Raw genomic sequence first — 143,153 nt, 5'->3', positions numbered from 1 at the left:
GTGAGTGGAAGGAACCCTAATTTGTAACACTTGCTGATTTCTTTGGTGTAAACACGTGCTCCAAGGACAATTTCAAGCTACCTGTGGGATGTCACTGAGCAGAGTTGGTAAGAAACACACAGCAGCACACCATTGTATGGTATTTTCACCACATAAATGCGAATGACATAAATAACCTCAAGAGCAATAGAGAATAGTAAAATACAACAAAATAATTAGGAAATAATGAGTTTTGAGTTCTCATTAGCTTTGCATTTAGTATAACTTATTCAGTTGTAAATTTGTATAATTTAATTTTTTTAAGATTTTTTATTTATTTATTTGACAGAGGTCACAAGCAAGCAGAGAGGCAGGCAGAGAGAGAGAGGAAGAAGCAGGCTCCCTGCTAGCAGAGAGCCTGATGTGGGGCTTGATCCCAGGACCCCAGGATCATGACCCGAGCTGAAGGCAGAGGCTTTAACCCACTGAGCCACCCAGGCGCCCCTGTATAATTTAATTTTTAATAATGTCTGGGTTTAGCCCATAGCTCAGAAATTCCTGAGAATTTAACACTTGGCCCTCACAAAGTGGTACGAGCTGGCTCGTCAGCCTGTGGTCTTCAAGCATCTATCACCCCCAGGCCTGTTGGGTTTATTTTTCTGAGTCAATAAACGCAAGTTCATTTTCTATGTCCCATATATGTCACAGGTGAACTAAAACTGTAACTTTGACCATTGATTTCCACTGTAAATTCCAAGATACATTCACCACAGTGGACCTCCTGGGGTTTGAAACACCTTGTCAGATAGCTAATTTTTTTTATAATAAAACGTTTTTGAATTGAACAGATGATATAATAACTCAAATGACTTTGGGGGGAAAGTGCCCGTAACCCTTCCACCCTAACTTGGCAGCCATTTTCTCTTTGTAGATATACGCCGTCCATCTCGACACACACAGGCATTCTTTTTTTATTTTTTTTTTTAAGAATTATTTATTTATTTATTTGAAAGAGATCACAAATAGGCAGAGAGGCAGGCAGAGGGGGAAGCAGGCTCCCCACCAAGCCCAATGTGGGGCTCGATCCCAGGACCCCAGGACCATGACCTGAGCTGAAGGCAGAAGCCTAACCCACTGAGCCACCCAGGTGCCCCAGGCATTCATATTTTTATTCCTTAAGTTATACCTATGTTCTATGTCACTGTATAATATTCATAATTATTGTAATAGCTGCAACATATGTAATACTTTACTGAACCATTCTAGAGAGACTGTTAAAAGGAACCTGAAAGTGAAGAATTCTGTAAGATTTGTCTTTTCTGACATGAAATATTTTTTTCAGAAATCTTTTTCTATTTAAAGGTGGGAGGTTTTTTTCTCTTTATTTATTTTAGTGAGAGACAGGGAGAAAGTGAGAGCACAGTTGGGAGGGGCAGAGGGACAGGGAGAGAGAGAAACTCAGGCGGATTCCACACTGGACACAGAGCCCAATGAGGGGCTTGATCTCCCAACCCCAAGATCACAACTTGAGTCGAAACCAAGAGTCAATCACTTAACAAGCTGCACCACCCAGGTGCTCCTAAAGGTGGGAGTTTCTTAAAGTAGGCACAGCTGGAAGTTTTTTCCAAGCTTCCAGCAAAATCATATTTTAATTGGCATCATACTTTACTAGCTCAAAAATGTATTTTCCACTAGAAAATAGAGCATAAAAATGCTGTTTGGATAATATCTGTTTTTAAGAATGAAAGTATATGAGTATAATGAATGATATGAGAAAACTGGCATTCCATTAATCACTGTGGTTTCCCACCATGAGTCAGTGGATTTGATACAATGGTCACATGAATATTTTACATGAAATAGAGGGAAAAGGCACACCATGTTTAAATCTGCCAGGAACCCACCTAGAAAATGCCAAAGCCCTTTTCAGTGGAAATAACTGTGTCCCAACCCTAGCTGCACATCAGAACCACCTGGAAAAGCTTTTTAAAATCCTGATGGACTTTTCTATTTAAGGGGGCTAGGCAGGGCTGTAGTATCCCAGAGAATTCTCGCTGGCTTCCTGGAGGGTTCTAATGTGTACTCAGGGTTGAGAGCCCCTGGTGGAAGTGAAGGAAAGGTAACCGTGAGAGATGGTGTCAAGGTTGCCAGCGGTACGTTCCCATGAGGGACGCGCTGGCCCTTGGCAGTGAATGCTGGGGTCTCCAAGCCCAAGTTCTCCATCCTCCCTGGGTTCTGCGTTGGCAAAGCAGCTAGAAGCAGGGAACGGGTTTTTCATAGAAAAAGTTAACTGTGCATAGAAAACTCTCACAGTGCACTGCCCTGGAAAATGGGCTGCCTAGAGCAGATAACAAGACTCTGGGTTTCTTTGTTTTTTAAGATTTATTCATCAATTTGAGAGAGAGAGAGCATGAGCAGGAGGGGGTAAGCGGGAGGGAGAGAATCCCAGTCAGAACCCACACTGAGTGCTGAGCACGACATGGGGCTCGATCTCACAACCCTGAATCATGACAAGAGTTGGATGCTTAACCAACTGAGCCATCCAGGAGCCAGAGAACAAGACTCTTGAGTCCCACAAGCAAGTGAGTCAAAGGTTTAACCTCCACCTTAAGCAAAACAGGTGAGGCCAGGATTCCATGAGGCCAGGGTTTCTTACCTTTCACATTATCGACATTCAGGTCATAGAATTCCTTGCTGTGGGAGGTGTCCTGCACACTGTGGGATGTCTACTGGCATCCCTGGCCTCTAGCCACCAGATGCATAACACCTCCCCCTCCAGCTGTGACTCCAGAAACTTCCAGATATCTCCTAGGCAAAAGAATCAGCCCCCGGCTGAGACTAAAACTGCTAGCAGCTTTAGTGGAAGAAGAGCTCAGTAGACAAAAGGAGGTGTTGGAGCTAGAAACCCACAAGAGGCACAGAGGTTGTTCAGGAGTCTGGCTGGGTCCACCTTGCCCACTCCCGTTCTAGAGTCTGACGTGCAGAAGGAGCTCGATAATGACTAGCTGGCCAAATAAGTGAATGAAGAAATACATTCTCCATTTCCCTCTTATGGAAAACATGGGCTATCATGAACAGGACAAAGAGTCCGATGGGGAGGGCAGCTGGCCAGAAGGGTGCACCCTGGGCATAGGGTAAGGGACAAACCACTGCAAAAGAACCCAGGCAACACCCGGGGCCAGGGGGACTCTGAACGGCAGGGATGGCTGGCGGAGAGACACAACACCAAGTCCTCAATCCCATGGACAGAAGCCTGGCTGGTCACGGGCACGTGGGCTCAGGCTGGGTGGGCCAGGCACGGGTCGCTGTGGGGCCGTGTTCTGGCCCCTCGATCATGGAGCCTCTGCATTTGTGCTGTTGCAGCTGTGCCCCGTGATCAAGGCAGCCTTTGAGGACATGCAAGCGGACCTCCTGCAGCTGGTGAGGGGTAGGTGCTCTGCTCCCTCCCACCTCTTTCCTTTACTGCTGAGCCAGCCTCCACACCCTGACTCTGCCCTGGAGAGGCCTCGCAGGTCAAGCCTGAGCAGCAACTTGGCCCAGCAGCAAGTGCAATGAGCATCTGTGAATCCCTCCCAAAGATGAGCAGATGGGAATTCACCACACCTGTGATTTCACAAGTACCTACTATGTGCAAGTGTCTCTGTGAGTCAGATTTCCCAGTTCAAATCCCAGCTCTGCCTTGATTTGCTGTCACTTTGGGAAGCTCACTCCACCTCCTTATCCTTAGTTTCCTCCTCTGTAAAATGGAGTTTCTACATCCCTACATCACAAGATTGTGATGTGAGGGTTAAAAGTTTACAGGGAGGCTCCCGGCACATACCAGGCGCTCTGCCCACCCAGAAAAGTGCTTGCAAATGGGAGCTGAATGAATGAACGAACAAATGTGTGATGAGACAGCAGTTACTGAGGGCTATTAGAGAAGAGAAAACAAGGGAAGAGGCAAGACATGTGCTGAGGAAGGAGACCATATCTCCCTCCCTGAGAGTAGCAGGGATGGGAGGACTCAGGCTTCTTCCCAACCTCACAATTATGCGGTGCTCAGAGGTCTCTGAGTGGGAATTAGCAGGAAGAAGAAAATGCTACCATCCACTGTTTCGGGATCTGAAGAAGCTCACTCAGAGGGTGACCCGGGCGGAGGGGAAGAAGAGAAAGGAATTGGTACGCAGTGAGCACCCAAAGAGCTCCTACTGGGCTGGGTTCCAGATAACTCCAGGAAGTAGCCATCATCACCCCACTTCAGAGATAAGAAAACTGAGGCTCAGAGAGAGCAAGTCATTTGTCCCGGTTCACAGAGGAAATTAGTGATAGGAGAAGGCTTGACCCCACTTCTGCAAGTTCCAAGTCTGGTGTAATTTAGATATAAGCCAACTTAAATAGGAACCAGTCCTGTTCAACCTATGAGGCAATCACTATTGTATCTACCCCCATTTTAAGATGAAAAAATTGAGGTTCAAAGGTAGGATTGAGTAGCCAAGGCTACTGGGGATGGAACAGAAGTCTGTCTGGCTCCTCTGCTCCTCAGGGGCAGGGCAGATCTCCCCAGGGGAACAGGTGGTCCAAGGATCCACTCCCTGACTGTCCCTGATCCTCTCTCCCCGAAGCCCTCCCCATGCTCCGCCCACCAGCCGGGGCAGGTGAGACACCACTGCCACCTGGTGGCCAGGCAGGCACTCCTCAGGCAAACACAAACTGTCCAGTGCACAGATGGGCGTGCACCAGGGACTCGGTCCTGGTGAGGTGTGCAAATCCCAGTCCCCTGGAGGAGGTAGAGAGTTATAAACAATAGTTCAGTCCTGTTCCAAACCAAGACCTTGGAATCAGACCGACTGGGTTCAAATCCATTCACAATATGACCTTGAGCAAGTCATTTGCTTTTCTGAGCCTGTTCCCCATCTGCAAAATGGGGGTAATAATAGGACCCACCTCCTAAAGTTATTGTGAAGACTGAGGGTAAAGTGTAAGTATAAAGGTTTAGCACAGAACGTGGCACTTGATGGATGCTCAGTAAATGTCATTCTCATCATCATTCTCATTGTCAACATCGTCATTCCTTCTCCTCCTTACCAGCCCCTAGGCAATAATGCAGCTCCAGCCAAAAGCAGCCCCCAAAGCGCCCCATCCAATACTGCCCTCCTCCCTCACAGAACTTTCTTCTTGTCTCTGAGCAGCTCCTGTTTCCCTCGGCTCTGACCGCCTGCAGTTCGACTTTCTGTCTCCTGCCATCAAGGGTAATGTCATCCAGTTCGAGCTGGGGGTGAGTGTCACAGGACCTCAAAAGTAAAGTGTAAACATCACTTCCCTTCTCTGACTGCCAAGGACCAGATACCACGGGTCTGTTTCATGGGAGAAAACACCACTCAGTTAGGACACACAGGCTGATTTAGGAACTCAGGGGGCCAAACCTGTCCCATGTAATCTGTCCCGATGGAGGAAACCAGGAGGTGGAATCCAAGGGCGACACTCAGAGCATCGGCCCCAGTGATCTGGCCTCTGCCTCTGGTTTCCCCAGTCAGAGCCCAGCGTATGCACGGGGGCTCTTGGCCTTCCTCTCAGGCGAGCCCCTGCCAAACCCCAAATATCTGATGACTTTGAAACAAGAGCCCAGGTTCAAGATGCAACCCTGGAGATCACACAGACCTGAATGTCTCTCCCAGCTTCACAACTCCCTGGCTGTGTGACTTTGGGCATGTTCTGTCACTTCCCTGAGCCTCAGTTTCCTCATCTGTAAAATGGAGACAGTACTGGTCACCAAGAGGAAGATGAAGTGAGGCTGCACAGGGCCTGGCAGGCAGGAGGAGCCAGAACTGCCAGTGCTCTGTGAAATGTGGGGCCACACACTCACACTGGGGCTGGGGTCCCTGAGGGACCAGGCGAACCTGGACAGCGGGAGGCCCAGCACAGTTTCCACCGATCCTTTGGGAAACCGCAGCAATCAAACATTTTCACTAATTCTGTTGCAGTTTTGAATTTTCCCTTCAACCAAAGAGTTCATGAGGTATCTGAGAAGTCAAAACCTAAGTGCCAAAGAAGACCTCTAGGTTTTAAAAAATCAGAGATTAACTGAGGGGTGCTGGTGGAGTCGATGTTGCCGGCCACGTGAGATCACTTATCACCACAGGAAGGGCACTGAATTCCAAGCTAAGCTTCCTGTCAGCAAAGGCACAAAGGGAAACAGGCTGAATGGTGTCATTTTCTTCTAGGTCATTCCTGGGTAAGCTCTTGGAGTTCAAGTTCCTAGCCAACTGTCTGCTTTGTGTCTTCTTAGGCCAAGTTGTTGGACTCCAATGGAGACGTGATCAAGCAGTTCAACAAGTCTGCAGTTTCCCTAACGGTGCCCTACCTGGATAGTACCCCCTTCAGCCTCACCGTGAGGCAGGATGTGGTGAACGCTGCTGTAGCTGCCTTGCTCCCTCCAGAGGAACTCGTAGTCCTGTTGGACTATGTGGTCAGTCTCGGCACGAGAGGGCTCCCTCTGCTGCATCATGGGAATGTCCTGAATCAAGGGGGCTCAAGGACGGCCCCAAGCCTCTGAGCAGTAATCCCCTGCCAGGCTCAGCTTAAATCCCTCCAGTATTAGAGAACTCACTCCCTCGTCTAACAGACTCTGCCTCTGACAAAAGCTCTAAAGCTGCAAATTCCACTGTAACATCCAGCACCAGGCCTAGTTCTGTCCTCTGGAACCTGACACACCTGCTTCTTCTACCAAATAACGATCCCATTGAGCCAAAGGGCATTTAGATAGTGAGTAGTCCAAGGATAGCAGTCATGCCCCCACTCTCCACTGTGGGACCCATGGCAGACATCACTAATCAATCAGGATCCTTCTTACTATTGAGCTTAGATGCTCAGAATCCTTATCAACCCAGAACAGCAGACAACCACCACCAGTCAACTGGAGTATGCCACCTCTTCCACAGTGACCAATGGGGAAACTGAGGCCCAGAGGGGAAGGGGTTGGCCCAAAGTTGGTATGATGAGAAAAGGGGAATGGTCACCAGCAACCACATTCACAACTATAGTAAGAATTGGGTCACGTCTCCAATGTCCTTAGGGAGCAGGATGCTGCCCAAGACCCACTACCACCAACAACCCACAATAGAAGTCCAGGCCAGTGAGGACCCCATACCCCGCAGCTGTTGACACAGGGGCTGGTTTCCACCAGTGACATTCATGGTGTCACCACCCTGGGTCCTGGGGATCCAGGAAGTGGGGCTGCTGGAGGTGTGTCTCCCCTCTCCCCTCCAGCTGACCTGCTCTGCCTTCCCCTCATCCTCAGCTTCCTGAGCTGGCCCGCCGGTTGAAGTCCACCATCAAGGTGATCAGTGAACAGGTTGGTCCACTTGCCGTCTGCAGGCTGATGGGTGCTTGCTGTGGTCTGCCCACTGACCTCTGGGGAGTAAAGTACATGTGGGACTGCTCCACATCCTTCCAGCTGTCCTCACCAAGATTTCAGTCTAGCAGGGCAGAGTGACCTGGATCATGTACACAGATGATATTTCTGTTACAAGTGCGGTGACCAAGGATAGATTCTAGGGGTTATGAGGGCATTACTGGAGCACCTAATATAACCCAGGAAATGAGAGAGAGCTTCTCTGAAGAGAAGGGTATTCTAGACGGAGGGAGATACAAAACCAAAGGCCGTGAGATGGGGCCAGCAACAGTCCGCTCCATGATCGGAGAGAAGGACGGTGGCTGGACCAGGAGAGGAAGGAGGGAAGCCAGGAAGGGGGACGGGGCCAGGCCACAGGGGCTACATGGGCCTGTGGGCCATGGTCAGGCCCTTGGGAGGCCTCATGCGGATCTGATGTCCTTCCAGGCTGCGAATCAGCTGGGGCCCACACAGATGGTGAAGATCCTAACTCAGGAGACCCCAGAGCTCCTTCTGGAGGAGGGCAGTGCCAAGGTGGCCCAGCTGATCGTGCTGGAAGTCTTCGCCACCAATGAAGCCCACCGCCCCTTCTTCACGCTGGGCATCGTGAGTTCAACTGTCTGTGGCACAAGCAGCAACCTGGGAGACCCTCCTGCTGGCTGTTCCTGTTCACCCCTCTTGCTTTGCTAACCATTTCCACCACTCTTGTCACCCAGCTCTGGTCCTGTGACTTTATTAGTTAAGCTCTTTGGGCAGTCACTTAACTCACATGCGCAGAAGGAACTGTATTAGCTCATATACCTGAGACGTGCAGACGGTCTAGCTTCAAAAACAGCTGGATCCAGGTGCTCATCTTCACTCTCCTCTTCCCATCTGGCAACTTTGTTTTCCTATGGACTGTGGTCATCCTCAGAGAGATTATCCCCTCGTGGAAGTTCCCCACACTAATAATATCCTATCAGGTTGGCAACATCAGCAGGAAAAGCCTTTCTCCCCTTCCGCTTGACACAACCCCTGAAAGGAATGGGCTTCTCTCCCTGCAGGAAGCCAGCTCAGAAGCCCAGTTTTACACCAAAGGTGACCGACTTATGCTCAACTTTAATGAAATCAGGTAAACGTGTAAATCATTCTCCCAGCCTGTCACCACGGGTTGCTTTAAACACGCAGTGTTTTGAACCTCTGGGGTATGAGCATGGAGTAAATGTATTCTGGACTGTGCAGAAAGGTGGCCTAGCCTGGACTGTCCCATTTTGGGGACCAAATATCAAAGACAGGCAAGGAAAGAAGAGTGGCCTTGCAGCAGCCATGGGACAAGCTGACCCCGGCCATGGGAACAGCATGCCTACCACCATCCCCTCCACCCATCCTGGATGACCGCAAGACACTGGCAGTGAGCGTCAAGCCCCGATGCTGACCCCATGAGCCCAGCCTGGAAGCACAGTGCTCCAGCTGCCTTTTGCTCCTCTGCCCACCTTCTCCCCACATCCCACAGCTTTCCTGCTACCCAAAAGGGAGTTCAGGGGTTGCCAACTGGACCCCGTTGGCACAAATAAAGCCCTACATAATAGGTGCTCCATAAATATTTGTTGAATGAGTGAATGAATGAATGAATGAATGAGAGGCCATTCTCAAGGGCATCTTCTGTTGCAGCTCTGATCGGATCCACCTGATGAACTCAGGCATTGGACTGTTCAACGTGAGTATTAATAGATTGTCCCTGGGGCATGGGGGACAACCCAGGATGGCCCATTTAAAAAAAGAGACACTGACCAAGAATTGCTTGGAACAAGGTCACCCCTGCTGGGCTGGCCAGCCTCCATATTAACAGCCACAAAGTCCAACCTCCTTGCTCCGGTGTTTGCTGAGCACCTGCTATATGCCAGACACAGCTGAGAACACAGGCATACTCACAGATACACAGATACACATTCACTTTTCTGCTGTAACATTGTGATTCCCTAATTAGAAAACAAATGCCTTCTTGCGATCCCGTTTTGCTCACATAGACTCATCTCAGTAATCCTGGACAGCCCCTTCTCTCTGGTCCTCCATTGCTCCAGCTGACTCAGAGCAGATCAGAGGTCTCAGACTGGCTTCATTCTGTCTTCTGTCTTTGTTTTGCTTTTTGGTCCACGTGTTTTTTGTTTTTATTTATTTATTTATTTAATTTTTTTTTTTGCTAACTTTTAAGTGGAGAGGTTCCCACACAAAAATCAGAACTTTGACTTCACTGGAGAAGTCAAAACTCAGGAAACAGGGTAAAATTCCCTCAAGGTAAATTCAGCTAGAACACAGCAGTGGAGCCCCTGAGGGTAGGGGGTATATCCCTCTCATGCTCCCGACCCCCCACCAACACACCCACACACTAGGACGCAGGGCCCAGCTGGATTGGTTCTGCCCCCAGCCTGGCTCGTCCCGGGAACCCTCACAGCTCTGACTGGCAGGAGCCTGGGATTCCAGCATCTCCCCTGGCTGCCCTGGCCATGGGGTGGGGCTTGGGGGACTTGGGATCCTCAGCCAGGGTAACAATGCCCCTCTCTTTCACAGCCTGAACTTCTGAGAAACAGCACCACTGAGATCCTCGTCTCTGTCCTACTGCCAAACGAGAACGGTGCGTCCCTTTGCTATCCATCCCCCAACCCTCAGGGTTTTGAGGTTGGGTGCTTCACTCCTTCTGCCTGCATCTCACTTTCTAACCATCCTCAGAGCCTGCTTCAAATTCCGCCTCCTCCCGGAAGCCTTCTTGGTTGCCCAACTAGAAATGACCTCTCCCATCCCCAACTTTCCAGTTCAGTTCCGTTATGAGTACCAGGAGGCAATGCCCCCGCCTCAAAGGGCTGATGGCCAGAGTGAGACAGGGGTGTAAACAGCTACAGCACACTCGAGGTGCCTCAGGGAGACCTGGGTTCAAGTGCTGATTCCCCTTCTGGCTGGCTACCTGGCCTTGAATAAGTTACCTTATCGTCCTAACTCAGTTTCTCCATCTGTAAAATGGGAAAATAAAAGCACCTTCCTCCGGCACATAACAGAGAGGATGTTTATAAGGGGCTGAAGGGGGAGCCTGGCCCGGGTGGGTCTCAACATGTCTTAACCGTTGCTGGTGTTTGCACTGTTGTTTGTGTAATTGGTGGAGGAAGCCAAGAGAAATGATAGAATTCCTCTAACTAAGCCCCGGGTTGTGGGGGTGGGGAGAATTATTAACCTCTGCCAACTACATTTTTTCACTTCTTTATTTTATTAGAGTAGGAAACCTCAATGTATCGACACACCTCTGTTGAATGCCAGGAGCCCCTGATGGTTCTTTGGCAGAAGTGTGACAAAGCATGTGAAAGGAGCCCTTGGAAGCCGCCAGCAGCTGGTGCTGGAAGCACAGGGCGGGGAGATGAGGCTGGCTGGGTGCTGGGGCCAGAGGGCAGCTGAGCAGAGGCAGGAGGGACAGTGTGCCGGGCCCCGAGTTCCCTCCCAGTGGCTGCTCAATCCTATCCCAAGCCCAGCGGCCTCTGACCACATTTATTATTTCAGGCAAATTAAGATCTGGGATCCCGATATCGATAGTGAAGGCCTGGGGATTCGAGGAAACTTCATCCTTTCTTACCAAGGTGAGTGGGATTAAATGTCCTGCCCCCAGGGAGGGCATAGTTGCTGGGGGAGTCCTGGGCTGGGAGGCAGGGCCTGCACTCCAGTGCTGACCCAGCTGGTCACTCGTGGGGGGCCCTGGACCGGCCCCTTCTTTTCTCTGGGCCTCAGTTCCTCATCTGTAAGCGTAAGAGTGCGAGTGTCCTAGCCTGGGGAGCATTCCCCTCCAGCCCTCTCCACTCTACCTGTTACTCATTCATGCACTGGTTCCTTCATGCAGTAAGGTTTTCCCCATGGTAAGTGCTCAAGAGACACTCGCTGAGCATCGACCCTCCTTGACAGCTGCTAGGGAGGGGGGCCATAGCAGCATCACTCCCAGTCCCCAAATATTAGCGTTAATAATATTCAATAGCCCATCATTGCTTCATGCCACTGAACAGCATCTTGTTTAGTCCTCACACCCATCAATGGGGCGGATCCTGCTGTAATCTCCATTTTACAGATAGGGAAACTAAGACTCAAAAATGGCAAATCGATTTCCAAAGACACACACACAGTAGGTGGCAAAGTTGGGGTTTGCACTCCGCACCAGCCCTTATGACACCTGCTTTGGGCCCCAGCTTCTGCAGGGGCCGAAGACAGCAAAGTGGGCCTGGCTCCGTCAGCCAGCCAGCAGGCATTTCCTAAGCAGCTACTGTGTACCAGGCACCGACCACAACACTGAACAAAACCTCTACCTTCTGGGAGTTTCTAGTCCACTCTAGGTGGGGGAGACATTGAAAGCAGAATTATTTAGAATTAAGAAAACCCACAAGTGATTGCCTACCTATGCTGCCGTGGCCAAGGTGTCCAACCCAAGGCTAGAAGGCGCTTTGGGCCAAAACTTTAACTCGTTTTAGTCCTGTGTCAAAGCTTGAGTCCTTAGTCAAAGCTGTGAATTGGTATCACTGACTTCCTGAGCTTTTTTGTTCAGGAGAAATTCAGAGAGGAAAGGAAGTCTGGAAAATGCCTCCCCCTGCCACAAGGTCAAGGGTAGGAGGCTTTGTTAACTAGTTTCAAAGGCCAGTTGATGTATGACTTACTATCAGTGGCCCACCCTCAAAATCTGTGTCTACCCTTTAGCTGGCTGTGATGGAGGATAGTGAGAACAGGGCTGTGGACAGCACAGAGAGAGGCTGGAGGTCAAGACTCAGGAACTGGAGGACCAGTGCAATCCCAGCTCTGCCTCTCTCTAGCCATGACCTCTGACAGGTCCTCTGTCCTGAGCCCAGCTTCCTCCTCCATAAAACCCAGCAGATGTGCGAATACATCAGTCATACTTGAATGCACTACATTACAATGACCCAGTTATAATATAAGGAGTTTATCTAAAATACATATTATACTTGATTCATGTTGGGTGAGCAGGTTTCCATACAACTAGATGACTAGAGCTTGGTTTCATTCACATATCTCTTATGAAGGGGCATTTGGCTACTTTCCTTTTTTTTTTTTTTTTCCAGTCAGCTTGCATTGTGTAATCCATCATTTGCACTTTGGGTTGGAAAGGTAGCATGTCATTCTTTGGATCCGTTTCTAAGTTTCCTGTTTTGCTCTATTCATTTATTTTGAGCGAGCAGCCCATTGATTTCCTTTTTATAGCTTTGTAATATATGTTTTAAAAGCTAGCTGAAGGAAAGAATAAACGGACAGATATGAGATCAATCAAGTAGAGTCTAGAAAGAGCTAATGGTAGAATCTAGGTGCTTAGTAGACAAGTGGTCCCAGGGAAATTCTTTCCACTCTGCTCTCTGTTTAAAAATTATAATAATAAAATATTGGGGGAAATCTAATAGGTTAAGTTCCTTGCATCACACTTAGGTTCAAAAGAAAAATGAAGAGACAGAGTGTTCTTATTAAAAAGTTAGCTGGCTGGGACCCAGTGAATACAGCTGAATGCAGATCAAAATCTGCATTTTATGAGACTTCTTGGGGAGTTCTGGTGATTACCTAGGCTTGGGGACAACAGTCCTACACAGTCCCATCTTCTGCATGCAGATACTTTGTCTGTACCCAAGATCCCTGCACCGTGTCACTGTTCACACACAGATTCTACTCCTCTGACCCTTCAGGGAATTCTGTGTACATTCAAGGTCATGATCCCCAGTGCCAGTGGCCACCCCATGGAGGACCACCAGCATAAACACTGAATTGACTTTTTTCCTCCAACTCCAGGATTCCCTTGTGATCACTCCAGCCTCCTCTTAGACCCCCGGACTGCTCTCCTCTCTCCCATGAAGACTTGGGTGGTGGCCATCCAGGGTAGGCTGGGTCCCAGAGGGAGTACAGAAGCCAGCTCTGTAGACTCTCTCTCTCTTCTGCAATAAATAAATACCTATTTGTCACTCCTACAGTCTGGAGTGTATCTTTGTCCTCCCTCAGGAGTCATTTTGCCTCTAGCAGGCTTGGGAACTAGACATCCAAGCCACATCTGGGTCATGTTTAGGCACCTCTGAGCCAATCTGGGCCATGCCCAAGCTATGTCTGGGCCATACCCAAGCTATGTCTGGGCCATACAGGGACTATATATGGATAATGTCCACAGTCACGGTTGTCTCCCTGGGCTCCAGGAATAAGAAAGCCAATTGTGCCCTCCTACCTTCTGTGTTAGCCTCAACAGCACCTAGGGTGGGACAACCTCTTTGGCGGGGAACACGTTTTGTTGATCTAGATGGTGTGCTGTCTTGAGGGTTCTCAGAATAGGGTGACTCTCGAAGCAAATGAACTAGGCTTTGAGTTCTGGCTTGACCCCTCAGGGGTAGTTTGACCCTGGGGTGTGGCTTCCCCTCTGTGGGTCTCCCTTTCCTTCTCTATAAAACAGGGAGAGCCATAGTCTTCATCTTGGAGTAGGTCGGGGAGACAAGGATGAAGTGAGAGGGCAGGGTTCCTGGCACATGGGAGGTACCCGGGCAATGTCATCTCTGGGTATGTCATTGTCCCTGTTGTCACCTGGCCTTCAGGGTGTTGGGCCTTATCACTAAAGGCCCTTCCCACTTGGACAGTTTTTGATGGCCATTGCCACTTGGCCTCCCTGATGCCAGCAGGTTCAGGACGAACAACAGGGCCCCTGTTCTCAGACTCTGGGCCTGACCTGGTTTACAGAACCCTTCGGTTACACAAGGGACCACAGGAAGGGACAGGTGGTTGTTTCAGGAAAAGGCACTGCAGGGCATAAACAGGTGTAAGAACAGGTGACAGCCTGGGAATGCAGCCAGGAAGGAGTTTCTCCTATCTACAAGAGGGACAGGCCAAGAGGGACACAGAAGGGACAGGATAAGCCCTTGCACAAGGTGCTTACATAGGGTTGACAAACACTTTCAGGGCCAGGCCCCACGTGGCAGCTTCCTCAAGCATCTCCGACTCCCAGACATGCTTTGCCATCAACATCCCCACACATCACATTCCATTACTTTCCTTAGTCATGACTGAGTCTGGATTTGAACCCTCTCTCACCACAAAGATGAGAAAGCCAGTCTCCCCCTTGGTGGCAGCTCCCTTCTGGCTCCCTAGGGTTGTACAAGGATCTGAAGGGAAGGGGCACTTCCAGGAGCCTGGATGATGGGGCAGGGCCTCTAGTTTGGTTCCATCTAGTCCCAGGGATGGGATCTCTGTCCCACCCCATGGCCCTCTTAGAGACCAGTGGCTCCAATGCCCAGCCAGATTGGGGCACTTCTCCAAAACAGCCCTGGCTCCCAGGTTCCAGGCACCCATGGTCTCTTCCTGGAGGAGAGACATCCTGGAGGTTGGTGGAAAAATAACCTGCTTCCTCGCCCACTAGATCAGGGGGCAACTCCACATTGGCTCCCACAGCGCCCCACAGGATGGAGCCCACCGTGGGGTGGGGGTGGAGGGTCGCTTGCTTACTAACACACCTGTGTGGTCCGGCTCCTTCCCCGCCTCTCTTTCCCGCTCTCCTGGCCTCTCCTGGGATCACTTCTCAGATCTTAGTTAATGCTGGGGTCAGCACCGACCCCGCCAGCTGCGCCCACTCACAATGGGGACACCAGGACACCCATGTAAGAGGACCTTCGCACACCAAATTTCCCTTCCACTGGGTAGCCAGTCCCTTCTCTGGGACCCGATTTCAAATCCCACTTTTGCCACGGTGGACAGGCTGTGTGACCTTGAGCAAATCACTTAACCCCTCGAAGACCCAGTGTTCTCCTCTCTAAGATGGAAATTAAAATAAGTAGTTTTTTTGAACCCTTCCTCTGGATCAGGCCCTGTGCTGACATTTCTTATGAGTTACCTCCCTGAATCTTCACAAATACCGCAAAGATATCGGTGGATTTGTTATTACCACTTTACAGACATGAAAAGTGAGGCTTGGATGAAAAAGCAATTTGCCCATGGTTACACAATTACTGAGTGACTGTGGGGATTTGAACCCAGGCCTGTCTGGCTGCAGAGGCACAGCACAGAACCATGTATGGAAAGGGCTGGCTCTACCACTCGCCTGCTCTCCACCACACACACTCCCAACACACTCCCTTACTCACTTAGGTTCTGAGACTGACACATCCTGTATTGGGAGCCTCCTTGGCTCTCTCCCAAGAGCTGAAGGCCCTGCCCCAGGCTCCATGGCTCTGATGTCATTCCTAAGGGAAAGGAAGCACCCCCAAACCCACAGAGCCCCCACCCTCCTTCCCCCGGAGGTCTGTTGGCCCTGGGCCCAGGGCCTGGCCCCCAGGCCTCAGTGATGAGCCCTATCGGTTTTGGCCAGCAGCCTCTTGCCATCTGATGCCAAGAGGACCCCTTCCGCCACTGAAGAGCTCCTCTGAGCACAAGCCCTGGCCCCACCCCGCCAGGCTTCAGAGCTCAGGTTATAAAAGTTGTGCCTTTCTGGAAGGCTGGAGGCAGAGACCAGGGAGACTCCGGGCAATCCTGTGATTGGAGAGGTAAGGACAAGGAGGGCACTTTTCAAATGTTTCCTGAGCACCTACAAGAATGTGGATTGGTGCACAGGTTCTTAGTAGTTCGAATCCAAGCGCTGCTACTTGTGTGACCTTGGGCGATTCGTCTTTCCTCTCTGAGCCTCAGTTCTGTCATCTGTAAATTGGACTTGCGATCCGTGATCCCAGACCATTGCGGTGGGGACTCGGTGATGTGATGAAGCGTTACAACGTTCTTGGCACAGTGCCTGCTCCCTAGAAAGCACTCAAGTGGAAATTGGGTCTGGTCGGGATGACTTAGGACAAGAGGGGAGAGCTGGAACATGGTGTGATGTACGAAGGGCAGGAAGGAGGGAGACACCCGACATGGCTGAATTGACTGAGAAAAGTACCAAAATAGGGACTTTTCTCAGTCAATGAATCGTGGGTGAATTTCAGTTCACCCTGGAAGCAAAATATGAGTGTTTAATGCCATGAGAACCAACTTTCCCATCCGAAACTCGCATATGAAAGCGAACAATTGCATTTTTTATTACCCAGCATAATCACTGTTCTGAGCTCCTATGACACCAAGCAACAAAAAACTGGATGCTACTAATTCAAGGCATTGCCAGGATTTTCTCAGGCGCTTCAGAGTACACTCGGCCTTTGGGGGCCTCCTGTCCTTGCTCAGTGGCAGCGTTTACCCTCTGAGTAGCTGCCTCATGGGCACAGCATGGGGGTCAGGGGGGCTCCCGGGTGTGCCCTGCTGATGCTGGAGCGGTCTGCATCCCAGCTGGTCTCTGCCTTGCAGTCCCAGAGGCTGCATCTGCTGGGGCACAGCCTTGCCCACCCGGAGGGACCCCTGCCTGCGGGCTCAGGGTCTTAACTATGTCCTTTGGCCACCTGGTCAGGGCTGAAATTCAGCTGGTGAGAACCTGTACAAACATCCTGGTTGAAATATTGAAATATTTCCCTACTAGCTGGTAAAGAGCCATGCCTTCAAGCCCCTTCCCCAGTGCCCACCCCGACCAGTCTAACACCTGCCCCAGGACCCTCATCCGCTGTCCTCCGTCAAGATCAAGAAACGTCCGCAGTCCAAAGGGAGTGCTGTATCTGCTACCATCTCACAGGGTCGCCCAGCCGCAGTAACAGCTGTGAGCACCCAGCTTGCTAAACGCTCTGCACCTACTGTTGAATGCATTCCTCACCACCACCATGTTCATCCCCTTTTTATAGATGAGAACACTGAGGCACAGAGAGGTCGAGTAAGCTGCTCAGGGTCACACAGTCAGGCAGTAACAGAGCCTGGATTTGAAAGCAGTCCACACAATGCAGAAGGGCATTCCAGGAAGAAGGAACCGAAAGCACTAGGGTGAGGTGGTGAGAAGTGCAGGTAGGGTTCAAGAACTAGCAGATCTGGAGCTAGGGGGAACGGCAAGGAGAGGAAAGCTGGAGAGAGGTTCTAGGGGAGGCAGAACTAGGAGACCCTAGACAATGGGTCCCTAGTGGGCATATGGAGGTGGCCACTGGGGTTCCCAGCTCTATTCCACAGGTCATGACTGAGAGGATGCTGCTGTTCTGGGGGTCACTGCTATGCTGGGGGCTGCTGCCCCAGGCTCAAGGGAAGGCCCAACATCTGCTCTACCTGCGAATCAGCAAGAATCAGCTGGAAACAGGTGAAATTTAAGGAGTGGGCTTTAGAAGGCAAGATCTCAGGGAAGGGAAGGGGTGGAAGATGGTGCCATCACCCTCCCCAAGGCTTCTCCTCTTCTGGCCTCCCCATCACCAGCAGCAGAATTTGCCTTCCTTCACCTAGACCTGACCTCATCTTTACCCTGCTCTAATATTTGCTGTGGCTCCCCAGTACCCTCAAGAGACACTCCAAACTCCTCAACTTGGCATTCAAGGTCCTGTATCCCCAACCTCTTCCACTGCCACCTGGAGTGGAAAAGGCCGGGGATACAGGGCCTTGAATGACTTCCCAGTCTCCTTCCCTTCCTGTGATGTTTCTTCCATCTACAAGTCTCTTTCCCTACTTCCCAACATGGCGAATTCTGACTCATCCTTTAAGGCAAAGCTCTCAAAGTCCCTCTCAGTTTTCCCAGGCAGGAGTCTCCTTCCTTTGAGCTCCCACAGCCCTTTGGTGAAGCTTCATCTATGGCATTGGCCTGATGTGTTGTAGTTATCCTATCTGTCTGTCTCTCCCTTTTGACCATGAGCTCCTTTGACCAATGCCCACCCCCCTCCTACCCCATTCACTGCAGCCTAATCCCACTGATCTTTCAGTTTAATAAATTCACCAGACTCATTACCACCTCAGGGCCTTTGCACATGCTGTTCCCCCTGCCTCATTTGCTCTCCTCCCAGATCTCGCAATAATGGATTCCTCCACTTGACTCAGGTCAGCTCAAATGCCTCCTCCTCAAAGAGGCTTTCCCTGACCACCCTATCAAAAGTAGACCTTCACCCCAGTCATCTTCCAACTCAACTCCATTTCATTTTCTTTGTAGCACTTACTTTCAAAAATTGCCTTGTTTGCTTATTGGGATGCTGGGTGGTTGTCTGTGTACCAGGAGTATACCAGAATGTACACTCCTCATGGGCAGACTGCACACTGTTCCCATTCCCTGAGCCCAAAAGAGAGTGTGCACTTAATAAATACTTGCTGCTAAATGACCATCCAAATTGCTGACTAAGCGGGTGCCAGTGGGCATTTGTTGAATGACTGAATGAACGGTGAGCCCCACCTTGAGGAGAGGCTCGTGTCCTCAGACATTTCAGACCTATTCTCGGAAAACCACATCCTGGACCGCATGGCCAGGATTCCCGTGACAGGGCCCACCAGTGAAGGTGTCACCATCCTGGACCACCTGCCCTTCGTAAAAGAAGGCCTCTCCAAGAAGAGCAGTGGGCTTGATCTGTCCCTGGTCGGGGACCTGCTCTCAAGGAAGAGCCTCCCACTGCTGACAGAGCTGCTCCAGGCTGGCGGGTGAGTCTGCAGAGGCTGACTCTGGCCTTTCTTCCCCCTTCAGGCTCGGCCCTTTCCCTGAGCCACAACTTTCTCACATGTCAAATGGATCCCTGGGCGGGTGGGAGGCCCGGTGGGGGTCCTGGGAGGTTCTCTGCAGCATGGAAGGCACTCGGCAAGTGCATCTTTCTTGTTCTAAATCTCTCCAAGCCACTTAAAATCATCCAAGGAACAAAGCAGGGTCTTGATCGAGGGTCTCAGGCTGGCGCCCCTCCAGACCTCCACACTCAGCCTCCACCTGGGTACTGCAAACTTGCGTGGTGCTTTTTAAATATTTTCATTTAGGGAACCTGGGTGGCTCAGTGGGTTAAAGCCTCTGCTTTCGGCTCAGGTCATGATCCCAGGGTCCTGGGATCGAGTCCCGTGTCGGGCTCTCTGCTCAACGGGGAGCCTGCTTCCTCCTCTCTCTCTGCCTGCTTGTGATCTCTGTCAAATAAATAAATAAAATCTTTAAAAAAAATATTTTCATTTAAAAAAATTAAAAACAGGGGTGCCTGGGTGGCTCAGTGGGTTAAAGCCTCTGCCTTCGGCTCGGGTCATGATCCCAGCGTCCTGGGATCGAGCCCCACATCGGGCTCTCTGCTCAGCGGGACGCCTGCTTCCTCCTCTCTCTCTGCCTGCCTCTCTGCCTACTTGTGATCTCTCTCTGTCAAATAAATAAATAAAATCTTAAAAAAAAATTAAAAACATTTCAACGAATTGTCAATATGTAAAAATCAAAAGGGTTTGAATCAAAATCTAGGTTTTCTGATTGTAGAGTTTGTCAGGACTGCTGTAACATAGTACCACACAACAGGAATTCCTGTGGCTCACCCAACAGGGATTCATGGTGTCACAGTTCTGGAGGCCGGAAGTCCAAGATCAAGGTGTGGGCACGGCTGCTTCCACGCCTCTCTCCTGGTTTGGGGCGGTTTGCTGCCCATTCTAGTGGACAGCCGATGAGTCACCAGCTTGTACCTCATGTTCAAAAAGTACTCTGGGTTCCTCTCAGCTCAGGGAGATGTTGGGAACCAACATCACTGAGGGGAGTAGAAGGCTCATGCCTTTCCCCCGGAATGCTCGTTCAGGCAGATGGTCCCTTAGCAGATGGCGGTAGGATCACCAGTCATCTTGCTTTCTCTGACTTTTGCCCACCTTCTTCCCTTTTGCAGAATGCATATACTTGAATTCAGGCAGGCTCAAGGGCTCAAGGCACAGAGACAGCCCTTCTACAGTATTCTCCCCATTTTGTAGAGGGTGACACTGAGGTCTGAAGAAGGGAAGGGACTCAGCCAGCTCTTAAAGGCTTGGGTGCTGGAACTATGGTCCCATTGTTCTTCATCTGGGCTGGGGCTCAGAGATGGGGTTGTCCCAAAGCTGTTCCTACTCCTCCTGGGGTCTGCCCTTATTCCAGCCAACCCAGACACACACGATACAGAACTACAGCAGCCTTACCAGGCTGTACCAACACCCCCTGAACCCCTCTTGCAGGCTCATCATAGAAGACGTCAAAGGACCTGAGGTTACCCTGCACATCCTGAGCGAGAGCCTGCTGCAGGTCACGCTGCGAAGCAAACTGTACCTCTCGCTCCAGAAGTGAGTACACGGGGTACTTGGTCGCCACCTCCTCGGTGCCTGGCAGGCCCATCCTCGTGGCTATGACTCAAGAGGCAGCTGTGCAGGGCCAGCAAATGCCTCCTGCCTCTGTCATGAGAAGGGTCATAATAATCTTTGCCATTGGGGCGTGTTTCAAAGTCATTTTTTGCTGATGGAGAAACGAGGGCGCAGAGTGGGAGAAGGACCTAACCAGGACTGCATGGTGAGGCATCAGTGCCCTTGGACCCCCAGGTCAGGGATCATGTGTCCCGCCTGAAGGACAGGCAGATGCAGAAGCGGGATGATCTGAAGCGGGCGGCTGCAAGCTCGCCTCAGAGCTCCGCACACCGGGCCTCCGCTCCCGCTCACCAGCCAGGCAACTTGAACAAGGGCATTTGTTCCCTGGGCCTCAGTTTCCTCATCTACAAAATGGGTATGATCCTCTTGGCTGTGGTGAGCATTCACTGCCGACCCAAGAGCTCGGACCACAGCAGGCAACAGAGGGAGTGCTACGGGAGGGGTCGGCACGTGAAACAAATCTTCATAAATGCCCTTTAGGAATATGTCCGCCCCTGGTTTTCTTGTAAAAATGTGGCCTTCTTGGTCTAGCTTCCCTTTTTAATAGATAAGGGAGCACAGAGAAATATTTCTCTCTTATCGCCCTGTAGTGATGGGCAGTAAAAAGACAACTTGGCCCTTGGCCTGATGGAACTGGAGCACCATGAGCACCTGTAGCCCAGCTCAAGGTCACCATCAGCCCCAGGTGATGGCCCCACTATGAGGCTGGTGCTGGCAGATCTCTCAGGTTTTCCCAGGCATGAGATCCGTATCTTTAACGACTCTCCTAGTTTTTCACTTGAGCCCCACAGGCAGCTGCAGGTCACTAGCCTGTGACTTCCAGCCTCCGCCTTAGGCTGTGGCTTGGAGCCTGCCTGGACACGCTGCCCCTACAGGGTACTACGGCTCAGAGTCATCAAGAACATTCGCATTGGGGTACGGCTGGAACAGACGGGGAACAAGACCAAGGTGATGTTCGAGGAGTGCCACACCCCACCAGGATACCTAAGCATCAAGATCCTGGAGGAGTGAGTACCTGCCCACACCTGTGCTCCCACCGGGCAGGAGCAGGTGCCAGGACTTCCGGCACTGCTCCCACTGCCCAACCCTTCACTGGGACTCACCACCAGGGTGAGTCTCTCCCCAGCCTTGTTCTCTGAATGACCAAGGGCATCAGGGACAGGGTCATCTCCGAGGCTGCAAGCGGCATACACCATCCAACAGCATTTCCTCTCTCCACATTGAGTGTCATGGCTGAGAGTGGGCATCCACCCAGGTCAAGTCTCAGTTTGCCTGCTTCCTAACTCAGGAGCCCTGTACAAGCTATTTGACTTCTAGAGCCTGTTTCCTCACCAGTAAAATGGAATTGCCTACCAAACCCAGCCAGCATGGGGTGGCTGTGGGGAAAAGATGAGCTAATTCACGTGCTGAGACAATCTTAGCACAAAAACCACCTCCTCCAGGAAGCCTTCCATCACTCTCCCTCCTTGAAAATCCCAGAGACCTTTATCAGAGAGGAAATAAAGAGATGGAGGCAGAGAGGGACGATCAGGAAGAAATAAAGAGGAAGAGGATGTCTTGGAGAGGGAGCAAGAAGGCATGAAGGAGACAAAACAGAAAAGGAAAGGGTAGGGGTGGGGGAGGAGAAGAGAGACACAGGAAGAACAGCCACTCTAGAGTTTCCATATTACAGTGCTCGCTTCGGCAGCACATATACTAAAATAGAGTTTCCATATTACACAAGCCCAGCAGCCCTGCCCTGGATTCCTGCATCTGGCCTCAGTTTCCCCTTCCATGGTGTCTCAGACCCCACATGCCCTCCCCCACCACTAGGATGAACCCCCTCCTCGCAAACGCAGCTCTGGAGTTGGTGACAGGCGTCCTGGATGAGGCATTGCCCTTCCTCCTGCAGAAGATAGTATGTTGTTTGTCCTCCTCTGCCTCCTGGGAGAGGGGTGTGACCCTGAGGGAGAGCACTTCGACCTGACAAGGACCCCGTCATGCCTTCCCTGCAGGTGTGCCCCTTGGCCACGACCCTACTCAACTCACTGCTGGAAGGCCTGCTGCATGTCACTCTGCGTATGTAGCTCCTGGCTGAGGACGCGGTTTATTTTCCATTCTCCTACTTTGTGCCAAGAATGATGCTCTAGGCTCTGAGAATATGACAGGAAACAAAACAAAGCCTACCCACAGGGAGCCTCCTTTCTAGTGGGGGCGAGAAAGGGCACTATGCCTTCTGACCTCGGCAAGTCATTTTCCCTTGGAGCCTCAGTCTCCCAATCTGTAAAATGGGACTAATGCTAGACCCACAGAGCAGACTGCACTGCTGCAATAATACCTAGAACCAGGCACGAAGCTATTGCTTGATAAATGTTCGTTGTCCCAAGAAGCATAGACCTAGCCCACAAGCAACTTCAAGCTAAGCAGAGACGGAGAATAGATTTCTGCCGGCTTCGCTGCCTCCCCACTCCCTTTCACCCTCCCCCAGGGGAAGCTGAGTCCTCATTTCATTGCAGCCCCAGGCATCTCAGGGCCGGAAGACTTCCAGTACTATGTCACCACCACGGAGTTCACAGACGAGGCCATCCTGATGAATGTCCAGGTAGGCCAGTCCCGCTGGCCAGGGCAGACCCCTCCGGGGACATCTGCTGACCTGGGGGATGACAGCCAAAAAAGGAAAGTGAGGTGGGGCTTCTCTGGATAGGAGGTGGAAAGAGGAGAAGGAGGAGGAGAGGGAGCAGGTAAAAGGAGGTAGTAGGCAAAAGAGGAGGAGAGAGATAAGGAGGGAGAAGGAAGGGGAGAGCTGGCAGAGCCTGCCCTCGGGAGCCAGTACTGAGCCCAGAGAGTCCCACTTCAACCCTGGAGAGCAGGAGAGGCCACAGGGCTGGGTGTCCTGTGAGCAGGGATCAGGCTCCAACAAGAGGGCAGTTGGGACAGTTCATTGGTACAGGATCATGCGTAACGCCCAGCTGGCAGGGACTCTTTAGATGGGGAAACCAAGGCCCAGAAGAGGGATGAGGCTGGCTGCCCAACTCCCATTCACTGCTACTTCCTCCTCCCCATGGAATGGTCGGAGGTGGGTCAGGAGGACAGGAAGGGTAGGAGAGGATAGAAAGGAGGCACTATTAACAAAATCACAGAGAAGGGAATGGATCAGATAAGGAAGAAGCGAGAAGCGGGGGCTGGTGAGTTCATAACCCAGCTCCACCTCTTACCCTGTGTAGGACCTTGCATAAGTCACTTTACCCCTCTGGGCTTGTTTCCTCATCTGTCAAATGGGGACAGTTACAGTTCCCAACTCACAGCACCCTTGTAAGGTTGAAATGAGATTGTGCACGTGTGTTCAGCACTGCCTAGCACATAGTGAGCCCTTGATATTGGTTATAGCTGTAACCAGTTGTTGGCCAGAGAAACTGTTTCCACTGAGTTTCTCCTTCTTTGTGTTTCTGAAGCTTGTGACACCCTGCGGCCCCAGCCAGAGGCCCCGAAGACCTGCCCGCCTGACCCCCCAACCCCTTCCAAAATTAGCCCAAGGCAGCATGGCGGACCTGGCTTTTGGGCTAGAAACCTACAATGACATCCTGTCCTGCCTCTACACCAGCAACGGGATCCGAGTGGACCCCCAGGACTCCAAAGTGAGTGCTCGAGAAAGAGGAATAACATAATTTAATTGCTCTACTTTTCACATGAAGAAACCAAGGCCCAGCTGGCAGAAGTGCCTTTCTGGGTGGACCTAGATAAGTCACTTCTCTCTGGACCTCCCGGGAGAACTCCTATTCAGCCTTCAGAACCCAGCATAGAAGTCCCCCCCTCTAGGAAGACTTCCTTGAACATCCAGGTGCATTGTCTTTCTCTTCATAACACTTATCCATTCATTCATGCCACAGATATTTATTGAAAGCCAATATGTGCCAGGCCCTGTGCACCCAGGGTCCCTGCCCTTACAGATCTCAAAGTCAAGGGGGAGAAAAGAACCCGAACAAGGAAACAGCCAGATAAATAAAATAATTGAGCTTACTTATAATAAGACCAATGGATCAGCAAGTGACTAGTGGGGATGACAGGGCTGCCCTGGGTGCCGTAGTCAGTGAAAACATCTCTGAGGAGGTGGCCTGAGTGGGGACAAGGAGGCACAGAAGTCTGCAAGAAGAGCAAGTGCCTAGGTTGATGAGGGGATCATATGAGGGAGAAATCCATGAATGCCACTGCCTCAAAGCCCATAGCAGCTCCTCACCACACCCAGTCTCCTTCCTGAAGTTAGTTCCCTGCTGACCTCTTCAGCTCTGTCTCCTTACCCACTACACTCCAGACGCACAGGCTGAGCTGTTACCCACCTCAGGGCCTTTGCACATGCTAGTTGCTCTGCCCAGAACATTCTTCCTGCCACTGTTGGTCTCAGTGCAAATGTCATCTCCTCAGAGAGCCCTTCCTTGACCACCGCATTGAAACACTTAAGATAAGCCTCCCCCTTTCCCCTCCACTTCCTCTCTCTCTCTTTGTCCTTCTCCCTTCGAGACACTGATCACACTGTGTATGTGTATAGATAGAGTTATATATGCAGAGTCATGTGTATACACAGACACATGTGTACATATTATTATTTAACTTTGTGTGTTCACTGTAGCCCCCGTTTTAAGGACAGGGACTATGGATGGTAGAGTGTGTCTACAGCACCCAGTGGGTGCCCCATAAACACTGCAATAAGAAATCCCAAGATTCATATCTAGAAGGGATCTAATGTTTTTGCTCCATTTTTTTTAACCTGAGGAAACAGGCCCAGATAGGGAAAGTGACTTGCCCAAGGTGAGCGAGCAGGTGAGATCAGGAGTGGAGTCAGGTCTCCCACTCCTAGTCCCTCCTTCCCACACAGATAGGGCAGCTCTTGAACAGTTGTAAGTGAACACGGTAACTCCTTGTCTGCAGAAATTCTTATACCAGTGGGCAAGGGTATTTGTGCAACAGTGCTCTTTTAGGTTTCACTTCCTACCAGCTGAAGAATAAAGTTAACCTAGGTCTCCATTAATAACAAATTGGGAAAATGAGTCTGGTCATGGTCATATAAGGCAGAATACTATGCAGCTGCTAAAGAATGGGGTTGTCCTATATATAATGACCTTGAGAGAAAAAAATAAGGTGCAGGACTACATGGTTTGGAAGATCTCATCTGCACATGCTTCTATGTGTGTAGAAAACAGGAGGGGCGCCTGGGTGGCTCAGTGGGTTAAAGCCTCTGCCTTTGGCTCAGGTCATGATCTCAGGGTCCTGGGATCGAGCCCCATGTCGGGCTCTCTGCTCAGTGGGGAGCCTGCTTCCCTTCCTCTCTCTCTGCCTGCCTCTCTGCCTACTTGTGATCTCTACCTGTCAAATACATAAATAAATAAAATCTTCTTTAAAAATTTAAAAAAGAAAAGAAAACAGTCAGGATATATACCAAAATGCCAACAGCAGGTACCCCTGAAAATAAGATTTGGAGGAAAAGGGGAAGAGGTGTTGGGGTAGACTTGTACTTTTTACTTTATACATTTTTTACTGTTTTCTACCATGATTGGTGATTTTCAAAAACAGAGGAGTATGGATAGATGGACAGAAATGTGATAAAAGCAAGGAGAGGAAATGTTCATTGAAGAATCTAGGTGATGAATATACAAATGTTCCTCTAAAATTTTTTCAGCTTTGGGGTGCCTGAGTGGCTCAGTGGGCTAAAGCCTCTGCCTTCAGCTCAGGTCATGATCCCAGGGTCCTGGGATCGAGCCCCGTATCGGGCTCTCTGCTCTGCAGGGAGCCTGATTCCTCCTCTCTCTCTGCCTTCCTCTCTGCCTACTTGTGATCTCTGTCTGTCAAATAAATAAATAAAATCTTAAAAAAAATTTTCAGCTTTGCTGCCTATGTGGCAATCTTCACAGTGAAATATTGGGGGGGGAGATCACTGAAACAATAAAATGTTAATATTTCCAGATATATTATGGTGAGAAACCAGGTGAATGGTTCCTCCCAAGCTCACAGTGACTGACATGCAGGTCATACATTCATTTGGAAGCAATCATACCTCACTGAACCCCATAGACACCCCTACCCCCAAAGCCACTCAGAACAGAGTTACGGGATTCTAAATGCCACATTTTTGCCCTTTTTCCAGGCTGCCAAGCTCATTCAACTGTTGTCCCCAGGAGAGCAGGAACCTGGGCCTCGGGTAGGTGTGTTGCCAGCTTCCTTTCCCTTCCAGGAGATCCCCGCCAGGATCTCAGGGAAGAGTCTGGGATTGGGGCGGGGTTGGGCCCCCAAGCAAGCTCCATTTGGCCAGAGTTCCCTACTGTGGACTCCGAAATTCTCAGGTGCCATGAGGGTTAGAGACGTTGACTCAAGTAGGCACTTAGCTCATCGGCCCGGCCAGGTGACCACAGCCAGGTAGCTGGCACCATGACTCCACTAGGGCATACCTACTGAGGCAGACAGAGGTGTGAATTCGAGCAATGGTGAGCCAGGCCCCTTCAACTACAACCACCTAAGCCCCAGACACCCTGTATTTTATCCCATCTTCGTATGTCAGCAAACAGGCAGAGCAAGGTGACTTCAGTTGCCCAAGCTCATATTGCTGAGCAAGCGGCAGAACCAGGATTTGAAGTCAGTCCTGGACTCCACAATCCATGCTCAGTGTCCTCTCTCCAAAGGCTGTTAGAATATGGCATCTGATGAACAAACCACAATCGCAACAGATAACAATAGCATCACAAACTGCCGGCCTCCGTGCTAAGCACTCTCCATGACTGAATTCATCTAATCTCCACAACAGCCTTATAGAAGAGGCACAATTGTCCTTATTTTACAAGTATGAAAACAGAGAGTTGAAGAAACTTGTCTCGGGCCACACAGCCTACAAGTGGTGGAGCTGGGGGTCTGGCCCCAACAATCTATGTTCTTGTTTCCTACGCGTGCCCAAGCAGAGGAGGATGCCAATTCACCTTAAGGGAGCGCAGGGAGGTGGAAGTAAACTCCCCAAGGTCATGCAGCAAGTTGCAGCAGAGCTAGAATACAAATTCCGAGACCCGGGCTTCGAAGACAATCCTGTTCCCGTTCCTCCAAGCTGGGAAATAAGGAACTCCATCCTCTCTCCCTGTCTGCCCCTTTTCTGCTTTAACTTCATTCAGACTTCTAAGCAGTCCAGAGCAAGTGTGAGAGTGACCCTCAGCGCCCCCCACCCTCCCACTGTGCACATTGATGGCCAGGCCACCACCGTCACCCAGCCAGGCTCGCTGGTGCTGCTGAGGCCCGGCAACACCTCCTCTGTCTCCGTTTCCTGGGTGAGTAAGCCTTGAAATTCTTTGTTCCTCGGGGGGATCTGGGTCCACATGGGGGCCCCTCGAGGATCGGCTGACTGAGGCAGCAGCCGCCCTCATGCCGGGTCTCCTGCTCATATTCCGTCGGTCCACACCCAAACAGCTGTGCCTGTCACCAGCACATTAACGTGCTTGAGTCCCGGTACCCCTGAGTGCAGCTCCCTGCACCCCCCACGGACCTCCTCAGCAACTAAAGGGCTTTCCTTCCCACCCCCTTGCTGCAAGGCTCAGGGCCTCGCAGAGAGTTGTCAAGTCTGACTTCTTCCCTGGACGTGGCTGCATCAGAAGCCCTCGTCCCCAAAGCCAGGAGAGAGATCAGAGAAACAGTTCAAGAGGGACTCAGCATGCCTGTGTTCTCTACTCTTTTTCTGGGGAAATACAGCTTTCCCCGAAGTCTCTACTTCTCCATTCTAAGCCCCCTTAGGATCCCTACTTCCCATTCCACAGATCTTAAAATTGGGAAGGTCCCTCAGATACAAGGGACTGGAGGGTGGCTCCGCCACAGGAGAGCCCCGCAGCACCCGATGTTCACAGGACCTTGGGGTCTGCCACGGCAGTTGGCATGACTCTGTGGTCAAGAGACTGGTCATCTCTGGGGTGCCTGGCTGGCTCAGTGGGAAGAGCGTGTGACTCTTGATCTCGGGGTTGTGAGTTCAAGCCCCTTGTTGGGTGTAGAGATTACTTAAATAAATAAATAAAAACCTAAAAAAAAAGAAGAAGAAAAGAAAAGAAATCGGTCATCTCTAATCGGCAGTGGAAAGTCCTATTTCTGGTCTATGAGGTGACCATGGGAATCACAGAGTCCCATAAACAACCCCCTCAAAACCAAGGTGCCCTCCAGCTTCCAGCAACAGGGATTCTACAGCTAAGTGCCTCATTGCAAAAGATTTTCTTTCTACTGGGCTGAGCCTCATACCCAGCCCCAGCCTGCCCTATCTTCTGGGAGCGCCCAGCATCGCCAGTGCCCTCTCCCATGGCCACACCCACACAGGCATGGTCTGGACACACAGAACCAACAGGCGGGGCGGCGGGGAGAGCACCACGTGAGAGGGGCCAGCCCTCTCACAAGCATTCGTGGGGGTCAGGGCGAAGGGAATCCCTCTAGCTGGAACATAAACTCCTCTCCTGTTCTCACCTGATTTCAACTCCCATAGAATCTTCTTTCGAAAGCCGTGTTTTCTTCGAGAAATCAGGAGTTAAAACTCCAGTTCACTCCAAACAGGTAATGTTGTTTGGTTTTGGATGTTCAGAAGAAATAAGAAGCGCTCTTGGTAGGGGAGTGGGGGATGAGGGCAGGAGTGCATTTCCGTCCCACTGTCAGCGCACAGAGCAGTGTACATAAGGTCATTGGGGAGGAGGGAGGAGGTGCTATGACTGAGGATCACTGAGCACGGCACCTCCAATCAGCTCCCATGACCTGAAAGGGTGATCTCTTTTCTCTGCTAGCACCACAGTCATCCTGGGCCCTTACCCTGCCGGCCTTGCAAAGCAGGTGAGTCTCCCCTTACCTCTGGCCTCTCCGCGGTCCTGAAGGCCCCATCAGCAGGCCTGGAAAAAGGCCCTGAGTCACCGATGTAGGCAGTTGAAAGCCCCACTCACTTTCTATTATTGATATCATCTTGCCCTGGTGTCCCCACACTCCGTGGGGTCAGGGGAGCTCCCAGAACCTAAACTTGTCCACTTCGCTCTTTCATACACTTAAATACCTACAGAGCACCCACTATGCGCCCAGCCCTATCTTAGGTACTGGGGATATGTCAGTGAACAAAACAAAGGATGCTTGTGGCACCCACACTCCAGCAGGGTGAGGTCAGATCATGAACAATAAGCCCCGTCAGGTGAACTATACATTGTAGGGAAGCAGGTGCTTACGCTCTGAAAAACTAGAAGGGATGGGGGATCAGGACGGCGGGTGCGGGTAATACTAAAAAGGAACGGCCTCACTGAGAAGGTAAGTGTTCGAGCAAAGACTCGGGGAGGTGACAGTGGGGGCATCGGGAAGAGGGAACCCAAGGCCCAAAGGCAAGGGTGTGCCCGATGGTCCAGGGGGATAGGAGGGGGCCAGGGTGGTTCCAAGGGATTGAGGGGAGGTCAGAGGGTGAGCAGGGCCTACTAGTGGGGTCCTGGTTCTTCTTGAGTGCGATAAAAGTTGATGGAGTGTTCCGAGCATAGAAGGAGCAGACTGGAGGGGGCTGGAGTGGAGGCAGGGAGGCCATCGAGCAGGCTGGTGGGACAACACAGAGGCCTGATGAGGTCTGGACAAGATGGTGGCAGGTGGCAGTGGGGGGAGTGGCCACACTTGTTCTTGAGTCCACAGGGGGAACACAGGGTCTCTTCCCTCAAGGTTGGTTCTTGCTCCTACACTGAAAGCTTTTCACTGCCTCTGCCTGTCTGAGGGAGACCCCCTAAAGTAACTCCCCCTTTTCCCCACCCTGGGAACCTCCCTCCACCCTCTGCTCCCACAGGACCATGAACTCACATTTTAGCCCTTAATGAGGCAAGGCTGCAAGATGGAAAAAACAACAAAATGAAATGGCTGAACAAGAACATGTACTGGGAAACACTTGAAAATTATCAGCCCTGCTATATAAAATTATCAGCCCTGCTCTATCAGACCTTGCTCTTGCCTTACTTGCTTAGAATCCCAGGCCTGAAAGGTCCTAAAGATTATCTTCTCAGATCAGGGATCCCTTCTGTGACATCATCAGAGGGCAGTAATCCATACCAGGGCTGCTGGGTATGGTTGCACAGGTCGTGCACTGTACAGGACACCCACACCATAGATAATACAGGTACAAATGTGTTTATAACAGTCTCCTAAATGTCTTAAAGAAAGGGAGTCTTTTCCCAATCTGTCTAAATGAGTTGGGGCAGCCCTGATCAATCTCTTGGACTTCTTAAACATCTCAGGTAACAGGAGGCTTGCTATCGCAATGAGAAAATTACTGCCCCATTATCAGGCAGGTCTCAGCATTAGAGAGCTCCTCCTTGGACTGACCCAGAGTTGGTCCCTGTGAAGCTCTGGTCCTGTGGTTTCCTCTGGCCCAACCTACTTGCTTTCCCCTGGGGTATCCCACAGAGTTATGAAGATGGTCCCTGTGATCCAGGTGAGGGTAACTCTTTTTCAGGCCCTTTAACTTTCCCCAGGCCTTTCACTATTTCGTCATCTGGTTCCAATGCCCTTTAAAAGTGTAGTCCTGGGGACTACTTCTGATCTCCTGTGGGCACCTGTACAGTGGAGACGCCTGATTCCCATGGTCAGAATCCACCAACCCAGCCGAAGTGACCTTCCTGTTCTGTTTTCATCTGTTATAGGAAAAACGTATGGAGGCCCTTCTCTTAGAGCTTCTGAACAGGCTATTCTTGCCCCATCACAACGGTGAGCCCCTGTGTTTCTCCTCGTGCCCACAGACCAGAAGTTGGGAGCATCAACTGTGTCCAAAGCTCTGCAGGGACAGCTGGCTTCCGCCTGGCCCCCCAGAGTTGGTTAAGAATGGCCCCCGGGGAAGGCAGATGGAGGGGAGATGGAAATTTGGGGTGTGACAGATGGGAGGGTGGGAAGGGCCCCTGCGTGCCCTCCTATTCTTTGCCCAGGCAGCTGGTGTGGGCAGGAGCTCAGAAGTGGAATGAGTGGCCAGGAAGGGCTTCTTAGGGGAGTGGGGCTAGCATCGTGGCAAGTGAGAGCAGGAGGGGTCCTTTGAGATGGTGGAGCCCACTGCCCAGAGCTCCAGGCTTGCAGGGTCCAGGGAGATACCACTCACAAAGGAAGCCACCCAGGAGGGGCCGATGGCAAAGGGGCCCTGCCCTGGGAGGGTGGCTCAGTCACAAGCTGCTAGCAGGGGGGATCTTTTGTATTTTCAAGAGATGCTGTAAGCCTGGATTTTTTGAGACATGACACTTATGTTTAGATATCAGCAACAAAACCAAACTTTTCCAAAACAGCACTCAGTCTGGGCTCCCCCAGAAGCAGACCCTGAGATAACAGAGTTCAGGCAGGCTTTGGGGGAGGTTACCCCAGGAAGTGGGAAGAGCGTGGGAAGTGGGTTCTAGGGGAGTGTGGAGCCCAGCCCGGCTCCTCTGTGGCACAGAACCCACTGCCCTCCCTCCCCCGACACTGCCTGGGGAACAACCGCCCACATATTCACATGATTCTGTGGTCAGCCCCTCTGTCCTTAAACAAATGGTAAAGCTGCCTGAGGGCAGAGACCCTGTGTTTGCTTTCCATTGTGTCCCCCACACCCTGTCCAGTGCCTCCCACCCAGGACACACTCAGGAAGCACACGCAGGAAGTCTGGCAGAGCTGAGCCCAGAATCCGGCTCTCTGCTTCCCTTACAGGGCATCCCTCTGTGCTCCACCTTGAGGGCTCCCACTAGGATGGCAGAATGAGGCTAGAGGAGCAGGCAGGGGCTCAAATGCTGGTCAGGGTGAAGGGTTTGGCATCATTCCGTGGCCCATGTGGCCAGGGAATGTTCTGGGCATAAAGTAAGTAAATCTGTGTTCAAGAAGGGGGCAAATTGGAAGTGGGGAAGAGTGGTAATGAAAGGTCTAGCAAGGCAGCCAGTGAGTTCAGGTGGGCAAGGATGCCACCTGACCTGGCCAGTGCCTTCTACAGGCAGCTCATTCAGTAAGTGTATCTTAGATCTCAGACCACAGAGAGCTATGGTGAGGGACGAGAGATGACCCAGGAGTTAGGTCTGGTTCAAGAAGCCTAGACAGTCTTGCAGGGTCTGAACACCTAGGCCAGGGGGTGCCATTCACACTGGGGTCCTGTCCATAGCTCCCCAACAAGGGAAAAATGAGCAGGGCCAAAGCTACTGGGGAAATACAGGAGGACTGCCTGTAAGAAGCAGCCAAAGAGTAAGAAAACTGGGAGGGGAGAGATTCACAGAAGCCTGTGCTGCAGTCAGCGTCATCTGGTCCCAACACAGAGAGAGGATTGCAACGAGGAAGGGTTCAAGAGGCTGGGAGCTGGGAGGCTGGCGACAAGGCCTCTGCAGATCAGAGGCCAGATGGGAGACCAGAGGCACCTGTCCCTCTTCCTCTGTCCTGCCCCTCACCTAATTAGGCCAGAATGCACAGGGATATGAGACCCTCCCTTGAGCCCAGAATGATGGTAGGAGCCAGGGCGAGATACGCACTGGTCAGCGCCAAGGTTGGGGCAGGAGCGGCCCACGCCAGGCCCTCGAAGTCAAATCTCAGAAACTCAGTTTGCCCAAAACCAGCTGGCCAAATGATTAATTCTTCGAAATTCAATTTACTAAATGACCAGTTCTCCAAGTTTACCATTTACCAACTTAACAAAAACTTATTCCAAGGACTACCTTTCATGTATTTGGTAAATGAGTATATTCATGAATATTTTCTTGGATACATTTAATGGATATTTTCTTATTATATAACCAAATTCCCAGTGTTTTAAGGTTGATTTTTCAGTTTATACTGACTTGTGTCTAAACTTTTTTTCTGAGATGTTTTCTGTCTCTGCTAACATTCTAGAATCTCCAGGAGCATAAACATTGTTTCAGAGGTTTTCCTCGATTAAATGAGGAGAATGAAATTCATTAATAGATTCCCAAGATGCCTTCAACAAACTGAACATTCCTTAAAATGATGCTAAGAAGAATATCTTCATAAGAATGTGTTTATAGTTACTGAATATATTCAAGAAGAAATTCCCTCAAGATAGGTTTTTAATAAATGGGTAGTGTAGCTGTTTAGAGACCTGGTTTTCTGGAGTGGGGTTGCCTGATAGGGGACAGTGTGCCCTGGGGAAGGGGAGGAGAAAGGGATCATGCCAAGTCCTTTCCCTGTTCTGGACAGTGCAGCAGACAGGGGTCAGCTGGTGTGCCCCCCCCATGCTCACCAGGGCACTGAGCTCCCCTCCCCACACCTTTCACAGAGCTGCTCAGAGAACAAAACCTCCCGCTGCCCAACGTCAAGGGCTTCTCCTTTGACCAGGCCCAAGTGGAGCCCTCCAAGGTAAATGTCAAGAAAAAGCGCGTCCTGAGACCCGCCAGGGAGGTCGGAGCTAGAAGGGTCTTGGGGTCCTGCAGATGCCTTGTCCCCATACTGCGAGGGCAGAAGCTAAGGCTCAGGCCGAGAAGGGCCTCACCATGTGGCAAGCCCTTTACCTCCCTCGTCTCACCATCCCATAGGCATCCTGGATGTGAAGCCCCATTTATAGATGAGCAAACTGAGGCTCCACAGGGCTCCACGAATCCCTCAGGGAGCCAGGCCCCAGGCTCATGGACAGCTTCAGTGCCGCACACAGGTGGTCTTCACAATGAGCTGCATGAAGTCGATGTTATTATTTCGCCCAGTTTACAAGAGAGGGAACTAAGGCTCAGAGAGGCAGAGACACTTGCCCAGGGCAACAGAGCCAGGATTCCAACTGGGGTTTATCCAACTTCAAAGCCTTTACCCTTAGCCAGGACCACCCACTTCCCTAGAACTCAGGTGTCCTGACCCCCAGGACAGGGCTGTTGCTTCTGGCCTCTGCTTTCTGTGAACCTCCAGAGGGTGGGAACCGGGCTGGCACCAGGCTGGCTAAATGCCCGGGAGGAAGATGAGGCCGAAGAGCAGAGGGCCAAGGAAAACAGCAGAGGAACCACAGAGCTGCTGCCAAGGGAGAGCGCCAGCTCTGAATCTGCCCCTAGAGTCACCGCACCTCCTTGGCGGCCTTCGTCCCACCCCTCTGTGCGGTGAATCTAAGAGGCAGGTGGGGTTGGTGGGAAGGGTCAGAGTTCAGAGATGCCCTTCATTTCCCCATTTCCCACCTTCCCCAGATTCCCACTCTTAAACAGCAGTGCTGAAAGGGCTCTGGGGGCAGGGCAGAGAGAGAATCAGACAGAACCTCCCAGCTGGGTGACATCGGGCAAACCACCGCCCCTCCCCCAGCCTGTTTCCCTGTCTATAAAATCAAGATACAAAGACATAAGGTGGAGGAGGGGGTTCCCTTCAGAAGCACAAGGAACTGCTGGGACCACTGATTTCACCTGGCCTGACTCTGACCCACCATTCCAGACATAAGGTTTGAGTTTCAGGACCCTGCGCTCATGCCCCAGTTCTGGACCCAGGATGCCTGGTTCCCAGTCCTGACATTCGGGAGACACTAGAAATCTGCCTTCAGGAACCAGAAGTTAGGGCGCAGGAGGTGGGATGAAACAGCAGCAGTTTGTCTCATAAAATCCCAGCTCCTGGCCTGTGCTACTCCCCAACCCCATCCTCAGATCCCTCCCTTAAACCCTACCTTGACCCTGACCCTGGCAGGGAGGGGTCAGCCCAGGATGACTCTAGGTTGGGGCTGGAAGAGCTACTACAGTTAATACAGGAGCTGGAGATACTCCAGGAATGATGCCACAGCTCCCGGCAAGGTGGGCCAGGAATGGCATCGTTCTGAAAGCCAAAAAGGGCAAAGTCAGGACACAGCTCCAGCAGCTCTCTCACAACCTGACCTATACAGGCAACAGCTCATAGGCTTACCCACTGATTCACTTCTAGGCTGCCTCGCACTGCTGTGGCAGTTACATATTACAGACCTCTAAGATGCACCACTCATACTGTGGTACACAAACCACATCACCTGGAGTTGGGCAGTGCACTATCTGCACAACATTACATGGCTTCCCTGATCACTCCCTCATTCATTCACTGTCACTAATTTATTCTATTAATACATATCACTGGTTGCTCTGTGTCTGGCCATGTGCTGAGTGATGCTGGGAGTTAGATCCAGTCTCTGAAACCTTCAGGAGCTCCCCCTTTGGTGGAAAAACAGGTAGAGGAGCAGATGGATTCCAACAGCATACTTTGGGCATTGTGGGTGGAAGCAGGTGGAAGGTTCTAGCTGGATGAGAGACCTACCTCAGGGTGACCTTAGCAGGACAAACCCCAATGCATCAGAAACATTAGAGGACTCTTGCTAGGGAGGTTTTTAGGAAGAGCTCCAAGGACTGATCTGTTCCTTCCTCCACAAACATTCCCAAGACCCTTCTTCTCCTCCCATCTATCCCCTTGTCCAGTCTGTCCCAGACTCTGCCTTCTTGCCAACAGGGGAAGTTGTACCCTTTGCACACATACAATCCCTCTCAAGATTTCTTGAGCCACCTCAGGGAGAGCTGGTTTTATGGGCAGCAAGGACAGATAGATCATGTCTATCTCCTTTGATCCACAGGGTTATGTGCTACTGACTGTTCCAGAGGAATAGCCGGTTCTCACTGAAGGCCTGTCCCTCCCCTCAGCTACATGTGCTCTGGATCCTTGCAAGGCCGAGAATGGCTACAGTCACAGTGGAAAATCTCAGTTGCAATAAAGATGATTTTTGCTTGCAAAGGAGTCTGGTTCCGAGTTTGCTAAGGGATTCTGGGAGCTGGTGAGGCTACCCTGAAGTGTTCCTGTGTTCCCCTGGCACCTGAGAGAGATATTCTGAATTCTGTCTTCAGTGTCTCAGGGAAGGAAGGCTCCTCAGAAAACAGAGAAAGAACCTGACCTTCAAGAGCCCAGGCCCTGAGAAGATGGAACAAAGAAAGGACACAGGGAATGTGCATATACAGCAAAGGTTCCTGCTCAAGAAGGAGGAAGAGGAAGGGAGCAGTTTTGAGGTCCCTAAGAAAGGGGGGGCTTTGGGAGCCCAGAGATATGTGGGAGGCCCCCAGCGCAGAAGAAAGGGGTTAAGGGAAGCAGCCAGACCCCTAAGAGTGGAGCCAGGTCTACATGGAGGATTATGATGCGGCCACACCACAGAGGTGTGACAGGCAGGACAGCAACTGTCATGTGCCCAAGAGCAGTGCCATCGAGGGAGAGAGTGAGGAGCCCCCTTCTCCACCCACATCCAGCCCCATGTGGCCCCGGCAGGGCAGGGCAGTGAGCAGAGAAAACCTGGCTCCCAGAGGGCTACGCAGTCAGAAATGTCAATAGCTCCATGGCTGCCAAGGGCGGCAAAGCAGGTAGATGCCCCCTCCCACACCTGGGCGTCTGCCAAAGTCCACAGCGAGTTAGGCCTGGCCCCAGAAAAAGGCAGATGAGAGGAAACTTTGGTTTGTGATAAAATCCCCATCACGGGAAGGATGGAGGCTCATAATAGTCTCTGTTTCAGGAGTGAACAGGGGTCAGCAGCCCAGTAACCCCAGCTCGCCTCTAGAAACTGGTGGTCCTGCGGGTAGGCACTCCCGGGGGCCGGTTCTTCACCCACGGCCCACACCAGGCGGTGCCCCGCGTGGATCTGCTGCAGGGTCCCTGGCCTGCAGTCGGAGGCTGTGGGGTCTCTGCTGTGGGTTCTCTGCTTGATCCCCCGACCTGTTCTACAAATATGAACCACGAGCCCGGCCGTGAAGGAAATAAGTCCCCTACAAGCACCCCGCAGAGAAGTCCCAGGGTGAGAGGACGGGGCCACCCAGCACTTCGGCCTTGCCATCTCCCAGCCCTTGGTGCATCTGTGATACATTAAGATCGGGTGGAGAGTGGGAGACACTTTCCCAGAGGAGAGCTGAATCCTAAACCCAGAATTTTCCCACTAGTGGACTAGTGGTGAGCACACTGCCTGGTGCGTGGTAGCTACATAGTAAGCACAAAACAATGGAATGAAGACAACCTCAGGACCTTGAAGAAAGTGGGGATGGCCCTGGCCTGCTCCTCAGCAGGAGTGAGCTATCCAGCCATGAGAGAGCCTGCCTATCAAGGAAACCCCTCTATTCCCCTCCCGTGACATTGACAAGTGCATCTCACTTTACAGTCCAGGCACGGACACCTGCATGGACAGTGCAGGCACGGCACTGACATGCCTATCAGATTCTACAATAACACTGAGTGGAATGCGGGGGGCTGTGCAATGACCCCCATTTGCCCAGGCAGGGTTGCCCACACCCTTTCTGGTGCCAGAAGTCAGGACACCAGCTCCAAAGACCACCGTCCTCCTCCCTCCACCCCTGATGGCCTCTTCCTGCCCCCACCTCCATCCCAGGCCTCTTTGCTCAGCTGGCGAGCAAAGAGCCCAAAACACCTCTCCCATTCACCTGCTCTGGTGGCCTAAAGTCTTCCCCAGTGGCATCACTCCTGAAGGTCTTTTTAGGGAAATATACTTTTTGAGAAGTAGTTCTCCCATTTTTTCCAAGGCTAATGATTCATTTCCTCAAACAAAAGCTTACAAAGAAAACTGATACATAAGAGATGGCAAGAGAGAGGCTCTGACTAGAATGAGACCCGGAACTAGAGTCCCGCCCCTCTAGTGCCCCCTTCTAACCCCCAAAGCAGACATACCTGAGGAAGCTCTAAGCTCCATGAGGTTAAGGCACTGGGTCACCCAGGAGGGAAGCCCAGCGCATGCGCCATCAAGAACCAAGGAGCAGTACGCACAGGACAGATGTGTTTTGACAGCTAGGATAGTAACCTAGAGAATGGGGGGGGGGGCACCTACTGGCTCTAACGGCTGAGCATACTACTCCACTCTAGATCTCCGAGTGGTGAGTTCAAGCCTCATGTTGGGTCTGGAGACCACTTAAAAAAATGAATGGCGGGAAATTCATCAGAAGAAAGAAAGGAGCCTAGAGGAAGGACACAGAAGACTCTCCCTCTTCCCCACCCGCAACTTCCAAGAAACTGAAAGAAAGCCAGGGTGGCTAAAGAGATTAGCAAAAAGTGTTGGAGAATGAGATTACAGGGGCAGACAGGAGTCACCAGACAAAGCCTCACAGGCCAGGGCCAAAAAGCCAAAAATACTGTGTGCAATGGTGAATTATTGATGAGTAATTAGCGAGAGAGAGAGAGAGAGAGAGAGAGAGTTATGTGGCCCAAATTATGTCTCATATATGTTTTTTTTCTTAAGATTTTATTTATTTAGAGAGACAAGGAGCAGGGGGAGGGGCAGAGCGAGAGAGAGAATCCCAAGCAGACTCTGTGCTGAGCACAAAGCCTGATATGGGGCTCAATCCCATGACCCTGAGATCACGACCGGAGCTGAAATCAAGAGTCAGATACTTAACCGACTGAGCCACCCAGGCACCTCTAAATTATGTCATATATTTTTAAGAGAGAAAATATTGAACCAGAGCTTCAAAGCAACAGACCCATAGAGCTTTGGGAGAAAATCCAACGTCTTTATTTAATCGTAAGTCAGAGGATTTGTCCGGAGCCATCCAAACTGACCACCCCAGGGTGCCCGTATCTCTGCCCAATGCCATTCTGAAAAAGAGTGGAGACAGGAGAAAGGACAGCTGAAGATGGAGGGAACTCCCCACCCCACTTTAAATGCTCAGAGCCACTGTCTAATTCCCATAACCACCACATAACAGAAGGCAAGGAAACATTAGCCAATCTGACAGACAGAGAAACTGAGAAGTTGGCCCATTCATTTGTTCATTCACTCATTTATTCAACATTTGCTACACGTTAAGTAGAGACAGGAACAGACAAGAGAGTAAGACACGCCCCAACGGTCGAGAATCTCACAGACTAGTGGAACAAGAAGACAAATGGCATGTTCACAGGCTTTGGTTTCGGGTACGTCTTGGGTTTGAATCCCCATCCTGCCTCTTCCGTGGAGAAGTCACCTAACTCGTCTGAGCCACGGTTTCTTCATCTCTAAATGGGGATGTGGGTGATGATGGTGATGCCGCTGTTGATGATGATGGTAACAACAGATTGGTGTCAGGGTGGAAAGCGTTTTCTGAGTGCTCATTAGTAGGGGTTTGGTGGTTGTGGCCACAGCCTTAGGACTCAAGTTTATTGTGCATGACCCTTCTCTCCTTCTCAGGCAAAGCTAGTTCCGCATAATGTAAAACCCAAGCTGGCTGAAACCACAGGCAAATGCCACCACAGTGACCCCTCAGCTATATATGGAGCCAACTTATTGCACTTTCAGAACACGATGACCATTAGCAGCAATGGGTAGCCAGTGATGGCAAAGTCGTAGCAGGTGCTCAGAGGGAGAGCAGCAGAGACAAGATGCCCGCCAGCTAATTGCCCCTCTGGGAGTAATGAAAAGCTCCTCTCGGCACAGTCATACTCACCTCTGGCCTACGAAGTCAAGACCACAGGCCTGACAATGGACATTGACATCTGTGGGGCAACTGGGTAGGAAAAAAAAAACAGAGCCAATACACAGACACTAGCAAACATGTCCTGGAAGTAAACACTTAGCCTTTGTGAGAAGGTGTATGCACCAGTACAGTTGCAGCTGAATGTACCAAGAAAACTCTATCCTTCTACTAACAATGAAAACTCAGAATGACATTAAAACATCTCTATACCTGCCTTCATTTTTTTTTTTAAGATTTTATTTGTTTGTCAGAAAAAGCACAAGCAGGGGGAGTGGCAGGCAGAGGGAGAAGCAGGCTTCCCTGCTGAGCAAGGAGCCCGATGCAGGACTTGATCCCAGGAACCTAGAATCATGACCCAAGCCAATGGCAGATGCTTAACTGACTGAGCCACCCAGGCATCCCAACCTGCCTTCATTTTGATAAAGGCACAGTAAGGAATCCATTTTTTTGGTAAAGAAACAATTTAAGAAATCCATATTTTTTTGTTACAAATAAGGTACAAGTAGTTGCCAAAATCTAGGGAAAATCTAAGAAAATAGTATGAAATCTGAGAGAAAGGTGGGTGAAAAAAACTGAAAATGGCCAACACAATAGTAAGCAATGATGATGGTGATGATGATAGTAAATTATAGCATACTCACATGTGCTAACCGTGGTGCTAATCTTGTTACATATTTCATCCTGCTTAACCCTTGTGACAATCCCATATAAGGACAGTATTATCCCTACTTTACGGATGAAGAAACTAAGACACAGAAACATTGGATCATGCCCAAGAGCACACACCAGCAGGCAACTGAACCAAGATTCACACCCAGGTCTGTCCGGCCCCAAAGCTTATATGCAGAAAGTTTGCCTCCTCCTAAAACCTATATTCTTTGCCTTTGAGAACTCACAAAGCCCACTGAAAATCTCATGAGAGATCCTAAGAAATGAATATTGACCCAAATTTTACAAGCATCGTAAGAGTGTGCAGGGACACAAGTTCCCTGAAGGAGGCCCCTGTGAGGGCCAAGATCTGAGATTGATTACACCAGAGGCGGAAACTGAGGCAGGAATGCTGGACTTGACCGCTGAGTTCCAGGGCTAGAAAGACATAGACAGGCATATAAATGTGTACGCAAGTGTGTGTATGTCACTAAAGAAACACCTATGAAAGGTCAAAATCCTGATGGCTGTCAGCAGGACACGCACACGTTCAGCCAGACCTATTGAGACATCTTCTCACAGAGGCCATTAAGAATTGGTACCTGCCTTATCATCTGCACCTGTGATCTCAGCCAAGCCTTGGCCAGCCCTGAAAGGGTCCTCTCTTTCAAGAGTCAGCAGGTCAAATCACTTAGGTCTTGAGAACAAGCAGGTCCTTTTACCCAGTGTGATAAGCCACCCTGAGTGAAAGGGCTTCCCATAAATCCTGGATTAGCAGAATTCAATGGCTGCCCCACCTCCTAAATCTAAAGGAGAGAAAGACAAAGAACTGGGAGGCCTCAAGGGCCACTAGAGGCTACATCCGGGATGTGCCCTTTCCCAACATCTGAAGTTGGATTCATTCTTTGGGTCCAGAGAACCACTTGGAGGTACCCAAGTCAAAGGCCACATCCACCAACAGCTGTCACAAATTATGCCTAAAAGATGACTCCATTTCCTTCAGATGTCCAAGAAAAATAACACCAAGACAGTTGGGTTTTGTCTTCTACTTATCATCATCTATAAAACTCTAGGTTCTGCCCTTTGAGAAAAGGTCAAATGTCATTCGTTTTATGCATCCGACATTTCAGCAAAACCCAAAATGGGACATTTGGCAAATGGAGCTATCGTTGAGGTTCACAGCATGAGAACCCCCACGGGGCTGAAGAGAGCCCTACAGCAAACATGTGGAGCCTGCTTGAGGGCAAGGATCCGGGCTAACTCCCCAGCCTCAAGTGGGCAGGAGCAGGCATTAACCAACCCCTTAGTCAACATCATCTCTCTCTCTCTCCCAGACTCTTGCACTGACCATACAGGATGTGCAAATTCACAAAATTTCGAGTGGTAGGAACCTAACAGGTGACGAGGCCCTTCTCTAAAACAGAGGAGGAGCCAGAGGTCCAGAGAACAGGCTCTAGAGTTTTAGGGGTCATTAAATGAGGTAACAGAGGAGAAAAAACCTAGAATTCTTGAATACAAATGAGCACCACACCAGGCTACAGACTCTGTTCAAGTTTTATCCCAAGTGCAATTAGGGAAAGGAAAGAGGGCTGAGCAAATTCTAGAACTCCTATGCTTAAAATTCCCCAGGTATGAGTGCATACTCTCAGCGGTTGCAGACACTGGTATGTTCCCATCCTGCATCCAGAGCTTCCTTCTTATCTCATACGTCCAATATAAAAATGTCACTCGAAGGAAGGCTGTCTGTAAACACTCTGTCCCTCACATCCCCACCCTAGCACTGGTCACTGCTGAGTGCTGACCACGGCGAGGGCACAGCCCCGACACCAGAATGGGCTCCCGCTGGGCTGGCACCTGGCACCCTTACACGGCCTTCCGCTCTGCCATGCACCTAGTACCCCCCCCAGCTGGAAGATAACAGGCCTGTGAAGGTTTAAAATAAGGAAAGGACAGATACCTGGCCTGTTCCAAGCACCCTGAACATCCCTGAGAAAGACACTGGCAAATGTCGCAGCCATTAGCAGCTGCTGATCTTGGCAGTCAGCCTGTATCACTCCACCTTTATCAGCACATTTGGATCATGCCCCTTCACATCTGACAACTTCTGCAAGAGACACGGGACTATAAAATGAGATGCAGCTTTGCTTCTGACAGTTCACAGGCAAGAGAAGGAGAAGAGACAGCTTCCAGAAACGTCCGCCTATCAACAGAGACCCATTGACACTGGCTAAGGTAAGAACTTGCTAAATTAAAATTCACGAAAGTAAAGGTCAAAACTCTGAGGCTGGAACAAGTAAGTATAGGGCAGCTCAGCAGAGGATCGATACCTAGGGTTTTGTGTTGATCATCTCCTTAGCAAAGGCCCTTCCCTACTGAAATGCACAGCACTCTGCCTAGCATGGTAGATGTTAACAATTGCCTGGTAGGCAACTGCTTTTAAAAATGGGGCATATTTTGGGGCACCTGGCTGGCTCAGTCAGTAGAGCATGTGACTCTTGATCTCAGGATTGTGAGTTTGAGCCCCTCATTGGGTGTAGAGATTACTTAAATAAGCTTTTTAAAAAATTAATTAAAATAAAATCTTTTTTTTTTTAAATGGGGGATCTTTCCTGGGATTCTTGAATGATTCCATTCAAAACAATGTCTTTATAATCGTGCCACAAATTCAGTCACAGGCAGAGAATTTTATTATTTCTCCATCACAGGACACCTACATGTTGCCTTAGACACCAAATTCCAATTTCTCACAGATGAAGGTAAAATGAGAAAAATCATGACAACGTAATGAGCTTTCTCCTAAAGTCTAACAAATTCAATGTGAAAGATGTCACTGACTTCCCATTATGTCCTTCCCAACATTTGGGCAATAGCGGTTCTTCTCGGTCTTGGTAAATGGCAGGCAGTTTGATTTGGGCAATGCCTATGCATGGCAAGGGCACAGGATAATAAGCCTGAGCTTTTTTTTTTTTTTTAAGATTTTATTCACTCATTTATTTGAGAGAGAGAAAGAGAGCACCAGCAGGGGGAAGGGTCGGAGGGAGAGGGAGAAGCAGGCTCCCCACTGAAGACTGTGGGATCATGACCTGAGCAGAAGGCAGACACTTACCCGACTGAGCCACCCAGGTGCCCTGTTGAGCCTGACCTTATTAAACCTGACAAGGTAAGAAAATGCAAGCAGACAGAACTCCAGAGTCTACTGGCTTCACTGAGGGAAAATACCCTAAGACACAAATCTCCCTATTACCTTAACCTGAGAGAAAGCCTTGAGAGAATCGCTGTAAGGGAGGAATCTGATGGCCAGAGAAGGGAAGCTACCCTTGAGTCACACATCTGAGCTCAGAGTCAAACAGGGATTTTCTGCTGCATAGACCCAGCTTTCTGTCTTCTTGCTGAGGCTAAGTCTCCTCAGCTGGAAATGGGGTAGTAAGTATTATCTAGTTCCTGGATTTGCTGTGAGGATTACATAAGATGTTAGGGACCAAGGGCTTAGCACACTGATCAGTACCTACACTGACCAGTACTCCATAAGTAGATATCCCAATATCTACATCCCAATAAAGAGAGGGAAAGTCAAGTCTTACAAGTTTACACATCCACAACAGCTATGGCTGCTCATCCCTGGCCAAAGCAAAAAGAAGCCACATGCTCTGTGGTTAACAGGCCCATCCAGTTCCCTGCAATAGAAGAAGTGACAGAAAGTGGATAAATGGGCTAACTCCGTCATCAATCCACACCCAGAGGAGCCTCCTTTGTGCCAGCCAACACAACAGTGAGGACGGTCCAATGCCACCGTCAGACCATGCCTGTGCTCTCCGAGAACACGGGAACAGGCTTTAAAAAGAAGAGAGAAGGCCTGACATGGTCATGCTGACATAAAGGTAGCTCTGGCCTCTGCACCCTGAGATGAAATGCTAGGACAGCCCAACGACCAAAGGCGTAGACGGTGCCAAGCCTGGAACTGATTGATTGGGTGATTTAGTCCTGATTGAGCAAAACTACCAGCTGGAGGCTGGCCGGTGGGCTCAGGTGAGAACATTGCCTGCTCTGTACCACAAGGTTCACTATTGGTAAAATGAGGATATACCCTCCTTCTCAGGGTTGTGTAGACAGTTTAGACCAACTGATGTCCATTTACTCCGCAAAGGGGCTGACACATAGAAAGCTCATACCAACAAGGGCAGTGCTATATACTAGTTGACCAGAAGCTGGGAGAGACTTTGACCACCACTGGAGTGACACCTTTTGTGGGTGGACCATTCAAAATTCTTGAATTCCCCAGTTGATACATCAGAAGGCTCCAAGAATATTTGAGAAAGGAACACTGGCAGGAGGATGTGGACCCTAGAGGTAAGGCTGTTGGCAAGGTTTGGCCTGTGCTCAAAGGTTGCCACCAGCTGTATACATCTTTATGCCAAGTTGAAAAAGTAGAAAAAAACAAGACTTTGACTGCCATGTGATGGAACATTTTCCAATGTATACAATATACAGACAGAATATCAATAATGTGAGTGAAACCTTTCAGCAAGAGCTGGGACCCTTGCATGTGTGTATCCAATACAAAAGAACTGGCACACCTATGGTCCCCTGGAATGTGGTGTCTGACAAAGCTCTCTTTTGCAGGTATCAGTTGCCAAGATGCTGACCCTCTGGGCCCTGGTCATCACGTTGACCATCCAGGCAGGAGCACTTGACCTGCAGACTTCATCTTTACTGCTGGGAAATCTTCCTGTCAATCAAGTAGCCACAGAGACTTTCAGAAAACCCCCTTTCGATCTAACTGGGAAACTGCTCAGTAGTCCCCAGAGAGCCTCTCCATTTAGAAGACGTCAAGCTAGGAGCCCAGGAGGCAGGTGTCTACCCGTGGCCAAGTACTTACTGTCCCAAAGCAACCTCGAAGAATGTAAGTAAAAATTGTTTCACCTGCATATCTTTTCCACCCCCTCACACAAACTTCTCATTTCTAAGGCCAAAAGCTAATTATACCTTCAATAAGGAGAATGCATCAGTATCTCCTTGGGAGCTTGTTAACAAAACAGCTGCCTGGGCTCCACTTCCAGACACTGTGATATAACGGTACTGCAGTGGGCCTGAAAACCTGGTTTTCTAATAAGCTCCAAGTTGATTTTGAAGTGCTTGTCTGTAGTCCACACATGGGGAAGGACTGGTCGAAGCACCCCTGGAGAAGGGAACTCTTGGATCCAGCCAAATGTCTAGTTACCTGCCTTTTATGGGACCTTTATCACCTGGACACTGCCTGGAGCTCCCACAGCTGCTCAGGGCTGCGCTCTACAGCTCATCCCCAACACCCACAGGTGCTTAGAACATCAACCTGGTTGACAAGGAGGCAGGAAAAGGGAAATCCAGGTCCACTACCAAACCCGCTGACCAGATTTGCTCTCTCCAAGCTCCTTTCTCACACCCTTGCTAAGTCTCAGCCTCCCCCTCAAAGACGTAGCATTCTGTCCTCCAGCAATCTCCTAGGGTCAGAGAGCAGAGGAGCTCAGGAATTCCAAGGCTTGGCAAAGAAGTGACTCTTTTTGGAGACCAAGAAAGGAGTAGGACTCATCAGCAAATGAAGGCCAGGAGGAGAGCCCACAAGGCAACCCATGATGGCCTTTTGCAGCTCTGGCCTCTGCAACCAGCCTTCCAGGATGACAGGACAGGGTAACATAGGGGAATCAGTGCCTGCCTAATGATCATTGCCCAGCCCCAAAGCTCACATATCCACTGCTTTGCCTCTTCAGGAACATTTCCTGCTCTCTGCCTACCCTCATCCTGCCTTATGACAAAATCCTTGAAATATATAGAAAAGTTTCAACAGTAGTAAAAATAACAGTTGTGGGGGCACCTGGGTGGTTCAGTCGGTTAAGAGTCCAACTCCTAATTTCAGCTCAGGTCATGATCTCAGGGTTGTGAGATCAAGCCCCGTGTCAGCTCCTTCTCAGTACAGAATCTGCTTCAGATTCTCCTCCCTCTCCATCTGCTCCTCCCCCTCCTCATGCCCTCTCTCTCTCAAATAATATATATCTTATTATATATAATATTATTGTATATAATATATATCAAATAAATAAATCTTAAAAAATTAAAATTAAAAAATAATAGTTGTGTACCCAACAAACAGTGATTGGTGGTGCTGGCTGTTAATTTCACTGTCAGACATCAAAAACCATAAGCGATATATACAATAAATACTCTTGTAGACACAACTGAGATTAAGGAATAAAACCCAGCCATAGGGCTGAAGGCCCCAGGGCTCCTGCAGGGCTTCAGGGTGGCCTCCCTCCCTCCCTCCCCTTCTCCTCGCACCCCTGGAGGAGACCTCTGGCCTCATTATTTTTCCCTTGCCATTTCTCTGTATGTTGTGGTATGTGGCTATTTCTTCTCAATATTAAAAACTGCACTACATGTTATAAAGTTTCCCAAAAGGTAACCTGCTTGCAGTGTCTCAATCTTGTTTCTGAGGTCATTCATCCATGTTTAATGAGAAAGACTTTCCATTCACTTTCACCATGCTATTCTACTACATGAATCTTCGATAACGTGCATCTATTCAATTTCCATTTTGTGTAATTCTCCACTACTCCAAACAACGCTGACCTGAACACCCTTGTGCGGGTCTTATGGTATTCGTGGGAAATTCTCTGCACATCCACATCACCCTCCACAGGCAAGGGCTCTGCGGAGTGTGGAGCCCCCCGCATGGGAGGCAGCAGCAAGGCTCCCAAAAGCCAAGTCTCATCAGCTCAACAGGGCTGGTACCTGTGAACTTCTTCCTGCTACTCTGTTGTCCTTCGGTCCAACTAACTCCTTTGCTGAGGTAGGTAAGGTTGACCACCACCCAGATGCAACAGCTCCCCTTCTGAGTTTCTTCCTCAGGATACTGAGAACAGTATGATAGGGTGGGACTCCCATGACTTCCCAGCTCTCCAAGCTGGCTCTTGACCCTCTCTCCTTCCCCACCATCTTCTGGGAGTCCACGTCCCCCTGCCCTGCTTACCTCCAGCGTGGACACAAAGAAATGGTGAGCACCTCCTCCACCCTAATGATAACAATGCTGCAGAAGGATCAGCACTGATGCAGGCGTCCTCTTAGTATGGGCAGCTTGTCAAAGGTGGGAAGACCTCCCAATGACCCACGAGGGGGAAATGAGGCCTGGAGAAGAGACTTGCACAGAATCACACAGATGGAGACAGAAGAGTCCAGATCTATCGGCACCACCACCTCTGCGCTAGCCACCTCAACCCTACTCTGCACTTAAAATCAGCTTAACTCCTTAGTCTGTCCCCAACGACCCATGCTGCAGGCTCTATCATGCATTCCTGGACAGGTGAAGAGACTGGTGCTCAGGAAAGAGAAGACCCTGCCTTGGGCCATTTGGACTTCTAGGAACAGAGTCTAGACCTTATAAACTCAGGGCTACTGGGCTCGAAAGCTAAACTAAGTCCTTCCATGCCATGCCCAGCCTGCTTTAGAGTAACATACTCAACACCAGGTTAGCCTCAGGTAGGTGCTAATAAATGTTAACTCTTGACAGAAGACAGGTTATCTCTGCAACGGCAGGCTGTCCTGTGGGGGGCAGGGGCAGGGATGGATATATCCAGAAGGCATGACATACAGGACCTATGGGCCTCACAATTCAGAGGTGCTGGTTTTCCAGCTGGGAAGTTTCCTCTGGCTGAATCAGTTGCACAGCCAACAGCAGGATCATGTCTCTTGACCCGTTTCAGATATGAACACCATCCTGCCCCCAAAGATCCAGAAGAAGCTGATGTGTGAGAAGGTACTTCTGTCTGGTACAATTGGAAAAGTGCTATCCACGGTGTCTAACTCGGACCTACTGTCTATATTAGACGTCACTTCAGCCCTCAACTTACCTGGAGGTGATGCTCTTGGTGGCATCCTGGGCAAAGGAAGTGGTGGCCTGACCTCACAGCTCCCACTGCCATCACTCTCAAAAGTCACTGGCGCCCTCAATATCCCAGGGGATCTGGGCAGCCTACTACCCACTGGTGCAGAGAAGAATCCTGCAAAAGGACTCGTCGACACCCTTGGTGTTGCAAATCTCCCCCTGCCCCTGAATGATGTGGGTGAACAAGCCGGCAAGCTCACAGAATCCACCCAGGACATGCTGAACAACGCACTGCCAGCAGGCATTGGAGATGCAGTCACAGGCCTGCTGGGAAATATTAACATAGAAGATCTCTTGATAGGGTAAGTGATTCCTTAATCCTAAGGTCTGGCACAAGAAGAAAGCTGCTGTTTGGGGCTACTGAAGTTCAACCTCCAGCAACCTTATGGAAAGGGACAACCACATTTTCATGAAGCAATATTCTAGTTCTATGCTGAAAGGGTGCCCTTTCATTGGGAAATATGCTCATGATTTCTTGAGCTTAAAGAGCAGCGTGGGAAAGAGGGCTAGGGAGTCCCAGAGATGGATGGGTTGGTAAGTTGTTAACTGGCTGCTTTGAGGGTATTTCTCCTGCTGCCCAGGCTGATTTCTGGAGCCAGGACTGACCCATGATATTGTCACTTTGCAGATTAAATGTTCAAGCCGTGACTGTGGAAAACATGACATCAACCATGACAGGTGGTGGGATCCTTGTCCAAGCCACAACTACTGCCATCATAGGTGGAAAAGGGTGAGTATGTTTTCAGATCAGTCAACTGGCACAGCATAGACTAGTGACTTAAGATCCAGGGCCTAAGGGTCAGGCAGAGACAACACAGAACAAGGTAGGATGCTTGAGGATGGGATAAACTGGACACCAGGCACAGCTGTCTCTCTCCTCTGCCCCAAAGGACCAAAGCAGGAGAATGATCCCCTGGAGCCCCATCCTCGAATAGTGTAAGCACAGCCAGAAATCCAGATTTCCATGTGAAATCTGCACAATTTTATACATGGGCAATGAAGAGAGAAACCTCAGAGAATGACATGTACCCTGGTATTACGACTCCAAATAATCCGGAATCTCCAAGGAGAAATCAGCGCACTCCACAAACACCACAGTCTGAGGCAGTAATGGGGGACAGAGAGGACTCATCCACCTAGTGGGTACTTAATACACAGCTCCCTACCAGATGTCGTGCTGGGCACAGAAGGAGCACTAAAGGCGGTCCCTGGCCTCAGCGAGCATCAGCATGTGGGGAGAAACAGGTTAACAGCGCAAGCCCAACGCACACAAGAAGACATGAGAGGGAAAGGCAATCCACACTGGGGAGAAGGCTTCTTGGACTAACACACACAGCACTAAAAACTGAGTAAGCTCCAGCCAGGCACTCAGCTGAGGCACTCTGAACTCCCTGAACCCTTCTGACGACGTCATCAGAAAAGCAGTCCTGTTTCTGGACTAGGGAACCAGTTTAGACTACCAAAATCAGTTACAAACCTTGCTCAAAGTCACGCAGCTGACAGAGTTTGAACCTAGGCATTGTGTCTCCAGAACCCACATTTGTAACTAGTACAGTTAGCAGTAACAGGAAGAACCATTTGTTTTCTCCAGAACATCCGGCGTTAATGAGACCTGGCTCTGGTAAATGGTGGGTTTTTCTTATGCTGTCACCTACGCAACAGACAGCTGGGGATGCTGGGCACAGTAGTGTAGCCGGTAATGGGCATCTTGTTACAAGCAGGCCTGGGGCCAACCAACAAAAGACTTCTTGAAGGCTGGTGAGGAGAGTGACTTTATCAGTGTCTACTGAATGCCCCCTGTCACCTTCGGGAGGTGGGGATCCTGGTGATCGGGCCCATGTGATGGGGGGACTACCGACTGATGATCAGTAGATGTCTTTATTTCTTACGATCACTTCTTTTATACCTTCCACAAGATCCGATTACAAACAGGATATAGATTTATGTTCCTGATTTACATGCAGGCAATCAAGTGAGACAAGTGAAAAACAATGATTATCTCTTAGCTTTAAATGACAGGAGCAAGTTAAGGATTCTCCACACTTACCAGATTTATCTTAAAGGAGGATGTGAAAACACTCCAGAGATCCTCCCATGTTTATTCCCGGCATTGACCCAGGAAGACTTGCCCTCCATCTCCTGGAGTTTTCTCACAGGATTTGACAGGAACCCAGTCACGTTGGCGAGGATCCGGGTTGTGTTCCAACAACCTCCCATGAGCCAAGCTCTGAATCCTGTGTAGAAGAGGAAGGCCAACCTTGAGGCATCCTCACTGGAAAGCACCAAACTTTCCCTCTCTCAATTAATCTAGACAAACACAGGAGGCTGACTCCCCAAATGCCTATTGGTTGGCCTGAGGGACATCCTGGAGCCAGGTCTGGTTTCACCTGCATCTTGCTCTCCACAGCCTAGCAGGACCTGTAGTCAGCATACTGGGATATCAAGTACATGGGGAGGTAACCCTGAAAATTGGCCTTTCCACAAACAACACCCAGTGTGTCAACCTCCAAGTCCAGGACAAGGACATCAAGGTCAACAAAGTGTCTCTTCAGATAGTGGAAACGTACGTAAGACCATTTTTCTCATTTTCTAGATCAGTGTGTGCCAGAATGTCCCCACTAATGCCACCCTTAGAGATGAATTTGGCCAATCCAATGGTTTGAATGATCTGTAAATGGAGGCTCAGAGAGGGGTCTCTGTTTGGGAACAGCCCGCTGTTTGAAAACCATCTTCTCTCACTCTGCCTGTACTGTACTAGGCATACTCTTTGTATTTTGTTCTTTTTGCATAAGCAATACATTTACTTAGATCAAAATTCAAAAGATACGAAAAGCCATGTGAAAAGTCTTCCTCCCACCCATTGATGCCAACTGGCTAATTATCCTTCTTGGAAAGAACCAATGAATCTAGTCTCTTCTGCTGGCTTTCAGCAATATTATATATGTACAGCTGCGTGTATGTGTACACACACTAAAAGGGGCAGATATTTTATACACCTTTCTGGACTCTGGATTGTTTCACTTAAAAAAAAAGAGCTTGGAATCTGTTGCATCCATATATAGCTTCTTCATTTTTTACGGCCTAGCATTCCATTATGAAGAGGCACGCGATTTAACAGTCCTTTATTAAAGAAGCGTTGTATTTTTCAGTTATTAACTTTTGTATCCAACTCCAACTAGTAAGGTCCCAGACAAGTCTGTTCACTATCAATGGGTATCTGAAGGATAAATCCCTCTGCATGGGATTGCTGGGTCAGATATCAGGCATTGGCAGTCTTCCCAGGTATCGCTGCATCTTTCTTAATGACTGAAACTATAGACAAAAGGACTCAGGTGCTTGTACAAATTAGGAAGCAGGACATCATGCAGCTGTTTCATCGGTAGGTGGGTTTTTTCCCCAATGTCTGGGCAAACTAGAAATGCAAGAATCACATGGTTCTCCACATCTTTCCCAGGCTCACAGGTACTTTGTCAGGGACCATCCCTGTGCCTCTGCCTTTGGACAACATCATTTCTCAATTGTTGACAGTCGCTATGGAAGAAAATGTAAGTCCTAAGAAAGAGGAGAGCACCACCTCAGAGGGCCAGGTCACTGGGAGAAAGAAGGGAGGAGCCCTTTCCTTGGATGTAGCCTGATGCTGGGAGAGACTCAAGAAGGAGATAATCAGTCAGCCCTTCTGGCCCCAAAGACCCAGGAGCAGGACAGGATAATGCCTCTGGCTGGGAGAGGGAGAGGATGAGTTCTGTCAAAGAGAAGTCCAAGAAATAGGACTGGAAGAAGGGAAGGAGGATGGGGAGAAGGGAGAGAGGAGCTGGGCTGAGGAGGAGGACAGGCCTACTGCACTTCCTTGGCAAGGCTAACTGGTGGTAATTTCACAGTTTCAAGAATCAGAATCGTGTGACATTGAGTTCAGTGATTTCAACGAATGCAAGAACTGTGAGTACAAATTCCAGACCTCCCTGAGGCTCATGGGTCAATGGAGGGCTCCTCTGGGATCCCACCAGATGACAGAGCAGAGAGTATGGGGCTGTGAGCTACAATACCACGTACCTCCAAGCATTCAAACCTCAGCACCCTCATGGTAGAAAATGTGGCAACCTACAGGCTTCTCTGAATCACTGTGACTCATTCTCTAGGATAGAGCAGGGCAAAGAGACCCTTAGAAGTCTCTTTGTTAACCCTATCACCCAAGTGGTTTGCAAAGTGCACATGTGAGCAAGGAGCACTCCCAGTCCTCACTCCAGGGAAGCTGAGAAGCAAAAATTCCCTCCAATGTCCCCAAATATATCTGGGAGACAGGAATGAGAGGACATAGTGGGACAGTGGCTGCCAAGACAGTAAAAGCAGGAAACTGGTAACATTTCCCAAGTCCCAGAGTAGATGAAACTGGGGCCTAGGCAACAAGCCTTTTCCTCTCACTTGAGGTTTTGGCACAATAAGAATAGGGCCAAGCCCTTGTGTTGTCTTCCTCCCTGAAGCCTCCTCCCAGAAATGTGGAAAAGCCAGTAGGGTACCAGCTTTCTGCCTGGGAGCAAGAAAGCAAGAGGTGTCCACACTGATCCCCCACCTGGAGGGCGGGGCCACCAAGAGCCCAGGGGTGGCAGGGGTCTCTCTATATACTCTCTTTCCTCTCACCTGCAGCTACTGGCTTGTTCAAGTACGAAGTTAAAAGCTCCAGGATTTCCACACGAGGTCTTTCTATCTTCTACTGTGTAAGTGTTCTTTATGCTTACAACAGAGACATCCATGAACTCACGAAATACATGCTACTTAAAGAACCCTTAAATAGGGGAATTCACCTGAAAAGTGAGGTTCTGTGGCTTCTCTTAGACAATCAAAAGCCTGGTGGGCCCAAGTTGGACTATATCAGAGCAGTGCTTCCTCCTTTATAAGAGGTTCCTCCTCTCCAGTCTCCACAAACCCCACAAGTTCCCACAGGCCCCTAACACGGAGGCTGGGTAGGTCTACTGCTGTCATCATTCTCATCCACTGCAGTGCACACAGGGGGCCACGTCACTCCTCGAAATCTCAGCCAGAATTGTTAGTCACACATGATGACACGGATTTTTCTGCCTTTCTTTCTCTAGGCTAAAGCCCTCTTTAGCAGTGGTACAGTCCCTGTGCTTGGAGGTCCCCTGCCACCAGATCCTAAAAATGCCAACATTTCCTTAACTCTGTCTTCTAAGTTTCTCAAAGTAATTGTCACTCAAAGTGCCAAGCAGAGTTCTGTCAAGGTAAGCACCATCTACATGGTCCCTGGCACCATTCTCCTCTTTGTGCAAGCCTAGTCTGTCAAACCCTGAGAGAAGGTAAAAAGGAAGTGGGTTCTAGAACATTCCTCCAGAGCTAAATATGAGGAAATGCTGTGGGATGCAGATTTTCCCTTAATGATCATGTAAATGGATCTTTGTTAACACTGACAGAGAGCAGAGAGCAGGGACATGGAGAACAAAGGTTTCCTGAGTGCCTGCTTTATGCCAAGGACAAAGCCAGGTGCCTTCTTTACATAATGAATGTCCTTGCATTCTCACAATAGTACTAGGAGGTCGGGGTTCTTATCCCCATTATTCAGAGAACCAAAGCGAGAGAAATCATTGACCCACAGCCACAGTATGAACTAGGGAGTGGGTTTATCCACATGGGAGGTAGTCATTTGCTTCTGGCTCCGAAAGTGAGAAGAGAGGCAGTAATAACAAGGATATGATAATCACTGAGTACTTTCTAGGGGCCGGGCTCAGTTTCAGCAATGTACGTTGTTTCCTTACCAGTGTCCCAACATGATTAAGTACAGAGTGGTCTGTCACAAGAACACAGAAAGAAATGGTTTTTTAAGTTGCCTGAGGGGTAACAGAAAAGCAAAATTTTACATGTTAAATGCCCTCCTGTCCTTCTGAGAAAGGAAATGACCTATAGGAAAATATCTGGAATCAGACCCACTAGGTGAGCGACTCGTACTAGAGGGCCCATAAATATTGAATAAATGAACTGAGTGATGCATGAGTATCTCACTAGGCAACATTCTGCAGTCGTTCTTCCCCTCCATGTTTTAAATGATGACTTCTTTACAACAGATGAATAACCTGGCTGCAAGCATCACCAAAATAGTCTACTCCTTCCAGTCAGGAAACCAAATCCAAGCCACCTACTGGGTCACTGTGGAAAAGGATGGTGAGAGTTTTGCTACTGGGAAAACGGTAAGTACTGAGTAACAAATCGGGATTGAGCTGAGAGGAGGAACTAACAGGAATGAAGGTTACATGGAAAGAAGAATGGTCTGGATAGTAAGGGGAGCTAATATCAAATCCCTGCAGGCCCAAGTGCCTGGGTGTCCCTAAGACAAGGGAGGCTGGTGGGCTCAGCCACCAGGGCAGAAGAGATAAATAGGTTGTCTCCTGAGACCAGGTAGTCTCCGCTCAGGTCCTTCCCTATGATCTTGCTGGTCATATCACAATGGGATACATTTGCGGATTGGCCAGGTCAAGATATTATTTTTAACTCATGTTTGTTTTATATGAATGCAGACCTTGATCCTCTCCCATGACTGCAAGATTTTGAAAGACAAACTGATAACAGACATCAAGGTTAAGAGGTACTGTCTGTAACTACAAAATCCTGTCATTTGTCAGTATAGAAACAAATTATCAAGAACACAACTGAAATCCCATGCATAATTATAGGAAAATCAAAATGGAGCTTTACTCACCTTAAAATTCGTTTCTCCTCTGTATCTGACATTTTATAAGTGGCTTTGAGAAGTGACTAAATACCTAAACTCTAGAACTGGTTAATATTTTTTATGTGAAGATAATTTTTCCTTGTACTGTTTCCTGACAGCTCTGAACACTCGGTGACACCCCCTGAGGCTGTAAGTGGATTCAATTTTCAAAATATCTATATGTGAGAAATTACTTTAGGGCCAGATGCTCAGTGACACAGGGACTCTGGAAGGAAAAGGTCACACAGACTAGATCACACACGCAATGTGGAATAGCACTATAGGTTCCAAACCTAAGCCCTCTCTGGAGCGTTCTTAAAACTAGTTCCCAAAGCCCATTATTGGAGTCCCACATTCAGTCGGTGACCCAAGGAAGTCCTAAATCCACACTTTTTTAGTGTCCTGGGTAATTCTGATATACAAGGAAGTTCTAGAGTCCATTGGGAGGATGAAAAGGTAATCTAGATTCTAATCTTGCATGGGCTCATGGAGGTTGCTCAAAAATATACCCAGCCTACCACGGCCTCACCCTTCTCATCAATGGTTCTCAATCCATGTTCTACAGCATGAGCACATGGATCACCAGATGAGAGCCTGGGAAGTGGGGAAATGGGGAAAGTGAGGGTAGGGCCCAGCGAGTGGGCTCCAGGAAATTCACAAGAGGTTCACCAACCACACCCCTCTTTAAGATACTTGGTCTTACACATGTTCATGCCATTATTCAACAAATGTTTAGTGAGCACCACTATGTGCCCAGCCCTAGGATACAACAATGATGAGATGCCTGACTCTAAGAGTGACTCTCAAGTTTAAGTGGTAAGACAGAGACAAATTAAAATCATTAATGAATCAGGTAAATCTTGAAGAGTCTAGTAGCCATACACTGTAGAGGCATATACACTGGGCACCCAGAAGTGAACAAACTTATGGCTATGGATGACTACAGGTGCTGTTCTTCTATGTCAGCCCTGAGATAAAGAGGAGTCAGTTGAGAGATAGACTCTGGGAGTGTCACAAGCCCAGTGATCCTTCATCTCATCTTTACTGCTGGGCAGCTGTGTAGACATGCCAGGCTCTGCGCAAGGGAAGGACTGTGGAAGGCATGGTCTCTAACCTTGTATAACTATCCACCTGACAGAAGACACAACATTTATGCAGAAAGTTGTCAATTTAGCATAAAGTTGACAGAGTAGAGACCACCAACTAGGAGGCAGACGGTGAGTTCCCTGAAAAGATGATGTCTGAACTTAGCCTTGAAGGAAGAGCGGTTTACTACTTTGGTACCTAAAGTGGGTACCAGGCAGAGGAAACAGGATGCATCAAAAGTAGGCATCACGGCATCATAGACCTTTTGAAGAGGGGAAAGTTAAGTAGAATGTCAGCAGAGAGAAGCAAATCTTGGGAGATCCCAGAAGGGGAGGCAGACTCAGCAACAACCAGGCCTTCCCAATACTGAATTCACCATCTGTCTTGAGAATATGCTGCACCGCTGTGACTACAGCACTGTCTGGAACATAATAGGAACCCAATAAACATTTATTCAAAGAGCCACCTAAGGCATCAAAACCTACTGAAAGGCTTTGCAAAACCCCTAAGGCAGAAGAGGCCCAAGGGATTGACCGAGTTCGACCTCTCCACCTAGTCTTGTTCAGTAACAGACTTCTACTGAACCCACATGTCAGAGGTACCCAAGATACACTGAAAAAATGCTCTTCCCATCTCTTCCAGGAGGATGAGGTGCAAGATGTAATGCCCGTGGTTCTGAAGAAATTTTTGTCTGCCGTTAAGGGTATGTGGAATTAGTAATGTAAACACTTCGAAGAGTCATAAGGGACAAGCCTGTGAAACCACACTACAGAATGTTCTATGGCACTGAGAACAGTATCTTTCAATCACCATCCAGACTGAAAATCACTTCTTGTTTTCAGATAGGGACTTTAGAATCTTGAGATGCCAAAACATGAAAATTAAATCTAAATGCCTCTTCTACAGGTCCTAATGAAATCTTGCCCACTAGGGGGTCTTCAGGACCAACATCATCATACCACTTAGAGGAAACATGGACCTGGATCACCTAGTCACAGAGATGCTGGAGTTTGAGACACTTGAGACTGAGATCATGAACTTTACAACCATCCAGAGATGATGGTACAGAATACCACCTGTACATACTTGTGATGAACTCTAGAGGGGTTCAAAATATTGCAAATAACACCAAAATAGTAGGGTCTTTAAGTCTTCTTAAGCTAGTGAAGGCAGACATGCCTACATGTCTCTTAATACCGATTCTCTCTACATAGAACACCAGGTTTCCAGTTATTTCTAGGGTCATTTCTGATCCTTGCAAACTTACCCATACACACACACAAGACTAAGAGAGTCTATGTCGAGAACCTGTCCGTTGAATGGGCATGGGAACAAGTTCTCCTAGAGCTGTACACTGACCAGAGATCCTGCTCGTTGATTGTGGCTAAAACAACCCAACAAGATCATCGTTTTTTTCAACTCATATCATAAAATTCTCCTTCTTTATTTTAGAAATGACAAGTATATGGAATGTGCCACCAGGAATAACCTCAAATCCTCTAACCAAAGCCAAGGTTGAAGTACTTAAATCGGTAAGAGAGAAATATAAATATTTCCCTTTTGCACTAAGGCCTACTCTGTACTTCAACCGTCACAGGAATATGAATGGGGCCAGTGGGCCTCAGCCTCAGTCTGTTCCAGGCTGCCTTACCAGCTCCAACCAAACTCCCCACTCTTTCCTAGGTGGATTCATTGCCTACTGTCCCTTTAGTCACAGGTCCTAAAACTGAGACACTCTTGGTTATATGCAGGCAAATAATCTATCCATCCCTATGAGGACTCTCATACTTTTCTGACTATGCCTCAGTCCCTTCTTTGGAAAGACTCCTACCACATATCCCTGACTCATCCACACTATTACCTTCTATATGCTAGAGCCTTCACTCTTTGCCACCCTCTCATTTCCCTCCTTCTTCCCATCTATCTAACCTTAAAACCAGAGAAAATTTCAAAGAGAACCTGCTTCCTAAGAAACAGGTAAAAGAATGGGATTTTTATTTAAATTTGTCACCAGGAAAACAGTAAATGATGAGGGTGGAACAAGAGAAGATATCTGAGAGAGCAAATAAGTTTAGAATCTCCATCACCCTTAGATGTTCCATTCTTGATAAACATGCTTATCAAGTATGTAACCCAACGGGGAAAATAACTTCTTTCATTTTGGCTCAAATCTCAGAAGTTGTATATTCATGTTTTTACTTAACCCCCAAATTTCCCTGGATCTGTGGCCAAATCAACTACCAGAGTATAGCGCAGAGTAAATCAGCATTTACCTCAGTGTTGGTTTTCTGCCTCCTGCTCTTACCTGCACCTGTACTCCATGGCTCTGAGTGGCCTTGGACGTATCAGTTAGCCTCCCAGAGTCAGCCTTGGATTAGATGAACATCAACTGTGTTCCAGCTACAAATGATAGCCCAACCAGAACTGGCTTATGCAACAACAATAAAATTACAGGCAATGAACATCCAGGGATGAGACTAGCTTCAGCAGTGGCCTGATTCAGGGCCTAAATGATGATACCAGAATCCATCTCTTGGCTCTACTATTTCTAGGTGGGGTGTACTTTGGCTGTACATAGAGGTCTCTACCTACCGAGAGCTTCACTCTCCATATCTTTCTGGAATAGTTCAAACAACAATCACCCAGAAACAACCTCTGGGACTCCCATTAACGTGACTTGTACCTTCCTTGAAGCAAGCACTGTGGGCGGGGGTATAGAGTGCACTGGCTAGCTCAGTCCATGTCTATAGTCAGCTTATGTATTTGAGTATAATTAGTTGTCTTTCATCTCCTTACAGAACGATCTTCAGGCAGCAAACTAAACCCAGCATACCTGATGCCAGAGAATTTTCCAGAATGAAAGCATTCTAAAACTTCTCTAAGAAATATTGAGCCAAGGACATCCTTATCATTAAAAAGCCAAGTAGAATAGTGTTCTGAACATGCCAACTATTCTTTGGAATCTCACCAACATTATCTTGAATTAACAAGTGCAACAAAAGCAAGAATCCAGCAATTTTTGGCATTCTGTAATCACTTAATAATTAACCTGTTTTCATGCAAAAAAAAAAGACTCCTTTGTCTTCAATTCATAGAAACAGGAATTTCGTCTTGTGTTTATGGCTAGTAAAAGCACTATTTACTAGGGACATAAAAATTAATAGTATGAATGATGAGGCAACAAACCCAGGGTTAATTTATCTTGTGCACTACGGGACAATCCTGACAATGATTAAGACTTTTCAGGGCACCTGGGTGGCTCAGCCGTTAAGCTTCCACCTTCAGCGTATGTCATGATCCCAGGGTCCTGGGTTTGAGCCCACATCAGACTCACTCGGCAAGGAGCCTGTTTCTCCCTTACTCCCTCTGCCTGCCACTCCGCCTATTTGTGCGCTCTGTCAAACAAATAAATAAAATCTTAAAAGAAAAAAAAAAAAAAGACTTTTCTACCCCTCTTTCCTTTCCTCTCTTTCCTTTCCTCTCTTTCCTTTCCTCTCCAATTCCAAGTGCTTTCTTTTTTTTTTTTTTTTTTAAGATTTTATTCATTTATTTGACAGACAGAGATCACAAGAAGGCAGACAGGCAGGCAGAGAGAGAAGCAGGGGGAAGCAGGCTCCCGGCTGAGCAGAGAGCCCAATGCGGGGCTCGATCCCAGGACCCTGAGATCATGACCTGAGCCGAAGGCAGAGGCTTAACCCACTGAGCCATCCAGGTGCCCTCCAAGTGCTTTCTTTTTTGCCCCTTAGCCCAACATGAAAATCACACAGGGGATAGAATCCAACCTCCTCCTAAACAATGAGGAGCAGAGTCCAAATGCTAAAAGCTGGTTGGAAAAGAGTACAGGAGAGCCTGGCAATTCCATGAATAGGGTATCAAATGATCTGGGTTCCAGCTTAGGAATTACAGGCCATGCCAAGTGGCCAGAGGAGGAAAGCTAAGCCAAGCAGTCAGGAGGCCAATATATACAAAGAGCCCCAGAAAAGTATGCAAGAGGGATACTGAGAAACACAACTATGATCTCTACATCAGGCAAAGACTCTATGCCTTGTGCCCAATGTCTGTTCTGGAACCAAAAGAATTCAGATTGTGGACAAAAAGACCGGAAGAAGAGCCAGATACTGGGCTTGCCTCACAACAAAGGGCAGCATCCTATAAAATAAAGGCCAAATCACACTATTACCTTCAGCCTCTTGTCCAAACTTAGGTCTTAATTTCTCCCCAGGCCATACCTCCCATAGTCAATCCCAGCTCAGTGAATGGCAATACAATTCACTCAGGTTCCCTAGCCAGACCTAGAATCATTCTTGATTCCTCTCCTTCACCAACAGACCAAGTCCTTTTGATTCCGCCTCAAGAACACCTCGCCCATCTGTTTGCTTCTCTCTCACCATGTCAGTCCAAGTCATCATCATCACTTACCAGGGCAACTGGTCCCCCTGCTTCTGCCCTTCCCACATACCATCTAGTCTCTACCTGGCAGCCGGAGTGCTCTCAATAAAACACATGCTCCTACTTAAAAACCTTTCCATCACTGTGAGCATATGGAGAAATTGGAACCCTCATGCATTGCTAGTGGGAAGGTAAAAATGGTCCAGTATCTGTGGAAAACAGATTGGCTGTCTCTCAGAAAGTTGAAACAAAAAATTTACACATGACCCAGTAATTCCACTCCTAGGTATATGCCCACAAGAACTGAAAACAGGCATTCAAACAAATGCTGTACATGATTATTCGTAGCAGCACTGTTCACAACAACCAAAACATCTGAACAACTCAACATTTAAGATGTCCAAATGTTCATCTATAAATGGATGGATAAACACATGTGGTATGTACACACATACATGCGCACACGCAGATGCATGCACACACGAAGGAATACTCTTCAGCCATAAAAAGGAATGAGGTATTGATACATGCTACAATGCGGATCAACCTTGAAAAGATTATGCTCAGTGAACAAAGCCAAGCATAAAACATCACATATTGTAGGACTCAGTATATATGAAATATTTAAAATAGGTAAATCCATAGAAACAGAATGCAAAATGGTTATTACCAGGAAGGCAGGGAGTAGCTAAGGAGCCTAACTGCTTAATGGGTATGGAGTTTTCTTCTGGAATGACAGAAATATTTCAGAACTAGATAGAAGTGGTGGTTGCACAAAATTGTAAATATACTAAATGCCTCGCCTCCATTTGAAACAGAGACTTCTAAACAAACAGAGACTTCTAAACAGGGACTAAACAAAAGAGACTTCCAGGGAAGATGGTGGAGTAGGAGGACCCTGCCCTCACCTCATCCCACAGATACAACTAGATAACACCCATCAGTGTAAATAACCCAGAAAATTACCTGAAGACTGGCAGAAAAGACTCTCCACAGGTAAATGTAGAGAAGAGGCCACACTGAGGAGGGCAAGAAGGAAAGAGAAATGGTGGGGAGCTAAATGGAACCACAGAGCTGTCCATGGGAGGGAGCAATGCTGCAGGTACTGGGTGCTGCGAGGGGAGAAAAACAGACCCTCACACCAGGCATCCCAGGCACAGGGAACCCACACAGAAGACTGGGAAGACAAATCCCCGTTACATTTGGCTTTGAAAAGCAGAAGGGCCGAATTTCATGAGTTCTTAGCATCAGAGGAGGAGCTTAATAACTGGAACTTTAAAAATCAGCAGGCTCAGCTCTAGGAGAGCTGAGAAGGCAATAAATAATAAAAAATTGAAGCAAAAACCTTCCAGGGCACTTGGGTGATTCAGTCGGTTGAGTGTCCAACTCTTGGTTTCAGCTCAGGTCATGATCTCAGGGTTAGGGGATCGAGCCCCACAGTAGCTCCCCACTCAGCAGAAAGTCTGCCCTCACCCTCTTCCTCTGTTCCTCTCCCTGCTCACTCGCTCACTCTCTCTAAAATAAATAAAATCTTAAAAAAGAAAAAACAAAAGGCTTCCAACCCATAGGAACAACAAACCACCCAGATGTTGGTTTCTTTTTTTTTTTTTTTAAAGATTTTATTTATTTATTTGACAGACAGAGATCACAAGTAGGCAGAGAGGCAGGCAGAGAAAGAGAGGAAGAGAAGCAGCCCTCCTGCTGAGCAGGGAGCCCGATGCGGGGCTCGATCCCAGGACCCTGGGATCATGACCTGAGCCGAAAGCAGAGGCTTTAACCCACTGAGCCACCCAGGCACCCCCAGATGTTGGTTTCTAATATCATTCTCTACAAAAGTAATCAGGACCCCTTGGAGAAATGGCTAATTCTAGGACTAGAGAAAAATATATAAAAGATGACCCTGAAGCATCTTATTAATTGCTGAAAGTAAGAAACTACAAGGAAACCACAGTGATGGAAGTATGTCAAAGTTAAAGAACCAACTGAAAGGGCTGCAAACGCTGAAAACAACAGGACCAACAGAATAAACAGAGTGGTACTGGATTATAACCCAAGTATAAAATAAACAGCCAGCAGTCTATACTGATATAAACAAATTATTCAGCAGATAAATGAGGGGAGAACAGACACAGCCCCTGTGCAGAAAAAGCCTGATTTACACAGCTACTTCACCTTCATGGACATGGAGCATAACTTCCCAATGGCTAAGTCTCAGCGGCACAGTGACCCTTCTCCCAGGAACACAGTATGGAAAGGGGGCGAAAGCAACTTTACAATCAAGAAAACTGACAAACACTACCTCAAGCCAGGTGATCAAGGGTAATATGAATAGTGATAAATCATATTACATATGTACCCTTATGATGTGATGAGAATGGTACTTTATTTCTGTAGTCTTCCTCCCCTAAACATATAACTGCAGTCTGATCATGAGAAAGACAAGTAACAAAATCCAACTGAGGGGCACTCTACAAAGTATCTGACCAGTTCTCAAAACTGTCAAGGTCGGGATGCCTGGGTGGCTCAGTTGGTTAAGTGTCTGCCTTCTGCTGCCTTCTGCTCAGGTCATGATCCCAGGCTCCTGGGATCGAGCCCTGTGTGGGGCTCCTTGGTCAGAGGGTAGCCTGCTTCTCCTTCCACTTGCTCCCCCTGCTTGTGCTCTCTCTGACACATAAAATCTTGAAAAAATAAAAAACTGTCAAGCTCATCAAAAACAAGGAAAATCTGAGAAATGGGCACAATCAAGAGGAGAAATTCACTTTTAGAACCAAAGACATGGGGCGCCTGGGTGGCTCAGTGGGTTGGGCCTCTGCCTTCGGCTCAGGTCATGATCTCAGGCTCCTGGGATCAAGCCCCACATCGGGCTCTCTACTCAGCAGGGAGCCTGCTTCCCCTTCTCTCTGCCTGCCTCTCTCATGATCTCTCTTGTCAAATAAATAAATAAAATCTTTACAAAAAAAAAACAAAAAACACCAAAGACATAAATAAGCTGAAAGTGAATGAATGGAAAAAGATAATTCATTCAAATGGTAACCAAAAGACAATTAAGGAAACTATACTAGTATTACACAAAATAAACTTTTTTTTTTTTAAAGATTTTATTTATTTATTTGACAGACAGATCACAAGTAGGCAGAGAGGCAGGCAGAGAGAGAGGAGGAAGCAGGCTCCCGGCTGAGCAGAGAGCCCGATGTGGGGCTCGATCCCAGGACCCTGGGATCATGACCTGAGCCGAAGGCAGAGGCTTAACCCACTGAGCCACCCAGGTGCCCCTAAAATAAACTTTATTTTTTAAAAAAGATTTTATTTATTCATTTGTGAGAGAGAATGGCAGGGGGGGATGGGCAGAGGGAGAGGAGAAGCAGACCCCTTGCTGAGTGCAGAACCCAACACAGGGCTGGATCTCAGGATCCCAATATCATGACCTGAGCTAAAGGTAGCCGCTTAACTGACTGAGGAACCCAGGTGCCCCCACAAAATAAATTTAAAACAAAAACTGTTACAAGAGACAAAGGACATTATATAATAATAAAAAGGCAATTTATCGATATAACAATTATAAATGTATGTGCAATAAGCCCAGAAATTACATAGCAAACTCTGACAGAACTGAACGCAGAAATAGGTAATTCAATAGTAACGAACAGACAGCACATCCTACTTTCAACAATGGAAAGAATTACACAAAAGATAAACAAGAAAGTAGAACGTTTGAAAAACACTATAAACCAACTAGACATAGCAAACATACAGAATCTACCACCAACAAGAAAATACATATTCTTCTCAAGTACACATAGAACATTCTCTAGGAGAGACAGTATTTCAGATGACAAACAACTCCCAATAATCACGTACTTTAAAATGGTGAAATTACTGGGATTTGAATTACATTTCAATAAAAAGGGAAAAAGGGAGAATTCACCCAAAGTGGCTACAGTAATATTAGACAATGTAGATTTTAAAGCAAAAAATATTACCAGGGAAAGGTGCATGGCTGGCTCAGTCAGTGGAGCATGCAGCTCTTGACCTTGGGGTGATGAGTTCAAGCCCCACACTGGGTGTAGAGATTATTTAAAAATAAAATCTTAGGGGTGCCTGGGTGGCTCAGTCGGTTAAATGTCTGCCTTTGGTTCAGGTCATGATCTCAGGGTCCTGGGATCGAGCCCCGCGTCAGGCTCCCTGCTCAGAGGTAGGCCTTCTCAGTTTGGAAGATACTTTACTGTCCCTCCTCCACCTTCTGAAAGTGCTGGCCTTCATAAAAAGGAACTAAATTAGGAGAAAGTGGTAGTAGGGATACTGACCAATTATAGACACCTATTGTATTGTTTTAATTATTTATCATATGTATGTTTTACTTCTTCATACTTCAAATTTCAAATTTTAAAATTTTAAAAACAGCTTTTGAATAAAGAACTGAGGTGAAGAGCCATAACAAATATTTTCCTCAGCAGATGGACATTGAGAGCAGAAACCAATCTTCCCAGGCCAAACCAGCATCTGAGGAAGAGTTCCCAAAGGCTGCCATGCAGGTCAGTGGAAAGGTCTAAAGGAGATCATGATCAAACACAATAAAGGCTTCAGCATACCCTAATATACACAGTCTGTTTTAGAAGCAAAATCCTTCCATGATCACTCCCATCTGCTGAGTACTTACTATTTCATAGTGCTACACTCTTCACAAGTTATAATCTCACTGAACTTCATATGAGATAAGCATTTTATTATCCTTATGTCACATGAGAAAACCAAGGCACATAAGAATAAAATAATTACTGAAGTTACTCTGATTCCAAATATTCTATGTTACCATCTTTTGGATTTTTTTTCATGATACCTACAGAATGACATAATGTTGGTAGTGAATGGTCCAAGAATGACTTCTCAGAGCCTACTAGTAGGTAATGACATTTCAAAAACTCAAAGTGCTAACTGAATCAGTAATCAAAAAACTCCCAACAAACAAAAGTACAGGACCAGATGGCTTCACAGGTGAATCCTACCAGACATTTAAAGAGAGTTAAGGGGTGTCTAGGTGACTCAACCAGTTAAGCGCCTTCGGCTCAGATCATGATCCTGGAATGCCGGGATAGAGGCCCACATCACCAGGGAGTCTGCTTCTCCCTCTCCCTCTGCCCCTCCCCCTGCTCCTTCTCTCTCTCACTTGCTCACTTTCTCTCTCTCTAATAAATAAAAATAAAGAAGAGTTAATACCTATTCTCAAACTATTCCAAAAAAAACAGAAAAGGAAGGAAAACTTCCAAATTCATTCCATGAGGCCAGCATTAGTACCCTGATACCAAAAACAGATAAAGGTACCATTAAAAAAGAGAGCTGCAGACCAATATTCTTAATGAACACAGATGTGAAAATTCTCAACAAAATACTAGCAAACTGAATTCAATAATACATTAAAAAAATCATTTGCCACGATCAAGTGAGATTTCTCCCTAGGTTGCCAGGATGGTTCCATATTCACAAATCAATCAACATGATACATCACATCAATAAAAGAAAGGATAAGAATCATACAATCATTTCAACAGATGCAGAAGAAGCGTATGACAAAGTACAACACCCATTCACGTTAAAAAAACCTCACCAAAGTAGGTTTAGAGGGAACATACCTCAACATAATAAAGGCCACATATGAAAAACCCTCAGCGAGTATCATCCTCAATAGGGAAAAACTTAAGAGCTTTTCCCCTCAGGTCAGGATGTCCACTCTTACCACATTTATTCAACACAGTACTGGAAGTCCTAGCCACAGCAATCAGGCAACAAAAAGAAATAAAAGGCATCTAAATTGATAAGAAGTAAACTTTCACTATTTTTTTTAAATCCAAAATGTTTTATTTTTTTTTTCCTTAAATAGAGATAACCAGTAAACAATTTTCAGAACTTGGAAGTTTTAAAACGTGCATATAAAAATGGGCATTATATGCTTTTTATTGAATGTGGATTGACTGCAGTCTGCTAAGAAAAATGGGGTGTGGGAGCTGAAGAAAAAGGAAGTTGTCTTTTTTTTTTTAAGGCTTGCTTGTGAAAGGAACAGTTGTAAAAACAAAATTGCTTGAAGCAGGGTCAGCTTTGTGCTTCAGTTTGACTGTTTCTCTATAAACTTTCACTATTTGCAGAAGACATGGCACTCTATACAGAAAACCCTAAGGACTCCATCAAAAAACTGGTAGAACTGAAAAACAAATTCAGTAAAGTCACAAGACACAAAAATCAACGTACAGAAATCTGTTGCATTTCTACATACCAATAATGAAGCAGCAGAAAGAGAAATTAAGGAACTAATCCCATTGACAAATACACCAAAAATAATAAGATACCTAGGAACAAACATAGCCAGAGGTACCTATACTCTAAAATCTATAAAACACTGAAGAAACTGAAGGTGACACAAAAAAATGGAAAGACATTCCATGCTCATGGATTAGAAGAACAAATATTGTTAAAATGTCCACACTACCCAAAGCAATCTACACATTTAATGCAATCCCCATCAAAATACCAACATTTTTCACAGAACTAGAACAAACAATCCTAAAATTTGTATGGAACCACAGAAGACCCTAAAGAGCCCGAGCAACCTTGAAAAAGAGAAACAAAACTAGAGGCATCACAATTCTGGAGGTTAAGTTATTACAAAGCTGTAGTAATCAAAACAGCATGGTACTGGCACAAAACAGACACACAGATCAACAGAACAAAATAGAAAACCCAGAAATGAACTCACAATTATATGGTCAATTAATTTTCAACAAAGCAGGAAAGAATATCCAATGGGAAAAAGACAGTTTCTTCAACAAATGGTGTTGGGAAAACTGGACAGCAACATGCAAAAGAATGATACTGGACCACTTTCTTACACCATACACAAAAATAAGTTTACACTGGATTAAAGGCCTAAAATGTGAGGTCTGAAACCATAAAAATCCTAGAAAAAAACATAGGCAGTAACTTCCTTGACATCAGCTGTAGCAACTTCTTTCTAAACATGTCTCCTGAGGCAAGGGAAAGAGAAGCAAAACTAAACTATTAGGACTACATCAAAATAAAAAGCTTCTACACAGTGAAGGAAACAATCAACAAAACTAAAAGGCAACCTATGGAGAAGATATTTGGAAATGACACATCTGATAAAGTGTTAGTATCCAAAATATGTAAAGAACTTATAAAACTCAACATTCATGGGACACCTGGGTGGCTCAGTCTGCTAAGCATCTGCTTTTGGCTCAGGTCATGATCCCAGGGTCCTGGGATTGAGGCCCACTTCAGGCTCCCTGCTCAGGAGGGAGCCTGCTTCTCCCTCTTCCTTTGCCTTTCACTCCTCCTGCTTATGCTCTGTCAAATAAAGAAATAAAGTCTTTTTTAAAAATAAAAACAAAAAACAAAAAAGCCCAACACCCCAAAAACAAATAATAGAATAAAAAATGGGCAGAAGGGGCGCCTAGGTGGCTTAGTGGGTTAAGCCTCTGCTTTCGGCTCAGGTCATGATCTCAGGGTCCTGGGATCAAGCCCCGCAAAGGGCTCTCTGCTCAGCAGGGAGCCTGCTTCTCCCCCTCTCTCTGCCTGCCTCTCTGCCTACTTGTGATCTCTCTGTCAAATAAAAAAATAAAATCTTCAAAAAAAAAAAAAAAAATGGGCAGAAGACATGAAAGACATTTCTCCAAAGAAGGCATACAGATGTCCAACAGACACATGAAGAGATGTTCTTTATCACTTACGATCAGGGAAATACAAATTAAAACCACAATAAAATATCACCTCACACCTGTCAGAATGGCTAAAATCAGTAACACAAGAAACAACAGGTGTTAGCAAGGATGTGGAGAAAAAGGAATCTTTGTGCACAGTTGGTAGGAATGCAAACTGGGGTGGCCACTGTGGAAAATAGGTGAAGCTTCCTCAAAAGTTAATCACACTAGTAGGTGTGATTACAAGAACACTAATTCAAAGGGATACATGCACCCCTATGTTTATAGCAGCATTATTTTCAGTAGCAAAGTTCTGGAAGTAGCTCAGGTATCCGTCAACTGAGAAATGGATAAAGATGTGGTGTGTATATACAATGGAGTATTACTCAGCCCTAAAAAAGAAAGAATTCTTGCCATCTGCAACGACATGGATGGAGCTAGAAAGTATAATGCTAAGCTAAATGAAGTACGTCCGTCAGAGAAAGACAAATACCATATGATTTCACTCCAATGTGGAATTTAAGAAACAAAATAAGTAAAGGGGTAAAAATGAGAGAGGCATATCAAGAAACAGACTCTGAACTATAGAGAACTTCTGGTTACCAGCAGGGAGGAGTGGGGGGGGGGATGGCTGAACAGGTGATGGGGATTAGGGAGTGCACTTGTTGTGATGAGCACAGGGTGATGTATGGAAGTACTGATTAACTGAGTCACTATATTGTACACCTTAAACTAATGTATTAGTCATAAACAACTGTAATAACAGTTAACTGGAATTACAATAAAAACATAAAAACAAAACAAAACATAAAGTAAAATAAAATCAGGAAAAAAAAACCCTCCAAGTGCTGTCAGACCTAAGGGCAATGAATGACCTGACAGGCTAAAAAAAAAGAGGCCCATGAGGGAAATCCTCAGGTAAAATGTGAGAATAAAGTAAGGAGACAAGCAGCTAAGTCAAAGTCAATAAACCAAAATATCAGAAAGTGTAGGACAGGTTTTCCCAAGCAAATGGTTCTCTCCACCTTCCTCCTTTAGTCTTTAACTCATAGGGTCTAGAGCTGAAAATCAGACAAGTTAGCAGTGTACACAGCAAAACTAGGGTTGGGAAACACTTAACACAGACTGTAGGGGAAAGCCCGGAAACACCAAGGCAAAAATGAAGTAAAAGTACAGAGACAAAGGGACCACTTTACTTTCTGTAAATTTAATGTCTGTAAAAGCTGTTCACATAGCAGCAAAGAGACACATTTCCCATCTGACACAGTTGCTTCACCACTTGCAGTTTGTCTCCAGAGCCTTGTTATCGCTTTCATGAGTGACCAGTCATATCTCCTTCCCTGTCGGCAAAGACAGCCCATGTCAACCCTAAGGCCATCCATCCGCTCAGGTCAGCAATATGCTGAGGAGTCCTTCAGGGTGGTCCTGCAGAGAACATGTCCTTTAAGCGTCTGAGAGCTGGTGGATGTGATCTGAAAGAAAACCAGTCAGAAGAAAGTGAGGTCATCAGGACTGCACTGAATGCAGAGCCTCCAGAGGAGAGGCCACCAGAGGAGTCTAATGGAGGTGGTGACAAGCCAGCAGAGACTGCATGGTTCCCATGTGCCCCCAATCCTGGAAAGAAGAGACATCTGATACAATGGTAATACGTATAATTTAAGAAGTCTAAAATAGTTCAGTCCCAAACTACCACTTCCCCCCTTTCTCTTGAGAGACGGTTCTTCTGCAGCACCAGCCATAACTTTCTGCTGTGAGCTGCCCATCACAGACCCTGCCTGCCCCCTAACCCCAGGCGTAAGCTGTGACCTAGGCATACCAGTCAAATCCTTCCTTAGGATATTTATGGCCAAAATTTGGTAAGAAAAGCTCTCTTTTCTCTCTAATTGAGAGCTGAAAGCATGTGCCCCCAAAGGAGCTTTCAGGAGAAGACAGGCAAAAATATGTCAACAAAGATGACTTCAGGCACTGAAAACGGTTACAAAGATAAAATGGGCTGATATGATAAAGGGAACCTGCTTTACCTTCCCTAAAGAGAAGGCATCTCATGGAGGTGACATTTCAGAGACAAGATGAAGGTTGAAAAGATGGCAGTCACATAAAAATCAAGAGCCTCCCAAGCAACACAACATGTGCAAAGTCCCTGACACTAGAACTAGGTCTGAGGGGCAAAAAGGAGGCCACCAAGGCTGGAGAAGAGGGTGTAGAAGAGTAGAGGGGACATGAAGTTGGAAAGGCGGCTGGGACAGATCATATAAGGCCTAAGACATAGTGCATTTCATTCTGGCTCCAATGAGAATCCACTGGAGGGCTGAAGCAGAGGAGTCAGTGACCTGATTTAGAAAGACCACTACTGTGGTGCAGACAGACCAGAGGAGGGCAAAAATGGAAGTGGAAAATATGAAGCCTTTGGAATTCTCACGTACTGCTGGTGGGAGGGCAATATGGTACAACTACCATGTCTAGTTCTGTTACATACACTTTATGAGACAGCCATTCTAAGCCATTTACTCAACAGAAAAGAACACGTATGTGCACTAAAACACATGTACAGGAATCGTCTTAGCAATCCCATCACAACAGCTCCAAAATGGAAACAACCAAAATGGCCATCAATAGTATAAGCCATAAACATAAATAGTATAAGCCATAAACAATAGTATAAGCCATAAACATACATAAACAAACCGTAGTATATTCATATAACATGGATAAATATAATCCGATGAACTACTCAACGTAAGACTGAGGAAAAGAAGACAAACACCAAAAATAGATGTCATATGATTCAATTTAATAACCAAAATAGGCAAAACCAGCAATGGCATTAGAGATTAGGATGTAGGAGCAGCTAGGTGGCTTAGCCGGTTGAGCGTCTGACTCTTGATTTTGGCTCAGGTCATGATCTCAGGGTTGTGGGATGGAGCCCCACACTGGGCTCCTTGCAGAACACTGAGCCTGTTTGGGATTCTCTCTCTCCCTGTCCCTCCCACACTTCTCTAGCACGCTCTCAAAAAAAAAAAAAAGAAGAGGAAGAAGAAGAAATTAGGACGTAGGGAAGAAGAGTAACTAGAAGGAACATGAAGAAATATTCTATTTCTTGACCCAGGTGGTATTTACAGGGGAAGGGTCACTTCGTGATAATTCATCAAGTAGTGTAATACGGACAATTTTCTACTTTTATGATATGCTTCAATAAAATAATTCATCTTTAAAATACAACAGAAAGGGTGCCTGGGTCTCAGTGGGTTAAAGCCTCTGAGCCTTCTGCTCAGGTTATGATCCCGGGGTCCTGGGATCGAGCCCCACATCGGGCTCTCTGCTCAGTGGGGAGCCTGCTTCCTGCTCTATCTCTCTGCCTGCCTCTCTGCCTGCTTGTGATCTCTGTCAAATAAATAAATAAGATATTTAAAAATAAAATAAAATACAACAGAAAATCATGAGAAGAAATGATGGTAGTTTGGAGACAGAAAGAGGCAGGTTCAAGATACATTCCGTAAGTGAGCTAAAACAGATGGACTGCTGCTACAGCACAGGACAGTGAGTATCTACAATGAGTCCTATATTTTTGGCTTGAGTAACCGAGTGTGCCACTTAATACAGATGGGGAACTTTTGAAAAGAAGAAAACTGCAATGAAGAATTCTATTTTGGCCATATTAAGCTTAAGATGCAAGAAAGGATATAAATGCAAATCTCTTGAAAGGATGAAAAGGGATGGAAAAGAAAATGTTAGGGAGAGTGTAAAAGAACATGAAGATGTTTCCTGTACAGTCCCATGTGAGAGCGAACAGCATGTATGGGTAGGGATCTGAGTGAGCTAGTGGAAATAATGATGAGACAATGAGGTTTCATCTGACTGTATTGCTTTTCTCCATGAAATAGGAGACAAAGACATCAGCTGAGACTAGGGCTTCAATAGGTGAGTAAAGATTTAAGGAGAAAGAGTAGGGAAGTCAATTTACTAAGGAAATAGAGTAGGATCAGATTTCAGGGCCACGCTGAGTGCTCATGTTGAGTTTTATGGTCATGAATTTGAACTGAATGCAGCTGGGTTCATGTGGCAGAAACTGTTACTTGTCTCCCAATACTTCTCCTCTTCTTCCTAACAGAACTCCCAATTATTAGCTAGACATCCGATGATTCAGAACGAAGACCACACTTCCCAGCTTCTTAGCAGCCTGGTATAATGTGTTATAAATTGTGTGTAGAACTCCAATAAACTGTCCTAAAAGGAAGAGAACATGCCCTTTCCCTCTCTTCCTCCTTCCTGCCAGTTAGAATATGGACCTAGTGGCTGCAGCAACCCCTTAGGATCATGGAATAACCTTAAGGATGGAGACCACACACAGCAGAGCAAAAGATAGGAGCCCAGACCTCTGATGATCATGAAATCATCCCAATCACCAATTCTGGACCTTCCATATCTAGATTTTTATGTAAAAGAGAGCCACCATATTTAAGCCACTGTATTTTGAGTTTTTAATCATCATCTGACCTAATCTGTGTAATACAGATCACCTGCATGCTTTTCCCTACTGCTGTTCAGCTGCTAGGGTGCAGATGCAGAAGAAAATAACCACTTTCACCAGGGTTGGGGTTTAGCCAAAAAAGCCCCAGATAAAAAAGAGAGACAAGAAAGTGAAATGTGGGGCACCTGGCTGGCTTAGTCGGTGGAGCATGCCAACTGATCTCGACGTTATAGGTTCAAGCCCCGTGTTACATGTAGAGACTACTTAAAAAGAAAAACAAAAACCTTAAAAAAAATTGACATATATGAGAAAGTGGTTCTAGTGCAGCCTAGAAACTCCATGTAAAGAGAAATGGGAACAGCAGGGAGGAACAACAGAGAGAGCCAACAGAACCCCAGTTCCAGGGAGTGGGGGTGGTTCAGTCTGTTAAGCCTCTGCCTTCAGCTCAGGTCACGATCTCAGGGTCCTGAGATCGAGTTCCACATCGGGCTCTCCGCTCGGCAGGGAGCCTGTTTCCCCTCTCTCTCTGCCCGCTTCTCTGCCTGCTTGTGATCTCTCCCTCTCTGTCAAATAACTAAATAAAATCTTAAAAAAAAAAAAAAGGAACCCCAGCTCCACAGCACCTTCTTCATGTAGATCCTTCCACTAAATCTTACCTGTGGGTTTTATGTCACTTGAGGAAAAAAAAGGAGTAGCAAGTAATACAGCATAAACTTTCTACCTTTCTTGACAGATGGAATTTTTCCATTACATAAAAGAATATCAAACTAACAATACAAGCCAGCACACCAACCTCATCTCCCTTTTCAAGTAACCCTTAGCTACAGTGAAAAGGAGGAGGGGTGGGAAAGCAACTAAAAACCAAAAAAGCAAACATTCAAAAGACAGAGAAATAAGCAAACAAGACAGTGTCCTCCAAAAAAGAACAAATGGAGAAGCCTATGAGGGATTATTTCCAAACCAATCACATTGCTGTCTAGTAGCAATTATCCCACTTAGTAAATTCTTAAAGTAAGACAAAGCCCAGTTGAAACAAAGCCAGAAGGAAATAGGATCACATAAAGTCCCCAACCAGCAAACTGACTGTGTTTTAAGCTTTTGTCCGATGGATAGAACAGAACATCTCGCAGTGGTAAAATTTCCAGGCCAATCCAAAGAAGCTACATGCCTTCTTCAGCTGCAAGCCATGGACCACGGCCCCCATGACAAAACAGATGTGACAGTAAGAGCAAGGACAGCAAGTAAAGGGTAAGGCATGGGGGAACAGGGCAAAGGATATAATACTAATCAGCATCAGCAGAAAAAAGAATCACCCTCTCTCCATCTCTCTCTTCTGCATATTCTTCATAGCTTAGCGTGGGAGAAGCTTTGTTCCTGCCTACCTCATCAGAATGTGTCCTGTCAGTCTCTGGTTCTGGGGTAAAATGGACATGAGGACCAGAAGGAAAGGAGGATGGCAGTAACAGACCTGTATAGTGTGGTAAGAAAAAGGTAGGAAGAAAGTACACGAAGGAGGGGAAAAGGGGGGAAAAAAGGAAGGGGAAATCCCACACTCATTCATCTGGATGTCCTAGTCCAGGAGAAGCGAGGGATACCTAGGGCATGAGAGACCTCAAAGGGCATATTCATCGATGACAGAGAGACAATGAACTCACTTGGAATCACTTCCACTTCCTAGTCTCTCTGCTACAGGGAACTGTATGCTACTGTGTACTCCAATCTCACCAAATTCCTAAAAAGAACCCTTCTAAGACAGAAGAAAGGCAAAGAAAAACAAGAAGGCATTAGTTCGGAGCAGTTCAAAATTCTGTTCAAGGTGCCCTTTCATTGTTTAGGCTGGGAAGAGATATTTATTTTACTAAAGAATTTCTCCTGGAAGAAATTTCATTCTACCAAATTATCCAACCCAACATCCATTTCATAATGCAAGATAAAGCCCCAAAGGACACCTTACCTTCACCAGCACATAGTCCCCAGGCTGAGCTCTGACCCTGACCTCAGAGTTATTAACGTCCTCCATCTCTACATCAGGGAAGATCACTTTAAGGTTTCCATCATTCCGGCCACACAGATCAGAAGCAGAGCGTTTACTGTGCTGCAAAAAGAACAGAGAGTTATGAATCTGTCAGTCATCAGTTCCAGGAGGGCAGAAATTATGCCTTCTCTATCTCAGATCCCTAAGGGTCTCACTTATAGAGCACTCCTTAATCAAGGAATCACTGAGGATTGCATCTTTACTGCTGCTTCACCAACAAGGACAATGTGTGGCACACTACAGAAACTCAATAAAGTTTTGCTGACTATACGTTAATAAATGACTCAATCAGTCTTTGATTACAGAATTACCTTCCTCAGGAATGGACTTCCGACAGTCCTAAAAATAAGGACATATGGGTGATGCAGTTGGCAAACTGACTTTCACTATATCCAGTCTCACAGTAATCACACAGGAATGTTCTGGGGTTGTCTTGCCTGGGTTACTTGTAACCCTAATGAACAGGCAGACATGAAGCCAGAGTCCCCATTGCAATGTACAGAAGATGGTGTCAGGAGAATTATAAAGCCAGTAGAATGGTATTAACTTCTAGAATATACAAGTTTTTCTCTTTCAGCCATTATAAAGTGACAAGAACCAAATTTATCCCCTGGCCTTAACCAGGAAACTAGACAAAATATATGAAATCATTATTTTCAGATACTGAACTACAGACCGTACAAGACTGTGAACCGAAAAGAAGGGAACAAATGAGATGAGCCCTCCAATGACCCCTGCATTCTGCCAGAAGGCATGTGTCATATAGAAGCATGCAAAACAGGAAGATCTTGAGGCAGAGCACGGTGGTTCTCTCTGGATTTGGGAAAAAGAGATCAGAGTTCAGGGAGCCTGCAGTAGCTAGAAACTGCAGAGCAAGTTCTAAAGAAGAGGGAGGGAAGCAGAAAAGAGCTATAGAAATACGCACAGGGATCCTTTTAAGTCCTTGCTGAATACTGACACCTGCTTGCATAGTGAAACGCGTTTAAATCAGTCAAAGAAAGTAACCTGGGAACTGTCAGCAGATGGGCCCCCAGAGCTCATCCAAGGGTGGGAATCATCAGACCTACCACTAGACAGTCCTCATTGATTCCTTGGGACATGCAGTAGTGTCTCCAGAAAAGCCACACCTTAGTAATGAGGCTAAACTATCCTTGGGATAAAAAAGCTTTTCCAGGGCGCCTGGGTGGCTCAGTGGGTTAAAGCCTCTGCCTTCAGCTCAAGTCATGATCCTGGGGTCCTGGGATCGAGCCCCACATCGGGCTCTCTGCTTAGCGGGGAGCCTGCTTCCCCTTCTCTCTCTCTGCCTGCCTCTCTGTCTACTTGTAATCTCTGTCTGTCAAATAAATAAATATTTTTTTTTAAAAAAAAGCTTTTTCCTTTTTTTTTCACTTTTCTAACAAAGTTTAAAAATGAGTCTTGAAAGGATTAAACTCAACTGCAAATAACATAACTGCCTATCAGAACAAAGCACAACACAAAATCCAGACCTCAAAAATGAACATCACAATGTTAAATATCCCATCAAAAATCACTAGATATACCCAGAAGCAGAAAAATGTGACCCAGAATCAACAGAAAAGTCAATCAACAGAAACAGACCAAGAAATGATAGCAATAATGGAATTATCACAAAAATAATAAACCAATTTTTATAATCAAATTCAAAGGAAACTAAGTTTCAGAGGAAAATAAGGATACAGAAGGGAAGGTATTAAAAACCAAATGTAATTTATACAGATGAAAATATAATATAGAAAATTAAAAATTCAAGATAATAGCAGATTAAACACTGCCAAAGGAAAAAATAGTGAACATGAAAACAGAGCAAAAGAAATTATCCATAATGAAGCACAGAGATACAAAAGGCAGAAAAAAATGAACAGTTTCAATGACCTATAGAACAACATTGAGTGGTTGGATATATAAGTAATTGGAGTCACAGAAGGACAAAAGAAACAGAACGAGTGGTGGCAGGAAGCAGGAGTACAGGAAAAATATCTGAAGAGTGACAGATGAAATTCTCCAAATTTGATGAAAATTATAAACCCACAAACTAAGAAGCCTTAACACATCACAAGGAAAACACAAGGAATACACACAAAGAAAGCCATGCCAAGACATATCAAATTTCTAAAAACAGTGATAAAACAAATATCGTTAAAAAGCAGCCAAAGGAAAAAGGTTTTTTAGTTCTTAAACTAATACTACTTTAGGGAAACAACAGTCAGGTAAGATTTAAAAAGACTCCCTACCCTCTCCTTACAAAACACTCACTAACAAAAGGAAAAAGAGTAACTTTTCAGTCAGCAAGCCTAGCTGACATCACCTTAACGAAATGTTCAAAATTATTATCACCAGTAATGAAACCATCACAACTGTACGCCACCCCAAAGGATACAATAGGAAGGGCACAATATCATTTCCCTAATACGCGTGCCTAAAAATATATAACCCGAATCTTACCACGAGGAAACTCTTCAAACTCAAATTAAGGAACATTCTACAAAATAATAGGCCTGGGGTGCCTGGGTGGCTCAGTTGGTTGAGCCACTGCCTTCCGCTCAGGTCTTGATCCTGGAGTCCTGGAATCGAGTCCCATATCAGGCTTCCCCATCTCTGCAGGGAGCCTTCTTCTCCCTCTCCCTCTGCCACTCCCCCTGCTTGTGCTCTCTGTCAAATAAATAAATAAAATCTTAAAAAATAAGTAAATAAATAACACGCCTATGATCACCAAGTGTCGAGATAATGAAAGTCAAAGAAAGGCTGAGGAATTATTCTAGACTGAAGGAGACCAGACAGGTAAGACAATGCAACATATGACACTGAACTTAATCTTTTTGCTGTAAGGGACAGTTGAGACAAATGGAGAAACTTAAATGGGGTTGGAGGATTGGACTGCAGAAATGTAACAAGGTTAATTTCCTGATTTTGGTAGATGTACTGTAGTTATGTAGGAGAATGTTGCCGGTTTTATGAGATATATACTACAGTATTTGAGGGGGTTGAGGGCATCAGGTCAGCAAACAATTCTCTAATGAGTCAAAAAAAATTTTGGTACTGTATTACAACTTTTCTGTAAGTTTATGATTGTTTTACAATAAATTTTTTAAAAGACAGGGTTCAGGTTCCGTGATTTGAACAAACCAACCATAAAAATATAAAAATATTTGAGACAAACAGAAATTAGAACACTAAATATTTGACAATATTAACAAACAACTGTCAATTATTTCAGATATGACAATAGCATTATGTTGGTTTCTTTTTTTTAAGATTTTATTTACTTGTCAGAGAGAGTGAGCAAGAGTGAGAGAGAGTGAGCAGCAGGCAGAGGGAGAAGCAGGCTCCCCACTGAGCAGAAAGCCCCATGCAGGACTCGATCCTAGGATCCTGGGATCATGATCTGAGCTAAAGGCATACAACTTCAATTTAATTAACTGAGTCACTCAGGTGTCCCTGTCGGGTTTTTTTCTTAAAAGAATCCTTATCTTAGGGCACGTGGCATAGTCAGTTAAGTGTCCAGTTCTTGGTTTCAGCTCAGGTCCTGATCTCAGGGTCTGAGATCAAGCCCTAGATCAGGCCTGCACTGAGCTCAGAGTCCGCTTAAGTCTCTCTCCCCCTCCCCGTACCCTCTCTCCCCTCTCTAAAATAAATAAATAAAGCTCTTTTTAAAAAAGTCCTTATCTTTTAAAGATATATATACTAAAAGGTTAACAGACAAAATATTATGATATGTAAGTATAATATGTATAGGGGCGCCTGGGTGGCTCAGTGGGTTAAAGCCTCTGCCTTCAGCTCAGGTCATGATCCCAGGGTCCTGGGATCGAGTCCCACATCAGGCTGTCTGTTCAGCAGGGAGCCTGCTTCCCCCTCTCTCTGCCTACTTGTGATCTTTCTCTCTGTCAAATAAATAAATAATATCTTTAAAAAAATTTTTTTTAAAGTATAATATGTATAATATGACATATGAGCTATTTGCTTCAAAACAATCTAATGGGGGCAGTAAACATGGAAACAAGATTAGCCAAGATTAACACTGTACTGACAGCTGTTGAGGTTTGTTAATGGGTACACAGGCATGCATTATACCGCTCTCTCTATATCTATGTATCTTTTTAATTCCCCATAATTAAAAAAGGGGGCGAGGAAATGTTGTATAGAGGCTCTAAAATGAGATAGACCTGACTCAAATTCTGGCTCTGCCACACTATTTGTACGGCCTTTAGGAAGTTATTCTACTTCTCTGAATCTCTGTTTCATCTCATAAAAGGGCTAATAATAGCACTATCTCCAAAAACTGTGGTGGGACTCAATGTGCCAAGGACCATAAAGTGCACAGCTCCTGGCAGAGAGTAAATGCTTAGTATACATGAGTTACAATCATCTTCTCTGCCACTATGGATATAGCAACCTGAAGGGTCTTTTTTTTTTTTAAGATTTTATTTATTTATTTATTTATCAGAGAGAATGAGAGAGAGCACACAAGCAGGCAGAGTGGCAGGCAGAGGCAGAGAGAGAAGCAGGCTCCCAGCTGAGCAAGGAGCCCAATGTGGGACTTGATTCCAGGACCCTGGAATCATGACATGAGCCGAAGGCAGCGGCTTAACCGACTGAGCCACCCAGGTGTCCCAACAGCAACTTGAAGTTTTTGGGTTTTTTTTAAAGAGTTTATTTATTTATTTGACAGACAGAGATCACAAGTAGGCAGAGAGGCAGGCAGAGAGAGAGAAGAGGAAGCAGGCTCCATGCTGAGCAGAGAGTCCAGTTCGGGGGTTCGATCCCAGGACCCTAGGATCATGACCTGAGCCGAAGGCAGAGGCTTTAACCCACTGAGCCACCCAGGCGCCTCACAACCTGAAGTTTTAAATTGTCCAGGGCTAAAGGAAAGAAAGTCCCCTCTAAAAGAAAGTAAAGACTCCCAACTGCTAGCCCTGAAAAATCCATTTATTCTCTAGCCCCAAGTGAGTACTGGCTTATGTTATATGCATAAGAAATAATCTTGTTTCAGTTTATTTAATTACCATAGGTTCTCTGTAAGCCTGGGATGAAGTTAGGGACACAGACTGGTAAACTCTGAGTACTTATTCATTCATTCATAGGGCACCTGGGTGGCTCAACTGGTTAAGCAACTGCCTTCAGCTCAGGTCATGATCCCCGGGTCCCAGGATCGGGTTCCCTGCTCCTCGGGAAGCCTGTTTCTCTCTCTCCCTCTGCCTGCCGCTCCCCCTGCTTGTGCTCTGTCAAATAAATAAATAAAATCTTCAAAAGAAAAAGAAAAAATAGAGAGAGAAGTACACTATTCTGTGCCTGACTCTGTGAGGAGAGCTGGGAATACAGTAAGACATAATTCTTCTTACTGGATGAAATGTAAATTGCTAATAGACATATACATGTACAGATCTCCAGAATCACAGATAATACTCTAAATTACAAAGCATATAGTGAGGCAAACACCCTTTGGGATATCATGTTAACTGAGCTCACCATCCATCAGCCAACTGCGAGTCTAGACCATAGGAAGATCGCCTAACCCAGATGAGCTGATCAAGTACACTTCCTGGAAACTGGAGCTGGTGCTGAGAGACACAATTTTGGTCTGTGAATAGCTAGAACTATAATATGTAAACACAGGAACTATAGCGCTGCTGTGCTCTGTAACAAAAATGAAGAAGCAGGAAAAGCTGGTCTAAGGAGACAAGAAAGTATGAGCCTAAAGGGCTTCCTAGGCTAAGCACAGTCCTTCCTGCCCTTGGGCTCCACAAAATACCTCTGAGGTATAAAAAAGAATTCCTTCTGGCTTAGGCTGAATGGCTTGAAGAAATTCTCACTGTTACTCACCAAAGAGTCCTAACAAACATAAATACCAGACAATTAGTAGCTCTGATGCTACCATATCCTAAGACATGGAACAGGACTCTCTTTCTCAATCCAGAACTTGGGAAGAGTCACATAAAGGGCGCCATCTCTCTCTTTCGCCTCCTCTCCAACGGCTGCAGCATATAGCTTCAGGCTCCCAAACTCACCCCCTATTCCATCTGTTTAGCGCTCTAGTAGCTAGGGTCCCAGGCCTGACCGGAGAAGCCTATAGGAACCTCAAACTTCCCAAAATGCAGTACATTTCTAAGAAAATGTGATTTATTTTTTAAAGATTTTATTTATTTATTTATTTGAGAAAGAGAGTAAGAGAAAACACAAGTAGGGGGGAAAGGCAGAGACAGAGTTCGAAGCAGGCTCATTATAGAGCAAGAAGCCTGATGCAGGACTACCCTGGTATCATGACCTGAGCCAAAGGCAGACACTTAACCAACAGAGCCAACCAGTTGTCCCAAAAATGTGATTTTTTTTTTTTTTAAAGATTTTATTTATTTATTTGACAGAGATCACAAGTAGGCAGAGAGGCAGGCAGAGAGAGAGAGGAGGAAGCAGGCTCCCTGCTGAGCAGAGAGCCTGATGTGGGACTCGATCCCAGGACCCTGAGATCATGACCTGAGCCGAAGGCAGAGGCTTAACCCACTGAGCCACCCAGGTGCCCCCCAAAAATGTGATTTTAAAAAGGATCGAAGGAGCACATAGCTGGCTCAGTTGGTAGAGCATCCAACTCTCAATGTCAGGTTTATGGATGAGCCCCAAATTCATGTAGAGATTATGTAAAAAAAAAAAAAAATATCTTCAAAAAATTAAAATATAATAAAAATAAAAAAGGACTGAAGACAGACAATAAAACTGATTCTAAAAACATACATATGATACTGCTTCCAGAAAAATGGAGCAGACATACTTCTTCCTAATCCTTCTGTTGCTAAGGACAAAAATATCTTTCAAGAATGAAGGAGAAATCCCGACATTCTAAGATGAAGGAAGAGAATCTACTGCCAGAGTATCTAAAGGAAGTTCTCTAGAGGGAGAGGAAAAGATAAAAGAAGGAAGCTTGGAACATTAGGAAGAAAAAACAATGACATGATTATCTATGCAGAAAATCTCAAGGAAAATGCCAAAAAACCTCCTAGAACTATTGATTTCAGCAAGGTCACAGAGTATAAGATAAACACACAAAATTGAGTTATAGCTGTGTAATAAAATGAGCACATGAAACACCAGAAATTAAAACATACAATAGCAACTATAACAGCTTAGAAAAAAAGATACTACGGTATAAATCTAACAAAATACATACAGGATTCGTAACACAAAAATTTTGATAAATCAAAGAAGATCTAAATTAAAGGGAGACACAGGGGCACCTGGGTGGCTCAGTGGGTTAAGCGTCTGCCTTCAGCTCAGGTCATGATCTCAGGGTCCTGGGATCGAGTCCGACATCGGGCTCTCTGCTCAGCGGGGAGCCTGCTTCCCCCTCTCTCTGCCTGCCTCTCCGCCTACTTGTGATCTCTCTCTCTGTGTCAAATAAATAAATAAAATCTTCAAAAAAAAAAAAAGGGAGACATATTGTGTTCCAAAAAACAAACGAAAAATATATATACATATGACCTTACCCCCTCTACCAGGACTAGCTGGGTACAACCCACAGAGGCCATGTTGGCTTTTGTTGCTTCTTCTCGAAAGACAGTAATAAGTTCCTCCAAACGCCTTAATTTTACCTCTTCTGGGACATCATCTTTCAGCCTGTGATATGCCCGGGTCTTCTACAAAAAAAAAAAAGAGAAAGAGAGAGGTCACCAAGGACTCATAGAATTCCCTTTTTTCCCCATTCTTCTTCTTCTTTTTTTTTTTTTAAGGATTTATTTATTTTAGGGGTACCTGGGTGGCTCAGTCAGTTAGGTGTCTGCCTTCAGCTCGAGTCATGATCCCATGGTCCTGGGATCGAGCCCCACATCAGGCTCCCTGCTCAGCGGAGAGCCTGCTCCTCCCTCTCCCTCTGCTGCTCCCCCTGCTTGTGCTCTCTCTCTCTGTGAAATAAAATCTTAAAAAAAAAAAGAAAGACGTATTTATTTTAGAGAGGGGAGAGAGAAAGTACACATGCGTGCACAAGTTGGGGAGAGGAAGAGGGAGACAGGGACAGAGAATCCTCAAGCAGACTCCCCTCTGAGCAGGAAGCCTGACAAGGGGCTTGATCACAAGATCCTGAGATCATGACCTGACCCAAAATCAAGTCAGATGCTTAACTGCCTGAGCTACCCAGGTGCCCTCACCCCAAAGAATCCATTCTTAAGGTACAGAGGGGGACCAAGTACATTCCACCTCCAAGTTACAGTCATATATACAAGACCCAAGCCATGCCAGAAGGGTTCTCTAGCTCTAGAAGCATTCTGAAAGAGAAAGGTAACTATGCAGTCAAGTCACATTTTTACAAGGGTGAAATTCTAAACTTAGTACATGAAAATCAGACTCAAAATTGTATTTAATTTTGCGAGAGAGAGAGAGAGAGAGAGCGCACAAGAAGAGGGGAGCAGAGGAAGAAGCAGACTCCCCGTGGAGCAGGAAGCCCAATACAGGACTCAATCCCAGGACCCCAGGATCATGACCTGAGCTGAAGGCAGATGTCCAACCAATTGAGCCATCCAAGCACGCAACACATTTTTTTTTAACGTTCTGTATACAGGTTTGTAATACTGTTGAAGAACCACTGAGCTAGATATAAGTATGGAATTATAGGAAAACCTATATATCAATGTGTGGTCATTCCACTTGTCCTTTGAGTGAAGTACAAAGACAATGGGTTTACTCTATTTTGTCTTATTAACAAAAACTTGCATCTATTGTGCATTTACCATTACCAAACACTATTCTCACTTCAAAGGTGGAGAGACCAAGGACCTTTCTCAAGATCACACAGTTATTAAGTAAGATTGGCAGAATCTGAATGCTTGCTCTCATCCACTAGACTACTTAAGTCTCTATAACCCTAACCCTAACCTAGAAATTAGATCCCAAAGTGAACACTCATATTTAATCCCCATGACGCTTCCACCACACACTACACACCCATTCCCAAATCTAACATTAGAAAAGAATTTCTCTTGCGTATTTGTGATGCCCATGGAAAAGCAGCAGCAGATTTGGAACCCAAATCTACTCTGAAGCTTCATCCCTGAAGTAATTCTGTAACAGACATAAATACATACAATAGCCCACTTACACTGCCTACAGAACAGTAGGCAGTGAGCTTTAAAAGACATGAATTAGCTTCGCTGATGGCAGCTGAGTGATGGTGGTGGCTAAGGTCATGGGATCCTTTCATCATTCATCAATCAGCTTTCCTGAGCCTCCTGGCCACCGAGCCTCTTCAGCCTCCAGCCCAAACACAAAGAAAGCCCCCACTAAGTTGACTGGAGAGAGGAGATATGACCTGTGCAAATTCATCCCCACCATCAAGAAAATGGCAAAAGATCAGAACTACCCCCTCCTCTGCAGGAAATACACATTATTCTCCCCTTCTTTCCTCATCTCCTTCCGCTTTATATTCCTGGGAATCCATGTACAGAGAAGCTCTCTAGTGGCTATAAGTGGGTTCACGTGGCCTAAAAAAATGAAAACTAAAATAGGTGAGGATGGCTAGGAGGACAACAAGGTGCATCTGTGAAACAATGCACATCTGTAGGCCAAAAAAGTCCTGCATGATTTTAGCTTTCCTATAAGGAGAATAGCATCCCTACCTCCACATTCAAATTCTAAATGATCTAAACATAATTTAAAATATTTTAATGAAAATAATGTCACAAGCAATCCATTTTCGTCTCAAGCCGCTGAACTGTATAAAACAGTAGACAGGTTGATTAAATCAGAAATAAAGAAATGAGTGTTAAGATCCTCGTGGCTTCTCAAGAACTGCCTTATTGCCATTTTCTTTTCTCCCCAGTTGTCTACAATCAACCAGAAACCAGTCAGGAATTCTGTTGTCATCACAGAAGTAGCTTCTCCCCCATCCCAAGAAGGGCTTACCTGTCTCATACTGTAAGCAAAAAGGAAGCCCATGTTGTACTGAACTTCCTGAAGCAAAGACACCGTCTGGAGGTGATCTTCCTCCGTCTCACCACAAAAGCCAGCAATGAAATCACTGCTGAGGCTCACCCCTGCAACGCATGACAAAGGACAACATGTCACTGCTGCCTACCTTCAAGAGAGGCCTTTGGCACTTGTGGGCTACAAAGGGTGGGACAGCAATTGTAAACTTTTCCTGGAACTGCTCAGCTCATGTGCAAGTGAAACAGAATAGTCATTACAGAGCAAGATGGGCTAGGCCTGCTTATCCAGAATGTTCCCACGCCAGTTCCCATCCTTTTAGGGCACCTGGCTGGCTCAGTTGGTTAAGCGTCTGACTCTTGGTTTCGGCTTAGTTCATGATCTAAGGATCATGAGGTCGAGCCCCATGTGGGGCTCTGTGCTCAGCACTGTCTGCTTCTCTCCCTTTCCCTCTGATTCCTCCCCTTGCATGCAGGTACTCTCTCCCTCCCTCTCAAATAAATAAATAAATCTTTATAAAATAAATAAATCTTGGGCGCCTGGGTGGCTCAGTGGGTTAAGGCCTCTGCCTTCAGCTCAGGTCATGATCCTAAGGTCCTGGGATAGAGCCCCACATCGGGATCTCTGCTCAGCAGGGAGCCTGCCTCCCCCCTCTCTCTGCCCGCCTCCCTGCCTACTTGTGATCTCTATCAAATAAATAAAATCTTAAAAAATTAAAATAAAATAAATAAATCTTATATAAAGTTTTTTAAATAGGGAGACCTGGGTGGCTCAGTCATTAAGCATCTGCCTTCAGCTCAGGTCACGACCCCAGGGTCCTGGGATCAAGCCCGGCATCAGGCTCCCTCCTCAGCGGGAAAGCTGCTTCTCCCTCTCCCACTCCCCACCTGTGCTCCCTCTCTCGCTGTGTCTTTCTCTGTCAAATAAATAAATAAAAATCTTTAAAAAAAAATAAGTTAAATTTTTTAAATAAATTCTTTAAAAAACATACCTTTGAAACCAACTTTACACAATGTTTAAGACTATAGGAACAACAACTATTGGTCATTAAATACTAAGTGCTATGCTTTCCTATCTATTTAATTTAATCTATGTAATTATTCCCACAATCCAATGAGGTACTATCAACTCTATTTTACATATATCTATATGTGTATATATATATATTTGTTTGTTTGTTTTTTTAAAGTAAACTCTATGCCACACATGGGGCCTGATCTCATAACCCTGAGATCAAGGGTCCCATGCTCTACTAAGCCAGCTAAGTGCCCCTTACTCTATTTTATAGATGAGGAAACTGCAGCCCAAAAAACTGCAGCCCAGAAAACCTCCACACTATCTTGTCCCTCCAAAATGAAACTATGCATAATTCGAGTTACAATAATAAGAAATTTGGAAACAAATGTAGATATTGTCAACCAAATCTAAATTCAAAAGACTACAAAGTTAGGTCCTGGGATCAAGCCCCACATTGGGCTCAGCAGGAAGCCTGCTTCTCCCTCTCCCACTCCCTCTGCTTGTGTCCCCTCTCTCACTATGTCTCCCTCTGTCAAATAAACAAACAAAATCTTTAAAAAAAAAAAAAAGACTGCAAAGTAATTTTATTAGGAGAAAGGGAAAAGAGAAAAAGGAGTAAGAGTTAAGATAATAGGAATTACCTCTAAAAATGTGTACATTTTTAAAGATACCAATTGTCCCCAAATTAGAACTAATTTAGACCAAACTACCTTTGCCAGCTAACAAGAAAGATCAAGGTCTGCCCCATATGTTCAGAAACACGAAGAATATAGAAATCTCTTTCACCTTGAGGTCACAAACTGATCCATACTTTTGTGTACATCTAGCAAGACCCAGACATTAAAAAACCAGAGAGGAGTAAAATGAGAGAAAGAGAAAAATGAAGAGGAGCAAAAGCAGCATGAAGGGTGTCATAAGGCAGTGTCACAACAAAAACGCTGTGGCCACTGGTAGAGTGATGTGCTCGACAGAATATTTCTTAAACGTACCTGGGATAGATTCTCTGATATGATGAATTAAGTCCATGTAAGCTTCTCTTGAATATCTGCAATAAAGAAGAAGAAGAAAAGGCTTAGATGAACCAATCTTCTTTAAATGAATGCTACAAAAAGATAACGCTATGAATTACCACATATAACCACTTCTCAACCACATAGGACAGTACAAAAGTAGGTTAAGGTACACAAGAGTCCTTTTGATCCAAATCCTGTAGTATAACCTAATCTATAGCTCACAAATCTTTAATTCAAGACATACATTATTTTAAATAGCCTTTTTAAAAAGTAAGTAGAGGGCACCTGAGTGGCGCAATAGGTTAAGCAACAGACTCTTGGTTTCAGCTCAGGTCCTGATCTGCATCAAGAGACTAAGCCCTGTGTCAGGCTCCATGCTCAAGGAGTCTGCTTGAGATTTTCTCTCCCTCTCCATCTGCCCCTCCCACTCATGCTCTCTCTCTCAAATAAATAAATCTTAAAAAAAACAAAAAAGTCAACAGTCTTTTTTATTTAGTGAGGACAGATTAAACACTTTAGAGGATCTCTAAAACTGCTTTAAAATAGTGGAAAACAAGACAAGGCACTAGTTCTATACGGGTTGCCATTTGTCACCTCAACCTTTCAGTCTTACCTCTGCAATACATATTAGTCCCAAAGTAAGTGAACAGAGATATGTTTAAATTCCAAGACTTAAAAAGCTTTTTGGTAAAAGCTTTTTAATGGTAAAAGCTACAGGATTCCAATTTCAAAAGGAATGTGCCACACAGCACATGCTTAATAAAAAACATGCTGGGGGGCCTGGATAGCTTAGTCGGTTGAGCATCTGACTGGTTTTGGCTCAGGTTATGATCTCAGGGTCATGAAATCAAGCCCTGCATTGGGCTCTGCACTTAGTACAGAATCTACTTAAGACTCTCTGTTCCCTCCATGTGTGCCCTCTCTATATAAAATAAATATAAATCTTAAAAAGAAATACTAAACAAATGACATGAGTGATTCAGTCCTTAGTCTATATTTCTGGAGTAAACAGAAGCAAGTTATCATGTCCATGAGTTTATTAATAGAACAGATATTTACTGAGCAGTTACTATGTGCCACACACTATACTAGGTTCTTAGACATGGTGTGGTCCTTAAGAAAACATGGAAAGGTACAGGATGCCCCATCCCCAAGCAAGTCTGACCCCCTCCGCATAGCCTCCAATACACGGCTGCTTCCACTCTGGGCTGGTAGGTGAATCTGTTTACAGATGTTGTCTCTCTCATGAATCAGCTGTAGAACCTGATCAGATAGAACACAGTAAAGGCCATCAAAGTCTCACCAAAGTATCCTGCAGAAAGGAATACCACTCCCACTGTTTCTCTACCAAGGTTAATTTTCAAGTAATGAATAGGCCAATTAAACCAAACACATGAATTACCCAAATCCTTTACTTTTACTCAAGCCATGTTATCTGTCCCAGACATTTCACCTGATGGCATTTCTGCTTTCAAAAAGTGAAGCAAGCAAGCAGAGGTCAAATTCAAGCCATGGGGTGACACAGATAAGAAAGGAAAAATGGTATTTGTTTCATCTAACTTCCTAACTAATTAACCACTTTAAAAGACACCATCAAGGGATGCTTGGGTGGCTCAGTTGTTAAGCGTCTGCCTTCAGCTTGGGTCATGATCCCAAGATCCTGGGACTGAGCCCCACATCTAGCTCCCTGCTCAGTAGGGATCCTGTTTCTCCCTCTCCCACTAACCCTCCCCTGCTCGAGCTCTCGCTCTTTCTCAAATAAATAAAATCTTTTAAAAAATTAAAATTAAATAAAAAAATAAAAGACCATCAGGAAACTGGAAGTAGGGGCACCTGCGTGGCTCACATGGTTGAGCGGCTGCCTTTGGCTCAGGTCATGATCCCACAGTCCCGGGATCAAGTCCCACATCGGGCTCCTTGCTCGGCTCCTGGCTCTGCCTGCCTGCCACTCCCCCTGCTTGTGCTCTCTCTCTCTATCTCCTTCTCTGTGTCAAATAAATAAATAAAAATCTTTAAAAAAAGAAAAAGAAAGAAAGAAAGAAAAAGAAAAGAAAAAAAGAAACTGGAACTAGGTGTGGCACCTGGCTGGCCCAGTAGGTGGAACATGCAACTCTTGATCTCAGGGTTGTGTTCGAGCCCCACACTGGGTGTGGAGATTACTTAAAAAGAAAATCCTTAAGGGACACCTGGGTGGGGGCGCCTGGGTGGCTCAGTGGGTTAAAGCCTCTGCCTTCGGCTTGAGTCATGATTCCGGGGTCCTGCGATCGAGCACCGCATTGGGCTCTCTGCTCAGCAGGGAGCCTGCTTCCCCCTCTCCCTCTCTCTCTGTCTGCCTCTCTGCCTACTTGTGATCTCTGTCTGTCAAATAAATAAATAAATCTTTAAAAAGGGGGCACCTGGGTGGCTCAGTCAGTTAAGTGTCCAACTCTTGATTTCAGCTCAGGTCATGATCTCAGGGTCTTGGAGTCGAGCCCTGTGTCAGGTTCTGCACTCTTCAAGGAGTCTGCTTAAGAGTCTCTCTCTCTCCCTCTCCCTCCATCTCTCCCTCACTTGCACACTCTAAAATAAATAAATCTTTTTTTTCTCCTAAGATTTTATTTATTTATTTGACAGAGAGAGAGATCACAAGTAGGCAGAGAGGCAGACAGAGCGGGAGAGGGAAGCAGGCCCCCTACTGAGCAGGAAGCCCAATAAGGCAGAGGCTTAACCCACTGAGCCACCCAGGTGCCCCTAAAATACATAAATCTTTAAAAAATAAAATCTTTAAAGAAACTAGAACTAAGAAAAATATTTGAAAAAATATATTGACAAAGGATTTATATCAAGAATACATGAAGAACACTCACAGCTCAATAAAAAGACAATCCAGAGGTGAAAAAATTGGGGTGGGGCCAAAAGAGATTTCACCAAAATAAAAAAAAAACTAAAAAAAAAAAAAGAAATAAAAAAGGTTTCACATGTGGGCTATACACTCCATGAATTGCTAAGTGCCTTACATTATACCTTTGGTAAGTGCCTTACATTATACCTTTAATTTTTTTATACATTATACCTATTTCCCAAAAACCCGAAGCAGGAGGTTATTATTAACCCATTTTACAGATCAAGATGACAATCTGACCCTAATGAACTTGAAGACAAACTTTTTTAAATATATCAATCCCATATCTGCCCACCTTGGTGGACTTTAAATCTTTGGTGAAATTAAAGGGCAATACAGCAATACACAAGATGCCCTGAGGGAGACTCAAGGACTGCTGCCTCCCACTGGATCCAGCCTTTGGCATACTTAAGGATGCCACCCAGGGGGATCGAGCCCAGCATCAGGCTCTCTGCTCAGCAGGAAGCCTACTCCACCCACCCACCCCTGCCTGCCTCTCTGCCTACTTGTGATCTCTGTCAAATAAATAAATAAAAATCTTAAAAAAATTTAAAAGGGGAGCCTGGGTGGCTCAGTGGGTTAAAGCCTCTGCCTTCGGCTCGGGTCATGATCCTAGGGTCCTGGGATTAAGCCCCGCATCAGGCTCTCTGCTGAGCAGGGAGCCTGCTTCCCCCCTCTCTCTCTGCCTGCCTCTCTGCCTACTTATGATCTCTGTCAGTCAAATAAATAGATAAAAACCTTAAAAAAAATTTTTTTTAAAAGGATACTGATAACAGCTTGTCACAGTTCTCTGTCGATACTCACCTCATCAGGAAAGTCTTTGGGGTGGGGAGAGGTAAAACGGATCCTCATTTCAGGATCTACTCTGGAGACCTGATCCAGAAGGTGAGCAAAACGAAGGCCCCCTTGCTTGGGTTTATAGTTGGTAGAAAAGCCACGGCTGAGGTTAGTAGACACAGCATTGTTGAACTGGACCTCTGAACTGTCCCGAAAACTATTAACATTCTGACCAAGAAGTGTCACTTCTTTCAGCCCCTAAAGAAGGAAAATAAATACATCGGAAGCAAATTAAAACTTTTTTCGTAGTTTCATTGAAATTAGCTGACCCTACCAAGAGCCATCCATAAATGTATTCTATTCTGTCTTTAACCCAATAATTTCACATTTGGGCATCTTGTCTGAAGAACTCAACTTCAGAATTTCTAAAATCTAAAATACAAATTAGCTTCAAAGCATTTTTTAGAGTAGCAAAAACCTGGACACAAACTCAATGTTCAATAATAATGGTTAATTTGTAACACAATAAATCAAATTCTGACAGCATTCTGCCAGTTGATTTATATATATACTATATAATCACTGCCTATGAAATACTCTTCCCAAAATATTTAGCCTAATTTGAATCAAGCTTTTACACCTAACTTCCAATGTGTACCAGAATTCAGAAGAATATTTTAAATGACAACATGAAGAAGCAATCAGACAAATCCAGCAATATCTGATCTCTTCAAAAACTTAATGTATCATTTAAAGCAAACAACAAAAAACTGAAAGGGTTGTTTTAAATTAAGAGGGACTGAAGAGTGGCACCTGGGTGGCTTAGTCGTTAAGCCTCTGCCTTCAGCTCAGGTCATGATCTCAGGGTCCTAGGATCGAGCCCCACATTGGGCTCCCTGGGTTGTGAGTTCGAGCCCCACGTTGGGTGTAAAGATTACTTAAAAATAAATAAACTTAAAACAAAAAAAAAAAGAAACTTGGGAGCACCTGGTGGCTCAGTTGGTTAAGCATCTGCCTTCGACTTGGGTCATGAGTTCCACATTGGGCTCCCTGCTCAGGGCGAGTCTGCCTCTCCCGCTGCCTACCACTCCCCTTGCTTGTGCTCCCTCTCTAATAAATAAAATATTTTTTAAAAAATAAAAAATAGGGATGCCTGGGTGGCTCAGTTGGTTGGGTAGCTGCCTTCAGTTCGGGTCATGATCCCAGCGTCCTGGGATCGAGTCCCACATCGGGCTCCTTGCTCGGCAGGGAACCTGCTTCTCCCTCTGCCTCTGCCTGCCACTCTGTCTGCTTGTGCTCACTCTCGCTCCTCTCTCTCTCTCTGACAAATAAATAAATAAAATAAAAAATCTTTTTAAAAAAAATAAATAAATAAAAGTAATAATATACAGAATGTCTCTATCCTGACAAGTAGTTCTGGTACTACGGGGGAGTTGGAAGGGGAGAAGGAGACGACTTGAGACCAGGAAGCGTGTGGAAAGAAGGGATATGGAGAATACCTCACAGTGCCTGTGAGCAGCCAGGGAGCAAAGCAGGGAATTGAGAATTGGGAAATGGGAGATGAGAAGAGAGCACTGCTAGAGTGTAAGAACAGAGACAAACTGCTGACTGAAAACTGGAGCACGGGCTGGCTCCCACAGTTCTTGAGCAATCAAGTAAGGAAAGAGGGAGCCTCTAGTGGAAGAAAAGCTCCATATTCCCAACTACATCCTCCTCTTCAGGACTAGAAGATCCAAGCCTAGAGTTAACGGCGACCAGGTCCCAATAGGAAGAAAATAGCAATTATCTCCCCTCTGGCCTCTGACGGGATTCACTAACCTCATCTATTCTCTGTCTCTCAACTAGAAAGCTGGCTCTGTGATAAAATAAGAAAGATATTCAGGAAGTTTCCCTAGAATGGACAAATAAATCATTCTCTGAAAATTTACTATATAGGTAGTTTAAAAACATTTAGGGGCAGGGCACCTGTGTGGCTCAGTTGAGAGGCCAACTCCTGATTCTGGCTCAGGTCATGATCACAGGGTCTTGAGATCGAGCCCTCCAGTGGGCTCCAGGCTCAGTGGGGAGTCTGCTTGAGATTCTCTCCCCTCCCTTCTCCCTCTACCCCTTTCCTTTCTCTCAAATAAACAAATCTTTAAAAAAAAAAATTACAGCACTTTGGTGGCTCGGTCAGTTGAGTATTGATTCTTGGTCTCAGCTCAGGTCATAATCTCAGGGTTGTGAGATTGAGCCCACGTCAGGCTCCACACTTAGAGCCGAGCTTGCTTATGATTCTCCTTCTCCCTCTCCCTCTGCTCCTCCCCTTCCTCATGCATTCTTTCTCTAAAAATAAATAAATCTTAAAAAAAAAAAATTAAACTACATGGGCACCTGGCTGACTCAGTTGGTAGAGCACGTGACTCTTGATCTCAGGGTTGTGAGTTCAAGCCCCAGGCTGGGTGTGAAGATTTCTTACAAAAGAGAGAAAGGGAGAGAGGAAGGAAGGAAGGAAAGGAAAGGAAGGAAAGAAAAGAAAAAAAAAAAAGATAAAGACATTTAAACTACAACAATCTTCCCAAAAACCCAGCAAGAAAGTTACTATTTTATCTTCTTTTCATAGACTGGGAAACTATGTTTCAAAGATAATAGTTGAGTGACCAAGGCACCAAACCAGAGAATGGTACAGCCAGAATTCATACTCAATCATCTGATTCTAAACTCATGCTCTCTCCATTCCACTGTGCTACCTCCTAAACAAACTTTGCATGGATCTGCCTGTAATTTATAAGCAGCAAATCAAAGACATTCACCCAGGTGTTTCTTTCTGGCCAGGTATGGGTTCTAAACCTACACAGCTCAGAGACAGAACAGGCAGCAAAACGGGAAAGTTTGTCCTCATCCCCATAAAAACATGTTTTCAAGACAAAAGCCTAGAGAACTTTTCACCTGCTCTGAAAGCTTCTTCACTTCCTCTAGAATGGAAGCAACAGGCCGACTCCTCTCCCGGCCACGTGTGAAAGGAACAATGCAGTAGCTGCACATGTTGTCACAGCCTCGCATGATAGACCTGGGGAGAAAAGTACCAAAACTTCGTAACAGGAATAACAGGAATAGGATGCCTTGCTCCCACCCAAGCAGCAAGTCATAGCTCCCTTGGCACTGGATCAATCTGAGACTTTTTTTTAAGGCAAACATTTTTTATCTTTAAAAACTAGTATTTAGGGGCTCCTGGGTGGCTCAGTCATTAAGTGTCTGCCTTTGGCTCAGATCATGATCCCACAGTCCTGGGATCCCCTGCCCTTACCATTATTTTAAAAGTGAGAAAGGAGGGGCATCTGGGTGGCTCAGTTGGTTAAGCCTCTGCCTCACGCTCAGGTCATGGTCTCAGGGCCCTGAGATGGAGCCCTACATGGAGCTCTCTGCTCAGCGGGGAGCCTGCTTCCCCCTCTCTCTCTGCCTGCCTCTCTGCCTACCTGTGATCTCTCTCTCTGTCAAACAAATAAATAACATCTTTAAAAAAATACATTAAATAAATAAATAAATAAAAGTGAGAAAGCAGGAGTGCCCGAATGGCACAGTCTTTTGGGCATCCAATTCTTGGTTTTGGCTCAGGTCATGATTTCAGGGTTGTGAGATCGAGTCCCTTGTTGGGCTCTGCGCAGAGTCTGCTTGGGACTCTCTCCCTTTGTCCCTCCTCACCTCCAGCCTCCACCCACCCCCAGCTCATGCACCTGAGCTCTCACTCTCTCTCTACACCCCCTCTCAAAAAGAAAGAAATAAAAGTGAGAAAGGAGAACTTCACTCCTTGTCTCTTGCTCGATATCTCACACGAAGGCAGAAGTAGCACTGGGGCTTGTCTGGACTGGCATGACATCAGCATAGGTCTCATCCAGAGAGAGCAGCACATTGGCAGCTTGTTGGCCTGAATCAGCAACAGCCAGCAGACGAGGAAGGTCCCGATAGGCATCTGGACCGGCCAAAATATCCACCATTTTCTCCCTGTTGAGAATCTCCTCCTTCAATCTCTCAGCCATGCAGCCTGGGAAGGAAAAGAAAATGAGCACCTGTTCCCAAATTCATCTGGTCCCATGTCTACTTCTCTGTACACATTACCTCCAGCTAGGATCAGAGCCAAGGGCACAGAAACTTCTCTGAGAGTTGAGCATCATCACTCCTCAAATTCACCCAATACTTTCATAGCACTAGAACCTGCATCTTCCTATACAAGAAAACCACAGGAAGCAAGCAACTAAAGAAATTCAATTAAATGCCCAGAAAAAATTAAGCCATCGCCCAAAGACATTTCTAGACATGAACCTTTTTTCAACTGAAATTTACTTCAAACTCTAAACAAAAACTTTTTATTCAGGAACCTATTAAAAAAAAACACTTACATACAACTGTACTTATATCCTTTATCCCTTTTCTGACCCATAATACTTGCTAAGACCTCTAAGAAATGAATTAACCATCTATGCTGCTATCTTCTGTATCCTAAAAAACCACTGTTTATCAGTAAGGCTATAGAATTTCAAAACATAGGGGCACCTGGGTGGCTCAGTCAGTTAAGCACCTTGACTTTGGCTCAAGTCATGATCTCAACATTCTAGCATCAAGCCCCACACTCAGGAGGGAGTCTGCTTCTCCCTCTCCTCCTTGACCACTCATGCTCTCTCTGAAATAAATAAAATCTTTAAAGAAAAAAGAAGGGTTCAAATGGTAAATTTTATGTTATATTTTACCATAATAATAAAACAAAGTATTGGGGGGATTTCTGAAATTCCTAACAAAGATATAGCCAGGGGCTTCTATAATGAAGAAACTGATATGAAACATTCAGTTAATCCTTCCAACCTCCTACATCACTTAGTACATTAATCTGTGTAACTGGATATGCTCCAACCATGTTTGGGCCCTTCATCAAGAGAAATTAATTTAATTATTCCAAAATGAACAGTCTGTTTTAAAATTAAATACATTAACAAAATTCTGGGACCAAAAGGGCATAGAATATTCATTTTTGAAATATGCTTCCCAGCAATCTAGATCAGAGCTGTCCAACGAACTAAGATGACAGAAATGTTCTTCATCTGTGCTGTCCAAACTGGTAGCCGCTAGTCAAGCGTGGCTACTGAGCAGTCAATATGTGGTTAGTAAGAATGAAGAAGGGAATTTTTAATATTATTTCATTTTACTTAAATTTATTTTTTTAAGATTTTATTTATTTAGAGAGAACAGAGAGAGAGAGCACGCGTGAGCAGGGTGAGGGGCAGAGGGAGGAGTAGACTCCCTGCTGAGCAGAGAGCCCAATGTGGGGCTCAATCCCAGGACTTCGGGATCACGATCTGAGCCAAAGGCAGATGCTTAACCAACTGAGTCACCCAGGCACCCCTTAAATTTATTTTTTTAAGATTTGTTTTTTGGGGGTTTTTTGGGTTTGTTTTTTTTTAAGATTTTATTTATTTATTTGACAGATAGAGGTCACAAGTAGGCAGAGAGGCAGGCAGAGACACAGGGACAAGCAGGTTCCCTGCTGAGCAGAGAGCCCCATGCAGGGCTCAATCCCAGGACCCTGAGATCATGACCTGAGCCAAAGGCAGAGGCTTAACCCACTGAGCCACCCAGGCGCCCCCCCCACCCTTTTTTTTAAAGTAATCCCTACACCCAACATGAGACTGGAATTGACAACCCCAAGATCAAGAGATGCATGTTCCACCGACTGAGTCAGCCAGGAGCCCCTAATTTTAGTTAAATTTAAATAACCACATGTAACTAGTGGCTACCACACTGGTCAGTGCAGATGTAGATCTTCACCTGGGCTTACATCAGGGGTCAAGATGAAAGGTGCCTTTGCTGTAAATTCATGCTGTTCTTTCAGACTCCAAACTCTCTCCTATCCATAACTCTATGCTGCTGTAAGCCACATTAGACTCTAGGAAGGACAGACCACTTTCTGAGTACCTATTACTTCAAGGCACTATGAAAAGCCCTTTTATGAGCTTCATTTCATTTAATCCTATGGCCTCTGCCATCAAATACAAGAGTTACATGAGGTGTACAACAATTCTTCAAACACTGGGAATCCAGCCTCTAAGAGTTTCCCAAGTGTGAAAACACAAAATCTGCAAATTACCGGATACCTAGAATCCCAACCCTCAGAGGTACTCGTGAGTGGAGCCGTTTTTTCTTCAGGGCTTTAAGCTGATGTAAACGATTCCAGATGGTCTGCTCAGCCTTCTCCCTGCAAGATCAAGAAGTAGAACTCAACCTGAAAATAAACTAGAGCACAAGCTAAAAGAGTACAATAATGGAAATTAAATAAAAACAAACTTCAACCCTTTACATGAATGTCTATCTTTTAGGTTAAGGGAAGATAGGCAGGGAGCCAACTGAGGAAGCACCACTTCCTTCCAGCTTATCTCCAAACCTGACAAGCCCAAACTCAGAAACAATGTACCTCACAAAGCCTCACAGAGTTTGTCTACCCTTTAACTGCCCTATCACTTTAACTACACTTTTCCCTGTAGTTAGCAACTTCTCTTTTATTGCTTGATTTTTTACATAGTGCTTTCTGCCAGATGTTAGAGCTATTTGTGTATCTGCCTTAGTTCCCATATCAAACCAAGCTCCTTAAAGCCAGGCTCCACGGAAGAAGGGTTCATTTCTGAATCTCCCAAAGCCATGAAGGTCAGTGTCTTATAGCAGAAACACTTATATTAACACTAAGGAAACATTAACACTAACATGCCTTGCACACAGAAACAAAGCAGGAAATAGTATGTTCACTTCTAATGGATGCCACCATCTCTGCACCAACTGCACCCGAACCTTTATGATGTGAATTACATCATGAATATGTGCCATTACCTGCAAAAGAAACCTTAGGAAAAGTTGGGTGCCTCAGCAAACTCTCGGTTTCCTCATCTATAACACGGGTTTGATAATAACACCTATCTCATACAGCTGTTGTGAGAATTAAATTAGTTAGTGCAAGTACAGTGCTCAGCACAGGACCTGATACGCAGTACGTGCTCAGCAAACGTCAACCCGGTTCTATCATTGCTATCTCCATTGCTGTAAAATCACGAGTCCACTGACTGATTGCCACAGGTCTACCGGCCTGGCACTGTTAACTCTGGCATAAAATATATTCACTCTCTAGATAAAGAACAAATTCTCACCTGATAGAACATGTGACAAGGAGGATCACATCAGCCTGAGTGGAAAGCAACAGAAAAGAAGGGAAAATTATGATCTTTGAAATCTGCCTTGTAGAATCACTATCCATTTATCTTTTTCTTTATCACTGTGGTAAAACATACATAGCACAAAATTTACCATTTTAACCATTTTTAAGTGTATAATTCAGTAGCATTAAGTATATTCACATTGTTGTACAACCATCACCACTATCAAGCTCCAGAACCATTTCATGTTCCCCAACTAAAACTCCGTACCCATTAAACACTAACTCCCCATTCCCCCTCCACCTCCCAGCCCATTGTGAACTTAGTTCCTTCCTAAAAGTGAGCACCACCATAAAAGTTTCAAAAGTAACTGCAACAAAAATACACCTTAGTTCCATGCTATGCACTTCACTCAAGGGAACTCACTCTCACCAGGCCATACCTTATTTCTGAAGCTACATCTGAAAACTGGCACAAATGCAGAGTCTCACCCAGGCCCAGAAAACAATGAAAGCAGAAAATGCATGTACCTCTTGGAGGTTCCTGGTCCGCAAGTAGCCACTTTTCTGTAAGATAGACCAGGCTATCTCTGTGTCATTCACGTTCATCTGGCAGCCATAGGTCTCCAGGTAGACTGCAATGAGAGGGGGATTCCACAGTAGGTAAACTAAAAGGGACATGTTTCAAAAGGTCTCCTTCCCAAATGCCCCAGAAACATCTGAGGCAACTGGTCATCCACTAAATCCCGCTGCCTCAATTCTAAGACAACATTAAGTTCCAGGTCTACCCCCAAATTAATGACAGCCTCTCAGAACAAAAGAAATACTACATTACATACATACATAATGACAGGCCATATCATTTAAAATATAGGAGAAACATGCACCTGAGAGTCAAGGCAATGTGGTTATAAAAACAATTAGAAAAGGGAGGACTAGCTAATAGTGCTGAGTATCAACTTGGGGGAAAAATTTAAATCCATACATTACAACCCTCCTTCTCACAATGAAGTTCTCCAACCTCTGAAGGGAGCAGCAATGGCCAGAGGGTACACAAAGCCAGAAAATAAAAATGGGCTAACTTCCTACAGTAACTTCAAACAAACATATGAAATGAAAGCAAGCACTGGGGCACCTAGCTGGCTCAGTTGGTAAAGCATGCAACTCTTGATTTCCAGGTTTTAAGGTCAAGCCCCACGTTGGGTGCAGAGATTACTTAAAAATAAAATCTTAAAAAAAAAAAAAAGAAAGAAAGCATGGCTGTATTATGATGTAAAACACATTTGCATCAATTTTTAAGAACATCAACTTCATACTCTGGCAAGTCCTTTGAAACTATATTCCTACATCAATTCCTGCCCCCCAGCACCTTTTAATCAACAGACCCAAATAAAGTCCAAATGAAGTTAAAAGTTAATGACAAAAAAATCATATGAAAACCAACAAAGAACAGCAGTAACTTATAGAAGAAAGAAACAAACAACAGGGTTTTTTTAAACCTTCCTTGGTTCACTTTCCTGGTCTTTTAAAAAAAAAAAAAATTATGTCAGAACTGAGGGGAACAACAAATATACATATTTACATATATGTAAAGGACTACAAAGTATCTAGCAGGAGGGGCGCCTGGGTGGATCAGTGGGTTAAGCCTCTGCCTTCAGCTCAGGTCATGATCTCAGGGTCCTGGGATCAAGCCCCGCATCGGGCTCTCTGCTCAGCAGGGAGCCTGCTTCCGCCCCTCTCTGCCTGCCTCTCTGCCTACTTGTGTTCTCTCTCTCTGTCAAATAAATAAATAAAATCTTTAAAAATATATATATCTAGCAGGAGTCACAAGATGTACATACTCCTTGATTTACTAATTTAATTCCTAGATATTTGTCCTAGAAAAAAATTCAATAGGACATAGACATACATTTATATGTATATAAGTACATGTATATATGAAGATACATATTATAGCATTACTTATATAAACAACTTATATAGAACTTTTGAAACAATGTTCAACTACAGAGGACAGGTACATCATAGTACAGCACAACATAACATTTTATACCAATTTCTAAAAATTTAATTACAAAGGAGCAGCTGGGTGGCTCAGCTGGTTAAGCAACCCAACTCAATTTTGGCTCAGGTCATGATGTCAGGGTCATAAGATGGAGCTCTGCATGGGGCTCCACAGTCAGTGGGGAGTCTGCTTATGGATTCTCTCCCTCTACCACTCCATGCTCACACGTCCATGCATACACTCTCCAATAAATAAGTCTTTTTTTAAAAAAAGAAAAGAAAGAAAAGAGGGGCACCTGGGTAGCTCAGTCGGTTAAGTGTCCACTTTTCATTTGGAGTCCTGGGATGGAGCCTGGGATTGAGCTCCACATCAGCTCAGGAAATCTGCTTCTCCCTCTCCCTTTGCCCTTCTCCCTCCCTCCACTTGTGTTCTCTGCTCTCTCTCTCAAATAAATAAATGAAATATTTTTGAGTGAATTTCTACAGCACCAACTGTAAAAGCTTTCTTATGAGTTAAGATGATCTAAAAATCGGGGCACCTGGGTGGCTAAGTGGGTTAAGCCTCTGCCTTCGGCTCAGAGTCCTGGGATCGGGCCCCATGTCAGGCTCTCTACACGGCAGGGAGCTTGCTTCCCCCTCTCTCTCTGCCTGCCTCTCTGCCTACGTGTGATCTCTATCTGTCGAACAAATAAATACAAATCTTAAAAAAAAAAATAAAAAAAGATGATCAAAAAGTCAGAACAGAGTAATTATAGGGTTTCCAAAAGTAACCAAACAGAAGACTCCCCAGGACTTCCACCCACCCTAGCTACATGGACCAAAAGTATGAGTTTCTTTCTTTCCTTTTTTTTTTAGGATTTAATTTATTTATTTGAGAGAGTGCACAAGCATGCACAAGCAGGGGAAGGGGCAGAGAGAGAGGGAGAAGCAGACTGCCCACTGAGCACAGAACCTGACACAGAGCTTGATCCTAGGACCCTGAGATCATGAACTGAGCCAAAGTCAGACACAACTGACTGAGCCATCCAGGCACCCTAAAAATTTTTTTAAAGATTTTATTTTTAAGTAATCTCTACACTCGACATGGGGCTTGAACACACAACACTGAGGTCAAGGGTTGCACACTCCACCAAGTGAGCCAGCCAGGCACCCACAAGTTTCTTAATATTGTTACTTGATGAAGTCTGATAATTCCAGAACCTAGCAGCCTTCCCACCCTATTAACCGTCCAAAGCCAGGTCTGTAATAAAAGAATAATTAGGGGCGCCTGGGTGGCTCAGTGGGTTAAAGCCTCTGCCTTCAGCTCAGGTCATGATCCCGGGGTCCTGGGATCGAGCCCCAAAACGGGCTCTCTGCTCAGCAGGGAGCTTGCTTCCCCATCCCTCTCTGCCTGCCTCTCTGCCTACCTGTGATCTCTGTCTGTCAAATAAATAAATAAAATCTTAAAAAAAAAAAACAAACCCTCTTCGGGAAAAAAAAAACAAAAAGAATAATTAAAAATCAGGCTGTGGGTACTAGAAAGGAGCAAAGCGGAAGTCTGAAGAGAGAAGAAAAGTAAAACCAACCTTTTCTTTGCTTCCCTAAAAGTTCATCCACTGTGAGATAGGGTGGAGGGTCCTCCATGTCTGGTTTCTCTTGAGGAGCTGACACTCTTCTTAAAAAATGCTGAAAAGTCGGCCCACTGGCAAGCCTGGAGCTGAAATCCTTCCGAACTCCATCTTCCTGCTGCCTCTCTACACTGGGACATGCAGTGCTGGGAACACTACTACATGCCCTGCAGGTCCTGAGCAGCAGCCAGGACACGGAAGCCAAGGGCCCCCACCTGCGTGCCTGCAGGACACACTGCAAAGGATGCATGGCACTAAATCAAAGTCCAAAGTCTGCAAAAGAATAACAGGTACCACCAACATTTTTTGAACACTACATACAGGGCAATGCTATAAGCACATCTGGTGTATTAATACATTTAATACCCAAAAAGAAAATATTCTTAATACCATCCCTATTTTACAAGTTAGGAAAAAAAAACAACAAAACCGGGGCAACTTGCCTAAGATCAGACAAAGGAGTGCCAAAGGTAAGATACAAATCCAGGCAGTTTTCAAAACAAAGGGGTGGTAGAGATGAGATGAGATGAGATGGTGTGACAAAATAACAAAGAAGCACCTTGTGCCAGGAACAGTTTCAAGGGCATTAAATCTTCACAGCAATCCTCAGCAAGACAGACACAGGTGGTACTATTACCCCCATTCAGAGATGAGGAAATAGACACAGAGAAGCTGAGGAACTTACCTAAGCTCCCACCTATATGACCATAAAGTCCATGCTCCTGGCCACCTAGCTATGTCGCCTCCCATTACTACGAAATCCACTTACTGTCTGAGGGGATCTTCCTTTGAGTTCCTTCAAATGGGACGTATCTAACATGGGGCACTATACATCTGATCAGCGACTCCTACCCTTCAAGAATCTCGAGTTACTGCCTTCAAATTTTCTACCCAGGCCCCCTCACACATAGCTGGGGAGATGAAAATAGCACAACCTTTACAGAAACCAATATGCCACTTTCCATCAAAATGACACGCACAAACCCTTTCACCAAGCAGTTCCATTCCTAGATATTTATCCTACAGATAGAGTCTTACATGTATAAAATGACCCATGTGTAAGGATATTCAGTGCAGCAGTGTTTCTAACAGGAAAGGAATGGAAAAGACCTAATGTCATCAGAAGGGGACTATTTAAGTAAGTCATGGTACATCCATGCAATGGGATAAAATGCAACTGTTAGAAAGTAAGGCTGTAACCATACATGACAAAAACAAGGAAGTAAAATGCCCAATAGTGTCTGCAGTATGCTATACTTTAATCTGCAGGGCAAGGAGCACAGGAATATTAAGGTACATACTTGTCAATGAGCACAGTATCTCTAGGGTGCATAAGAAACAGTCACTGCCTCCCAGGAAGGAACCCAGGTGACTTGAAGTCCAAGAGATGGAGACGCACTTCCCACCACATATCCTTAACGGACCTCACGATCTCCAGCCTGACTGCCTCACTCCTTCCAGTCACACCATTTTTGTACTGATCTTCACTAGCTTCTAGGCTTTTACACACACTGTTCTCTCTAGCTAGTGTATCTTCTCTCTGACTTAGCCAACTCCCATGCTTTTAGGTCTCTGCTTCCTCCTAGATGCCTATCCTGGCCACCATTCTCCAAGTCTAGGCTGGGGTCCTCCTATAGATTCCCAAAGCCTCCTAAACTCCATCTCAAGACTTGGCTGTTAATTACTACTTACACTTCTGCCATCCCTTACAGGCTGGGAGGTCTCTAAAAGCAGGGAACAAATCTCAACCATTTGTACATCTTCACCATCTCCCATTCAGTAACTGACTCATGGCAGGTGCTGTACATGTAAAATGAGCAGCTGCAGCCTGTTGCCTCTCTAACTCGGTCACCTGCTACCAGCACTTTAGGCAGGTGCAAAGCTAACCTACATTCAAGCATCAGAGAACAACAGACTCGTGTGAGCTTTAAAGTCACACTTCCCTGCTCCTTACTTGCTGTGTGACCTTGGGAAAGTCAAATTCCTATCTCTGAGCTGCCAATTCCACATTTGTAAGATAAAGATAAAGGTAGTACCTACGTCCCAGAGACACTGTAAGAATTAAAGAAGGTATTAAAAACAAAACTCGGCATAAGGTAAGCATTCAGTAACTGCACACTTGCAGCCCTCACCCCCTTTCATGGGAGATATAAAGCAATCCGGTTAAGAGCATGGACTCTGGAGTCAGTCTGCCCCAGCTGCAGCCTAGCCAGGTAACCCTGGGCACCTGGGGAGCTTCTTAAACTCGGGGAGCTTCCATTTCTCCATGAGTCAAATGGGGACAGTAATACCTGTGTCTGCTGTGAGGATCAAATGTGATAATGCAAATAAAATAGGAGCCACGGGGGTGGGGGCGGTGCTCAAAAATTGGTAGTCGGCAATAACTACGAGGCAGCAACCTCATCTCAACAGAAGTAAACCTAAACGATAAAACATCCCACTTTGCTGGGGTGGATACAAGGCTTCAGGCGCGGTGCTTAGTGCTTCCCATGGATTACCCTATCTAATCCTCACCAACATTGTAAACCAGGGTCTATCATCCCCCACTTCACGCGTGACGTGCCCAAGGTCACAGGCGAGAAGGCAGCGGGGCGGGGGCGCGAACCCCGACAGTCTGACTCCAGGGCCCGCACCATTCTCCCCTCGAACACCGAGCATTTGCGGGCCTCCGCCGCCCTCCGGCCCCAGGAATGGACCACCTCCGCGGGACGCGCCGCTCACCTCCCGCAGCCCGAGCGCCCTGCATCCGGCAACGCAAACCGCACTCAGTCAGCCGGGACGCCGCCCCAGCGTTCAGCGGCTGAGAGCACACACGAGCGACTTCCGTTCCGCCACGACTTCCGTCCGGGACGTCTCGGCGGAAGTGCTTCTCCCAATAGGGTCCGGGTGGGTACCCGTTCCCGGCTTTGCGAAACCGCTCCTACCGCTGACCTGAGTGGTCGCCCGTGGTGGTCCTGTGACACCCGAGTGCTTGGAATGAAATGAGTGCGAATTAATGTGCTCTAAATGTAAAATACACACCGGATGTCGAAGAAAGAGTGCAGAATAGCTCATCAGTCTTGTTTATATTGACTACGTGTTGAAATAATAGTAGGATATACTAGGTCAAATGACTATGATTTAAATTAGTTTCATCTGTTTCTTTTTACCCTTTTAATATGACTATTTAAACTGCATACGTGGCTCACGTCCTCTTTCTACTGGACAGCGCTGCGCTATAGGTTAAAGACTTCCGTTCACTGTTCCAGCCTGGACCCCTTAGCCTCCCGGGTATAGGCGTTACAGACCCATAGTTGAGTGGCATACGGAGCACCTCCTCCTGGGTATCTAATGACTGACTCTTAATACAGAACGCTTCATTTCCACACTCACAGCCTCTCCCAAAACCTGTTCCTTCCCAGTCTAGACCATCTCAGTGAATGACCTGACCATCCACCCAGTTACACTAGGAGAAATGGAGGAGTCATTTTCCCCCTCTCCCTCTACTTTCAATCTGTCAGCAAGTTCTGTCAGCTCTAACTCCAAAATGTCTCAAATTGATCCACTTCCCGTGCTACAACTCTAGCCCAGGCCACCATCATCTCATCTGAAACTACTGCGATAGGCAGGGAAGTGGTTTCCTTGTTTCTGCACCTTGTCCTTGTCTCCTACAGACTATTTCCCAAAGGGAGGCTAAGAGAATTTGTTTGGAGTACCTGGTGGTCCAGTGGGTTGGACGTCCCACTTCTGCTCCGGTCATGATCTCAGGGTCCTGGGGTTGAGCACCCCCCAGCACCCCCTCCCCGTTGGTCTCCCTGCTTCTCAGCAGGGAGCCTGCTTCTCCTTCTGCCCCTCCCCCTCAATAAATAAGTCAATAAAAATCTTTAAAAATAAAAAAAAGAGACTTTGTGTTGTTATTGACGCAGATCACATCACTCTTCTGCTGAAAATTCTGGGTGGCTTATCATTGGCATTGCAATAAAATCCAGATTTCCCACTGTGTTCTGGGGCCTGCATGATCTGGCCCCTGCTTACTTTTACTTCCCCAATTCACTTCTCCTAACATGTTCTCTCTAGTTGACTACACCCCAACTCTGTAACTTTATCTTGCTCCTTCAATAAATACTCCAAGCATATGTTTACGTTAGAGTCTACTTACTATTCTACTTATTCTTACTATTCTACTTACTATTCTACTTATTCTTACTATTCTACTTACTATTCTACTTATTCTTACTATTCTACTTACTATTCTCTGGAATGCTTTTCCCCCAAATTGTTTCTTGGCTGGCCCCTTCTCATTCTTCACGTCTCAGCTTGAATACCAACTTTTCAGAGAGGCCCTCCCTGACCACCCCCATATAACCCACTCCCATCATTATCACATCATTTCCTTCACAGTACTTGACACTATCCAAAATGATGCTATCATTGTTTACTTGCTGTTGCCTGTTTCCCAGGCTCTCAGCTCTCTGAGAGGAGGGACACATTCTGTCCTGTTCATCGCAACATCCCCAGCAGCCAGCACAGAGCCTAACTCATGGAAGGGCTTAATAAATAGTTACTGAATGAATAAATGATCGCATTATATTTTAGTCTGGGTTCTCCAGAAACAGATCCCAAGATAAGGATTTGAGTGCAAGTCAGTGGTCTCAGGAAGCACTACTAGGGTAATCAGGGAATGAAACAAGGTAGCGGTGATAGCCAATAAAGAATGTTACCATGAGGCGCACCTGGGTGGCTCAGTCCATCAAGCCTTCAGCTCAGGTCATGATCCCAGGGTCCTGGGATGTAGTCCCACATCAGGCTCCCTGCTCATCGAGGTGTCTGCTTCTCCTCCCTCTGCCCCCCCCAACTCATAAATAAAGAAATAATCTTTTTTTTAAAAAGGAGAGAATGTTACCATGGTGGGCATCTGGGCCTTAATTCCACTGGGCAGTTCCGGGAAACAGTGTAGTACACACACCTCAGAATTATTTCATCCAAGAGGAGAGGAAGCTAGAGCAGTTCTATGTGAGCCATCATGGTGGAAAGACATTCCTGTGTGTACTAGTTCCTCAGCACTTCTGCTCTGTCCATGCACAGAGGTCTGTGGTTTGGAAGAAAGCCCTGTGTCAATAAGATGGAGACACTGGCCCCAGCACTTTTGAATCAGTAAGAATCTGAGGGCCCTGATGCAATAACTTCTCTGACTCCTCATTAGAACTCTGAGGTTATTATTGGCCCACTTGAAGGCAGGAAAACTGAAAAGACAAAAGATGGTCACATGCTGAAGCTGGCACAACCAGTGTGTGGCAGAACTGGGATCCAACCACAGGCCGGTTGGGCCCCAAAGTGCTGTTCTTACCACTGACTAAGTCAAAGTCAGACTGGCTGGGTTTCCACTGAGGCTCTGACACCATAATAGCCATGGCCAAGTTAATCAGCCCTGCTGATTCCCAGATTCCTTGCTTATAAAGTGGCTGCTGCGGGGAGAATACACTGCACTGGGGGTAAGAGGATGGAGAGACATTTAGGAGACTGTGGCAGTTGCCCAAAGATCATAGAGTCCGGGACCATTGTGCTTTCTTGGGGCCATGAGGATGATGGAAACAAACTGGATTTCAGGCATTTGAGACACTGGAATTAAGTTCATCCTATCTCCTTAGATGACTGCTGGGTGCCAGTTCAGTCAAAAATACAAAGGCAAATACAGGCCAATAGCTGTACTATGGTTCCTAATTTTTACTGTGGGTTCTCCAGATAACCTAGAATGCAATCTGATCACTTGGGGTAATTATTAGTACTGTGAAAATACAACGTTTCAGAAATCGTGGAAGACACTTAAACTCTAGAGACAATTTCCTGGACACTGGGATCTAAAGATTCCAGCTGGGGAAATATTCAGGTTTCCGGTGAAGTTTTTTACTGCAAAGGGAAGATGTCTTGTCCTGATGTGGCCATGGAGGGTGTGGCACCTGTGCCACACAGAGTCCCACTATGGTGGCAGCACCTACATCTGATATGAGTTATGTTGAGGGGGGCATGCCTTCCACACTGCCAAGGGTGACAATGCCCCTTCTCCCTCCCCGGCGACCATCAAGCATGGCCCCTGTCCTTCCACACAACCAACTCCCTGTTTTAGGTCCTGCTTATGGTAGCATCATGGCCCTTCCTGAGAAGACTCTCAGTCTTTTCCTCTTAAAGTCATGAGTGAGGAATTCTAGAGCTGAAAGGAAGCCAGCGTGAGAGTGTTCCAATGTGAGAGTCAGGGGAAAGTCAGGGTCTGAACCCAGGTCTCTAGGGCTCTTAGAATTGCCTCTTTCAAATCTGGCCCTTCCCCTAGGAACCCCACAGGGAGATGTCCCCTTGCCCCTTTGTGATCAGGGCAGGAGGCTGCAATTCCATGGCCCATGGTACGAAGCTGGTAGCATGAGGAATGTTCTCTGTTATGCTGCACCACCTAACACACACACACACACACACACACACACACACACACACACACACACACACACAACAGCTGTTCCAACATCCCCTACTATCCTGCCCCACACACATACCAGCCCACCTGGGAACCAGGGACCATTTCCCACCACCTTCCCCATAACATCTCACCATATTCTTTTAAGCCTCTACTTTTAGTTGCCATGTTGTAGAGTCTTAAACAGTGCTGTGTTTTGGACAATGAAGGTGATGAAAACAATCCCCCCCAGATTCCAGGAGTTTAGAAGCCCCTTTGTTCCATCTCACCCCAGGATCTCTCACCTGGGATGCCATTCCCCTTTCCACCTACCTCTTACTCGTTGGTGATAGTTCTGTTACTGGGCTCTTATTCCTCCCTTCCCCTTCCCCACTGACGGCGCAGCTACAGGACTTGTTTTGGCCAATAGAGTGACAGAGGACATAACACAGACAGAGGATGTAACCATGCTTATGCAATTTGCTTGCCTTTGAACTCCAGTCACTTGCCAGGAGAAAAGAAAGTGCCTTGAGAGCTGATGTCCCTTCATCCTGGGCTCCAGAAAGAACACAGAGTGGACTTGAGCCAAACCCATAGCCTGGAGCAAAGCCACCCAGCCAAGCCCAGCTTATAAAGGTCAAGTTGCAGTCAACAGGCAGCCCCGGGAGCATGAAAATAAATACTTATGGCTGTGGTCACTGAGGTTGGGTTGGGTTTTTTTTCCCCCATAGCATTACAGCAGCAGGAGCTGATTTTTAGTATACTCCTTCAGACGAACTTTAGCTCCCACGTCTCCTTCTGAGAGAAACCTCCCCTAAACCCCTATAGTATGTCAGGTTCTCACTGGCCCCTCTGCTATTTCCATGTCTGCTCAATCTGTGTCACACATATGCTTGTGGGAGATCCTGCTGGATTTCTGCTCCCTGTGCATGGGGACCTGTCCATCCTGCTCTCAGCAAATCAGCCTCTGGCCCCAAGAACTAGCACAGAGTAGGCATGCACTAGATATTTCTCAGATGAACAATGAATTGACAGATGGATGGGCAGATGGGTAGATGCACAGGCAAGGCTGGAGTATCTCTGCTCACCTGAGTCTCCCCAGGCTTCCAGAACTATAGCTCAGGCTCTGGCTTGTTATGTGACTTCACATGGGCCTCAGTTCCCTCCTGCGGAGGCTTGCTTAAAACTGCTCTGTCCAGGGGTGCCTGGGTGGCTCAGTGGGTTAAAGCCTCTGCCTTCGGCTCAGGTCATGATCCCAGGGTCCTGGGATTGAGCCCCGCATCAGGCTCTCTGCTCAGCGGGGAGCCTGCCTCTTCCTCTCTCTCTCTGCCTGCCTCTCTGCCTACTTGTGATCTCTGTCTGTCAAATAAGTAAATAAAATCTTGGGAAAAAAAAACTGCTCTGTCCAATACAACAGCCACCAGCCACATGTGGCTACTGAACACTTGGTACGCAGCTGATATGAGTGAGGAGCTAAATTTTATTTAAGTTTAATTCATTTTAATTTAAAAACTGATGCTCAATTTAATTATTGGAAAATTTTAGTGCATTTGGACTAACTTGGGCATGTGAATCTACTTTTCTTCAACTATAAATTTTATGAAATATAAATATAAATCAAGAATTTCCAGTTGGGATGCCTGGGTGGCTCAGTGGGTTAAGCGTCTCACTCTTGGTTTCGGCTCAGGTCATGATCTCAGGGTCATGAGATCCAGCCCCACTTAGGGCTCTGCGCTCGGCTTGGGGTCTGAGATTCTTTCCCCTGCACCTTCCTCCCTCTCTGTTCCTCCTTCTGCCTATGCTCTCACTCTCTAAAAATAAATAAATAAAATCTTTTTAAAAAAAAGAATTTCCAATGAAAATTTGGCACTTAGAGATGTGCTATAGATATAAAATACACACCAGATTTCAAAGAATTAGTACCCAGAAAAAGTAAAACATCTCAATAGATTTTTATATATGTGAAGTGATATTTTTGACACATTGAGTTAAATAAAACATATTATTAAAGTTATTCTCAGGGCGCCTGGATGGCTCAGTCATTTAAGCAACTGCCTTGGGCTCAGGTCATGATCCTGGGGTCCTGGGATCAAGCCCTGCATCTGGCTCCCTGCTCTGTGGGGAGTCTGCTTCTCCCTCTTCCCCCACCACTTGCACTCTCTCTCACTATCCCTCTCTCTGTCTCTCAAATATATAAATAAAATATTAAAAAAAAATAAAATAAATAAAAAATTAAAAAAAAAAAATAAGGGGACCTGGGTGGTTCAATTGGTTAAGCATCTGCCTCTGGCTCAGGTCATGATCCCAGGCTCCTGGGACGGAGCCCCGCATCACATCACAAAGGGCATCCTGCTCAGTCAGCAGGGAGCCTGCTTCTCTCTCTCCCACTTCCTCTCCCCCTGATTGTGCTCTCTCTTTCTGTCAAATAAATAAATAAAATCTTTTTAAAGATAAAATAAAAACAAAAAAATAATTTTCACCTTTTTATATTTTAAAATGTGGCTACTAGAAAATGTTGAATTACACATGTGACTCACATTATATTTCTAATGGATAGTGCAGGGCCAGAATGTCTCCAAGGTGCACATGGCTCTGAAGCGAGAAAGACCTGGTTTGAATCCAAGCTTAGATGCCTCAGAGCTGTGTGACTCTGAGCAAGTCACTTTCCCTCTCTGAGCCACAGTTTCTGCATCTTTGAAATGGAGATCATAGGTGTGTGGTGAAGATCCAATGAAGAAATGTATGCAAAGTGCCTGGCGGAGAGCAAGCACTCTCCAATCATAAGCTCTCATTACTGTCACTAATCTTCCGGACAGCACAAGCAAGTAGAGAGTTATAAACGTGGCATACTCACATCCAGCCAGCACATTACAGCTTCTAAAGAACATTCCACAAAGCATGTTCCAAGTGTCCTCTCCCCCACAGGAAAGGAGCCTGAGGCTCTCTATGATGTGTTTTTGGGTTTTTTTTTTTAAGATTTTATATATTTATTTGACAGGGAAAGAGAGAGCATAAACAGGGGGAGCAGCAGCAGAGGGAGAGGGAGAAGCAGGCTCCCCGCTGATGTGGGGCTCAATCCCAGGACCCTGGGATCATGACCTGAGCCAAAGGCAAACACTTAACCATCTGAGCCACCCAGGCGCCCCTCTATGATGGTTTTTAAATAGGTCCACAGATTCTCTGACATTCCTTTCTTCAATAAATGGAGCCTAATTTCCCTCCCCTTGAGTGTCATCTGGGCTTAGTGACTCCCTTCTAATGACTAGAATAAAGCAGAACTGACAGTATGAGATATCCAAGTCTCCGTCATAAGAGGCATTGTCAACTCCTCTTGGCTCTATCTTCTGTGTCACTCCCTCTGGGAGAAGCCAGCTGCCTTGTCACAAGCGTACTTGAGCAGCCCTCGGTTAGGCCCATGGGGTAAAGAACTAGGGCTTCCTGCCAGCAGCCAAATGAGTGAGCAATCTTGGGAATAGATCCTCTAGCCCCAGTCAAGCTTTCAGATGAGGACAGCCCCAGCCAATACCTTGACTGCAACCTCATTAAAAAGACCCTGAGTCAACAACATCCAAGCTTAGCCTCTCACATATTCCTGACCCACAGAACCTGGAAAATAATAAACTTCAAGCTGTTAGATTTGGGGGTAATTTGTCACACAATAATAGATAACAAATACACTTTCTTTATGGCCCTATGGTTAAAAGTCTGCTCTTCTCCAGGAAAAGAGCCCCAGTCCTGGGTCTGGTCCATCTTGGGACTACGGTGGCCACCAAAGAGTCCAGAGGCCAAGGCACAAACCACAAACACTAGGCCAGGCTGCCTATGTGCTCACAGGCTCTTTATTTATCCAAGAGGAAGGAGGAGAGAGGATGAAGAGAAAAACTGACGCCCCAGGTGGTGGAGCTGAGGGGAGAAATGAACAGAAAGGTTCCTCCTCTTTCTCTTGCCATGGACCCCAGGGAACTCCAGCTTCAGAGGAGGCCTCTGAGGATGGCTTAGGGGCCTCTAGGAGGCCCGGCAGTTGTTGTCTGGGGTCAGGATCCCCACAGGGGCACGTCCCAGGCTCGGAATGGCTTTTGTGTACACAAAATATCTCTCTGCAAAAGGCACTGGTGGGGGAATGGTGGGGCAGCTGGGAGGTTACCCCATCACAGGCAGGATCCACTGTGTCCTGAGTCCGGGTCCCAGTCCTAAGACCATCCCAGACTCCCTTAGAGGCTGGGGCTCCAATCTCTTATTCCTTTCCACTCCCTTCCCTCAGCCCAGTTGTGAGCAGGCAGTCAGCGGAGGGCCAGGTCAGGCCAGGTGGCAGACACCCTCTCTTCAGGGCGAGTGCTTCCAGTGGCCTCTAGGCCAAAAGCCCCAGGCGGGTGACTTTGGCCGAGAGGAAAGAGTGGATGATGAAGACCATGGTTTTGGGGCACGAGTGCAGGTCCAGCTGCTGCAGGGTGGATGGAAAGAAGGGTCAGGAGCCCCACCCAGCCTGGCTGCTGGGACAACACAGCCTCCCGCCCCCTCCACTCACAATCTCTCCTTCAGCACCCCCGAAGTCCAGGAAGAGGAGGCTGGCACCGTCATCCGAGGACATCTGCAGCTTCTCAAAGGGCTGTCGAAGCAGCACGGCTCGGGCCGCACCGGGCTCCGCCGCCCACAGTGTGAAGCCCTTGTCGATGTGCACAGAAAGGCTGCAGGGCCGGCCATTCCACGTGCAGGCTGGGGGGGAGGGGGCACGTGGGCACAGGCACAGCTGGCCCCTCAGAGACCATGAGCCCCGCAGCCGACCCTCGCTAGCAATGCCACAAATGGGGCTTGAGTACCACTCGGGACGGGGAGCTCACTGTCTGGTAGGCCATCTGTACATTCACCCCGCATGGAGTTGCCCCCATCCTCAAATACAGAAAAACAGGCTCTCGGAGAAACTCTACCCCACTTCAGGTCCCACGTCCATCAACACCAGAAGTAGAAAGGGAAGCTTAAACTCTGCCATGTTCGGAAGGCCCCCTCCCTCTCTCCCTATAAAGGTTATCAGGAGACCCACCAAGCATGGCCCTTGGAGACCTTAGAGACTCGTAGAATTGCCCAGTTAAATGTGAATTTCGGATAAGCAATGGATAATTTGGACATATTTACACTAAGAAAGTATTTGTTGTTTATCTGAAATTCACATTTAAGTTGGTGTCCTATGGTTTATCTGGCAACTGTACCCCAGGGGAATCACAAAGCTGGGGCAAGAAAACCCAGGGCAAAGAGTCTTACTACCCACTGGGGCACCTGCACATCCAAAAGAGAGAGCTCCTAGGGACCCCAAAGCCCACTTCATATCCCCCTCCCTACAGAAGGAAGTATGAATGCTTCTGGGGGTGAGAGGCTCATCACCAGAGAGGCACTCCCAGATCCGCCCAGCCCACCTGTAGACACCTCTTGCACACCCTCAGCAGCCCGGTGACAGCCATCCACCAGCTGGCGGGTCCAGGCGGCCAGCTCCTGCGGCGACTCCACGCTGAACAGGTGAGTGTCCACACCATGACGTGTGCCCGTGCGCAGGGCGAAAGAGAGCTCTGTATCGTAGGGCACCGAACCCTTGGAGGGACCTGAGTGCACCAGCCTAGGGGTGACGGGGGGAGTCGGTGGGGGGGGCGAAGTGTGATATCTCAGACAATGGGGAAATAGGCCATGGGGGTGGTGACCTGGGGAAGGGCCCCTGTGACTCCTTCACCACCTCATCAGTGAACAGGGCTTCCAGCTGCGCCCTGCAGACTCACGGGGCCCACCTCTTACCACCCTTCCCTTGCTCCCTCAACTCCGCCCATGCTAGTGTCTTCAAACACGCAGAGCACATTCTTGCCTCAGCACATCTGCACAGGCTGTTCCCTCTGTCAAGGGCACTCTTCCCTGATGACCTGCATGGCTTCCTCCCTCACTCCCTTCAGATCTTTGCTCAAATGTCATCACTGAGAAGCCTTCCCCGACCTCCCTGTCTAAAATAGCACCCCTGGTGGTGCCTGGGTGGCTCAGTGCGTTAAAGCCTCTGCCTTCGGCTCAGATCATGATCTCAGGGTCCTGGGATCGAGCCCCGCATCGGGCTCTCTGCTTAGCGGGGAGCCTGCTTCCCTTCCTCTCTCTCTGCCTACTTGTGATCTCTGTCTGTCATATGAATAAGTAAAATCTTTAAAAAAAATAAAATAAAATAAAATAGCACCCCTGGCACTCACTAGCCTTACTTTTCATCATCAGAACCAGAAATTATACTTATTCTTTATTTGCTCCACTTGGTTTTCGATTGTCTTTTTCGCTAGAATATCATCTAGGATACAAATTTTTGTCTAACTGGTTCACCACTCTCTTCTCAGCAATTAAAGCAATGCCTGGCATGTAGTAGGTGTTCAATAAACATTTGTGACCTGAATTAATGAGTCCCTTGATTAGTTTGGCAATCCATGACCTGCTTATTCCTGGTAGACATCTGGCTCCTGACCCATGGGCTGGAGCCCCATCCAGGGGAAGAGATATGAGCAGCAATGGCCCAGGCACTTGGTTTGATTCCCACTTGCTGTGTTTACCTAGGGTAACTCACTCCCCCTCTCTGGGCAACAGACGCAGAGTTCTGGCCCCTAGCCCTCTTTGCTCCTCACTCCACACACTCTCTCATAACTTCAGCTACCCACTAGAGCTGCTGCTGACACCCAGTTTCCCATTTTCGAGCCTGGAACTATATACCCACAACTCCCCAAGATTCCCATCCAAACTCCCTATCCGTCCCCCACTCAACTCAGCAACTTGCTCCAGCCTCCCCCTTTTGCACTCCCACCCCTAGTCCCACTGCTCATCCAGACACAAGCTCCAAACCTCCCATTCATCCATTCATCTTGGACACCTCCCTCACCCTCCCCATCTGGCAAGCACTAAACCCAGTTAATTTTACCACCCATGTGTTTTCCAATGCAAATGCGGCCTTTCTTCTCCATCTGCTGCCTCCACCCACCTCCACCATCTCTCCTGCATGACTGCACCAGCCTCCCAGTTTCCATCCTGCCCCCTCCAATGCATTTCCCATGTGGCAGCCACAGGAATTCTTCTAAAACTCAACCCAAGTCAGGGCACCTGGGTGGCTCAGTCGGGTAAGCACCAGACTCTTGATTCCGGCTCAGGTCATGATCTCAGGGTTGTGAGATCAAACCCCGCTTCAGGTTCCGCATTCAACAGGGAGTCTGCTTCGGATTCTCTCTCTCCTTCTCCCTCTCCTTTTGCACAACACCCCCACCGATTGCTCTTATTGTCTCTCTAAAATAAATAAATAAAGGGGGACCATGGTGGCTCAGTCAGCTGAGTGTCTGCCTTCTGCTCAGGTCATGATCTCAGGAATAGAGCCTCTGCATGGGGCTCCTTGCTCATCGGGGTATCAGATACCTGGCAGGGGGGAAGGGGGAGGTGGTCTGCTTCTCCCTCTCCCTCTGCCCCTCTCCTCCTCCTGCTCTCTCTTGCATTCTCTGTCTCTCTCATAAATAAATAAAATCTTTAAAAATTAAAATAAATCTTTTTTTAAAAAGCTTAAAAATAGGGGTGCCTGGGTGACTCAGTGGGTTAAAGCCTCTGCCTTCGGCTCAGGTCATGATCCCAGGGTCCTGGGATCGAGCCCCGCATGGGGCTCTCTGTTCCGCTGGGAGCCTGCTTCCTCCTCTCTCTCTGCCTGCCTCTCTGCCTCGTTGTGATTTCTCTCTGTCAAATAAATAAAATATTTTTTAAAAAAGCTTAAAAATATTTTTTTAATTGAACATACACACACACACACACACACACACACACACACACACACACACAAACACCTCACCTCACTCCCAGGCTAAAACCCTTCCACTGGGCCACAACTCTTAAGATAAAGCTACTTGCATTCCTTAACCAGGCAAGAGAGTTTCCACAAGATCAGACCCTGCCAGCTCCCTGCCTCGTTTCTCTCCATTTCCTGTATAGAGTCTACATCCCGCTTACAGCACACTTGGAGCTCCATGAACACCCTGTAGCCCTTAATACTTCTGTAACTTTGACCATGTTGTTCTCTCTGTGTAAGATGCTCTTCCACTCTTTCTGAAATAGCAAACTTCTACTTGTCTGACAAAGCCCAGCTCAATAGTACCTCCTGCTAAAGCCTTGCCCATCAGACCAGGCAGAGTGAAGGGGTTCCTAAACTCTGTGCTATGGAGGCTGTTCCTAGAGCAGCCTCCCCCACCAGACTGGGTACTCCCTCAGGGCAGACTGTTGGGATCAGCTCCCTGTCCCCTGAACCATGCTGCACAGATTGGGGCAGAGTAGGTGTCAATCAGTGAGTGATTAGTGGGACCTCGCATCCTTCTCTTGCAAGCCCCCATTTTACAGATAAAGAAACTAAGGCCCAGACAACATAGAGACTTGCTTCAAGTCACCTGGCAAATAACCCAGGGCAGAATGAGGCTGGAATCCCCCAGCTCTTAGGCCCATGGAGAGCATCACCCCCACCCAACCTCTGGGTGAGACAGGCACCCCTGCCTGCCCATGGATACCTGGTGGCAATGAGGGGGGCCGTACGGGCTGGCTGGCTCAGAGCCTCACGGGTCTGGGGTAGATGGCAGTAGAGAAGCAGCTCCTTCTCCGTCAGCAAGGCCAGGATGGGTGCTGTGCCCCCACTGGGCAGCTGCAGGGGGCAAGGCAACAGTGAGGAGGGGCAGGGAGGGGAGCGGTCAGAGGGCCAGGATGGAGTGGGATGGTGCCCAGGAATGTGGTTAGCTCCGGGGGAGGGGTAAAGGTGGGGGACTGAGGCCTGGCCCAGCAGGCACCTGCTCAGTCAGCCAGCCGATATGCTTGATGTCCTGGCTCCCAGCTGTGCTGGTGGCCGCCAGCAGCGCCTGCAGCTCGTCCTTGACCCAAGGCATCAGAGTGTTGACCTGGGCCTGGATAGCAGCTGCCCACGACTTTGCACTAGCCTCGTCCTTGGCCCTCAGGAAGAGGGTGTCTTGGCCATCTGCTGAACAGATCTCCAGATACCTGCAGGCACAAACAGAGGGGAGGGGAGGACCAGCCTGTTGGGCTGCAGCTGCCCAACCTTGATACCTGGCCCCAAACCCCATTCTCCGCAAAACCAGGAGAAACCGCAGGGTACCCGAGAGATGGTGGGGAGTGACACTCCCTGCGGGGGCTCCAGCCACAAGTGGGCTTCGTAGGGCCTAGGGACAAGAGACTATGACACATACACACACAGGCATATACATACAAATTAAACACATATGCAAACATGTGTGATAGGAGCCAAAATCACTGCATGAGGATTCATGATCTTACTTTTTTTCTCCTGGTTTCTAAGGAGAAGGATTCTCCCTCTGAGCCAGCTCCCGGCTCCTCCCTTGTGGCACAGGATGCAAGTAATAAACTAACGGGGGCGGGGGTAGGGGGAGAGCGTGGAAACTGAGAGGCCAAGTCAGTCTGCATAAAAAGAGCTGGAGGAGTGGAGAACGGAGAAGGGAGGGAGAAAAAAAGCCATGTGGACAATTGTGGGGGAAGGGTTTCCGGGAGGTACCGAGAGGAGCAGTGACAGGGAAAGGATTTTAAAATGTTATGTTTGAACCGAGAAAGATTCGCTCCTCTTTGCCCTTTCTGTCACAGATGAAGTGAGACAGAACCTGGAGAATGGTTCACACGATACCCATTCCAACCCCCTTCTCCTTTGCCTCCCTCTACTGCAGAACTAGGAAGCGAAGCACCTGAATTCCCACCTCCCTTGCAGCTAGGGCTGGCCACCAGGTCCAACCACGAGACATAGACAGAAGTCTCTGGCGAGGACGTCCTCTCCCAACTGAAGGGAAAGCTTCCCTAGATGGGGTGGATACTCCCCAAAGATGGCTTCCACCAAATCCATCCCTCCCTGTCCACACAGTCCACGTTTCTCAACAAGAGGTGAAGTTTCTTTCTCTTCTCCTTGACCTTGTAATTTGGTTTGACAAATAAAATGTGATACAAGTGACATTCTGGCATTCCCAAGCCACCACGAAGTCCAAGTACCCTGCGACCAACTAGCCCGAGAGGGAGAACAAACAAGGCACATAGAAAGGCCTTAACGGAAGAGGACTGCTTCGCCAGCCCCTGGCTGCTCCAACTATTCTAGCTGAGGCAGCAGCCATGGGGGCGAAGCAGCCATCTTGTACTTCCAGCCCCCGCAGACGCCACAAAAAGCAGAACTGGCCAGCCGAGCCAGCTCGGATTATAGATTTATAAGAAATAATGAACTGTTATCTTTCAAGACACTATATTTTAGGATGGTTTGTTATGCGGCAAAGGAACAAAATGCCAGGAGAAAAGCTCCTTTGCCTTTTGCCTTCTTCCTGCCTGGAGTACGGACACAGGCTTCAAGGCACAACCACCACTCCCCACCTCCAAGAAGAAAATACACAATGAAAATGGCAGAGGAAGAAGCTAGAAGCTTGATTCATGAAGGGCATTCTTGAGGAGCGATAAAAGCCTAATTAGCTGATCTTGAACCGTTTCTCAAACATGTGGAAAAGTAAACCCGCCCTTTATTTTAGCCATTGCTTACTGGACTTCCTGATACTAGCAGCCCAGTGTGATCCTAACACTTGGTAAAAGTGTGAAATATTTTTCATTACAGTTTCGTTATCAGATCGTATTCCTTTGACTGGGATATTTAGCGCTGATAAGGAACCACAGGTATATCCAAGTTATCTGTGTTACACACGTGCCCATGGTCAAGCACGCGCGTACACACATACACACATGTAGATATTAACATAAACATATACAAACACATAGGCACAAATCTACACCCACACCCATGCAAACGCTCATATATGCACACAAACGCTTGCATTTACATGTCCACTCCACGTGAACAAACAGAAAACACGTAAACACACATACTTCGGGTGATGTCTGGGATCAGGCTGGGAACCACAATTTACCTAATGTTCGGTAAGTCTCGGGAAAGACTAATACCACCTCGCCTTCATCCAACACAAAAGGCCCCTTTGATGGAAAACCTTAAGTGACCTGTGAATCACCAGCTCTTGCCTCGTGGGGGCAGGCTGGAGCTGGGATAGCGGGTAGGGCTAGGCCATCTGGACGCTGAACCTCCAGGCCAACGTTGGGTGTCAGCCGGCATGGAACCTCAGCTGTAACTAGGACCCACAGCACAAGCCTTTTATGCTCACGCTATGTAAACACCACCCCCAATCCTGCATACCCCACTTGGTCAACATATTCTCCAGTCAATCGCCACCATCCCTCAGGCACCTGCAGTTTCTAAAGCAGAGAGGGCTACTGCGAATGAGGCAAGTTCCATCCCTTCCTGGGTGTGATCTTGGGCAGGTTACTGCCTCTCTCTGTCCTCATCTAAAAATGGGGCTGAAATAATGGACCTTTGCTCGTAGGGGTGCTGTGAAAGTTAAATTAAATTGTGCATGGTAAACACTCAATAATGTTGGCTCTTATCAATCTTACCATCAGTGAACTGGTAAGGGCTGCCCATATGTGAAGGACAGTAACTTTCCACTGCTCTGACACGAATGTTGCTGGACATCTACGAACCTCAGCAGAGTTAGAAGAGACTTGAGGGGATCACTGAGTCTGGAAACTTTATTTTCCAGCGGGGAATCTAAAGGTCAGTGAGGAAAAGGGACTAGTTCAAGGAGAACCAGGACTGGACCCCAGGGCTCTTCTACGGTCCAAGCTCCTTCTCAGATGTGAGCTGTTCAGAGGAAAAAGAGAGACCCAAGCGTACCATCATCCTCTTCACTCTTACACCCATTCAACAAACAAACATTTCTTAAGCCCTATTATGTTCAGGCATTGTGCTGGTCACTTGCAACACACAGCCATCTTTCCTTCGGCCCCACCACTCATATCTGCCTGTATTGCCCCCCAACCCCAGACTTACCTGGGCTCTGGGTCACTGGGGGTGCACCTCCTCGAGACATATGCCATCTTCAAGGACACGCGTTTGGCATCACTGAGGTCCCGGGGTGAGGGGCCAGGGGAAGATGGCTGTCGCTGAAGAGGTGAAGCAGGAGGCGAGTCCCAGCCAACCGAGGTCCCGCTGGCAGAGTTCTTAAAATATGGTGAGACCTCCTTCATGTACTTGACTGGTCAGAGGACAGGTCAGCAGTTACTGTCGTGACATGGGCTCCCATGCAGCACACATCACAGCTGTCACTAATTCATAAGAGTTTAATTTATGTCCCATATCACTATCCTCCTCTAGGTTAAAGTCTCTGACAGGGCAGCGTGGTAGAAAATACTGGATGCCAACATCCACGCTCTCCTGTTTCCCTTGGCTTACAGAACCACGCCCATGCCGCCTGGAAGAAAAACCACACTTCCCAGCCTCCTTTGCAGCTAGGTGTGGTCACATGACTAAGTAGAAGTGTTTGGACCTTTGGGATGGCCGCTTAAAGGGACTCGACAACAGCCACCACAAGGCGATGAAAGAGCACTGAGACAGGAGTCATGAGGTGGGACTGCTCTTCCACTGACCCATTGTTTGCCTCTATTTCTTCAGCCTTCTCATCTGCAAGGAGGAGGCATGGAATGACATAGTCCTACGGGACCAGCTGCCAATTGTCCTCCAAGATAGAGATAGCCTTCCAGCTTGAGACCCTTTTCCAGGCTCCCTTATAGCTATGAGTGCTTATGTGACCAAGTCTGGCCAATAGGATGAGAGCAGAAGGGATGTGTGCCGCTGCCAAGGTCTGCGTATTAAAGAGGCATGCCCTTCCTTTCCTCCTCTTTTCCCCTGACAGGGTTGAGCTGGCTGGAACACAGACTGGTTAAGCGCCATCTTGACCATGAGATCATGAGCCACAGTCTAAGGAAGGCTGACCAACAAAACAGAAATAAATGGATGCTGACACTTTGGAGATGCCACGTCAGACATGGTCTGTTTCCTAAGAAAGCAAGGATTTCTATTATATATATTTATAAAAGATATAATAGAGAGAGAGAGAGAGGGAGAGCACACAAGTAGGGGAGGAGCAGAGGAGAAGGGAGAGGAACAAGCAGACTCTGCTCTGAGTGCAGAGCCCTATGCAGGCTTAGATCCCAGGACCCTGAGGTCATGACCTGAGCCAAAACTAAGAGTCAGATGTTCAACTGACTGAGCCACCCAGGTGCCCCAGGACTTCTATTATATTTAAGCCACAGTATTTTATGGATCTCCTATTACGATAGCATAGACGCTCTTGTACCCTAACCGATATAGACGCTTTTAGCTCTGACCAAACATCATTGAGTAAGTATAGCAGGACACCTTTTAGAACAGCACTGTCCAACAGAGTTTTCTGCACTTAGTGCAGTAGCCACTAGCCACATGTGGCTTTTGAGCACTTGAAATGTAGCTAGTATAAATGAGGAACTGAATTTTTATTTTATTTTATTTTAAAGATTTATTTATTCAACAGACAGAGATCACAAGTAAGCAGAGAGGCAGGTGGGAGGAGTTGGGGGGGGGAGCAGGCTCCCTGATGAGCACAAAGCCCGATGAGGGGCTCCATCCCTAGGACCCTGAGATCATGACCAGAGCCGAACGCAGAGGCTTAACCCACTGAGCCACCCAGGTGCCCCTGAATTTTTATTTTTATTTAATCTTAATTACTTTAAAATTAAATTCAGTTAGGCACTTGGAGCCAGTGGTGACCACAATGAAGTTCTAGAATAACAGCCTAGATCTACTTCTCTGCCCAACTGACCCATGAATTCATGTTCTGCTATGTGATCCTGCCCTTCCGGCTATGCTAGCTGGACCAAGATGAGCTCCTGACCCACAGTAGGCTCCCGAACATGAGACTGGGAGAGATTCCAGACTGGTGTCTTGAACAAACACGAATGCTACGGGGGCAACCACCTTCTGCAGTGGGGACAGAGAAGAGGAGGAAGCTGGTTTGTAGAGAGAATTAGTGGAGATACATGTTGAGAGCTAGAGGGAAGGTGCTGTCGATCACCTGCTAAAGCTCCAGTTTCTGATACTCGTCCTTTAGAAAGTCGAACTGCCGTGCTCGCTTCGGCAGCACATATACTAGAAAGTCGAACTGACATCCCAACAGGAGTTATGATATTTGAAACCAAAACAGTCTTGACTGGGGCCTGGACCCGTGCCTTTTTAGAAAAGGAAGATCTCACTAACAATGGCAGCTGGAGGTGAAAGGCAATATGATGACAAGTTTGATCTGAGACGAGCCTGATAGGAGTACAGATTTAGAAACAAGTCGGTTTTCCCGAGTACCTACCATGTACCAGGTATGGGACTGGCCTTAGGCAGGACTGGGATGGTAAACATATGCACTTCTTTATCCCTTGCTCATGGAAGACATCATAAATCAATCATAGTATTCTATGGCATGCATTACCCAGCCACTAAGTCTGATTGGTAATAAAATATTTTGATCATTCTTGCTATATTTATTAGAGGTGCCTGACTGGCTCAGTTGGTAGAGCATGTCTCTTGATCTCAGGGTCATGAGCCCCACGCTGGGCCTGGAGCCTATAAAAATTTTTTTAAAAATAGAATAAAATATAAAATGCTATTTAAAAAAGCAATCTAAAGGTAGGCAATTTTAGGATTGGTTCAGCGACTCAATGACATTGAATTCAGGGTAGGCCTCTCTGCCAGTCTCTTGGCCTTCCCCTCATGACCATAAGATGACTGCCACAGCTCAAACCAATCATTCCTTACGTGACAAAACCCAAAGCAGGGAGGTGATAGGCAGAACAAAGGGCTTTCTCCTCAAAACTCCTTATCAGAGAGGTAAATATTCCCGTGAAGATTTACATCTCATTGGCCTGACTGGGCTCCATGCCCACTTCTAGAAAAATCATTAGTGAAAGGGAATCGTCATGACTTAGATCATATTTCCACCCAATAAAATCAGCATTCTGTTAGCAACAAAGAAGGGGAAGTAGTTGGAAGGCAGGCAACCAACACTGTCTGCCACATCTGCCCTAGCATCTGAACTGTTTCCAATTCTGATGAGCAGCAGTCTCCTCATCCCTAAAATCAGCTACTGGGAAGACACTGTGTATGTCATAGTGGTTAAAAGACTTACCCAAGTACTGGTCTCTCTTCTCCTAGCTATTCTGTCCCCTCTGCTGCCCTACTAAGGGGTGCTTATGCCTACTAATCCTTGGGCAGCCTCCCTTCCTCTCCCTTCAACTACCATGCCCTCATGGCCATCTGACTTGCTAACCATCTGACTTTTGCAGTCAAAGACTAACCAGTATGTTCTGCCTGTGAGCAAACAAACCAGGAAGCGGTGAGGAAGCAGTTACTGGCCCAGCTCCCTGGAAAAGCCAGATAAGAAGCTATTTCTATCACAGAAGACTGTCCCTCAGGCTCAGACAGGATCCAAGGCAAACAGCAGTGGAAGTGAGAGGGAGTTACAAACCCTACTAGGGTTGGAAGAGCAATTAAGCTGAAAACAAGAGCAGGTTTTCTTGAAAGAATTTAGTCTAGGTCTGAAGTTTGGGAACTAGGACTAAAAATGACTCAATGACTCATCCTCATCGTTGCAGCAATGACTTATCCCAGAACTGACTATTGGATTATGTCTCAAGGGGCAATGGAGGTGGGACACATTACAGCCTAACTAATAGCCAAACCATCCCCCCCCACCTTTTCTCATTGCTAACAGAATCCTGAGCCCCACAGATTGGGCTTCTTCCCAAACAAGGAAGAAAATCATGATTGGTCAAAGCTAACCATGAACCTTCCATCCCTCTTCCTTGTGATTGGTTTAGAAAGGGGCAGACGATACAATTCTGGCCAATGAGAACTGAAGGAAAGTACACTCCCTTCCCTTTCTCTCCTCTCTCTCTAGCCTTTATAAGCTGCTGGGAGGGGGTTGGTCCTAGAGCAATGATAGTCACTTTTTGAGCAAAAGGATTGGGGTCAACACATTGAGGATGGTGAGGCCTTAAACTAATGTACCCTGTAGCCAAGCTGCTTTTAGGTTTTCTGGGGAAAACTCATTTCCTTCACTGTCTAAACCCCTTTGAATTGAGTTCCTCTTACTTGTGGACAAAAGCTTCCTGATTAACACAGCCTTCCCACCCCCCATCCTGTATGGGGAGGGGAAATACAACTCATACCTGCTGTCACTAGCCACACCCCTCCCCTGCACAAAGTCCTGCTCTGGCTCCCCTGCACCTTTTCATCAAAATCCAAGGCTCTCTAGGACCTGAGCCCTGCCTACCTCTCTGGCTTCACCTCCTGCCGCATCCCTAATCTCACCCTCTAGTCTAATGGTCCTGGCCTCTTCAGAGATCTCAGAAGGGGTATGAGTTTCCAAACTTGCACTCTTTTGAAAACATTCTCTCTGCACAGAATGCTCTTAGTACACAGTTTTGTTTTGTTTTGTTTTGTTTAAGATTTTATTTAGTTATTTGAGAGACAAGAGTGTGTGCGTGTGTGTGTGTGTGTGTGTGTGCGTGCGCGCGTGCGTGCTAGATGGGGGGGTGGCTGAGGGAGAGGGAGAAATAATTTCAAGCAGACTCTGTGCTGAGGGTCAAGCCTGACTCAGGGCTCAATCTCACCACTCTGAGATCATGACCTGACCAAAATTAAGAGTTAGATGCCTAACTGACTGAGCCACCCAGGCACCTCAGTACATAGCATAGATTTACAAATCTTGGATTTGTATACCAGCTCCAGTGCTGTCTGGCTACGTGACCAAGGACAAGGAAATTCACTTGCCTGGGCCTTGTTCTGCAAGTCGATAAAAGAGGAATAACAATATCTCCCCCAGAGAGATATTAGAATTAAATAAGATGATATAAAACATGTGGCAGAGGTAAGGGACTCAAGAAATATGAGTTTCTTACCTACCAGCCACCCCTGCCCTTCTTAGAACTCTGCTGAGACTTCGTATGCTGGGGCTCTCTCTCACCAAAATGGGAGCTCCTAGAGGATAGAAAATGGACTGGAGTTGAACTAGGAGTCAGTGTTCTGTAAATGGAGAAATGAATGCCAAGGTATGACAGGTTCATTCAGGAGACAGAAGGTGCCACAGCCCAGCCCAGTTCCATCACCCCTCTAGGAAGTTTTCCCAGATGCCCACTCTGGATCCACTATACCCGTCACTTCTGCAGTCCCCTACACCCCACTCTCCTATGTGTCTGTGTGGGAGTCTGTGTCCCCCAATAGGCTGGGAGCACTGTGAGGGCATGGACCTCATCTGACTCATCTCTGTGTCCCTAGAATCCAGCAAGGATCTCCTATGCTACATGCTTGGCAAATGAACATTTGTCAACTTTGGAAGCCAGAGAAACTACTTAGAGCCCCTGCTCACCCAGGCTGTCCTGGAACTGGGTCCTCCTTCTCCTTTCCCACAGAAACATACTATAAATGGACAGCACACAAGCCGATGTCCAAAACAGGGCTTGGGTTTCACAAACCAATTGGCTTGTCCCAGAGTGGGGGTGGGGTTCAGGGGGCCCCAGAATGTGGCCATAAATAGCCCAGCTCAGAGGCCTCCTCCCTGCTCTGATTTCTGCCTGAGTCACCCGCCCAGGCAGGGTGGGGCTAGCCAAAGGCAGTGGCCTGAGGGCTGATGGCCCTGTGGTCAGCATTCTTGAGACTCCAAAGATAAGCCCAGCTGGTATCCACACCCTCCCCAGCCAAGCCCCGACCCAGGAGCCTGGTAAAGCAGTGACACTTGGATCCTTCCTACTCAGGGAAGCTAAGACACACAAACATAGGACACCCTGCCCCTTCCAGAGGCCCCCGTTCCCTTATAGCTCTGCCAAGAAGAGACAGGACCCAGGCCTGGCCCCAAGGATCCAGGAAAAAGACTCCCCCAGGAACACAAGGAACCGAAACAGGGCAGGATCATTCACCTGGCCCAGGACAATTGGGAGGAGCAAATGTGCTGCAGAGAGAAGGGGACACATCCGTTTTAGCTCAACCAGTATCCCCAGTACTTATCCCAGTGTTCACTAAGGCTTGTGACTGAACGTCCTAGCTTTGAGTCTTGACTGAAGCCTGTCCTCTAAGCTCAAGCTGTCCCTTGTCTGTTCAGTGGGCACTCACCTACTTGGCCCTGGCCGAAATCACGTGATCTAAGACCCAATTGTTTAATAGGCTAGAGCCTCTCTCCTCCAGCCAAAATGTCAGTTCCATGAGAGCAGGGACGTGCTTTCTTATGCACTAGGGTACCCCAGAATCTAGTTTAGTACCTGATATATATACTAGGTAATCAATAAGTATGAAATTTGTTCAATAAATGAATTTAGACAGACCTGGAACTTCTCATTTTGGAGAGTGGGGGCTCTGGAGTGAGGCAGGTTTGGGTATAACTTCTTTGCTCGGTGACCTTGGACAAGTGACTTGACTTCTGTGACCCTCTATTTCTTCATCTTTAAAGATTTTTAAATTTTATTTTTTTTAGAGAGAATGAGAGGGAGAGATCATGTGCAAGCAGGGCAGAGGGAAGGAGAAGGAGGGAAAGAGGAGGAGGAGAGAGAGAATCTCAAGCAGACTCTGTGCTGAGCCCAGAGAACAACACGGGGCTTGATCCCATGACCCTGAGATCATGACCTGAGCAGAAATCAAGAGTCCACTGCTTAACCGACTGAGCCATCCAGGTGCCCCAAATTCTCCATCTTATAACAGGAGTAAAATAGATCCATTTCTCATGGTACTGAGACTCAATACCAGTAAAGCACTTTGCCCTGCCTAGCATAGACTAAGTCTTCAATAAACTGCCTTGTTTATTCTTGTTATTCTTCCTGCTCTTCTTAGTATGACTATCTAAGGGGATAGGCCCAGGAAACAGTGGTAGGCAAAGTTTTCAGTCCAGGCTCTGTCACCCGCTCTCTGGCTTTGGCAGTCCCAAGGTCTCTCTGCCTCATTTTCCTTGCCTGTATGATGGGCACTGATGCACCAGCTCTCTGAGTAGGTATTGTGAAGCTTCAAGTTGAGGCTGCCCACCTGCTCGCCAAGGATGGTCTGGAGAGGATGTGGGATTCTAACAGGCTCTGGAAGGGGCGACCTTTAAGGTTCTGCTGGTCTAGCAAGGCTGGGTTATAAATAGTTCCCAGCCCCTGGCAGGCCCTACATCAGGCCTGACCAACAGAGCCTGCGTTGCTACACTCTGGGGCATGACAATCTCACCTTACCACACCCTCGTGCAGTACAGCAGATGCCATCTGTCAAGATCCTAAAGGCAAGTGAACCCTTTGACCTAACAACACCCTATGCAGGAACCCCGCTTCAGATAAATGCTCACAGGTCCACGGAGAGGTCACAGCACCACTGCCTATGATGCAAAAGGCTAATAACAACTTGAATGTCCACGAGTAGGGGCTGCTAGGTATAAGATGGGAGCTCTCTGACTAGCAGACCACTCAGTCTTGTTCAGAGCTATATCTATGGCACTGACATCAAGTCCTAGTGCAGAGCAGGGGATCAGTAAATACTTGTTAAATAAATATACGAATCCCAATAAAGGGATATTATACTACCACCAAAAATAATGAGACAGAGTTACATGCACTGAGTTGGAAATAGGTCTTCAACTTGCTAAATGATTAAAACAAAAATGGAAACTTTCAGAAAGTGTAAAAATATCAACTGCGGTTATCTCTACAATAAGATCATTGCTTGGGGCACCTGGGTGGCTCAGTCGGTTAAGTGTCTGACTTCAACTCAGGTCACGATCTCAGGGTCCTGGGATGGAGCTCCATATTGGGCTCCCTGCTCAGCAGGAAGCCAGCTTCTCCTTCTCCCTCTGCCCTTCCCCCCACCCCCCTTGTGCACTCTCTCTGTCTCAAATAAATAAAATCTTAAAAAAAAGAAGAAGAGGGGCACGTGGGTGGCTCAGTCGGCTGAGCGTCTGCCTTCAGCTCGGGTCATGATCCCAGGGTCCTGGGATCAAGTCCTGCATCGGGCTCCCTGCTCAGTGGGGAGCCTGCTTCCCCCTCTCCCTCGGCCTGCCTCTCGCCTACCTGTGCTCTTTCTCCCTCTGTCAAATAAATAAATAAAATCTTTAAAAAAAAAAAAAAAAGAAGAAGAAGAAGAAAAAGAAGATGAAGAAGATAATTGCTTTACATTCTCCTCGGGTTTTTTATATTTTACTTTTTTACATTTTTTAAAAATCTACTTTACTTTCAAAAATATACCACCGTATGGGAGCTACAGGCAACTGATGAATCACTTAAATTCTACCTCTGAAACTAATAATACACTATATGTTAGCTAAATTGAATTTAAAGGAAAATTTAAATATCTATATATACGCATACATATATCAGCACATTCCAAACCGTGTAAGACAGGATCCGGAGATGAAGCTCTTGTGACTTCAATAAGCAAAGGACTCCAGGACCTTAGTACTGGGAGGAAGTCATGCTTACTGAGAGCCCACCATAGAACAAGCACCAAGCCTGACTCTCACACACATCTTCACCTGATAGCAATAGTTCAATAAGGGTCCCTGTCCTTATATAACAGTTGGATACATTGAATAAACAGTCTCACCGGGGTGACATGACTTGCAATGCATCATAAATATTTAAGAACATGAGTTTTTATACCTGACAGATCTGAGCCACTGCGTGATCCTGGGAAAACAGCATCACCTCTCTGAGTTTCAGTGCTCTCATCTGCACCATGGGACAAATAACAAGCCTAAGTTATAGAGGTGGTTTTGAGGGTTCAGTGAGAAAACATATGGAAGGCACCTAGCACCGTGCCCAGCATATTGCTGGTGGCTCGATAAACAGCAGACACCACCATCACCATCATTATTGTCATTATTTCCTCCACCACCATCGGCAGCCAGGTTCATATAGCTAATGGAGGCCAGAACCTGTCTCCAGAGACCCCATAGGCATTTTAATCAAGATCCAGGGAACAAGGGACACCTGGGTGGGTCAGTCGTCAGGCATCTGCCTTAGGCTCAGGTCATGATCACAGCGTCCAGGGATTGAGCCCCGCATCGTGCTCCCTGCTCTGGCGGGAAGCCTGCTTTCCCTCTCCTAGTCCTCCTGTTTGTGTTCCCTCTCTCACTGTGTCTCTCTCTGTCAAATAAATAAATAGAATCTTTTTAAAGATTTATTTATGTATTTATTTGACAGACAGAGATCACAAGTAGGCAGAGAGGCAGGCAGAGAGAGAAGAGGAAGCAGGCTCCCCATTGAGCAGAGAGCGGAACTCGATCCCAGGACCCCGGGATCATGACCTGAGCCGAAAGCAGAGGCTTTAACCCATTGAGCCACCCAGGTTCCCAAATAGAATCTTTTTAAAAAATTTAAAAAATAAATGTTTCCTTGAGAACAACAGGTCTTAGTGGCCATGGGAGGACTGGTTGGGGGCTCCATTCAGAAGTCCCTCAGGTGCCTCAGGGGCACGGCATCACGTGGCTAAACCAAGCAGGGTAGCTTCAGGTTAGCTGCATCTGTGACTCACGTCTCTTCTTTGACAGCCTCTCCTTTGACAGCTGTGATACATTAAGCTAGACTTTGGGCAGGACACGTAGCAGCGCCCACCTTCCAGGGAAGGAGCCGGCAGGAGTCCCAGGGACTCACCATGGATACTTTCAGGACTTCGTCAAGCCCAGCCTGAGCTCTGAGCCCCATCTGAAACACTTAAGAAAGCCAACCACAATTGACAAGGTTCAGGTAAAGTAGAAAGGGTCAGAGATGTACCCCAGGGACAGATCCCTACTGACCAGGAGCTAATTCGTGCCGCTGGGCTCAGTGCCAGGTGTAGGGCTCTAAGACAAACCGCACATGAGTCTTGCCCTGAAAGACCTTCAGGTTCACTGGAGGAAATAACACGGAGGGCTTGCTGGGGACATAAAGATGAGAGAGGCTGACATTCACTGAACACTTACATGTGAAAGACATTGTGCACTGCACTTCAAATGCATGGTCCCGCCCTTTAAAGAGCAAATAAACGAAATAATCGAATACCTACTAGGAGCACTGGCCTTGGTGTGTTTTAGTTTTTAATCTTGCAAATAACCATGCAAGGCAGGTATTACCCAAGGCTGAAGCAACAGTGGCCTCAGCAACCAGACCTCAGTTAGAATTCAGTCGATTTACTAGTCGTATGACCCGAAGGAAGTTATTTATGCTCAGCAAACCTCAGCAACCTTGTCTGTAAAATGGGGATTACAGCAATTGCTATCATTCTATGTTGCCTTTTTTTTTTTTTAAGATTTATTTATTTTAGAGAGAGAGGGAGAGAGAGAGAGAGGGAGAGAGCAGTGGGAGAGGAAAAGAGAGAATCCACAAGCACACTTCGCTGAATGCAGAGCCTGACACAGGGCTCGATCCCAGGACCCAGAGATCATGACCTGAGCCAAAACGAAGAGATGGACACTCTACTGACTGAGGTACCGGGGTGCCCCACACCATACTGCCTTTTAGCATGAATATTTATGGACATGCTACTCTATGAGTGTTGTCTTTTAAAAGTTTGATCATGGGGTGCCCGGGTGGCTTGGATGGTTGGGCGTCTGCCTTTGGCTTAGGTCGTGATCCCAGGGTCCTGGGATCAAGCCCCGCATCGGGCTCCCAGCTGGCTCAGCGGGGAACCTGCTTCTCCCTCTCCCTCTGCCTCTCCCCCTGCTTGTGTGCTCTCTCTGTCTCTCTCTCTCTCAAATGAATAAATAAAATCTTAAAAAAAAAAAGTTTGATCTTTATGTGGGATATACCTTCTCTATTTTGTATAAAGTATTGAAACTGACTTTAATTTTTATTATCCTTTATTATTATTATTATTATTTAAAGATTTTTGTTTTTAACTAATTCTTCACCCAATGTGGGGCTCAAACTCACAACCCCAAGATCAAGAGTCACATGCACAGGGCACCTGATGGCTCAGTCAGTTAAGTGTCAGAGTCTTGGTTTGGGCTCAGGTCATGATCTCAGGGTTGTGAGATTAAGCCCCACCACAGGCTCTGGGCTCAGAGTGGAGTCTGCTTAAGACTTTTTCCCTCTCTTTCTGCCCCTCCCCCTGCTCACACCCCTCCTCTCTCTCTCTCTCAAATAAAAAAATAAATCTTTTTTTTAAGATTTTATTTATTTATTTGACAGAGAGACAGCAAGAGAAGGAACACAAGCAGGGAGAGTGGGAGAGGGAGAAGCAGGCCTCCCACCAAGCAGGGAGCCCGACTTGGGGCTCCATCCCAGGCTCTGGGATCATGACCTGAACTGAAGGCAGATGCCCAACGACTGAGCCACCCAGGTGCCCCAATAAATCTTTGGGGAAAAAAAAGAGTGATGGGGCACCTGGGTGGCTCAGTCAGTTAGGTGCCTGCCTTTGGCTCAGGTCATGATCCTGCGGTCCTGGGATAGAGCCCCAGTTAGGGCTCCCTGAGGAGCCTGCCTCTCCCTCTCCCTCTGCCTCTCTCTCCTGCTTGTACTCGTGCACTTTCTCTCCTTCTCATATAAATAAAAGCTTTAAAAAAGAAAAAGAGTGACATGCTCTACCAACAGAGCCAGCCAGGTGCCTCTGTCCTTTAGTATTATTTTTTAATGCATCACAGGCTCTCTGTTGTCCCTGTCTTGCCAGCCACAATGGGGGTGGAGCGGGTGGAGGGGGTGGACAGCATTTGGCTGTCTCTTGATTTTCCCCCTGGCCTGGTCTCCAAGGGCCTAGGCTGGCCCTGGCTCCAGGTCTGTGCACACAATGGGCCTCTCTAAGCAGCAGACAGAGGCGTGTTGGCTGCCAGCTTGGGCCCAGACTCTGATCACAAACACATCCCTGTGGCTGAGAACAAGCTGAAAACATTTGTGCAAACCCCTGACCTAGCAGAGGAAAGGGCCTAAAAAGGCAGGCCGGGGTTAATGAGGCCCAGCTGAACCCCTGACTTAGGCCAGGGAAGTAGGCTGCCACCCAGAGTTAGCCAGTGACATCTGTCCTTCTAGGATGCTCTCAGGGGGCTCTGTACCCACTGAGCCCCAGGCCTTAGAAAAGATGTCCAGTTGCCCTGCCAGGTTCACATCCACAGGACAGGCCATCTTTCCATGCCCCCTGGATGTGGCCTCAGGAGTGGGATGGGGGTGGGGAATTTTGAACAATGTAGCTAGTAATTGGGCTCCAAGGAGGAACTGAGGCCCAGAGAGTGTCAGGAGTCCTGAGTCCAGACGGCTGAAGCTGCCAGATCCTTACCGTCCCCACAAGCTCCCCCATATCTCAAGAACAACCACATCGCAACATCCCAGCTCCCTCAAATCCTCCGGACTCCTCAGGTCACTTTGGCAATTCAAAGACTCTGATCCCAAGGCCTGTCCCTGGCTGAACTGGGTGGAATTATCCTTCCACAAGGCTGCTGGGCTAGGAAAGTAGCTTGAAAGAGACTTCAACTAAGAAAAGGCTGGAAAAAACTAACAAGAAGGCCACACCTCCACACTCCTCCTATCCAAGCCTGCTTAGGACAAACCACCAGCATCCCCTTCCTGTCCCTGGTCCCAGCTTCCTCACTGCCATTCTGCATCTATTTCTCCCTCCTTCAAACCAGGCCGATGCTGCTAAAACCCAGATATGCCCATGTGCTGCACCCCTTCTAATGGCTCTCTGTTTTCCTCCGGGGGAAGTCCAAATGCCTTTAGCCTGGCATTCAAGGCCCTGAAGGCTCTCAGTCTGGACAGCCTCCTCTTTCTCCATTCCCTCACGCCCTCAGCCCAGATATACCTAATTAGTTCGCAGGCTAAGTCAAGTCATTTCACCCCCTCGAGGTCTTGCTCACACAGCTCCCCCGCCTGGATGCCCTTCCCCCACCCCATACACACATCTGCTTGTTGTTCATAAAGTGCCAGCATCCCCGCCTCCAGGAAGCCTTTCCTGACTATCCAGAGAGAAATACCACTGCCTCCTCTCATCCCTGGACAGATCCCACTTCAGCACCTATGACACATCTGTCATCTGGTAGTTTCACTCAGCTGTTACCCCCCACCCCCGCCACTAGACTGAGATTCCCCTCAAAACCACTGAGCAGAGCAGTATAAAGGAGGAGGAAAAAGAAAGCAGAGAGCACTCACATCCAAAAGGGAGGAATAATATGGTAAGATTATAAACAAATTTATTTTGCCAAATTTTTAGTTGTCAAATTTATAATAAATTTGTTAACTTAGATGAAATGGACAAATTCTTTAAAAAGACATAAACCAGGGGCACCTGGGTGGCTCAGTGGGTTAAAGCTTCTGCCTTCAGCTCAGGTCATGATCCCAGGCTCCTGGGATCGAGCCCCGCATCGGGCTCTCTGCTCACTGGGGAGCCTGCTTCCCTTCCTCTCTCTCTGCCTGCCTCTCTGCCTACTTGCGATCTCTGTCCGTCAAATAAATAAATAAAATCTTAAAAAAAAAAAAAACACCTTTCTATAGAGGCGTCTGCGTGGCTCAGTGGGTTAAGCCTCTGCCTTCAGCTCAGGTCATGATCTCAGGGTCCTGGGATCGGGCCCCACATCAAGCCCCACATTGGGCTCTCTGCTCAGCAGGAAGCCTGCTTCCCCCTCTCTCTCTGCCTGCCTACTTGTGATCTCTCTCTCTCTGTCAAATAAATAAATAAATCTAAAAAAAAAAAAAAAACTTTCTATATAGATGGCTTCCTTGGAGAATGCTACCAAACATTCCAGAAGGAAATAATACCAATTCTAAATAAATGTGATGGGAGGAGGGTAAGTTACTAATGTTTATTGAGTGCCTACCGTGTGCCACATCCTATTTTGGGCAAGAGATAGGCCAGGCTCCAGCCAGAGACCGGGGGCAAGGTATGCCAAGGAAAGATCTCACCCTGGGAAAAGTCTCAGAAAATGTAACGGCTACAGACCCTCAATCCTAGAGCAGTACACATGTTACTCCTGTTCCCTACTGTACCCATGATAAACATAGCTAATCACTTCTAGCTCCTTTCTGCTGAGCCCAGACAAGACTTCCCAATCCTTCCAAATACATGCCTCCCAGTATCCACCAGGGAAGACGACACTGAAGATGAAAGCAATTGATCATCTCTCATCTAGTCTAATCCCAACTGCTAGGGAAGCTGAGAGCCAGAGAAGGCAAGGGTCTTCCCCAAGGCCAGAGACTGATCACAGAGCAAACAGAGTTTAAAAACCGATTTTTAGGGGCGCCTGGGTGGCTCAGTGGGTTAGGCCGCTGCCTTCGGCTCAGGTCATGATCTCAGGGTCCTGGGATCGAGTCCCATATCGGGCTCTCTGCTCAGCAGGAAGCCTGCTTCCCTCCCTCTCTCTCTTTACCTGCCTCTCTGCTTACTTGTGATCTCTCTCTGTCAAATAAATAAAATAAATCTTTAAAAAAAAAAAAATAAAAAAAATAAAAAAAATAAAAATAAAAACCGATTTTTAAATAGTTTGTATGAACGAGACTGTTTACATCTTATCTCCTCCACAAGATGATGAGCTCCTTCAGGAGAGGGCCTGGGTCAGATTTAGCTTCTGACCCAATGTGCCACACACCAGGTACACAGCAGGTATCTATAAGTGTTTCTTGGCTTAGTAAGGAAGGAATGGAGTACCAGAATGATACAGAAGGCTTGGGTATTAGCTCCTGAAGCCAAGAGTTGCCTCAAGCTTCCAACACTCAAAGATGCTATCTTTTCAGAATGACCCATGCTGAGAACTCAGAGAGACATTCTCCATCTGAAGATGAGAGGGGGAGGAGGACCTCCGTGTGGATTAGGAATGTGTCTACAGTAGAAATCTTACCACCTCCAGATTAAACTTTCAAACAGCAGAAACTAAGAGATCTTCTCAAGTCAACCCAAATATGACATTTTGATGAGTTTCAGCTGCATTACTGGCTATAAATACCAAAGTAATGAGGCATAGGGTAGGGAGAGTCTCTTTTATCTCTATCATTTATCAGTGATCTTGTTATTTAACTTTGCTGTTAAAATATGACTGTTACACTTAAGCTTCAAAGACCAAGACCACAGAGTTGACATTTTTTTTTTAAGTGTATACTTAGGGGCACCTGGGTGGCTCAGTTGGTTTAGCAACTGTCTTCGGCTCGGGTCATGATCCTGGAGTTCCGGATCGAGTTCCGCATCGGGGTCCCTCCTCGGCAGGGAGTCTGCTTCCCCCTCTGACCCTCCCCATCTCATGCTCACTCTCTCATTCTCTCTCTCTCAAATAAATGAATAAATAAAATCTTAAAAAAAAATAGAGACCTATCCACTTAGAAAAAAAAAAAGTGTATACTTTAAAAATGCCCCAGTGGCACTTAAAGACATACACTGAAAATGTAAAAATAAAACAAAACTGAGAGAGAACCAAGGTCAGGGCCACGAGCATGCCAAAGATCCCCCAGAGCCTGTTTGGTTCTGTGGCTTCTTGGAGACCTGTTTGGGGACACAAAGGCAATCTATGAGGATCCAGGCCTGGGGCTCAGCTCAGCAGCTTCGCTGGCCATGGCATTCTCCATCAGCCCCCGCCATCTCCCTGTGCCTGTTCTGGGCCAAGAGCCAAACACACATTCCTCAGGCCCCCACAGCTTCCGGAATTGACAGAGGGGAGTTTGAAGAAAGGGCTGAGCAAAGCAGAAACCTCCTGAGAGAGATGGCAAAAGGCAGATATGGGACAGCCACAGCAAGAGGTTTATCACAACCAATGGGGAAACCGAGGCTCAGAGAAGACAATCTCATCCAAGACCACACAGTGCGAGGATAGCAGAGGGGAACCACCAACGTCCTCCCTCCAAGACTCTTCTCTGATCCTTGCTGGAAGGATCTGATGTTCTGCAACACAAAGGCCAAGTCTTCTCCCAAGAGAGCACAGGTCCCAGGGTTTCAGGGTGCCTGGAGCTGGAAGCTCTCCAGTTTCCTCAAGAGAGAATATTAGCTGCCCCTTCCCCAGCCCCTCCCTGCCCCTCTCTTTCCCTGATTCACTCACTGGGTGGCAGATCCTGCCAGGTCTGTTTTGCCCTGATCATACAACCCAGCAAGACAGAAGTTACCTCCCTGTGCTACAGATGAGGAACCCAAAGCTCAGGGAAATGAAATGAAATGACTTGCCCAAGTCTACAGAGCTAGGGAATGAAAGAGAGGAAAGGAAAACTAGGTCTGTCTGGCTCTGTGTCCGCTCTCCCACCACCACCCCAATTCTGTGGCAAGGCAGGTCCCCAAGTTCTGTTTCCACCCGGCCCACCTCCCAGTCCCCGCTGCTGGGCGGGGGCCACTTGAAGCCTGGGGGAAGCAGGGGAAAGAATAACACCCTTGGGGTCCCCAGTGCTTACCCTCCAGCACCACCTCTTTGCCTGTCTTCTTCAGGACCTGTACCGCCTCATCATGGGTAGCAGAGGAGAGGTCTTCCCCATTCACAGACAAGATGGCATCCCCCACAAAGAGGGCCTCGGTCTGGTCAGCTGCCAGGCCCTTGAAGATCTTGGAAATGAGAATAGGCATCTTGTTCTCCCGGCCCCCTGCACAGGCACAGAAAGAAGAAGAAACTGAGGCAGACACTCCAATGCTTGAGAGTACATGAAGGCAAAATGATTTCTAAAGGCCTACCTCGGTGCCCAGCCCAGTGCCAGGAGAGCAGGCATGAGAGAGGAAAGAGGATCTCAGAAATGAGTCTTAGGAGTCTGGAACACTAATAAATCATGTTCTAAATTCATAATGGAGTTTGGTCACTGGCTCTTTGGCTAAACGCTTTGGGTGTTCGTCCGTGTTTGAGCAACTTACAAGTGCTTCAGTCACTTTTTCTTAAATATTTGGTATTTTAGGCAACTTTCCCACAATGGGGGAACCCACTGATACCCTTTATCCTGGAGTAAAGATAGAAGTCCGTTATTGCAATGCCCCCCACCGAAGGATCTCTTCAGCAACTGGAAAGCTTTACAGTCCAGGACCCAGCTGAAAATCAAGGCCTGAAAGTCTAGATTTCAAAAGCCTATCCAAATTCCATCTCTGATACAAAAAAAAAAAAAAGCTAGTACATCTTACTGAATCACTTTATTGCTAAGTGCTAAGCTCTTGAATATCCTTTTAAAATATGAAATAGACATAATAATTCCCATTAGTTTCATATACTAAGTGCCAAGCACCATGCTAAATGCTCTCAATGTTGTCTCACTGTATCTTCACAACATCCCAATCACACATGCATGCTCCGTCTCCTCTCAGGAAAAATGAAGTGCGGAGAGAAGCCCCTTGCCCAAGGTCATTCAGCTAGCTGGTGGCAGGAAAGCAGCATTTGAACCTAGGTCTCCTGGCTCCAGAACCAACACCCTTAACCCTATGCTTGACTGTAACTAAGGCTCTCAGATACCACATTACTGGTCGAGCCCAGATTACTGAACATGAGGAACTAGTGGTCCATAAAGAGGAGGTCATTATTTCAAGGTCACATAATAAACTGGTGGCAAAGGTCAGACTGGAGCACCTCTTCCCGGGCTCCCACACAGGTCCAACAGTTTGCTCACCGCACCACACAGGATTTGAAGCCTAGAAAGGAATGGGTTACTTTCCCTCTCTCTCTCTTTTTTTTAAGATTTTATTTACTTATTTGAACAGAGCAAGAGAGGGAGAGAGAGCATAAGCAGGGGGAGGGGTAGAGAGAGTGGGAGTAGCAGGCTCTCCACTGAGCAGGGAGCCGGATGCGGGGCTCCATCCCAGGAACCTGAGATCATGACCTCTGCCGAAGGCAGACACTTAACCCACTGAGCCACCCAGGTGCCCCAGGGAATGGGTTTCTATTTATATCTGCTCTTTCCCACCAGAAACTAGGGACTTCAGTTCAGTTTGAAGCTATGATCATTCCAGGCTGCCTCATCTGGGCTGGACCCTCAGAGGGTGGTCACCATGGCAACAAGAGCCCAGGCTTTATGCATGAAGAACAGAATGGAGCTGGTACTTCCCCTGACCCCTCCTAAAAGTACCTTCACTCCCAACTGGCAGTATGGAGCTAAGGAGTAACTTTATGCGACCTTGGAAAGTCTGCGCAGGAGAGGATCCAAGTCTCAGCTTGTCCATCTGCAAAATGGAACTCTATATTAACTCTAAGCTCCTTTCTGCTTTAACACATTGAGTGTATAATTTCTAGATTGATCTGCTGCCCTCTCCCATTCTGGAGTTTAGGGGCGAGCCTGGTGTCCATTCTCTGTCTTCCCCCTTTCTTCCTTTTCGATTCCTTTGGTCAGCTATCTGGGAATGTGCCCTTCCATGGGGAAGAACCAAATCCGTGGCTACTCTCTTAAGGCCTGATAATTGAGGCTGAAATCTCAGTACTGTCATTCACTGTTTGAGCCTGGGAAAATGGTTTTATTTTTCTGAGTTTCGGTTTCTCCACCTGCAAAATGGATATTATGCTCCCCGCTTTTTACCACTTGTTGCCCGGATGAAATGGATCATAAGCCTAGAGCACCAGACACAGCATTCAGCACACAGCGGTGGCTCAGTCCTCACCATCCCTACCCTCTCACCCAGGTCAAAGGGTCTGGAGACACCAATGAATAGACCCAGCACTGGGGAGAGAGAAGAGTGCATATCTAAGGTGACACCAGAGCTGACACCCTTTCCCAAGGCAGACAGCACCCTGAGAAGCAGATGGGTAGGCATGGTGAACCCAGCTGCTGGGAGTATACTGGGATTTTAAGCACTATGGTTAGTTGCTTTGGAAGTCTCTCCTGGCCTCCTTTTTTCCTCTCATCGAACAGCAACAATTAACCAAGCACCTACTGTGTGCTTGCAGGGCGAGTACTTCAGACTCCAGTTCTCACAGAAACCTTACAACTCTATCATTAGCCTCAACACACAGTGAGGAAACTCAAGTCCAGAGACCAGAAGTGACTTGTCTAAGTTCACACAGATCCAGGACTCAAACACAATCCCGGTTCTTCCTAAAGAAATCGCTCAGTATTGGGGGCTGAGATTTCTCAGAGAGGAGTAACAACTCTATGTGCACTCCTCTCAATTATGTGCAAGGTAATGATGGCCAGATCAGGAAATTCAAGCCCAGGACCCTCCACCTAAGTACACAGGGTCCTGGGTCCTCAGACTTCTAGGTCCTTCCTGGACCCCTGTCTGTGAACCCAGCCTGTGCCTCTACCCAAGTCTCCAAACCTGGGCTCCCAACTCCAGGCCTTACCCCTCCCCTCCACGTTGGTTGTGTCTCAGGGACTTCCTCCTTCCTGCCCAGTAGCTTCCCAGGCCTCAATCCCCTTTCTCCATCCTTTGCTCTCCTACTGTCCCTCTTGTCCTTGATGTCCAGGCAACTCTGACATCTCAATGCCTCCTCACAGAACTCCCCACCCACCTGTCCTTGGTGCGCCCCCACCCGCTCCACCTGTGCCTCCGGACTGAGGCCTCCGTCTCCCGAAACCCCTCCGACCTTGGTGCTCCCGGTGTCCTCGGTCCCTCTGTCCCCTCAGACACCCTCCCTGACCCTAGACAGAAGTCTTCCAACTCCGCGTCCTCCGTAGGCTGCCAGGCTCCGCGACCCCTGCGCCCTCGGCAGCCCCACAGACACCGCAACCCCCATGCCCTCGGTGCCCCCCGCGCCCACCTTTGATGCTGATGCCCAGCCCGCCGGCGTCGGCCTTGCGCACCGTCACGCGGCGCCGCTGGAGCAGCAGAGCCTCGGGCAGCTGCGGGGGCGCCGCGCCAGGCTCGGCGGCGCCGTTGAGCTGCGCGGGCTCCGGCTCCCGCGGGGCGCCAGCCTCCGGGCCGATCTCGCCGTCGGCGGGGCTCACGGTCAGAGCGTCCTCCGCCAGACTGAGCAGCACCCGCTGCCACCGCTCGCCGCCAGCCCCCGAGCCAGCCCCGGCGCGGAGTTCCAGCAGCCCGGTGCGCGGGGAGCGTCTGCCTGACGCCATCTTCGCCTCCGAGCCCCCGGGCCGCCGCGCTCGCCCTGCCCCGCAGTGCCCGGTCGGCTCCGACCAAGCGGCCAGGGCAGAGGGCAGCGGGGGCCCGACTGGGCCAGCCGCTACACTACCCCCGGCCGCTGGGGGTGGAGCCTCGGGGGCGGGGCTGTCCAGGGGGTGTGGCTACGGAGAGGGGCGGGGCCGCAGGCAAACTGGGGATGCGACGCGGCGGTGCCCAGGACCTGAAGGATGCAGCGTGGGAGTACTTGGGGGTTGCGGGCGTAGTGGGTAGGAGGTAGGGGTCAAGAGATAAGGAGAGAGGCGGGTAAGTGGGGAGTTGGGCGGGGCCATAAGGGGGCGGGGCTTCGTATCGGGAGCCGGTTCCTGCGACAGAGACTCTGAGCTCCCAAGGCCGTCGAGGGCCGGGACCGTAGCTCACAGGCGTAGGAGCCCAGGAGAAAGAGAACCACGGATCCTGGTGCAAGGCTTTGGGTGTCGGGGCAGAGCTTTGTATGGCGGAGAGCTGCCCTCCAGGGACAGGACTTGTGTAGATACCGAGCCGCCAGGGACTTCGCAGGCGGGGTTTGGAAGGAGCTGGTTTCCCGAGGTGGGGCCGAGCCTTGGGTCCGTGGGCGTGGCTTACCTGGGGGCGTGGCTTCTAAAGCGGACAGGTCCCGCCCACCAGGATGAGCACGCTGCAAGCTGTTAAGGGCTTGGGGGCGGATGGACACGGTCCCCACTTCGAAATTGGATGGGAGTTTAAGCGATTAACCACCTGTTCTGTTAACAGTCGAACAGAGAAAAGCCTGAAGTCCCATACTCTCAGAGAGACCTGGCTGAAGGAGAGCCCAGAGAGGAAAAAGAACTGGAAGGTGGGGCTCTGGGTCTGGGCGTCACTCTGTTACCCCCTTGTCGACCTTGATCCCATCACTTCACTTCTCTTGGCTTCAATTTCCTTATCTATGAAATGGGGATGGCAAGAATCGCTACCTCACAGGGTTTGTGTCAGGATTAAATCGTGAAAATGCATTTTATGAGACTGACTTGTGCTGCCTACTGCGCTAAGAGGGCGGCTTGTGAAAATTCATTTTATTTATTTTTTTAAACATTTTTTTAAAAGATTTTATTTATTTGACAGAGAGAGAGATCACAAGTAGGCAGAGAGGCAGGCAGAGAGAGGGGGAAGCAGGCTCCCTGCTGAACGGAGAGCCCGATGCGGGGCTCCATCCCAGGACCCTGAGATCATGACCTGAGCCAAAGGCAGAGGCTTAACACACTGAGCCCCCCAGGTGCCCCTGAAAATGCATTTTAAACTGTGACCCCTGTGCAATCAATATGATTGATTTTATTTATTTATTTATTTTTAAGATTTTATTTATTTATTTACAGAGAGTGTGCACCAGCAGGGGGAGGAGTGGAGGGAGAGGGAGAAGCAGGCTCCTGGCTGGGTCTCCATCCCAGGACCCCTGGAACACGACCTGAGCCACCCAGGCACCCCTAGCCGCTTTTATTTATTGAATGCTTACTATTGGCCAGGACTAGATCTGAGGATATCCCTGTTTTATCTTTTAGCCTCGTGGAGTAGCTGCAGTTCACAACACTCCCATTATACAGTAGGGAAAACTTGGATTTAGAAGGTCGAATTGACCCATCACACATTTGTGAGTAGGACAGAGTGTGGACTCAAAACAAGTCTTGTTTGACACAAGTGCCTAGGCATTGAACCACTGCCAGACAGCTGCCAAATACAAAATTGAGGTGGGATCATTACCAGAAAAATCCCACCAAATCACACACTTCACCCAGCCTTCATATCTGCCCCTCCTCTCCGGCTCCCACTCCTAGCAGGGATGTGTTAGGCAATAAATAGTTAGGACCACATCCCTATGTAGACTCCCTGCACCCTCAGGTAGAACAAGGGAAAAAGGAAACTCACAGGAAAGCGGGTACATATACCAATTGTCCACAGCTAACTTAAGTTTGCAAATAACTAGAGACCAGTCCAACTGTCCAACTGTAAGGGAATGGCTCTATATCAGGGAAAATCCACTGAGGCCACATACATAATATGTATGTATTACATATACATGTACATATAATACACAGATGCCATTTATTCAGCTTGCTATCAATTGGCACATGAGCTGGCTGATTTATAGATATTGTCATTTAAACCTCACATACCCTGCACAGCCTATTATCCCCATTTTACAGATGGGAAAATTGAGACAGCACTAGTAAGAACCGACTTCTATTCTAACCTGGCTCTGTCTGATTTCCAAGCCCATTCACTCCTACTCCTCCTTTCTGCAGCCCACCTAGCAGCAAAGGATGAGTTTGTAATTAATTCATTCAGCAATATGTATTGAATATCCCCTCTATGCCAGACACAGTGCTAGGTAGACAAGCACTAGGTTACAACAAGATAGTTGCAAACAAATAGTTGTAAACAAGATGCATGGGAGCTCACCTCACAGGACACACAGCCCACTGAGAGGCAGGATCCCCATGGTGGTTAAGAGGATGGGTATCCTGATTTTCTGTGTTCAAATGCTCACTGTGCCCTTTCTTCCCACTGCCCCATCTTTACTGAGATATAACTGACACATTACACTATGCCATTTTCTATCTCTGTGGTTCTGGGTGACTTATTTAACACCCTAAGCTTTCCATTTCACAATCAATAAAATGAGAATATTGAAATTACCATCCCTGGGATTATTATAAGTAATAAATAAAATAATGCTGGTAAACTACTTGGCACAATTCCTGTACATAGTAAGCACTGAAAAAAAATATGAGTTATAATTATCTTGAAAAACAGGCATCAGTCAAATAGCTTTAATTTAGAGTGATAAGTGTCAAAACAGAAAAGACATAACTAAAACACAAACACACAAACAGGGTCTGACGTGTATATATATGATATTCAGTAAATAAGAGAGAAAGAGAAAGTGAGAAGGAAGGAGGGAGGGGAAGAAGAAATATAGCATTATGCATTGATTTTTCTTTAATGGGGTTTTTTTGTTTGTTTGTTTGTTTGTTTGTTTTTTAGCAATCTCTACACCCAATGCGGGGCTTGAACTCATAACCCTGAGATCAAGAGTCACATGCTCTTCTGACTGAACCAGCCAGGTGTCCCTATGCAATTGATATTTTAAAAGTATGAGTTTTGGGACACCTGGGTGGCTCAGTTGTTAAGTATCTGCCTTCAGCTCAGGTCATGATCCCAGGACCCTGGGACAGAGCCCCACATCCAGCTCCCTGCTCTGCTAGGAAGCCTGCTTCTCTCTCTCCCTCCCCCCCTGCTGTGTTCCCTCTCTCGATGTCTCTCTATCAAATAAATAAATAAAATCTTAAAAAAAAAAAGTATGAGTTTTATGCTCTAAAGATGGTAGAGCAAACCTGAGAAAAGTAAGGGTAAGCACTTGTGATAAATGAGAATTACATTCTACTTGGCTTTTGCAAGCTTCACTCTAAAGTTAAAGAGGGAGGAGAGGAGGGATCAAGCAAGAGGTGAGAGATGTGGGGAGGGCAAGAGATCAGACTCCTTTCCCAGGACCAAAGCCTAGAGCCAGATCCTTAAAAGTCCCCCCACGTATTGCCCTGCTTAAAAAAGACTTAATGAGCCCAGACAAACTTGATGAGAAAGAGCCCTGATACAGAATTCCTCCCCTGGGGGACTGTTTTCTATGGTTATAATGGGAAGGGAGGAAGAAGAGAGGAGATGTGTACA

General features: G+C 47.0%; 4 protein-coding genes across 10 annotated transcripts in view; 2 read left to right on the top strand and 2 right to left on the bottom strand.

The window, feature by feature from the left end:
- Positions 1-13,171, top strand: part of BPIFB1 (BPI fold containing family B member 1) — a gene marked incomplete at its 3' end in the record, with an annotated part of 17,674 nt that extends 4,503 nt beyond the window's left edge. Inside the window, exons 6-15 of the mRNA XM_080813594.1 lie at positions 3,343-3,406; positions 5,148-5,233; positions 6,245-6,424; positions 7,256-7,309; positions 7,796-7,954; positions 8,392-8,459; positions 8,999-9,044; positions 9,896-9,959; positions 10,871-10,947; positions 13,139-13,171. Of these exons, the coding sequence (XP_080669720.1) occupies positions 3,343-3,406; positions 5,148-5,233; positions 6,245-6,424; positions 7,256-7,309; positions 7,796-7,954; positions 8,392-8,459; positions 8,999-9,044; positions 9,896-9,959; positions 10,871-10,947; positions 13,139-13,171 (831 nt within the window). The remainder of the gene's footprint in view (positions 1-3,342; positions 3,407-5,147; positions 5,234-6,244; positions 6,425-7,255; positions 7,310-7,795; positions 7,955-8,391; positions 8,460-8,998; positions 9,045-9,895; positions 9,960-10,870; positions 10,948-13,138) is intronic.
- Positions 13,172-45,147: 31,976 nt separating this feature from the next.
- Positions 45,148-59,286, top strand: LOC308349046 (vomeromodulin-like; the record flags this gene model as incomplete). Its single annotated transcript, XM_080813591.1, has 13 exons — positions 45,148-45,249; positions 48,269-48,726; positions 49,053-49,154; positions 50,832-50,991; positions 52,303-52,360; positions 53,066-53,136; positions 53,512-53,658; positions 54,496-54,618; positions 54,946-55,013; positions 55,259-55,289; positions 56,868-56,928; positions 57,678-57,757; positions 59,024-59,286. 13 exons carry the CDS (start codon positions 45,148-45,150, stop codon positions 59,045-59,047), a joined length of 1,485 nt encoding a protein of 494 aa, XP_080669717.1. The 3' UTR covers positions 59,048-59,286.
- Positions 59,287-69,504: 10,218 nt separating this feature from the next.
- Positions 69,505-104,026, bottom strand: CDK5RAP1 (CDK5RAP1 mitochondrial tRNA methylthiotransferase). Of its 3 annotated transcripts, none has more exons than XM_080814537.1 (14): positions 103,927-104,026; positions 101,164-101,478; positions 98,126-98,229; positions 97,590-97,624; positions 96,549-96,649; positions 94,237-94,447; positions 93,355-93,475; positions 90,457-90,687; positions 87,937-88,034; positions 86,748-86,803; positions 84,721-84,851; positions 82,314-82,463; positions 74,743-74,883; positions 69,505-69,792 (listed from the first exon to the last, which is right to left on the bottom strand). In XM_080814537.1, exons 2-14 carry the CDS (start codon positions 101,453-101,455, stop codon positions 69,712-69,714), a joined length of 1,752 nt encoding a protein of 583 aa, XP_080670663.1. In that variant the 5' UTR covers positions 101,456-101,478; positions 103,927-104,026; the 3' UTR covers positions 69,505-69,711. The 3 variants fall into 3 exon arrangements, with proteins under 3 accessions (XP_080670663.1, XP_080670664.1, XP_080670665.1); XM_080814538.1 differs by having other exon boundaries at positions 101,164-101,440; positions 103,927-104,004; XM_080814539.1 differs by having other exon boundaries at positions 69,508-69,792; positions 82,419-82,463; positions 103,927-104,023.
- Positions 104,027-111,432: 7,406 nt separating this feature from the next.
- Positions 111,433-139,546, bottom strand: SNTA1 (syntrophin alpha 1; the record flags this gene model as incomplete). 5 transcript variants are annotated; one of them, XM_080814397.1, is made up of 9 exons in its annotated part: positions 111,433-112,067; positions 112,152-112,339; positions 113,035-113,231; positions 116,161-116,291; positions 116,434-116,641; positions 119,541-119,745; positions 128,186-128,254; positions 135,851-136,036; positions 139,120-139,528. In XM_080814397.1, the coding sequence occupies 9 exons, from the start codon at positions 139,427-139,429 to the stop codon at positions 111,975-111,977; spliced, it is 1,587 nt and encodes a 528-aa protein (XP_080670523.1). In that variant the 3' UTR covers positions 111,433-111,974. The 5 variants fall into 5 exon arrangements, with proteins under 5 accessions (XP_080670523.1, XP_080670525.1, XP_080670524.1 ...); XM_080814399.1 differs by lacking the exon at positions 128,186-128,254 and having other exon boundaries at positions 139,120-139,546; XM_080814398.1 differs by lacking the exon at positions 128,186-128,254 and having other exon boundaries at positions 111,439-112,067; positions 113,045-113,231; positions 139,120-139,537.
- Positions 139,547-143,153: the final 3,607 nt, after the last annotated feature.

Source organism: Martes martes (assembly GCF_963455335.1).
Source record: "Martes martes genome assembly, chromosome: 9".
NCBI classification, from domain to species: Eukaryota; Metazoa; Chordata; class Mammalia; order Carnivora; family Mustelidae; genus Martes; species Martes martes.
Note: the sequence above shows the minus strand (reverse complement) of the source record. Positions and strands in the feature narration are given on the sequence as shown.

Excerpts from the sequence above, each read along its gene's own strand:
- CDK5RAP1 (XM_080814537.1), bottom strand. The coding sequence starts at position 101,455 with ATGCATCCTTTGCAGTGTGTCCTGCAGGCACGCAGGTGGGGGCCCTTG. Across the intron at positions 94,448-96,548 it reads TCTGAGGGTTGGGATTCTAG|GCTGCATGGCTGAGAGATTG; the intron begins GTATCCGGTAAT and ends TTTCCTTCCCAG. Across the intron at positions 93,476-94,236 it reads AGTGCTACTTCTGCCTTCGT|GTCTATCATGCGAGGCTGTG; the intron begins GTGAGATATCGA and ends TTTTCTCCCCAG.